Here is a 143,503-nt window from a genome sequence, read left to right as displayed (position 1 = left end):
AATTAATTTTTCTGCAAGCTGCTCCTACTTCAGCCTTCTTTTGCCATTTTTCTAGTAGCCATTTCTAATCCAGTTTGTAAACAGTGCTGTGGAAACTGAGCTAGTTCCAAATAAATGCTAGTTTCATTTCATTTCATTTCATTTTATTGAGATTTATAGGCCGCCCTTTTCCCTGAGGGGACTCAGGGCGGCTTACAATCAAAGGGAAGCGGGTGCACTATCAAAGACAAACAATATGTGAACAAAAGAAAGAAAATAATAAAAACACAACTTGCATTCAACAGTCAATACTCGGGCGGGTAAATTGGGAACCTATCCCCAGACCTGATGGGAGAGCCAGGTCTTGAGGGCTGTGCGGAAGGTCTGGATGGTGGTGAGGGTGCGGATCTCGCCGGGGAGGTCGTTCCACAGGGTCGGAGCTGCAACAGAAAAGGCTCTCCTCCGTGTAGTCGCCAGTCGACATTGACTGGAAGATGGAGTGCGGAGGAGGCCCAGTCTGTGCGATCTAATCGGTCAAAGGGAGGTGATCGGCAGAAGGCGGTCTCTCAAGTACCCAGATCCACTACCATGGAGTGCTTTAAAGGTGGTCATCAATACCCTGAAGCGCACCCGGAGATCGACAGGTAGCCAGTGCAGCTCGCGGAGGATGGGTGTAACGTGGGCGAACCGCGGTGCGCCCACTATCACTCGCGCGGCTGCATTCTGGACTAACTGCAGTCGCCGGATGCACTTTAAGGGCAACCCCATGTAGAGCCCATTGCAGTATTCCAGCCTAGAGATCACAAGGGCTCGAGTGACTGTTGCGAGGGCCTCCCGGTTTAGGTAGGGCCGCAACTGACGGACCAGGCGAACCTGGGCAAATGCCCCCCTGGTCACAGCCGACAACTGGTGGTCAAACGTCAGCTGTGGGTCCAGGAGGACTCCTAAGTTGCGGACCCTATCTGAGGGGTATAAAATTTGACCCCCCAATGGAACATTGGCCAAATTTTTGGGAGGGAAACACAACAGCCACTCGGTCTTGTCCGGGTTGAGTACCAGTTTGTTAGCGCTCATCCAGTTCTTAACGGCCTCAAGACCCTGGTTCATCACGTCCACCGCTTCATTGAGTTGGCACGGGGCGGACAGATACAATTGCGTATCGTCCGCATATTGGTGGTATTTTATCCCGTGCCTCCGAATGATCTCGCCCAGCGGTTTCATGTATATGTTAAATAGTAGGGGGGATAAGACCGAACCCTGCGGCACCCCGCATGTTAGGGGGCTCAGGGACGATCTCTGCCCCCCGACCAACACCGACTGCGACCTGTCCGAGAGGTAGGAGGAGAACCACTGCAAAACAGTGCCTCCCACCCCCACCTCCCGCAGTCGTCGCAGAAGGATACCATGGTCGATGGTATCGAAAGCCACTGAGAGGTCAAGGAGAACCAGGATGGACGCATGGCCTCCATCTCTGGCCCTCCAGAGATCCAAATCAAATCCATCTCTTATTCCAAATCAAATCTCCCTGCCCAAGGCAGCCTGCAGAGAATGTCGCGAGAGACTGTGATAGCATCTTATTCACTAAATATCAGATTTCCCCCTTAGATCCAGGCAGGAGTCCAAAATTAGTAAACCAGCAATTGAAAAGTTTGCATCCATCACTTAATTGCAATGCATCACCTTGACCTCAATACAAGCAGAGAATGGCTGCTTCAATTATCCATGTTTATTTAGGGGCATGCACCCGTTGTGAGTTTCAAATTTTTTCACTTCCAGTTGTTTGGGTGTAGCTTGCTTGATGGGCATAGCCTGGTGGTCATGTGACTGATTGGGCATGGCCAACTCAATGTTACTCACGTCAAGGGGTGTCTTGCCTGGCCCCTTCCCTCCCAGCCATTCCTTGTCACACCCAGCCTCAATGTATCTATAGTTCTGTAGAAATGTTTTTCACCTTTTTTCAACTTTTATCTACATATTATAGATGTATTTTCATGGGCCACTTAAAGGAGGAACTGGCTCATATGCTTTGCCCAAGAGTGTTATAGGCAATAGGCTTCTAAGGGGCTGCCAGAAAGAAGGACGGGACTATGTATTTCCAAAGCACAAGAAGGCAAAATAAGAAGTAATGGATGGAAACAGAACAAAGAGAAGCAACCTCTAAACTAGGGAGAAACTTCCTCACAGTGAGAACCAGAAATATTTCAGCCATAAATTCATTTATAATATAGCCATTCATATAACACCTGCATGTTGTTCAAAAGAGTAATTGTGGCTGATGTTGGACAGCAAGCCTAAAAGTCAAAGATTACAAGAGTGCTTCTTTCACTGTATGCGTACAAACCATCACATACCAGGGATACTATATTAAGCTGGACTTACGCAACCTGATGTACATAATAAACACACACATATTTATGCTCTGGACTATAGACATTGAATGCATGTGAATCCCTGAAAAATATGTGGTAGCCCTAGGCAAAAGAAAGGCAGTAATGGTGTAGGGACAGTGTAAAATATTTACATGATAAATAATGGAACAATTAAAAATAATAGCACAGAGTTTTCTCTCCCTCTTTCTTTCACTTCACTCTCTCTCTCCCCTTTCCTCTTTCTTTCTCTCTTTCTCTGTCTCTGTCTCCCTTTCTTTCTTTCTAAATCACTCTTAGGTTTGATGCAATGCCGGCAGCTTCAGGAGACATTCAGTATTCAGACATTCAAGTTATTCCTCCCACAGTCCCTAATAGCTTGTCCACACGTATCTGCCCACAGAGATGCGCACACACGCAAACTCTTATACTTGATAGCTCCTGCAAGCCTCCAAACGCATGTTGGCCATCCCACTGGGCTAACTTCTCTTAATTGCGAGTGGGCCAGCGGTGGGTTCCTCCTGGTTCGGACCAGTTCAGGAGAACCAGTAGTGTTAATTGGGCATGGGTTGCCGAACCAGTGGTGACGGCTGGCTAGCCATGCCCCCAAACTGGTTCTTGGTTGCCCTGCCTCCCCTTCGCCACATGCATCTACAGAACTGCCTCTTCGATGGAAGAAGAGGGCAGTGGTGACAGGAAGGGCAAGGTTAGCACGCTCCCAGCCGTCCCTGCGGTGCCTCCATTTGCCAGCTCAGGGCAGCAGACTCAGCCGAGGAACTGTAGGGAGCCACCCATGTGTTGCACCCCCTCCCAGCCTTCGCTCATGCCTCCAGTGGTGGCAAGCTTCATAGCCATGTTCCGCCAGTGCCCCTGTGCGGGCTGAAGCACTCGGAGCATCTGCCGGCTGAAACAAAAAAACACACCTACTGCCCTGGACTCCAATAGTGCCCAAGGTGGTGACAACCCCCACCAGGATGGAGGAGCACGCTGGCGTGAGGCTTTGCAGTGGCATGCACCACCGCAAAAAGGCTAATGGCTTTGGGTTCCGTCAGGCTTCGCCTCGCCTGTCTGGAGAAGCCGTGCTGCTCTTTTTTTATTATTATTAAAGAGTTTTAATAGATGTTACAAATATTTCCCCTTCCCCTTTCCTCCCTCCCTCCACCCCAACCCTACCCCCCTCCAACCCTCCCTCCCCCCAACCTGCCAGAGCAAAATACAGTGTATAAACATTTAACAATCATACACCAACATAAGCTAACTAACTATAGCATCCTACCTCCTCTTGTACTTTAACTCCCCTTTTATTAAGCTAACTTTAGATAAGTTGTAACATTCTTTGTTCATTCATTCATAAGAAAATTGAAATTTCTTAGTCCGATATTTATTTTGAATGTAGTCAATCCATCTTCTCCATTCCAGCCAGGGGTGGGTTTCAACCGGTTCGCACCGGTCCCTGCGATCCGGTTGGTCGCCGAACCCGGAAGTAAGTAACTTCCGGGAACGGCGAAGCCCCCCCCACGCCCGTGCGTGCCCGCACACCCGCGCCCGCTCCTTACCTGGTTTTTACAAATTCTGCGCTTCCACGCATGCGCAGAACGCATACAGCGCCTGCGCGATCCTCCAGGAGCAGCTGGAGCATCGCACAGACGCTAGTACGCATGCGCGCACCGCGTGCGTGCATGCGCACACCACGTGCGTGCATGAGGACGCCGCATGCGTGCGCGAGGACACCGCCGGCCTCGTTCCAACCGAACCGGTTGGAACGGGGCGAGAAACCTACCCCTGATTCCAGCTTGTATTTCTCATCTGAATAGTCCTTCAAATATGCTGAGATTTTGGCCATCTCTGCTAAGTTTACTACTTTTAACGTCCATTCTTGAATAGTAGGCAATTCTTCCTTCTTCCAGTACTGCGTCACCAACAATCTTGCTGCCATTGTTAAGTTCAGAATCAAATTAGTCTCTATAACTGTACAATCTGTAATTATACCTAGCAAGAACAGCTGGGGGGTGAACTTTATCCTCTTTTTAAGAATATTTTGAATAATCCACCATATTTTTATCCAAAATGCTTTAACTTTTTTACAAGTCCACCATATATGATAATACGTAGCGTCAATACAATCACATCTCGAGCAGTTAGGTTGTAAATTTGGGTACATACAAGCTAACTTTTTGGGATCTAAATGCCATCTATAAAACATCTTATAAAAATTCTCTCTCAAGTTCTGAGCTTGCGTAAATTTTACATTTCTTACCCAAATCTTTTCCCATGTTTCCATCATTATTGGTTCTTCAAAGTTTTGTGCCCATTTTATCATGCAGTCTTTAACTAACTCTGTTTCAGAGTCTGTTTCTATCAGTATATTATACAACCTTTTTATATGCATTTGACTCTGGTCCCTAATTTGTTTTACCAAAGTATCCTCATTTTGTATGATACCAATTTTCTGGTCTTTTTTCCATCTAGCCTGTAACTGGCCATACTGAAACCAGGTTACCTTTCCTCTCTTAATACATCCAAAGGCTTTAACTGTGGTACACCTCTCTCTATGTTGAGAAGCTCTCTATATGTAATTACATCCTGTTTTTGTTCTATACTTATATACTCTATCGCATGTCTGGGTACTACCCACATAGGTATCTTGTCATTTAACTTATGTTGATATTTTTTCCAGACACGCAGTAGAGCATTCCTTAATATATGGCTTTTAAAAATCTTGTCCACGTTCTTATCATATATTAAATAAGCATGCCAACCCTATACCAAATCATATCCCTCAATATTCAGTATTCTGTCCTCTGTTAAGTTAATCCAATCACTAATTGTTGATAAAACTACTGCTTCATAGTATAATTTTAAATTGGGCATTTTCAAATCTCCTCTTTCACATATATCTTGCATTATTTTAAGTTTTATTCTAGGTTTCTTCCCTGCCGAAACAAAGTTATTAATACCTTTTTGCTATTCTTCCAAATTTGCATCTTTTTTGAGTATTGGTATCAATTGAAAAAAAAAAAGAAACTTAGGCAAAACTTTCATTTTTACTGCTGCTATCCTTCCCAGCAAAGACAATTGTAATTTTTTCCCATGTATTCATCTTTGTCTGTATTTTGTGCCATAATGGTTCATAATTATATAATTTCCCATTTGAGGTTGTAATATAAACTCCTAAATATTTAACCTTTTTTACTATCTCACATCCTTTTACTCTTTCTAATTCTTCCTTTTGATTTGTAGTCATATTTTTAACTATCACTTTTCTTTTCCCTAGATTTATTTTAAACCCAGATACTTGACCATATTGATTAATTATGTTCATTAAACCTATAGCTGATTTCCCCAATTGGGTTAAAGTTACAACCAAGTCGTCCGCGAATGCTCGTACTCTGTATTCGTAATGCCTAATCTTAATTCCCTGTACATCATCTGAATCACGTATTCTGTTCAGCAATAATTCCAAAGTTAAAATAAACAATAATGGAGACAGGGGACATCCCTTCTTGTTCCTTTTTCAATTTTAAAAGATTCTGTTAAACTACCATTAACTATAATTTGTGCTGTTTGTTTCTGATATATTGCCTTGATAGATTGTGTAAAATACTCCCCAAACTACATCTTTTGTATTATTTTCATTAAAAATTGCCAATTCACTCGATCAAATATTTTCTCTGCATCCAAGAATATAAGCACTGCGGGGACTTGGTTATTCTTCCCCAAATACTCCAATATATTAACAATTTGTATTACATTACTTTTCATTTGTCTCCCATGTATAAAACCAGATTGATCATTGTGAATCATTTGTTGTGTAACTGACATCAACCTATTTGCTAGTATTTTAGCAAAAATTTTATAATCTGTATTAAGTAGTGATATAGGCCTATAGTTTTTTGGCTGAGTGTGATCTTGATCTTCTTTCGGAATCAAGGAAATAAAGGCTGTTCTCCAAGATGGTGGTACCCTTCCTTCCAATTGTATTTTATTAAATAGATCCTTAAGAGGTTCTGCCATTTCTAGCTGTAAATTTTTATAATAAACTGCTGGAAATCCATCTGTGCCAGGAGCCTTACCAACTTTTAACTGCTTAATTTCCACGAGAATTTCCTCCGTGGTTATTGGTTTTCAATCTTTCCCTTTGCTCATCTGTAACTAAAATAGTGACGTAGTCCAAGGATCACTACAAGGCCAGTTAAGATACTTTGCAGACTGAGGACCCAGCTGCATATGGGTTGGGTGGTCCATGCAGAGCTCTGGATGCTTCAGTTCTGGGTTTTTAATGACATAAAAGATAAAACTCCAGGGGAAGAAGTATATTGTATTTTTGAACATATATGGTTTATTTTTTTTAATTAACCTGTGTCATGTTCTAAAAACTACAATACAGGATGAATGTTCATTTGGACTAAGAAGATAAAATGGCTTCTACACCACCTCCCACACCACCACGTAGGTTGCTTATGCTCTTCTGATTTCCTACCACTTTCTAGAAAGCGTTGCAGATGCTGCCTCCTTTTCCATAACGTATCCATTGAGGTTAAGTCCAGAGAATGTGTTCTCCCAAACTACTCAATTCCATAGAAAGATTGTTTCAGGGGCCTAAGTGCAAGGACAAAGGGAGGGGTCCTGTGCCTGGAATGCATGAGACCACCTTGCAGGAAAGAGGAGGGGTCAGGGGAAAAGGAAGGCTCACCCTCACAAATGATTAAATGACCCATTTGTCTTCTTTCAGCGCCAAAGAATGTTTTCCAGCGATTCGGTGACTACCTGGATTCGAATCAAGGCAAAACATTAACTATAATACTGGTTCCAGTCTTCTTTGTTCTGGCGGTGCGGATGACCTATCTGTGTAAGTTGTCTTCTTTCAAGAGATTGAGAAAAGCTTCGTTTGAAGGTCCTGTTGAACATGCTTAAATAGGAGCACTGATTTTCTCCCCATGTCCCAAAGGCTCTGTATTCTAGTCCTTTGAGTATAAACTGAGAGCAAACCCCACCTCTTACTAGTGCTGATGATGTTACCTAGTTAGGTCACGAAATGTCTTCAAGGAAACAACCAAGCTCAGAGAGCACTAAGGACCTCTCATTTCAACCCTGAGCTGCAAATGTTCTCCTTTATTGCTACCATTCAATTTCAACGAATTAGGCCAGGAGACCATTAAGTTTCTCTCATTCTCACTCAGGAAAACTTTATTGGCTCTGCTTTGCCTGCTTAGGGAAAAATAGTTTTGGTGATATTTTAGTAACTTCTTTGTAAATCAACATCCCAAATCCTCTGACCCTTGTACCAACTACAATGACACAATTTTTCTTTTGAAAAGCATCCTAACTGAGGTGGCTAATAATATCACAGCATAACAGCATAAGGCAGTAATGATGAGCACAAGGAGGATCTCATCCAATGCAGATTTGCTCCCACCCTTTGTTACCAGTGCCAAACATGGACACTTACAATAAAAGATAAACAAAAGTTAGTCACCATGGAAATTTGAGGTTTGAGAAAATCTGCTAGAGTTACCAGAAGAGATAAAATCAGAAATGAGACCATAAGAGAATTGGCAGAGAACCAATCTTAAGCTACATTTAAAAAAACAGCCAAAACAGTGGTTTGCTCACTTGGAGAGGATGTCGTGGGATTCCACACCTTACATGACATATACAAAAAGAGGAGAAGGTCAAAGAACACGAGGCGGACCCAGAAAATGGAGAGACACCATCAAAGAACACAACCACAGTGTTAAAAATGATGGTTGAGGCCCCCAGAAGAGCAAGAAGCTTCCTCAGTTCTGAAGAAGAGAACGAGAAGAGGAGGAGAAGCGGAATGTCTTCAAAGAAAACACCAAGAAAGTCCAGTTTCTTGGACCTTCCAGGTGGAAAAAGCACCTTTGGCCCTGGGTTTCATTGTACTACTTTTATTCTTATGTTCCATCATTTGACTTTTCAAGAGTTGCATCCACCTGAATGTTGGGTCCAAATGGATTAGATAAAATTCAGGTTGTCCTCGACTTACAAGGGTTCATTTAGTGACTGTCTGAACTTACAACAGCATGTTTTCACACTTATGACCATTGCAACCTCGTCATGGTCACCTGATCAAAATGCTTGGCAACTGGCTCTTATTTATGATGGTTGCAGTGTCCAGGGGTCATGTGATTACCTTTTCTAACCTTCTGATGAATTTGATGGAGAAGCTAGATCCACTTAACAACCATGTTACCAATTTAACAACTACAGTGATTCACTTACCAACAGAAATGTTGGGCTCTGTTATGGTCGTAACAGAAAGTATATTACAGAACAACAGAGTTTGAAGACAGGGATCTTGGAGGTCTTCTAATCCAGTTGACCCCCCCCCTCCCCGGCATTCAGTCAGAAAACCTTATACCCATAATGGCAAACCTATGTTGTATGCAGTCATTTGTTAGAGAATGGAAGACTTTGCCCTGTCAGCTGCAGCTGACTTTGGCCTTCATCTTTGGCCATTTTTCGCCCTCCGGAGGCTTCAGGTAAGCCTTCTGAAGCCTCCAGAGGGCAAAAAATGGGCCTACGGGAAACCTGGAAATTCAGGAATGGACTGCGCCCATAGAATTATGAATGTTGGCACACCTGCACATGACCTCCCTGCACTTCCCCCACCTAGAAACTTCCAGAGTTGGAGCATTCAAAGCTTTTGGAAGCAAGACATTCCACTGATTGTTTTAACAGCAATTCAAAGACTACCTGTCATAATTAATCAAACCAACATTGGGCAATGAGGGGCCAAGTTCACAGAATTATTCTCTTCAAGAGGTTTTTCTTCTTTTTCTTTATACCTCTGGAAAAAGCTCAATGGAGGGAAGGTGCTGCACATGTTGAGAGCCAACCTCTTCTGCAGGGCAGACCGTGAGGCGTTGACCACCAGGTTGTCACAGATAATAATAACCAAAATAATAGTATATTCAGTTATAACCATTGGGATGGGAGCTTAACACCTGACTTTCTCTTCTTTCTCTGCTACAGCCATAACCGAAACGACTAAGAGGAAGAACCTTATACTGGCAGTGGCTTCAATTCGACACTTTGCTCTGGAATACGATGCAAGTTTATATGACAAGAGTGGTAAGCAAGGAGCCAGCAGTTCAGAAACAGCTGCTTGATTGCAATACAATGGGGCAGCTTTTAAGATCGGGCTCGAGAAGGTGCAACCACTGTTCCCTCTAAGCTGCGCGCCTGCGCGGCCGCGCACATAAAAAGAAATCCCCGCGCAGAGGTTTCTAACTGCCGCGCAGAGATTTCTACCAAAGCAAACGTGGGGAAGTCCTTTGCAGGCGGCTAGAACTGGCCGCCCGCAAAGGACCTCCCCAGACTTGTTTTGCTGAGCCGCCAGTCCTCTTGCTTCTTCTCCTTCACCAGCAAAGGTCCCGCTGGCTTCCCGGCCCATGGCTTTGGCGTCTCTCCCTCCACGCGGAGCACCTGAGCTGGCTCCCGCGTTATCCCTCCCCCTTCCTCCTCTGCCGTGCTTTTGAGGCCGCGGGAGCTAGTAGGAAAGCGGCCGAGCCCTCCGCTGCTTTCCTACTAGCTCCCGCGGCCTCAAAAGCACGGCAGAGGAGGAAGGGGGAGGGATAACGCGGGAGCCAGCTCAGGTGCTCCGCGTGGAGGGAGAGACGCCAAAGCCATGGGCCGGGAAGCCAGCGGGAGCTTTGCTGGTGAAGGAGAAGAAGCAAGAGGACTGGCGGCTTTGAAATGCAACCCCTGCCTTGGTCCCGCCGGCCGCGGATTTGATTCGGCGTAAGTGGGGGCCGAACACATGCTGAGCCGACTTTGCGCAGTGAGGCGGAGTAATTCAACCCCCCCCAAAGAACGTGTGTGTGTGTGTGTGTGTGTGTGTGTGTGTGTGTGTGTGAGAGAGAGAGAGAGAGAGAGAGAGAGAGAGAGAGAGAGAGAGAGAGAGAGAGAGAATTGGATCAAAATTGGTGGCCAAAGGAGTGGAGGGAGGGAGGGAAGGAAGGAAGGAAGCCCTCCCCCTGTGAAAAAAACTGAAGATGGAGCAGTGAATGAATAAACCATAAAAGCAACAAACAGTTAATGCGTAAGTAAGCTGAGGAGGAAGTTCTCAACTAAGGAAGAAATATTAGAAAGAAATATAAAAAGCTCAATATGCCAAAACACTTATTTTAGTCTTCATTTAATTACTTGTATTGTAGTCTGATGTAACATCTTTTTAAAGTTAACGTTAGAAAAGATAGGGTACAAAACTTAAATAATAAAAAAATGTACATTCATTTTGAAAAATAAATGCAATACTTGATTAATTTCATATCTTTATTTAAAATAGTTTTGGCATGGCATATGATTTTATTGACTCAGTTGGAAATGATGTGGATGTTGTATCTGACTCTGAGGTATATATATTCTTAAGTAACATAACATATAGCATATTGTCCAAACTTGCTAGACTATTTAATTGATCTTACTACTTTAAAGGGGGAGAGTTTCATGATAAATTATTTTATTACATTTATGTTGCATTTATATATTACATTTATTACATTTATATTTCACATTATATATTTGTATTGTTATTTTAGTGTTTATTGTCAATTTTGATAGATATTATATTGATATATCAATACTGATTTTACTCATACTAAATAACAATTACTGCTATTATTTATCAGCATCAAATATTTACAGTTTTTAATATTGAGTTAGTCGTATTTTAGAATAATAGGATTATCTTTTAATAGGATAATTGGCAAAATCTAATTCACATGTGATGGGTTGCATTCCAAAGAATGTGAGAGGACAGGTTGCCTGCAAAATGCCAGGACCCAGGACCCTGTTGGTGCCATGTCTCTCTCTAGCCAGTCTAACAATGTAAAAGCTGAGCAGAGAGCCTTTTTTTTTTCAGGGTGAGCGGAAAAGTATAGTGTTTGAGTGGCACTTTTCATGTCTGGCATTCATCGGGCTGAAACCTCGCTCGCAATTGGCGCTTGACGCTTGGAATGTTGCGCAAATGTCCAGCAGACGCGACAGCAGTTCAAACTGTGGCTCTCTTAGGTGCTCACGCTCACACACTGTACTTTTCCGCTCACACTGAAAAAAAATTAGAGGGAACATTGGGTGCAACTAGGTTATGTCCAGTTGAGAGACTGGAGTAACATCCTGTTGCACATGGCCCTGAGGCAAGATTCACGGAAACATGGTCCCTCCGTTGAATGAGCTGCCAACGTAATAAATTCAATGTTTTCTGAGGTCGGCTCCCACCCCGATCTGCCTGTTGAAGAGATCATCCTCAAAGGTCTAAATGTAGAGCAATAATTATGGACGAGGACTTTGCAGGTCTCATGTTCGTTAATTGTCCTTCATTCAAAATCTTCCAGGATTTCATCTTCTTCTCTCATGGTCTCTTTAATCACCTCAAATCTAAAAGAATTGGGACATAACTTGATACTTACTGTAGATTTTTAATTCACATCTCTTGACTTAAATTGCTGTATGTTTTTAGACATGGAAATTCTTGCTGCGGTTCATCTGTTTACGCTGCATTTGTTGAACTGGACCTTAAAGAACGAAGAGCTAGAAAACGAACTGAGTAAGTTAATCAAGTCTGCAATCCTGTAGAATAAGCAATTGGAAATTCCCTTTCCTGAAGCATTTCTGGAATCTCAAAGTGGTCTATAATCTTTAATTTCAAATATCTAACCAAAGTTTATGATACCTGATGCTTCCAAATAGCTAGTAAGTTTTTTTCAAGCAAAGGTTTTTATTTTTTGTTTCAAATTTTAAATTCTTTTGTAAACAAAGTGTTGCCTGAGTTTTCCCCTTTTACATTCAGTACATAATTCATTTTACATCATATTACAATTCCAATTTAGTCATATTATTTTCTTCCCATATTTTCCATCTTAAACTTATTTTTTCTTAACACTTATTATTATTATTATACAATTGTATCACAGCGGCCAGTTGTTTCGCCGGATTTGGCATGGGTTACTAGTCGGGCCCCACCCAGGGGCCTAGGAGGTTGTAACGTATTTTCGTAATATGCGTGCAGATCCAAGCAGTGCGGCTTTTTGCATTTGACTGATGGTGATTTTGTCAATTTTTAATTGTTTTAAATGTAATTCCAGTGCTTTTGGAATAGCACCCAGTGTGCCAATTACCACTGGAATTATCACTGCTGGTTTGTGCCATAGTCGTTGAATTTCGATTTTTAAGTCCTGGTATTTTGAGATTTTTTCATGATCCTTCTCGGCGACCCTGCTATCACCTGGTATTGCGATGTCTATGATTGTGACCTTATTTTTCTCAACCAGTGTGATGTCTGGTGTATTATGTGCCAGTATTTTGTCTGTTTGTAGACGGAAATCCCAGAAGATCTTGACCATCTGATTTTCGGTGACTTTTTCAGGCTGATGTTCCCACCAGTTTGTTGCTGTTTTAATATTATAATTTTTGCACAAATTCCAATGGATCATTTGTGCTACTGAATTGTGCCGCAATTTATAATCAGTCTGTGCGATTTTTTTACAGCAGCTGAGTATGTGATCAACAGTTTCATCAGCTTTTGCAAAGTCTGCATTTGGCATCATCAGAGGATTTTTCGATTTTTGCCTTAATGGCATTTGTGCGGATAACTTGTTCTTGCGCAGGCAGGATTAGTGACTCTGTTTCTTTCTTTAATGTACCTGTTGTTAACTATAACCAAGTTTGTTCACTGTCCACTTTATCTTTTATTTTTTCCAGAAATTGGCCATGCAGTGCTTTGTTCTGCCAACTCTCCATTCTTGATTTTATCACATTTTTTCTGTATTCTTGTTTCGTCTGTTGGGCCTTCAGTAGATTTTTGTTCTTTACTTCGATTAATAGATGTTCTTGATTTTCTTTTAAATAATCAGCCAGTCCATGTTTTTCTTCTTCAACTGTTTGCTTCACTTGTAATAATCCTCTGCCACCTGATTTTCGGGGCAGATATAGTCAATCAGTATCACCACGTGGATGTAAACTGTAGTGCATTGTCATTAGTTTCCTGGTTTTTCGGTCCAAAATGTCCAAATCAGCTTGTGTCGAGTTAATGTTGTTGTTGTTGTTGTTGTTGTTGTTGTTGTTGTTGTTGTTGTTAACACAAATAATAATATTGTTTATTATTATTTGCCGCTTCAGAAGTAAACCAAATTTATCATTTCATTTTCCATCTGTTATACTATTTTCTGTAGGTAGCATATATTCTCAAATTCAATTTTCTTATAATAAGCATTTTATCTAATTAGTTATCTACAATTAATAATTTTAATATAAATTTCTCACAACTTTATTAGCTACATATCATTAACAGTATTAACATATTCATTTTATTCTACTAATATCTGCCTTCTTTCCCTTCCTCTTTTTCTAACCATTTTCTCTTAGTTCATTTCTTACTCTTTTTAATGTTCCACTTTTCATCAATTTTCTGGTTATCCTTTTATCCCATGTTCTTATATTCCTTTCGGTTCTGACCCCACTTCTCCGTCCAGGAACGAAAGCCACAAGCAAACATAAATAAGAATACTTTTAATCAGTCCAGACTCTCGTTGGCTGCAAGCCCAAAATAAACAAAGAGATAAGCACTCTGGCAGCAAATCCTACAAACCTAGGCAATGCAAACAAGCACTCACAGCAAACCACTTCTCCAAGTTAGTTTCTCTGAATCGTGAACTCCTGCAAACAGAGCGTGGCACAAACAGTCTCTTTTATAATCAGGAGAGGCTCTTAATCAGCTAAGCGGAATCATCTCCTACAATTACGCAGTTGTTCCTTCCGCCGAGTAGCCCTTCGACGGCGTTCATCCTGAAACAACTCACAAGTTTTTTCCTGAACACTCCCTCTGATCCAAGGCTTTGCCGCCACCTGGTGGCCAACCAGTCTTTCCTCGCCCTTCTCGGAGTCAGCACCCGGTCCAGGGTCCTCCACCTCCTCCAGGGCCGACTCATAAGACCCCTCGCTGTCGGAGTCTGGCGGCAGCTCCAACGGCTCCTGCCGGGCCACAACACCTTTCCCCCCTTTTTTTCTTTCTATATGTATTATGTCTTTTCTTCTGCATCTTTTCTGTCACTTTTTGATAGATTGTTTGAATAACCCTCCCCAAGACTTTTCTTTTTTGCTTCCCACTATTTCTCTCTGTTTTTGAATTGTTCCTTTTCCCCCTCTCTTTTCTTTCTGTGCTTCTGTAAATCTCGATAGAATTATCGGTTTTTATCTTCAACTTCTTTTTTACAATATTAACTTTTTGCTTCCTAATTGTGTTCCTTTTTGCCAGTTCCTCTTCTATTTCCTGTTCTATGTTTCAACAGTTTTTCTGGTTCTTTACTACCTTTTAGCATTGCACATGCACCTTTTAACATTTCAAGGAGTTCTTCATACATCCCACACTCCATGTTCAAATTTAACAAACTTTTAATGTGAGAGGGATCTTGGAATCCTAGGGGATAACCATTTAAATATGAGCCATCCAGGTGCAGCAGCTGCCAAAAAAGCCAACACAGTTCTAGGCTGCATAAACAGAGGGATAGAATCAAGATCACATGAAGGGTTAATATCATTTTATAATGCCTTGGTAAGGCTACACTTGGAATACTGCATTCAGTTTTGGTTGCCACGATGTAAAAAAGATGTGGAGACTCTAGAAAGAGTGAAGAGAAGAGCAACAAAGATGATGAGGGGAGTGGAAGCTAAAACATATGAAGAACGGGTGCAGGAACTGGGTATGTCTAGTTTAATGAAAGGAAGGACTAGGGGAGACATGATAGCAGTCTTCCAATATCTCAGAAGAGGGAGTCAAACTATTCTCCAAGGCACCTGATGGTAGAACAAGAAGCAATGGATGGAAACTAATCAAGGAGAGAAGCAACTTAGAACTGAGGAGACATTTCCTGACAGTGAGAACAATTCATCAGTGGAACTCCTTGCCTCCAGAAGTTGTGAATGCTGGTTCCACCACAAATCCGCGAAGCCCTTATCCGCGGAGGCATAAGTGCAAAGACTAATTTGCGCCGTTTGAAGCGCTAAGGAAAAACGCGACCGTACCACGATGACATAATCGCGGAGGGCAAATCCGCGCATTCCCAAGCACTCAGTACCCTAAACCTAACCCTAAACCTAACCCTAACCCTTACCTTAATTGAAATCGGCTTTCTGCTGCGGCGCCGTTTTAAAGCGCCCTTCTGTTGCCGCGCTGTTGTCGCGACGGTGATGACGTGCGGTGATGACGTCGTGGCGTTAGCAACGCGATTTTATCACAGCTATTTTGACGGGCGCAGTTTTGTCATGCCACGGTGAATGCTCCAACACTGGAAGTCTTTAAGAAGAGGTTGGATACCATTTGTCTGAAGAGGTGTAGGGTTTCCTGCCTAAGCAGGGGGTTGGACTAGAAGACCTCCAAGATCCCTTCCGACTATGCTATTCTATTCTGTTCTATTCTATTCTATTCCCTTTATATTTTACCACAATTAATTAAGACCCTCTTCTTGTTTCCATTTTTTCCAGTTTTAATATCCAGTCCCAAAGTAGACCAGTCCACTTCAAAAAAAATTATTTTACTTTCTTCCTCAGCCGTAAAAAAACCAAAGTCAAACAATAGGGAAGGACCATAAACTCCTTAAAAATTCTTAGTATATTCCACTTATCTTTCCTGTGGTCAAGATCAGGTTTTGCCGCTGGGCTTTGTTTCAGAGTGTTGCTGTACTTTCTCTCCTCAGTAGGTGGCTTTTGCGATCCCACAATACGACCAAATCAATAACTTGTCAAAGTTTCCAGAAACCAAAAACTCTAAATGCGCACAGAAAATTTGTTCTTTTTTCTCCGAGTCTTTCCCTTTTGTTCTTTTAGACTTCTCCAATTCCAATTATATTAACCAAAATCTTCTTGGGCTGACACTGTTTCCTCCCCCAGCCTCCGTATTCCAAGTATCAATTAGCTGCTACTTTTAAGCAGCTAATTTAAGCTCTGGAAAAAAAATAATTAAGCTTCAAATTTAGATTCCTTTACCCTTGAGTCGGCCGATCCCAACACTCCGTCTAAACACTGCTCCTGCTCCAAACTTAGTCCGGTTGCCCCGGCTTCAGAGTGGTCATTGAAAGAAGGCCTCCATCCCCACCGTTGATCTGGAGAGCTTGTTTCCAACCTGCCACAGAGCTTGCAGTATTCACAAATATTTAATAATCCTGAAAGTTTGTTCAGGGTGAGAAAATTTTGTTGTTGTTGTTATTATTATTATTGGTTTGTTGTACAGTGCGCCAGATGTTCAGATTAGATTTAGCATTTTCATTCTCCTATTGAGTCCTTCCGAAGGACTTGGGATAGGGAGATGTGCTTGTTTGAAGATGTGAAAGAAATCAGCGCAGGATGTAAGCTGTTGGGTGTCAAGCAATTGACCAATGGCCATTTTGTCAATGCCGATGGTGTTCAGGAGGTGCTGCAGTTTTTGATGTATTCTTATTTAAAATAATTTGGAAAAGTAAAATAATTGAACAGTGCCTCATGGAAGGACAATGAACTGCATGGCCACTCAGAGTCGCCTTGAACCATGAGATAAGAGGCCAATAAGCTTAATAAATAAAAAAAAATAAAAAATACAGAAAACAGTTTTGAACTACTTCCTGAAATTTTAGGAAGAGCACTGTGTTCCAACAGAAGTACACAATTAACTTTGAATGGTGAATTGGTTTTAAAAATTAGAATATGCTTATAAGATTTTTGAATTAACTAATGTTGTCCTTTTGTTTTCTCTACTGGTTCAAAGACATTCTTATTAAAATGCTTCCAGACTGGCAACCTTTCGAAAAGAATCTCTATTTCTTTTCTACAACACGAAAAAATTGGTATGCTGCTCGTGATGACTGTATGGCAAGGAATAGTGCAGATTTGGTTTCTTGTAGATATGGTGAAGAACAAGTGAGTACAGGCATATATGTCATCATTTTTCTAAAACGGCTGTTTCATGAAAAAGTCTCAATTAGTTTCCCAGAATGAAAATACGTTGCCTGGTGGTTGAAAATAGGTGCAACTAGGACACTGCCCGGATTCCTAACACAGGAGAAGGCAAGCAAGTGAGAGTAAAAGAGGCAGAAGGGAGGAAATGATGCTGAATGTTTCTGGAACTGCTTCTCAGTGTTGGCAGGCAGAGTGATAAGGCCAAGAGAGAAAGTGGGCAGGGGGCATCCTTGATCAGGCCTGGTTAGGACCCAGGAGGGAAGGAAGGCAGGGAATTAGCTGGGAAGAGGAAAAGAGAGACAAACCGCTTGTCTTAGAGGAAATTTGCTTTTGAAAGGATGGATGAGAAGAGCCCGCTCCTTCCCCCTGGGGTGCCCAGAAAAGGGGAGCTGCATTGCATATTGTGCAGAACAAAAGAAAATATGGGGGGGGGGGAAGGAGGGGAGAGAGAAGTGGAGGAGCAGGAAAGGAGAGGAGAAAGGAAACGAAAGGAAAGCAGAGTGATGGGAAGGGAAACAAAAAAGGGAAGGGAAGGTAGAAATTATCTGATTGAAACCCCTTCCTCATATCCTCATCCTTGTGATTTGAAAACACTGGGAGAGTTCCTCTTCCATCAAAGGACCGTCCTCTGTAGTGGAATATAACAGCTTGCCACCACCAACTTGTCACAGGACAACTCACCATGGCCAACTTGCCATAATAAAAGTTCAATTTAATTATTTAAAAATATGAACTGTGGCAAGTTGTTGTAGACCCCCCATGTACCTTTGCACATATGTCCTCCCCCCTTAAACCTTAATTTGAAATCACCTTTATATTACCTCTCCCTCTCCCCTTTCCTTCTCTCTCACTGTCCCATCCCCCATCCATCCATCCATCCATCCATCCATCCATCCACCCACCCACCCACCCACCCACCCACCCACCCACCTACCTACCTACCTACCTACCTACCTACCTATCTAATCTATTTTTCTCTCCTCAAGATGTATATAGATGAAAAGTCAGTTGAAAATCAAGAGGACTACTGGATTGGACTCTATAAGAACAGTAGTGTTACCAATGGACTGTTATGGACAGCTGGATATCATGCAGGAACTTTGTAAGTTTTGAAACAAAATCTAATTATGTGACAAGTTGTGCATCAGGGTGTCATGCCTACCACCAGAGGTGGGTTGCTCCCGGTTCTATCCTGGGTCTGAAGGGACATGATTGGCCGACCCTTTGCATCTACAAGCATTGTCCAGAAAGAACAGGGCTGTTTCCTGAGCTAAGCCTTTCCAAGGCCGATTTGGTAAATAAATCCACCACTAACCAGAGGCTGACATTTCCCTGCCTGGGGAAGGTTGGTAAGAGAAGCCAGTGTACAGTGGCCCTTGTCCTGAAATGGTTTCCAGAGGCTGCAGCAGGCCACATGCTTTCTGGGAACAGATCCTCTTCTGAAGGGTCCTTGGTGCTGTCTGAGCTTGGCTGTTTTCCTGCAGCCGTTTCGTTACCCAAACTAGGTAACACCATCAGTGATGACCTTAGCCCTGATGATGTTAGCTAGATGGGTAATGAAATGTCTGCAAGAAAGCAATCAAGCTCAGAGAGCTCCATTTCAACCCTGAGTTACAAAGATTCTCTTTTATTAGATCAACTTCTGCTGCAGATCTGACAAGGTGAAATATAACCCCTTGCCCTCCCTTACATCTCCCCTTGCCCTTGACCACTAGAAGTCCCTATGGACCTCCTGTTGAATTTCAAGTAGCCACTCCCCCCGTCCCCCAACGCCCTGCTGTAAATTTGCCATTAACAAGTTTTCTATTTCACATGGGCAGAAAACCTTAATCTAACAATCACCCATTGTGACTGTGATAGGAGAAAGCTTTAGATTGACTTAGATCTAGACCTAGATCTCTACGTTTGTATCTCTAGTTCTACATATCTAGATCGAGGCTGATGAGTATTTTGGTTCCTTTAACAGGTACTGGAGTGATGGTCAACCCAATGGTGGAAATAGAGAACGCTGCATTTCCATCCACTCTAGCGGCACAGTTAAGAACCTTTGGCATGATGATCTTTGTGGCAGCCGAAGAGCCTATATTTGTAAGATGAGCCCAAAGAGTGTGTGGTTCTACTAGCTAATTCAAGACGGTGGAAATTGATTATAAGGTCTCCCAACTCATCTGCATTGTGTTAATAAATGCATTGTGGGAACCAAATTTTGCTAACTTCCTTTTCTCTGCCAGCTTCCTATTTGTCCTTATCATCTTGACAAAATATATCTTACTTACACCAACTGAAAAAATTAATTGAGATTATGCTAACTTACACAATGCTAGCTTCTTCTCCCCTGTAATATATCATTTTTTAAGTCCTTTAGTGGCTGAAGGAAGACTTGTATTTGTATTGGATTGAGTGCCAACTTGTTTGCTCCCATCCAGACCCTAACTGCCTCCAGGCACTGGCACATCACTTCTATTGCTTCACTGAGTTGGCACGGGGCAGACAGATACAACTGTGTATCGTCTGCATATTGGTGGTACTTAACCCCGTGCCGGCGTATGATCTCACCCAGCGGCTTCATGTAGATGTTGAATAGGAGGGGGGACAGGACCGAACCCTGCGGCACCCCATAGTTGAGGTGCCTTGGGGTCGATCTCTGCCCTCCGACCAACACCGACTGCGACCTGTCCGAGAGGTAGGAGGAGAACCACCGGAGGACGGTGCCTCCTGCTCCCACCTCTCGCAACCGTCGCAGAAGGATACCATGGTCGATGGTATCGAAGGCCGCTGAGAGGTCAAGGAGCACAAGGATAGAGGGGTGACCCCTATCCCTGGCCCGCCAGAGATCATCGATCAGCGCGACCAAAGCAGTTTTCCGTGCTGTAGCCAGGCCTGAAGCCCGACTGAAAGGAGTCTACAAGGAGACAGGAATACCTCTGCCATCTCTTCAGGATCCCCTTCAGAACTGACACAAATCATTTTTTTCCAGGGGCTTTTCTAATCATTTCATCCCTCTGATATCGCCCCCGCCCTCCAAACAGCTTCTCACAGATGCAAGTAGCAAACCCTGGAAGTTTCATACTTAGACTGCTCAGCTAGCCTCTTTCAGCGACTCCTCTCTGCTTCTACTCCGAAGTCTTGTGCCCTTAATTCAAACTCCATTCAAAGCTGACAATCCCTCTCACTCTCTACAATCTGCTAACTGGTCCGTTTCAAATATGGTTGCTGGGGGCAATTTTCCTTTTTCTTGCCTCCCACCTACAGCAGACAAGAGGCCAGACGGCCTTGCTATTAGGTGATGTACTTGCTGGGCTATCCCTGTCCTTGCCATGGCTGTAATGGCGGCAGCTTTCGGAGACGCTGGCTGGTGCGGATGGGTCCACCCAGCCTGGCAAGCTTTGTATCCACATGGCTGCGGAGCTTATTGGGCTGCCCTGTCCCCGCCGTGGCTGTAATGGTGGCAGCTTTGGGAGATGCTGGCCGGCGGGGATAAGGGAGTAGGCTAGCTTGAATGCTTACCTGTTTGTAGGTAGGAGGAGACAGTTCTGTGGATGCATGTGGTGAAGGTGAGGCAGGGCAAGCATCTGAGTGAGTGACAGTTTCGGGGTGTGGCCAGCCAACAGTAACTACCAGTTTGGCGACCCAGCCCAAATTACCGTTACCGGTTCACCCGAACTAGTGCAAACCAGTAGTGCATAGAAACAGACAGAAGAGTATGACGAAACCAACGACTACGGATCGGTGGCTTCCGGTGGTTGGAGCTTCTACGACTGTGGTTAGGGAAAGTAAACATTGGTTTTTTAAAAAAGAAATCCATTCGGTAGCAGTAGGAAGGATCTTACTGTCCATCGCCGTCATGCATTTTCACTAGCTGTGGGACCCTCAATGTGCAACTGATGCAGAGCCTGGGCCCTCGGTAGGTAAACCAAGCAGAAGAAGCCTTCGTGAAATGCTTGCCACTGGAGGACATGTTCAACCGGCCCTTCGCTCTATGGTGGCCTTAGGCAGAGGTGGTCTTCTGCCAGTTCGCACCGGTTTGGACGAACCGGTCGTGGCGGCAGCGGGAGGTTCCGCCCACCCACCCAGATGTCATCGTGGACGCTGTGCACATGCGCTCCCAGTTCCGAACCGGTAGCGAAGGTAAGAGGATTTCATGCCTGGCCTTAGGTTCCACAGAGGGCATCCATGCCAGGCTTCCGTGAGCAAGTAGCTAGTTTGGAGTGCCAATCGGATGAATTCCAAACTCCTTGGCAGTTTATGAAGGACTCAGGTTGGACTCAGGAAAGCTCCTTAAAGGAATTGCTGATCCAGAAAGTTGCAGCTGGGATGAGGGTTAACAAATGATGTGGACACTAGCAACAAGAAAATTACAAGCCAGAAGGACATGCTACAACAGGAATGTCAAACCTAATTTCATTGAGGGCCACATCAGGGTTGTGTTTGACTTTGGGGGGGGCATGGTGGGCATGGACAGCTCAATGTCAGTTGTGTTAGGGGCACCTGTGGTGGCCCGAGCACTGTGCCAGCAAAAACAGGCTCCTAAGCCCCGTTTATGGCTGCAACAGCCTCTTGCAAGCCTCTATCAGTAAAAATGGAGCTCAGGAGGGCCGCATAGAGCCTTCCTGAGGAATTACTACTAGTAGTACTGCTACTACTACTATTTTGTGAATAAAGTAGAAGAATCCAATCGAAAGAAACGTGTGTCAAGGAACCAATGTGCGACTGTTAGGGTGTTAACTTCTTTATTCATAACTGTAAAATTTGTACTTGTGCATTGTTCGAGGTCTTGGCTAGTTTAGCTGCTGAGAGCATTTTACTGGAGCACTGCAATAAAAGAAGTTGGAAAATCCATTTCTCGTGTCTGGTGGTTTGCATTGACTTTGCGGCTAGGCTAGGACCCGTTTCATGTACAACACTTAAAATTGATATCTCTCTATCTCTCTCTCTCTCTCTCTCTCTCTCTCTCTCTCCCTCCCTCCCTCCCTCCCTCCCTCCCTCCCTCCCTAACCCTAAATGATCTTCACTTAACATTTATTAAGTGATTTTTACCCCATTTCAGTGGTGGGATTCAAACATTTTTACTACCGGTTTTGTGGGAGTGGCTTGGTGGGCATGCCAGGGGAAGGATACTGTAAAATCTCTATTCCCACTCCACTCCAGGGGAATGATACTGCAAAATCCTCATTTCCTACTGATCAGCTGGGACTTGGGAGGCAGAGAATAGATGGGGGCGGAGTCAGTCAGAGGTGGTATTTATACGGTTCTCCAAACTTCTCAAAATTTCCACTACCGGTTCTCCAGAACTGGTCAGAACCTGCTGAATACCACCTCTGCAGATCCTAAATAAATAAATAAATATATATGAAATAGTAGTGCAATCAGGATGATTAAAATCCCAGTCCTTGTTTCATGCATGCAATATGTGTGATACCCTTCAAAAAAAGGTCATAGCCACACTTTTTGCACTTTTACAGGCATCATTTCCAAGCTTCTGCAACTGGAGGAGAGTTCCTCGGATTTTGTGTGTCTCTGACTGACTTGTGTACGTGTGTCTGTCCATGCGTTCATCACAAGACAATGAAAGCTAAATAAACTAATGCAACGATTGTTTGAGGAACTGCGTCACTTTAAGAAAACAAAATATGTAAATCACCCAAAAGATTATGTGGATTTAGTGTCATGTAAATTAAGTCCATAAAATGTTTATTTTCATTTTATTTTGTCAACCATGTAAAAGATGACAGGTAAAAGTATAAACGTATGTATGAACACAGTAAATGGGTACGAATAAATGGAGACCGTAGGAGAGGGATGGTAGGCACGTTGGTGCGCTTTTATACGCCCCCTTACAGACCTCTTAGGAATGGGGCGAGGTCAACAGTCGCCAATCTTAGGTTAGCAGAGTCTGCTAGACAGAACTGAAGGCCCTGGAATAAAGACAGACTTTCAGTAGCACCTGGAATTTATGGAGAAAGAACCATTTTTGAAATCATCCAATTGGCGAGGATTACATTAAAGGATCAAATAATTGGTGTGTTTGTAACTTAACTTTGAGGCTGGTGAGCAAAGAGATCAAATTTCATTAATATCTTCTAAAACATCAGTTGTGAGTTTGACAAAATGTCCATTAAAAAAAATGCATTACAATCTCAACTCAGCCCCTTCTGACAGCTGGGGGAGGTTGTGACTGAATACGGCTCTGTGAAAGCAGAGCCAATGATGGCGGCGGAGACCAGGGAACCAATGAATAGACTGGTTCCTTAGAACCTCTCTGGATAGAGAGAGCACAGGAAATCACCCACATGTGCTTCGGGTGGCTGCTCCTCATGAGAAGATAGCAGGATGGCAGTTTTTTTCAAGTTTGAGTGCCAGGAGATGATGGCCATCATTAATCTTTCTTGCAACCTCGGTGGACCCTTTTACTGTATACTAAATTCACAAACTGACTTTCTAATCCTTTTGGGAAATTGCTTATTAACCATGGAAAAGCTACTAGAGATCTTCAGTCTTCTTTGGGTGACTTTTGTTGTTTGTTTGGAATATATGAATGAGATGGGGTGATGAGTTACAGGCATCCCTGGGGCACTCTCCTTCACATGTGGCTGCTGTGCTGACTGATTATTGGTTGACTAAGCCATTGTGATGTAATATGATACAATAAGAGAGCTCCACTTGGTCATTGCACTGGACAAGTGGCAGTCTGATTTCAATCTTCAGGTAGCAACAAGGATATCCTCTGTGTCATCTCCTTCCTTTATTCTTGAACCCGTAAGCACATCTAAAAGTTGCCTTATTGATTGGGTGTCTGGATGCATGCAGATGTCATGTAGGCTCACGAGAGAACTTGAAGATGGGTGGAAAGATCGCAGACCAATTGTGAAAACGATTCAGATGTGGTTTACTTATGCTCACACCATTTGAAAACCCTTCCGCTGATTTCTACAAAGGTTTCAGGGCTCAGTTTCCTTGTAGTGATCTAAGGATCCTAAACCTTTTCTCTTATTTCGATCAAGGAGAAGGAAGGTGGAGGTCCTAGCAGCCATTCTCTTTTTCACATGCTAGATAACGGGAAGGAAAGTTACGGTTTTGCAGGAAAGGCTCTACGGTCAGTAATCAGCCAGAGTAAAGTAGTCCAAGGATCACTACAAGGCCAGTTAAGATACTTTGCAGACTGAGGACCCAGCTGCATATGGGTTGGGTGGTCCATGCAGAGCTCTAGATTCTTCAATTCTGGGTTTTTAATGACATAAAAGATAAAACTCCAGGGGAAGAAGTATATTGTATTTTTGAACATATATGGTTTATTTTTTTTAATTAATCTGTGTCATGTTCTAAAAACTCTAATACAGGATGAATGTTCATTTGGACTAAGAAGATAAAATGGCTCCCAAACCACCTCCCAAACCACCACGTAGGTTGATTATGCTCTTCTGATTTCCTACCACTTTCTAGAAAGCATTGCAGATGCTGCCTCCTTTTCCATAACGTCTCCATTGAGGTTAAGCCCAGAGAATGTGTTCTCCCAAACTATTCAATTCCATAGAAAGATTGTTTCAGGGGCCTAAGTGCAAGGACAAAGGGAGGGGTCCTGTGCCTGGAATGCATGAGACCACCTTGCAGGAAAGAGGAGGGGTCAGGGGAAAAGGAAGGCTCACCCTCACAAATGATTAAATGACCCATTTGTCTTCTTTCAGCGCCAAAGAATGTTTTCGAGCGATTCAGTGACTACCTGGATTCAGATCGAGGCAAAAAAAGAACAAAAATATTGGTAGCCATCTTCTTCGTTCTTGCTGTGTTGATGTTCTATCTGTGTAAGTTGTCTTCTTACAAGAGATTGAGAAAGGCTTTGTCTGAAGGTCCTGTTGAACATGCTTTAACGGGAGCACTGATTTTCTCCCCATGCCCCAAAGGCTCTGTATTCTAGTCCTTTGAGTATAAACTGAGAGCAAACCCCACCTCTTACTAGTGCTGATGATGTTACCTAGTTAGGTCACAAAATGTTTTCAAGGAAACAACCAAGCTCAGAGAGCACTAAGGACCTCTCATTTCAACCCTGAGCTGGAAAAGTTCTCCTTTATTGCTACCATTCAATTTCAACGAATTAGGCTAGGAGACCATTAAGTTTCTCTCATTCTCACTCAGGAAAACTTTATTGGCTCTGCTTTGCCTGCTTAGGGAAAAATAGTTTTGGTGATATTTTAGTAACTTCTTTTCAACTTCTTTGTAAATCAACATCCCAAATCCTCTGACCCTTGTACCAACTACAATGACACAATTTCTCTTTTGAAAAACATCCTAACTGAGGTGGCTAATAATATCACAGCATAACAGCATAAGGCAGTAATGATGAGCACAAAGAGGATCTCATCCAATGCAGATTCGCTCCCACCCTTTGTTACCAGGGCCAAACATGGACACTTACAATAAAAGATAAACAAAAGTTAGTCACCATGGAAATTTGAGATTTGAGAAAATCTGCTGGAGTTACTAGAAGAGATAAAATCAGAAATGAGACCATAAGAGAATTGGCACAGAACCAATCTTAAGCTACATTAAAAAAACAGCCAAAGCAGTGGTTTGCTCACTTGGAGAGGATGTCGTGGGATTCTATACCTTACATGACATATACAAAAAGAGGAGAAGGTCAAAGAACACGAGGCAGACCCAGAAAATGGAGAGACGCCATCAAAGACACACAACCACAGTGTTAAAAATGTTGTTGGAGCATTCAAAACTTTTGGAGGGAAGACTTTCCACTGATTAATTGTGTAAACTGTAAGTCGAGGTCTCATAATTAATCAAACAGACATTGGGCAATGATGGGGCAAGTCCACAGAATTATTTTATATACTTTTTCCAGAGGTTTTGTTCTTTATACCTCTGGAAAAAGCTCAACGGAGGGAAAGTGCTACACATGTCTTTAGTCTTTAGTCTTTATTGACATTTATAGGCCGCCCTTTTCCCTGAGGGGACTCAGGGCGGCTTACAATCAATGGGAAGGTGGTGTAGGACAAAACACAAGAAAGAAAAAATGTGAATAAAAAAAATAAACCGATAAAACACAACATTCATTCAGCATTCGGGTGGGACAAGGTTCGGATCTTATCCCCAGACCTGACGGGATAGCCAGATCTTGAGGGCTGTGCGGAAGGTCTGGACGGTGGTGAGGGTACGAATCTCCACGGGGAGATCGTTCCAAAGCGTCGGAGCTGCAACTGAGAAGGCTCTCCTCCGCGTAGTCGCCAGTCGGCACTGACTGGCGGAAGGAATTCGGAGGAGGCCTACTCTATGCGATCTGATGGGACGGAGGGAGGTAATTGGCAGAAGGTGGTCTCTCAAATAGTCAGATCCACTACCATGGAGGGCTTTATGAATGGTGAGTAGCACCTTGAAGCGCACCCGGAGATCAACAGGTAGCCAGCGCAGCTCACGGAGGATCGGTGTTATGTGGGCGAACCGTGGTGCGCCCACGATCACTCGCGCGGCCGCATTCTGGACTAGCTGAAGTCGCCGGATGCTCTTCAAGGGCAGCCCCATGTAGAGCACATTGCAGTATTCCAGCCTAGAGATCACAAGGGCTCGAGTGACTGTTGTGAGGGCCTCCTGATTCAGGTAGGGCCGCAACTGGCGTACCAGGCAAACCTGGGCAAATGCCCCCCTGGTCACAGCTGACAAATGGTGGTCAAAAGTCAGCTGTGGGTCCAGGAGGACTCCCAAGTTGCGGACCCTGTCTGAGGGGTATAAATTTTGACCCCCCAGCCTGAGTGATGGAATATTAGCCAAATTGTTGGGAGGGAAGCACAACAGCCACTCGGTCTTGTCCGGGTTGAGTACCAGTTTGTTAGCTCTCATCCAGTCCTTAACGGCCTCAAGACCCCGGTTCATCATGTCCACCGCTTCATTGAGTTGGCACGGGGCGGATAGATACAACTGTGTATCGTCCGCATATTGATGGTATTTTATCCCATGCCTCCGAATGATCTCACCCAGCGGTTTCATGTATATGTTGAATAGTAGGGGGGATAAGACCGAGCCCTGCGGCACCCCATAAGTTAGGGGCCTCGGGGACGATCTCTGCCCCCCCACCAACACCGACTGCGACCTGTCCGAGAGGTAGGAGGAGAACCACTGCAAGACAGTGCCTCCCACTCCCACCTCCCGCAGTCGTCGCAGAAGGATACCATGGTCGATGGTATCGAAAGCCGCTGAGAGGTCGAGGAGAACTAGGATGGACGCATGGCCTCCATCTCTGGCTCTCCAGAGATCATCGGTCAATGCGACCAAAGCGGTTTCTGTGCTGTAACCGGGCCTGAAGCCGGACTGGAAGGGGTCAAGATAGCTAGCTTCCTCCAAGGTACGCTGAAGCTGGAAGGCCACCACCTTCTCAACAACCTTCCCAACAAAGGGAAGGTTGGAGACTGGACGATAGTTATTAAGAATGGCTGGATCCAAGGATGGTTTCTTCAGGAGGGGTCTCACCACCGCCGCTTTAAGTGCGGCGGGGAAGTGCCCCTCCCGAAGAGAGGCGGTAACAACCGCCTGGATCCAGCCTCGTGTCACCTCACTGCTGTTGGCAACCAGCCAGGAGGGACACGGGTCCAGTATACAGGTGGAGGCGCTCACAGCTCGCATAGCCTTGTCCACATCCCCGGAGGCAACATCCTGAAACTCAACCCAGAGATGGTCTGCCAAGTTATTCCCCTGTGTCTCGGCTGGATCTGCGGGAGTGGAGTCCAAGTCCGACCGAAACCGAGCAACTTTGTCCGCCAAGAACTGGACATAATCCTCAGCCTTACCCTGTAAGGGGTCCCCTGCCTCCCTCCTATTTAGGAGGGAGCGGGTTATCCTAAACAGGGCGGTTGGGCGGGACTCGGCGGACGCAACCAAGGTGGCAATGTGTGTTCTTTTAGTTGTCCTTAATGCCCGGATGTATTCCTTGGTGCATGCTGTCAGAAGTGCTCGGTTCGATTCGGACCTATCGGACCTCCACACGTGCTCTAGGCGTCTCCTCCGGCGCTTCATCTCCCAGAGCTCCTCGGTGAACCAAGGAGGCCTCCGGGATCCGCCGACCCGGAGGGGCCGTAGTGGCGCAATCCGGTCAAGAGACTCCGATGCTGCCAAGTGCCAGGCAGCAACAAGAGTCTCCGCCGAACTGTGGGCGAGAGTATCAGGAATATCCCCAAGCTCCGTCTGGAACCTTAGAGGGTCCATAAGTCGCCTGGGGCGGAACCACCTGGTCGGTTCCTCCTCCCTACGGTGGGGGTTTGGCCTCCGGAAGTCTAGCCTCAGTAGGCAGTGGTCTGACCACGACAGGGGTATGATCTCATTACCCCTCAGACCAAGATCACAAATCCACTGCTCCAAGAGGAATACGAGGTCGAGTGTGTGACCCGCTGAGTGGGTTGGGCCTCGAATTACCTGGGTCAAGCCCATGGCTGTCATGGAGGCCATGAACTCCTGCGCTCCATCAGAGTGTTCACCGAGCGAAGGCAAATTGAAGTCCCCCAGAACCATAAGCCTAGGGAACTCAATTGCTAGCTCGGCTACCGACTCGAGGAGCGAGGGGAGGGCTGCTGCAACGCAGTTGGGAGGCAGGTACGTTAGCAGCAGACCTACTTGACCTTTGAGGTCCAACTTCACCAGTAGGGACTCACACCCGACAAGCTCCGGAGCAGGGATCCTACGAGGTACCAAAGACTCCCGGACAACAATAGCCACACCGCCACCCCTTCCCTGGGCTCTTGGCTGATGAAGCACCTGAAATCCGTCTGGGCACATCTCTACGAGGGGGACTCCTCCCTCCGTGCCCAGCCATGTCTCAGTAATACATGCCAGGTCTGCCCTCTCGTCTAAAATTAAGTCCCGGACGAGAGGAGCCTTGTGAACAACAGACCTGGCATTTAGCGACAGCAGCCTGAGACCAGGGTCCTGATTACTCGCGCCATCTGACCTTGGAGTGGGACTCATAGGGCCGGAAGGAGGGATCTCTGTGATGTAGCGATCCCTCCTTCCCCGGTAATGGCCAGCCCTAAAGTCCCCGCCGTATCTGCCTCTCCCTGTTATGACCGCGATGCTCCGACCCTCTCCCGTGGGCGTAGTCCCCCCAACCACCCCAATGGCCCCCACTTTCCCCGGCAGCTCCTCCGAATCAGACATACTCATTCACTCACCCAAGCAGTCCCCACATAGAAGTTAAAACATATAAAATACAATAATAATAAATGGTAAAAGTGGGACCATTCACTCAATCACATACAATCCCATGCACTCACCATACCAATTTAAAATTGCGCAAGAAAGGAGAAACTTAATGTTTTTGAACTTCTCCTCTGTGGAGTCCAGCAAAAGGGGCAAAACCCAAGAGTTTAAAGAGTTTAAAATAGTTGGAGGATTGTCGAGAGCCAACCTCTTCTGCAGGGCAGACCGTGAGCTATTGACCACCAGGTTGTCACAGATAATAATAGTAAAAATATTAATATATTCAGTTACAACCATTGGGATGGAGTTTAACACCTGACTTTCTCTTCTTTCTCTGCTACAGACAAACGTGAATTGAATAAGAGTAAGAACCTTATACTGGCAGTGGCTTCAATTCGACAATTTGCTCTGGAATACGATCCAAGTTTACAGGGCAAGACTGGTAAGCAAGGATCCAGCAGTTCAGAAACAGCTGCTTGATTGCAATACAACGGGGCAGCTTTTAAGATCGGGCTCGAGAAGGTGCAACTAGGTTATGTCCAGTTGAGAGACTGGAGTAACATCCTGTTGCACATGGCCCTGAGGCAAGATTCACGGAAACATGGTCCCTCCGTTGAATGAGCTGCCAACGTAATAAATTCAATGTTTTCTGAGGTCGGCTCCCAGCCCGATCTGCCCGTTGAAGAGATCATCCTCAAAGGTCTAAATGGAGAGCGATAATTATGGACGAGGATTTTGCAGATCTCATGTTCGTTAACTGTCCTTCATTCAAAATCTTCCACGATTCCATCTTCTTCTCTCATGGTCTCTTTAATCAAATTTATAAGAATTGGGACATGATTTGATACTTACTATAGATTTTTACTGCACATCTCTTGACTTAAATTGCTGTATGTTTTTAGACATGGAAATTCTTGCTGCAGTTCATCTCCATACATTGCATCTGTTGAACTGGACCTTAAAGAACGAAGAGCTACAAAGGGAACTGGGTAAGTTAATCAAGTCTGCAAACCTTCAGAATAAACAAATTCCCTTTCCTGAAGCATTTCTGGAATCTCAAAGTGGTCTATAATCTTTAATTTCAAACATCTAACCAAAGTTTATGATACCTGATGCTTCCAAATAGCTAGTAAGTTTTGTCTCTATATCCACAGTTCCTTTTGCGCAGATATATAGTCTAAACCTCTGGTATATAATTAACAATACAGCAAAGTTGAAGAATGCTAAATAGTAACCCTTGTATTGAGCCTGCAATAATACATTCAGGTAGTCCTCAACTTATGACCACAATTGAGCCCCAAATTTATGTTGCTAAGTGAGAAATTTGTTCAGTGAGCTTTCCCCATTTTATGACTTTTCTTGCCACATTTGTTGAGTGCATGAGTGCAGTTGTTAAGTTAGTAACATGGTTGTTAAGTGAATCTGGCTTCCCCCTTGACTTTGCTTCTCAGAGGATTGCAAAAAGTGATCACATGATACTGAGGGACTACAGCTGTCATAAATATGAACCAGTTGTCAATCCTCCGAATGTAAATCACATGGCCATGGGGAAAAGTGTGAAAAAAGGTCATGTCATTTTTTTCAGTGCTGTTGTGACTTCGAACGGTCACTAAATGAACTATTAGAAGTCAAGGACTACCTGTATTGGCTTTAGTTTTTATTCCGAGACATTAGTCGTGTCTTAGTTTTAGGGCAGAAGTCCTAAGTTTCTTTCCATAAAAGTAACCCCTAAATTTCAACATTTTGTTGAAAAGTGGAACAAATGTAAATTTAGATATGTCACCGAGGATTGCATTACTGTTGCTGGTGGAAAAACGGGATATAAATGAAACAAAAAAGAAGAGGAATTGATTGTAAATTTGATAATGGAAGCTAGATTAGTGATGACTAAGTATTGGGGACGAAATTGGGATATTCAAAGAAATGAGTGGTATAATGAAATTTGGAGTATGGCAACAAATGATATATTAACAATTTTCAAAAGGGATGATTAAAGCAAACAATACATAAAGAAGGGAGAATGATAATAAACTATACTGCATGGAAGATGGACTTTTTGGTATTAAATATTATGGATGCTCAGGTAAAATAGGATATAAGGATTTGATGTTAATAGAGGATTTTACAAATAAGTAAATGAAATGTCAGCATGTGGTTATGGACTAAATCTTTGGCATAGTTAAGGTTGAAGGATGTTTAAATAACTGTAGTTAACTAAAAGTGGAGGTATAATGATGTCAATATGGTAAACATTTGAGTTAAGATATTTGAATTAATATGAATTAATGGAAGAGATGCACCAAAACATGTTGTAACCAGCTGATATACTTTTTTAATATAATATATACCTGTGTTGTTTTTTCTTTTTTTGTTTTTTCTTTTTTCTTCCCTGCCTTGTCCTTTGTTCTTTTTGTCTTTCTTTTGGGGGGGGGGATTTTTTCTTTTCCCACTGGTGTGGGCATGTATTGTTTAAGAGTATTATTATTAATATTTTAAAATAATAATTACAGTCAAATGAAAATGGATATATGACGATGGTGATATGTATGAATATCTGAGTTAAAACACTTGAGTTAACATGAGTTATGTTTGTTGACTGTGGACGAGATGTACGAAAGTTTATTTGTGACCGACTGATACACTTTCTATAGCATGTAAAGAAGGATGTTGTACTTGTTTTAAATTAAAATGTTTTTAAAAAATTTAATAAAAAAAAAGCAAACAATTATAATGAAATATGGGGAGGGGTATTATTATTAGGTGGTTAATCTTTGGTGAGATTCACAGCCTTTGGGGCTGGTTGGTATCTCAAAAGCTCGAATTCTAACCAAGGACCTAGGAACTGTTAAGGTAACGTCGGAGGATATAAGCTGTTCCAAGTAGGGTGGTTTTTTTGTAGAGTCAGAATGTTCAAGTCTGATAAATTTAGAATTTCCAAATAGCGAGGTAGCCCTTTGGGTATTGCTCCAAGGGCTCCAATTACAATCGGGACAACACACAATTTCTTTTTCCACAGTCGCTCAACTTCAATTTGCAAGTCCCGGTACTTTGTGATTTTTTTCTTGCAGTTTATCTTCAATTCGTGCATCTCCAGGTATTGCAATGTCAATGAACCATACTTTTTTTTTCTTTTCAACTATTGTTATGTCAGGTGTGTCATGGGCCAAGTGCCTGTCAGTCTGAATTGTGAAGTCCCACAAGAGCTTAACTTTCTCATTCTCTAAAACCTTCTGAACCTCATGTTCCCAGTGGTTTTTTGCTGTACTCAAATTTAAACTTTTGGCACAATTTCCAGTGAATGATCTTAGCAACGTGATCATGGCATTGTAGGTAGTCAGTTTGTGAAATTTTGCTGCACCCACTGATCAAGTGGTCGACTGTCTCGTCTTTCTCATTACAGAGGCGACATTTGCTCTTGTTTAAAGGTTTTTATTTTCCATTTTATCATTTTCATACACTCACATATATACTGTGCATAGCCGGTGCCATACAACATTAAACAATAATTGCAGCAATTCCTCTTGTCAATAATACCCCCGAAAATACAAACCCAATATACCTCTTCCCCTCTTTATACACCTCTTTCTTCCACCCCTCTCCAACTTTCTATCTTCCCTTCATCCTCCTCCTCTACCCTACTTCCCCTCCCCCTCTACCACTCCTCTCCCGATCCTCTCCCTCCCTTCCTTCTCACCATCCCTCCCATCCTCTCTCCCGTCCCTCTCTACCCGTCTTTCTTCTATCCCACTCCTCCTCCCCTTGGTGTATTTCCACTATATGTCAGTGTACTTAACTTATCCTATTTTTACAGAGAAATTATAGAAAAACAGTATACATGTGAAGTCATATTACATTGAAATCTAACCTAGTATATATCCCTCCCTCCCCCCACCCTCCCCCCCAACCCCCCACCTCCCTCCCCCCCGACTTCCCAGAGCCCGTACATGGTATAGATTTTTAACAAACACAGTCTAAAATATATTGAGAAAAAAAAGGGGGTTAATAACATCTCTACATTGATCTTAGCTTCTTCTTGCTAAGCTAACTTTAAACAATTTAAATCATTCCTGATCTTAAGCGTAGGCTAACTGGAATTTCTTAGTCCCGTATTTTTTTTGTATATAATCAATCCATTTTTTCCAGTTTCGTTTATATCTCTCATTTGAATGATCTTTAAGATATGCCGATATTTTAGCCATCTTGGTTAAATTTGTAACTTTCAATGTCCATTCTTGAGTTGTAGGCAAGTCTTCCTTCTTCCAGTATTGCGCCACCAACAGTCTTGCTGCCGTTATTAGGTGCAGAATCAAGTTAGTCTCTACCATTGTAAAGTCAGTACTTATACCTAGTAAAAATAACTGAGGAGTGAACTTTATCCTTCTTTTGAAGATATTTTGCATATTCCACCATATTTTTATCTAAAATGCCTTAACCTTTTGGCAGGTCCACCATATATAAAAATGTGTAGCATCGAGAGAACCACATCTCCAACATTTAGGCTGTAAATTCGGATATATAGAAGCCAGCTTTTTAGGATCTAAATGCCATCTATAGAACATCTTATAAAAATTTTCTCTCAAGTTTTGAACTTGTGTAAATTTCACATTTCTTACCCAGATTCTTTCCCATGTATCCAACATTATTGGTTCTTCAATATTTTGAGCCCACTTTATCATGCAATCTTTAACTAATTCTGTTTCCGAATCCATCTGTATTAATACATTATATATCCTCTTTATATGCATTAAGCTTTGATCTCTTATTTGTTTAAACAGATTATCCTCAACTTGGATAAAACCAATTTTTTGATCTATTTTCCACCTGGCCTGTAATTGGCCATACTGGAACCATGTTTGAACTACCTTCTCCTCTTTTAATACCTCTGAAGATTTTAGTTGTAGAACCCCCCTTTCGGAAATGAGAAGTTGTCTGTAGGTGGTTCTATCCTGTTTTTGTGCTATATTCATATTTTCAATTGCATGTCTAGGAATTGCCCACATGGGTAACTTATCATTTAGTTTATATTGATATTTTTTCCAGACCCGCAGTAAAGCATTTCTTAAGATATGACTTTTAAAATTCTTATCCAATTTTTTGTTGAATAACAAGTAAGCATGCTAACCATATACCAGATCGTGTCCCTCGATATTCAGTATTCTGTCGTTGGTTAAATGGGTCCAATCACTAATTGCGGATAGCGCCACTGCATCATAATATAATTTTAGGTTAGGTAATTTCAAGCCTCCTCTCTCGCGTACATCTTGCATTATTTTCATCTTTACCCTCGGCTTCTTTCCGGCCCATACAAATTTGTTGATACCCTTCTGCCATTCTAAAAGATTCACATCTTTTTAAAGTATAGGTAACATTTGAAAAAGAAATAAAAAATTTGGTAAGGTGTTCATTTTCACTGCCGCTATCCTACCCAGCAAAGATAAGTGCAATTTCTCCCATTTTTTCATCTCTATCTGTATACTCCGCCAAAGTGGTTCATAATTGTGCTTATATAATTTCCCATTTGAGGCTAAAATATTAACCCCAAGATATTTGACTTTTTTAACTACCTCACATCCTAGCATCCCTCCTAGTTCTTCCTTTTGTTTAATATTCATATTTATAGCTAATATTTTTGTTTTTCCTAAATTTATTTTAAAACCAGACACTTGACCATATTGATTAATCGTATTCATTAAAACCATACTAGATTCCTGCGGTTGTTCCAATATTATGACCAAATCATCCGCAAAAGCGCGGAGTCTGTATTCTTGCTGCCTAATCTTGATCCCTGGCAAGATGTTGTTTGTTTCCAAATAATCCATCATGTTATCTGCAATAATGCCTGTGAGTAATTTGAAGGTTGTTGGCAAGCATGTTATTGGTCTGTAGTTTTCAGGTGTTGTTCCTTTAGTTGCATCTTTCTGAATCAAGTATGTTTTTCCAGTTGTCAACCATTCATCAATTTGGCCCTTTTGTAAAATTTCATTCAGTTGCCTGGCCAATATTGCATGTAAACTGGTCAGATATTTGAGCCAGAAACCATGTAATTGGTCCTTTCCAGGTGATGTCAAATTCTTTACCTTTTTAACTCGATTTTTGACCATCTCAGTTGTTATTTCTAATACTTGCATTCGCTTGTTGCCAATGCTTTTCTCAAAGTTATGTATCCACTTTGCTTCCTTGTTGTAGTCCTTTGCATTTTCCCACAATTCTTTCCAGAATTCAACTGTGGCCTGTTTTTCTGGTTTTTCACTTTTGGTGTCACCATTTACATTAAGACTTTGATAAAAACGCCGTTGGTCTGATCGAAATTGCTGATTTTCTTTATATTGGATGATTCGTGCCTCATATCTTTCAATTTTTCTAGCTGTTGCTGTTATCTGCTGTTTTACAATCTCTACAGCTTCATTGATGTTTCTTGTATCCAATCTATATCGTCTGATTAGCCGATCTATGATTTTGTTGTTTTTAAGCCGTTGCTCATGCATGTTCTTTAAGTTACTAGCATCTGCCCTTAATTTTTTGATTTTTTGTTCTAAACGGATTTTCCACTTTGGCTTTGATGCTTTTTCTGTTGTGTGACTAGGTACTTTAATTTTAATGCCTAGTTCATTAGTGACTATTACAGCTGCGCTGTACATTAACTGGTTTGTTTCCAAGATGGATCCCGGTTCAATTGTTGAAAACACTGCATTAACCATTTTCATGATAGGGGCCAAAATTTTCTTAGGCACAGTTTTTAGTGATGGTAAACGTTGCCTTTCCTCATTAAGCAGAAAATGCTCCATGATCTTATCCTTCAATTCTTTTTGTTTTTGAGTTAGTTCATCAGTTGGTTCAGTGATAACTGGTTCTAGTGGTGGTGATGTTATTTCCTCCCCGAGAGCTTCTTCTGGGAGTTCTACTTTAGTGTCTTTAGTTGTGTCTTGAATATCAGTTATTTCCGCTTGTGATATTGTTTTTTGGGTATTGCAATTTGCCTGAATTTCCTCATGTTCAACTTCACTAAACACTTTATTCCGTATAATAAATCGCCTTTGATCTGCTAGTCGTTGTTCACTAACATTTGAATCTGGATATTGTTGTTTCCATAATTCATACATTCGCTTTAAATAGCCTCTTTTTTCTGGCTCTGAGTTGTAGTAACAGGCCATTATGGCACGGTTTTCATCTGCACTATATTTTTGTCGTTTTGTTGGCTGGTCCACTTGTAGCCCACTTGTCGACGGATGTCCAGGGACCCCAACATCCGCCGCGGCCCTTGTTAACCCGCGCAACGACCGATGCGGTATGGAATTCTTATTTGTTTTTTTCACCATATTGTATGGGTTGGCCGGGGTTTTTTTACGGGACCAGATGCCAACCTGACCCCAACCCTCCTCCTTTCTCATCTGGGCTTGGGACCGGCAACGGCGGAGTTCGGGCTTGGGACCGGCAACGGCGGAGTTATTATTATACAATTGTATCACAGCGGCCAGTTGTTTCGCCGGATTTGGCATTGGTTACTAGTCGGGCCCCACCCAGGGGCCTAGGACGTCGTAACGTATTTTCATAATATGCGTGCAGATCCAAGCAGTGCAGCTTTTTGCATTTGACTGATGGTGATTATTATACAATTGTATCACAGCGGCCAGTTGTTGTTGTTATTATTATTATTATTATTATTATTACACAATTGTATCACAGCGGCCAGTTGTTTCGCCGGATTTGGCATTGGTTACTAGTCGGGCCCCACCCAAGGGCCTAGGACGTCGTAACGTATTTTCGTAATATGCGTGCAGATCCAAGCAGTGCGGCTTTTTGCATTTGACTGATGGTGATTTTGTCAATTTTTAACTGTTTTAAATGTAATTCCAGTGCTTTTGGAATAGCACCCAGTGTGCCAATTACCACTGGAATTACCACTGCTGGTTTGTGCCATAGTCATTGAATTTCGATTTTTAAGTCCTGGTATCTTGCGATTTTTTCATGTTCCTTCTCGGCGACCCTGTTGTTGTTGTTGTTGTTGTTGTTGTTGTTATTATTATTATTATTATTATCCTGTTCTGTCCTTCCAGAGGACTTGGGATAGGTAGATGTGCTTGTTTGAAGATGTGAAAGAAATCAGCGCAGGATGTAAAGTTGTTGGGAGTCAAGCTGCCTTTTGCAATTGACTGATGGCCATTTGTCAATGCCGATGGTGTTCAGAAAGTGCTGCAGTTTTTGATTTATTCTTATTTAAAATAATTTGAAAAAGTAAAATAATTGAACAGTGCCTCATGGAAGGACAATGAAGCGCATGGCCATTCAGAGATGCCTTGAACCATGAGATAAGAGGCCAATAAGCTTAATAAATAAAAAAATACAGAAAACAGTTTTGAAATTTTAGGGAGAGCACTGTGCTCCAACAGAAGTACACAATTAACTTTGAATGGTGAATTGATTTTTAATGTTAGAATATGCTTACAAGATTTTTGAACTAACTAATGTTGTTCTTTTGTTTTCTCCACTGGTTCACAGATATTCTTACTGAAATGCTTCCAGGCTGGCAAGCTTTCGAAAAACATCTCTACTTCTTTTCTACAACACGAAAAAATTGGCAGGAGGCTCGTGATGACTGTATGGCGAGGCATACTGCAGATTTGGTTTCTTGTAGATATGGTGAAGAACAAGTGAGTACAGGCATATATGTCACCCTTTTTCTAAAATAGCTGCTTCATGAAAAAGTCTCAATTACTTTTCCAGAATGAAAATAAGTTGCCTGGTGGTTGAAAGTGGGTGCAACTAGGAAACTGCCTGGATTCCTAACACAGGAGAAGGAGAGCAAGTGAGAGTAAAAGAGGCAGAAGGGAGCAATAGATACAGGAGAGGAGAGGAGAAAGGAAACAAAAGGAAACGAAAGGAAAGCAGAGTGATGGGAAGGGAAACAAAAAAGGGAAGGGAAGGTAGAAATTATCTGATTGAAACCCCTTCCTCATATCCTCATCCTTGTGATCTGAAAACACTGGGAGAGTTCCTCTTCCATCAAAGGACCGTCCTCTGTAGTGGAATATAACAACTTGCCACAGCCAACTCGTCACAGGACAACTCGCCATGGCCAACCTGCCACAATAACAGTTGTGTGGGACAATTCAATGTAATTATTTAAAAATATGAACTGTGGCAAGTTGTCATAGCTTACCTGTTTACCTTTGCTGAAGCCCCCGAAGCTTCAGAAACACTGCTGGTTGGGAAGGGGAGAGGTTGTCAGTGCTTAGTGGGGTCAGGGGGAATTGGGCCACATATGTCTTCCCCCTTTAAACCTTAATTTGCAATCACCTTTATATTACCTCTCCCTCTCCCCTTTCCTTCTCTCTCACTGTCTATCTCATCTGTCCATCCATCCATCCATCCATCCATCCATCCATCCATCCATCCATCCATCCATCTATTTATCTACCTACCTACCTACCTACCTACCTACCTACCTACCTACCTACCTACCTACCTACCTACTTAATTATTTTTCTCTCCTGAAGGGCTTTATAGATCAAATATCATTGAAAAATAAAGTGGACTATTGGATTGGACTTCATAAGAACTCTAGTGCCTCCAATGGTCTCTTATGGACAGCTGGATATGGGGCAGGAACTTTGTAAGTTTTGAAACAAAATGTAATTATGTGACAAGTTGTGCATCAGGGTGTCATGCCTACCACCAGAGGTGGGTTGCTCCCGGTTCTATCCTGGATCCGAAGGGACATGGTTGGCCGACCCTTTGCATTTACAAGCATTGTCCTGAGCTAAGCCTTTGCAAGGCCGATTTGGTAAATAAATCCACTACTAACCAGAGGCTGACATTTCCCTGCCTGGGGAAGGTTGGTAAGAGAAGCCAGTGTACAGTGGCCCTTGTCCTGAAATGGTTTCCAGAGGCTGCAGCAGGCCACGTGCTTTCTGGGAACAGATCCTCTTCTGAAGGGTCCTTGGTGCTGTCTGAGCTTGGCTGTTTTCCTGCAGCCGTTTTGTTACCCAAACTAGGTAACACCCTCAGTGATGACCTTAGCCCTGATGATGTTAGCTAGATGGGTAATGAAATGTCTGCAAGAAAGCAATCAAGCTCAGAGAGCTCCATTTCACCCCGGAGCTACAAAGATTCTCTTTTATTAGATCAACTTCTGCTGCAGATCTGACAAGGTGAAATATAACCCCTTGCCCTCCCTTACATCTCCCCTTGCCCTTGACCACTAGAAGTCCCTATGGACCTCCTGTTGAATTTCAAGTAGCCACTCCCCCCATCCCCCAATGCCCTGCTGTAAATTTGCCATTAACAAGTTTTCTATTTCATATGGGCAGAAAACCTTAATCTAACAATCACCCATTGTGACTGTGATAGGAGAAAGCTTTAGATTGACTTAGATCTAGACCTAGATCTCTACGTTTGTATCTCTAGTTCTACATATCTAGATCGAGGCTGATGAGTATTTTGGTTCCTTTAACAGGTACTGGCGTAACGGTCAACCCAATGGTGGAAACAAAGAACTCTGCATTGCCATCCTCCCTACTAGCAAAGTTAAGGCCCTTTGGCATGATGATAATTGTGGCGCCCTAAGACCCTTTATTTGTAAGATGGGCCCAAAGGACAAGTGGTTCTACTAATTCAAGACGGTGGAAACGGATTATAAGATCTCCCAACTCAGCTGCATTGGTGTTAATAAATGCATTGTGGGAACCAAATTTTGCCAACCTTCTTTTCTCTGCAAGCATCCTACTTGTCCTTATCATCTTGACAAAATATATCTTACTTACACCATCTGAAAAAACGTATTGAGACTGTGATAAGTTACACAATACTACAATACAGTACAATAATAATACAAAAACTAGCTTCTTTCCGTTCCGTAATGTGTCATTCTTCATATCCCTTAGTGATTGAAGGAAGGCCAAGATGTTACAAGGATAAAATATTATAGGGCAATTTCATCACTGAACAATGACTATAAATTTTGGCAGAAAGATTAAAGAAGGTTTTACAGGCCTATACTCATGAATATCAGTCTGGCTTTTTGCCCAGAATGACTTGGTGCTTCTGGCGGAAAAGAATGAAGATTTTTAATTTTACCTATTTTTTGCTATAGAAATGGTTGCTTTATACTCTTTTGTAAAAGTAAAAAGTTGAGCTTTGATGTTATTATTTTATTGTACTGCACCAAAGGAAGTCAGAAGTTAACCCCCAAAAAATGAATGAAACCTCACATTTGCTTTACGTGGATGACCTGAAGCTTTCTAGAAAAATCAGAACTCCAAATCCCATCACTGACAAACATCGCAAGTGTTGGTGGCGCAGATGTAGCAATGGAGTTTGGCCTAGAGCACGGGTGTCAAACTCAAGGCCCGTGGAATGCTTAGATCTGGCACAGGGGCCACCCTGGAAACAGCAAAGGACTGGCCCACAATGCCTCTGCCAGCGAAAAGGGAGCTCAAGGGGCTGCGTGTGGCCCTCCCGGGCTCTGTTTTCACAGACAGAGTGCTCAGGCCTCCAGAGGCTCCCCTGACATGAGTGACGTCAAGCTGGCCATGCCCCCTGGCCATGCCCCCCGCCCCTCCAAGGTGAAACACAATCCTGATGCAGCCCTCAATGAAATACAGTTCGACCCCTGACTTAGAGCAATGTGCTTTAGTAGCAATAAGGAAGGCTAACCACATGACCAGTGATGGAAGAATCCATCAGGAGCCTACAAATATCTAGGAATTTTACCTTTCTGGATAACATCAGACAAGTTAATAATCTGATTCATAAAGAATACATCTGAAGATTGAGAAGACAAAATTGAACAGTGGAAACAGCATCACGAACTGGGCCAACCTGTGAATCCAATAGACCAGGAGCATCAAACTCAAGGCCTGAGGGCAGGATCAACCCGTGGGGTGGATAGATTTAGCCCGACCCTGGAAACAGTGAAGGACCAGCCTGTGCTGCCTCTGCCAGCAAAAACAGAGCTTGGGAGGGCTGTGGGCGGCTCGCCCGAACTCCATTTTCACTGGCAGAGCTGCAGGAGGCCATCACAGCCAAAGCTCTGGAGCCCATTTTAGCTGGCAAAGCACTCGGCCACCACATTCCCCCCGAACACGAGTGATTTCGAGCTGGCCATGCCCACACTGGTCCCCCAAGGTCAAACACAACCCTGATGTGGCCCTCAGTGAAATCGAGTTTGACACCCCCTGCAGTAGACAGCTGGAAATATTAACTGGACACAAACTGGACTGGACAATTTGACATAAAAAAGGAAGAAAACTGATAATTATTTCCTGGTCATGGCAGAAGACACAATGAACACTCTTTAATTTCATAACATACGGACAGACTTCATCCTTGTTTCAAGTGGGAAATGGTGACCTGGCTAGGAGGAAAGCCCACATTGCATTTGCCAGCGGGAGATGGATTTCAGTCCCTGAGAGATCTCCTCTTCTCAAGTGACAAAGAGTTTGCCGAGCAAGCAATAGCACTTAGACTTCTACACCGCTTCACATGACTTTTACAGCCCTCTCTCAGCGGTTTACAGTCAGAAAAATAGCACTTATTATTGACACTTACAGAGTCGCTAATAGTTCGATTTTTGCCAGAACATCCGTCCTATGGTACGTCTTTCCTGCAGAGATTAGAATAAGCCTAATCCTCCTGGCCTGCCCCCCCCCTCCCACTTCAGCTTCAGAGTGATGGGATTAAGACATGCCCTCAGCACATGATAGGATTAGCCCTCTACCCATCTCACCACATGACACCTGGGAAGATTACAACACCCAGCTAAGATTCACCCAAGCTTGGGACTCAAGATAACCTATACAGTGGTGGGATTAAATTTTTTTTACTACTGGTTCTGTGGGCGTGGCTTGGTGGGCGTTGCATGGCTTGATGGGCGTGGCTTGGTTGGCATGGCAGGGAAAGGATACTGTAAAATCTCCATTCCTTCCCCACTCCAGGGGAAGGTTACTGTAAAATCCCCATTTCCTCCCAATCAGCTGGGACTCAAGAGAGAATAGATGGGGGCGGGGCCAGTCAGAGGTGGCATTCTCCGAATTACTCAAAACTTCTGCTACCAGTTTCCCAGAACTGGTCAGAACCTGCTAAATACCAACTCTGAATCTATAAAGCCACCCCTGCATTACCCCAAGGGAATCTGACAACCAAGTGTTTTTAGCTTATTAATAACGGTATGCTAAAATGCTATGCACACATTCATAGAAAATCATTTAAAATGATGTTTTCTTTATAGTGCTATTGTTTAATCACTATTTTTAAGCTTTCTTTGACAGAAATAATTATATTGATTGATTGAAGGCTAAGAAATGGATAACAGATCCAATATACAGAGTTTTATTTTTTGGCCCTAAAAATATTGTCACTGAGGATGACAGTCTAGTAGAAATTTCTTCATCATTGCTATTGGCCTCAAGTAGCAAATAATTATACAGGGTTTTTAGTGTACTTAGTTCAGGGACGTTCAGTCACTAGAGGCAGGGAAGGCGTGGCCTCACCAGTCATGAGGAAAAGGAAATAATTTTAAAGAATTTTTTAAAAATAATTAAAGCCAAGGTAGTTCCTGCCAGATTCCAAGTCACAGTGATTTGGAGTCTGCTTAGTGTTAACTATAGGAGGAGGCGAGAGAACTAGGGGCCTCCTGTGCATAAGGAATTTTTCGCCTTTTAAGAGTTAAGCAAGGGTTAAAAAGCAAAACATTTCATATGCAAAGGAGGCACATGATTCTCCCACCTCCTGATCTGGGAGCAGTGAACCATGCCTTGCACTTGAGCGACTGCGCAATCTAGTAGCACGAGTCTTGCTTGTAAAACACGCCTGTGTGTGCAAGTTCAACTCTCCACTTTGCATCACGGGAGCTGCCAAGAGCAGAACCATCAGAAGACTTAGAGGTCTCTTATTTCCCCATTAACCTGCATTATCTTTAACTAGCTAACATTTAATATACATTTAAATTTGTACTGAAATATTTGTTTTACAAGTTTTTTTATATATCAATATCTATTTTAGTTTAAATTAATATTTGCAGAGAATGATTCTCAAAGTATTCATACAGCTATGGCTTTGGAAAATGATAAGATGTTAGAATGTATTCCAAATAATTGTTAGCAATAGCAGATTTTTATATACCGCTTCATAGGGCTTTCAGCCCTCTCTAAGCGGTTTACAGAGTCAGCATATTGCCCCCAACAACAATCCGGGTCCTCATTTTACCCACCTCGGAAGGATGGAAGGCTGAGTCAACCCTGAGCCGGTGAGATTTGAACCGCTGAACTGCTGATCTAGCAGTCAGCTGAAGTGGCCTGCAGTACTGCACTCTACCCACTGCGCCACCTCGGCTCTTTTTGTCTGGCGGGGCACTTTGCATCGTGGGAGTTGCCAAGCGCCTTTGCTGCAGACCCGGGTATGGTGCTGGGCACCCTGCCCTGGCCGCGGCTTATGCCGCGTACAGAGTGCTGCCCTTTCGGAAAGCCCCACTGAAGCCCCAGCACCGTGTCCGCTATATAGCGGGACACGTCCCGCCTGTATGGCAGACACAGCGGCAGGGCTTTTGGAAAGCCGCGCCAGGGCTTTGCCTCACCAGCCATAAAGCTCACCGCATGTCACTGACTTAGTTAGCCATCTGCTTTTTAATATTACATGATATCAGTTTCAAGAATGCATGCATTCCTGAAAACTTGTAACAAACTTGTTGAAGGGCCTATGAAATATTTTCTAGTTTAATGTAGAATAAGTATTCTTAATAAAAGAAAAAGTCATTTTTATTTAATCAATTGCATTCCTTTTTATAATGACATTAATTAACTAAACTGGAAATAAATCTATGTTTTGCTAGAGTTTTAAAATTAAAAAATGTTACATTTGCTATTATTTTAATCAGAGTTTCGCCAAGTGAAATTATATAATGGTTCCTCATGTCTCTGTAATTTTCTAAGTTTCATCCAGAACTACCACAGAATCTGGCATTTTCAGCAGAATGATGCTGATGCTAATAAAACATCCTGATTTTTGGTGAAAGGATGGAAGGAGGAAGGAAGGGAAGGGGAAGAGAGATCTAAAGAGCAGAAAGACAGAAGGTAGATAGGCAAGAGGAAGGAAGGAAGGAGAAAGAATGGAAAGGGAGGAAGGCTAGAAGGAAGAAAGAGGGAGGGAAGGAAGGAAGGAAGGTGAAAGGAGGAAGGAAGGAAGGGGTACTTCCACTTGTAGGCCTGGGACTGAATGCAGGAGGAGTCTCTCCATAGGATCAGCTGCTCTTCTGATCATGGTCTATGAAAATGTTACTGCCTGCCTGATGCAAATTTAGACAGACGGTGCTTTGGGCTGCCCCTCAAATCCCCCCCCCTTTACTCCTCCCCCTGTAGAATTCATCCCCCTGAGTTTTGCCTTTGAGAGGCATCTAAATGTCATGTGTGGTTATGGCGGATGGCAGAGTCAGCTGGAGGTTGAGAAGGGATTGGGAGCTGTTGTCCGCCTGTGGAGTTCTCCCCATGGACAGGATGGGATGTTGGCATGAAAGGGATCTGGGCACAATCTCACCTGTTCCAAGTAAAGTTGCCTTTTGCAATTGGCTACCGGTAATCCTCGACTTACGACCAGGATTGATCCCCCAATTTCTGTTGTTAAGGGAGACATTTATTTGTTAAATTAATTTTGCCACATTTTGCGGCCTTTTATTGCCACGTTAAGTGAATCATGGTGGCTGTTAAGTTAGGAACATGGCTGTTAAGTGAATCTGGGCTTCTCCATTGGGTAAGGTGACCAGACGTTCCGCTTTTGGCAGAACAGTCCCGATTTTTAACAATTTGTCCGTGTCCCGTGGCGTTTTTAAAAAGTCCCAATTTTTTAAAAAAATTAATCACCCCCCCCCCTTCCTGGTCAATGGTGTCCCTCTTTACCAATGTTAAAATCTGGTCATCTTAGGTATAAATCGCTCTCTTTTTCATCCATGTGCTCTTTTTTTGCCCAGGACCTCAAACCATGTAGTCCTGTTCACGATTAAATCATCTTTCCAAGCAGTCTCCATGTTCCATGTATAACAATTTTAAACTGTTAAAAAAAAGATTGAAGCAATGAGAGTGGGGAGAGAGAGCCTTTGCCCTGTGTTTGTCTGGTCAGCAAGAACAGGAACTGTTCATTTTATTTTATTTTTTTCTCCTTCCTTCTCTGTACCCTTAAGTACAGCCCAAGTTTACGAGGAAACATTTTAAGTTCATTTAGAAGAAAAAATTCATTCTTGCATTTACTGTGTGTTTAAATGATTTCAGCTGTCCATCCCTTTTCTGAAGCATTTGAATCCAGTTCCCCCCTTCATCTGTGATGTCCCCATTTTGTTGAAACTGATGTATCTGTTTAAAAATTGCAGTACTGATGTTTCCTCCCCCCCAAAAAAAATTCTGCCTGCAAGCCATCTACCCCCTCTCCATCCCCCCCCCCCAAATCTCCAATCCTCTTACAATGTTTTTTCTGGGAGGATCACCCACAAAGGGGCTTGTTTTCATTTCTTTCAGCCCTGCACAGATGACTCTGCAACCTGAGGAAGCAGAAAATCTGATCCAGATGCTGATCCAGAGGAGACCTCCCATTCATTGAGCCAGGAATTGGGTTTGGATCCAGCCCTCCACTAGAAAGTCATCACAGCAACCAGAGAGGAGCAGACCTTCCCAATCCTGACTGACCACCCTTACCATCAAGCTAAGCCTAACAGACTTGAAAGAGAGGCCCCTGAGATGGACAAGACTACTCTTTTCAAACCCCAAACGACAGCTGTAAAGACTATGGGGGAAGGGTGGAAATCCATTGCAAGGTTTTCTTTCTTGTCTCATTTACGTTGTAATCAGTCAAATGGATTCTGGGGGGATTGCATTTGGGAGCACAGCAAGTTGAACACCTTGGACTTCTGTCTGGTGGGAGGGATATTTATCCAGAATGTGTTATTGCCTGTATTGTAGAAGTAGTTGCATGCATCCATACATACATATGTACGTACACACACATACACACATACACGCACACGCACATGCACACACACACACACACACACACACACACACTATCCATTCAGAATTGGACTGGGACTATCCCTTTCACCTACCTCCACACAGAGCTGCTCCTAGGTTGATTTTTGCTTTGTGGCACTAAGGTCCAAGCGGTCATATCTCCTTGCTAATTCCAAGGGGGAGGGAGCATCCCCCTCGGTCAATTTCCTCACCGAAGAAGTAGCAAAAAAGAGATCTCCAAAATCCAAGCCCTGATTGTGACTCACAAATGATGCTGCCCAGTTCACAGTTCTACAGTTCACAACCCTTTTCCACTTCCATGGCCACTTCTCCCATCAGTGCACCAGGGACAGAACTTGTGCCATGAAGCATGACTCGCATCTTGACATTTTTGACTAAAACATGGCTAGCTGAAGACAGCCCTGTGTATGGGTCTGAACCAAAGAGAAGAAATAACTGGGACTTGTTGGGGTTTTGGAATTCTCTGAGGTTGGATTCCTTCTTTGCTGAGGATCACCTGAAATGCAGAAACTGAGGGCTAAGTGCCAAATCCTGATTGGGCACAACAGCCAGCCAATCGGAGAGCGGCAGAAGCTGAATATTCTACATCATAAAGAAAATGAACTGTCTGAAGTTGCGGAAGGAAGCTCCAGTTGTAAGGTACCAAGAGAGGGGAGGAAGAAAAATTGATTAAGGCTCTCGAGAGATGGTGCTTCTGCTCCCCTGCTCAAGTCCAGGGGTGTCTCCAGGGTCTGCAGGTTGGCTAGGGACCCTTGGCATCCTGCCTCTAAGCCCTCTGCCACTTGGGGGGGGGAGGAGTATTGGGGCGCGATTCAAGGAGAAAGTGAGAAAAATGTTTCTTTTTGGACCAGGCAATTGGGGCCTTAGAAGGTACAAGTGCTCAGGGACCCGAACAGCACATTTTCTTCACTGGGTCCAAACTCTGGAGCTACTGATCCGTGGGAGATCCCTGCCCAATCAGCATCTGGGAGGGAAAGTTTTCCCAGAGATGTGCTGTTGCAGTGCTTTGCTTGGCAGAATGACTTTTGGCCCTGTTGTGTATGTGAGTGGAAGCAGAGTGAGGAATGTGTGGTTGTGATCAAACCAAAAGAAGAGTAACCGTTTAAGAAGTATAGCATCGAGCACCTGAGTGTATGGAGAAGCTGAGAATGGCAGAGCCAGGAGAGTCACTGCAAAGATGTTTGTAGAAGTCGGGAGGACCAAGGAAGGTCAGGAAGCCCAGCTGAGAGAGGCCGGTGCAGAGAGGGCCTCTCAGGGCCAATTGTCCCCTGCCTGATTCTCCCCCCTCTGTCCCTTCTCCAAGAAAACTAGATACAGACCAGATCAACTGAAGTCCAGGGAGAGAGAATATGGGGAACAGAGAGTCAAGCACTCAGGAAGAATAAGGAGAGGCACAAGACTACCGTCAAGAGAGGTCTTACGGTAGGTTAACGGAAGGAGTGATCATTCTAGATCTGAGCCCAGACCACTTGCTTATTAAAAGCAGCTTCTTGTGTGTATTGTGAGGTGCAAACAACCAGAACCACTCGGGAATAGTCTCAACAGTAGTTCATTGCTAGCCAACTACGTTACAAGAATCTCACCCGACTGACTGCATTCCCCTAGGAGTGGTCAGATAAGGCTTCAAGAATTGCAGGGGAGGGCAAGCCTTTGATGCTTCCTGCTGTGCTGAGGCTCCAAATTCGGGCCCCTCTCAGCTCCTCTATCCAGCCTAGCTGGAGATTCTACCACATGTATATACACACCGTTGTTGAGCCCTATGGCAGGTAAACTCTATGCGGAAATTGAATTGGAGTCGATATGTGTGTGTGTGTGTATGTTTATGCAAATGTACATGTACTGTGATGTGTATGTGTTTATATACAGTATATATGTGTGTGTGTGTGTGTGTTTGTGTGCGTGTATTACCCCCACCAACAAATACACATACAAAATACAACTCTCAGACAAAAGTGGGATGGAGATGTAACCAATCAGGGTAGAATCAGGATCCAAAATACAGTTCTGGGGTCCAAAGCCTTTATTTAAATGTTGTTTATTTCTAAAGTCCTCCCAGTTTGTTGCCCATTTCCTCCTCCTGGTTTTAATAGAAAAGTTTGGGCTGGAGTTGGGCTCTCTGTCTTGCAACATTAGTTTTCCACCATCTGCTGTATCATCTTCTTCACCATTCAGGAGGAACAGTTAAATACACTGAAGAGACCAAATGGGTCACAAAAAGTCACATCGTAAGTTGTTTCTGAAATCTTTTTCTCTGCTAAAGAATAGTATGTGGTTGATACATGGTGGGCTACAGTTCTTATCCCCCCCACCCTAAATTTTAGCAAAAGTTTAAAACAAAATAATTATCCAAACTAACAAAGAACAAAAAAGAGGTAGAGAGGGAGGGAGGGAGGAACGATGCCAAAAGAATAGAAATATGTTTCTAGTTTCCTTTGTAGAAAATATAATTACTAAATTATCTTGCAAATAAAGCTAACTTTCTACTATTATCAGATTATATAAAAATGCAATTCTATCATTTTCCAGATCCAAAGAAACACCATGGTGAGGAGAAAGGAGAAGGTACGTATGCGTTTATAGCCAAGCATTTAATTTGGTGTGCAATTTAATATTATTCCTCTAACTAATTGGGACTTTATGGTTTCATCTGGTGTGTTCTTCTTGTGCTCTTATGTGCATCACTTACTTGCAATGCATCATCTTGTCCTCAATACGGGTAGAGAATGGCTGTTTCAATTATCCATATTTATTTAGGGGCTCCAAAAAGAAAGGCCTTCTCTGTGGTGGCTTCTTCCCTGTGGACCATCATCCCTGCAGAAATAAGATTGGCTCCCACCTTGACATGTTATTGCCTGGTTGTTTGCTGATTTTCTTGCTTCGTTTCCTCTTTTTTTTTGATGAAGTTCCTGTTTTTTTAAACATTTTTTTATTTTTACTAAACGAACAACACACACAAAAATAACCATCTTACATTACATCTTGTAGAAAGTGTGTTAATTGGTTACAATTAGCTTTTGTGCATCTCTTCCAGAGTCATTACTTACATTCATATCGAATATCAAAGTTCTTGATTAGGGTGACCAGACGTCCCGCATTTGGCAGTACAGGCACGCCTTCTCATAATTTTTCCTGCATCCCGGGCCATTCCCAAAATATCCCGCTTAATTTTGGCGCCTTCTTCGACTCGCTCCCCCGCCCATCCGTTGCCGCTCACATGGGCGGGGGAGCGAGCTCGCCTTTCCAGCTCCACTTCCGGACTAGCCGTGGGAAAGCCTCCGTGAAAAGAGCCACCTGGGGCCGCCGCTTCTTCTCTGAACTCAGAGTAAGTGACGAGCGGGGCGAGTGAGCGGGCGGATGGTGGTGGGATTGCCTCCCGCTGCACTGCAGCTGACTCACCGCAGGCCAGGTGGGCTGGGAGGCTTTGGGCATCCGGGCGGGAAGAGTGCGGAGGAAGGCAGAGCGGCGCTCGACGCGACTCTGCTACTTCTGCTGGAGGAGCCCCTAGATAGGGAAGGTGGGTGGCGGGGCGGAGCAAGGGAGCACAAGCGGTGGATCCCGGGCTCATATGCAGACGGAGCTCTCCAGGCACAGGAGCGCTGGAAAAGTGCTCTGCTCATTCACCCACCGGGACGGAGCACGCTCGCTCGCTCGCTCCAGCCCTGCCTGCCGGCATGCTAAAGTGCCAGCATAACTTTGAAGGGCTAGCTTGCCGCTTGCCTTCCACGTCGGCCCGCCCGGAAGGCAATCCAGCCCTTCAAAGCCATGCCGGCAGTTTAGAACTCGCCCGCCATTCAGCGAAACATCTTTCGCTGAATGGCGGCTGAGGGGCATGCTAAAGTGCCGGCATGACTTTGAAGTGCTGGCTTGCCACGTTTCCCCGGAGCGCTCGGGCTCCTTCTCTGGGCAGAGTTGGAGCCTCTCCTCCTCCCAACGGTGGGGTGCCCTAAAAAAAAAAAGAAAGGAGCCAAGCTGTTCCAGAGATGTGAAGGGAAAGCTCCATCGAGCCCCGTGTGTGGATTTGTTTATTATTTGCTCGGGGATCTGGATCCGGGCCACCTGTTCCTCCGGGGGCAGCCCGAGCCTTTGAGCGGCGAGCGGAGCTTTCTCCAAAAATGGTGCTGCTGCTCCCCTTTGGCACTTCGCTCTGGGAGAAAAATGGAGCGTGACGGACTTTCCAGCGCGGATCAGAAGCTGATCCGGGAGAGCTGGCAGAAAGTGAGCAACAGCCCCCTGGAGCACGGCGTCGTCCTGTTCACCAGATAGGGCAAGATAGGTTGCCAGACCAGAGGGCGCAGGTGAGAACTCTTGAACGAGAGAGAGAGGGGTGGGGTGGGGGTAGTGGTCGCCTGGTCAAGTTTGAGGCTGGGCGTTTTAAACATTGGAAGTAGCCCACCATCCCCAGCGAACTTAATTCAAAGCTCCCTCCGCCAGGAATGTACCCTCGTGGATTGACCAGCCGCTGACTTGGGGCTAAAGCCTTGGTTTCCTTCCCATTTCCCTTCTTTAACCTAAACCCTCCCTCCCCCGCCTCTAAATGCCTTTTCAGGGCATCTGCTCCCTGCTCAGTGCCCTCCAGATGTGCTGGATTACAGCTCCTCTCATCATCATTTCTAATAAATTGCTGCGCTGGAGAGGATGCGAATCGAGAGGTGGTGCTCTGAATAAAGGCTATTTGGGAGCACCACATGGGGCCTTGGTTGCTGGACAAAGGTTAGAAACCAGGCTGGTCTTCTCCTCTCTTAGCTAGCTGGGAGCAGGCTCCCTTTTCTGTTTTCCCCATTTCTTGATTCTTGAGTGTCTCTTGTCCTCATTCAAATAATTCTCTATTGCTCTCTATGGGAAGCTAGCAAAACAGAACAAAAAGTCTGGGGAGAAATAGCAATAGCAGTTAGACTTATATACCGCTTCATAGGGCTTTCAGCCCTCTCTAAGCGGTTTACAGAGCAATAGCAATAGCAATAGCAGTAGACTTATATACCGCTTCATAGGGCTTTCAGCCCTCTCTAAGCGGTTTACAGAGAGTCAGCATATTGCCCCCAACAATCTGGGTCCTCATTTTACCCACCTCGGAAGGATGGAAGGCTGAGTCAACCCTGAGCCGGTGAGATTTGAACCGCTGAACTGCTGAACTAGCAGTCAGCTGAAGTGGCCTGCAGTACTACACTCTACCCACTGCGCCACCTCGGCTGAAACTGTTCTTCACATTTCCCATGCATTTGTGAGTTTGCTCCATCGGTTGATTTTAGAGCAGGATGCACAGTGGAGAGAACTCTGCCTGGCTAAATTCATATACATGACAGCAGAATCTTCAAACGTTAAGAGAAAGGAGGTAGCTGGTTTTAACCAACTTAGAGCTTTAAGACAGAAGAGATTCCATTTCCATGCTGTGTTCTTAAACTGAGAAACCTACAAACACAAAATGTAGGGACTCACCTTTGGCCCAGTGGTAAATTTATGGAGGATGTGAGGCTCCAGGAGTATGTCCAGTATGGCGCTTACAAAAAGAATGGTGCAGAAGGGGAAATCAGCAGCGGGGGGGGGGGGGGAGAATGTGAATATTTTGGTCCAATATATTGGTTAACAAAAAATCCTTTACTGTTATATCTATTTTCTTCTCATCAAACCAACATATATGTATACCTTATTGCCCTTATCAATTATTTTTTAACATAACCATCTATAAGTTACTAAATTACTACTTACTGATTATAAAACTTAGTTAATTTTTGTTATCTACTTTCATATATCCAATAACATTATACCTTTATAACATATTCAAAATAAGAATTAATTATTTAAATTTCTAAACTTTTCCCCCAAATCATTGTTTGCAATTTATATCCAAATTCCTTATATTAAGCCAGTACATATATATGTCATTAACTATAAGTCTTATCATTTCATCATTATTATTATTATCATTAATGTTTGTAACAAAATCATTTATTACTTATATCCAGCTTCCTCACTTCCAGCCAACATAGAAATATACCTTGTTACCATTATCAACTATTTATTTAAACAAGCAATCTAAAGAGTTACTAAATCTCTACTTACTAATCATCAAATTTATCTATTATTTTTTTTATTATCGATTTTCATATATCAACCTGTGTCCTTCCAGAAGGCATGTAGTCTTATTTCTTTTGCCATTTGTGGAGTTAATTTTCTATTTATTTCCTTGGTAAAGTTTTTATGGACATCTCTCTGCACCTTATTGTCTATTGGATCTCTCAGGTAATCTTGGCGCCCTTTTGCTACTTAAATTGATTTATCTTTGGTTGCCAATCCTGTTTCTGGTAAGATTTTTTTCTTTAAAACCATCATTTTTTCTCTTTTTTTCTTCTTTTGTGCCTTGAAATTTGGGGTAAAGCTCCAGGCCATCGAATTCCCCCCTCCAAACTCCCATTTTTTTTGCTTTCAACTACTTTCAGTTCAGAAATCAAATCATTATTTTTCTTATCTTTGTGTTCCTTTTTCTCTTCCAGTTTTTGGAACTCCACCTCCCTTATTTGTTTCTGGTATAAACTTTATGTTCTTGTCAATTCTCCAAGTTACCAATAACTCTTGAATTGCATCCCAAATCCTTGCAAAGTTAAAGTTTCGTCTTTTGTAAATTGCTCCATGTTCCAAATTGTAAATTACTGCTGCGGTAGCTTTAATATTCACAAGAGAGAGGTTCTGTTTTTTTTCCTTCTCCCAGTACCGATAAGGCTCTCAAGAGACAGCTGTGGTAAACAGATTTATAGCCTTGACTCTTATTACTTTTAGTTACAGAGCTTTGAAGCACAAAGACATTAACCTTCTGAAGAGCAAAATTAGTATTTTTTTTCACTTTCTTGTGTTGACTCAGATTTAGGAGGGACAAAGTTCTTAAATGGAGTTTAATAGCAAATAGTAGACAATTTTTGTTAATGTAGAGAGGGAGATTTTGGTCCTTGAGTTGAAAAATAACGCAGGAAGAAGCTGAAGAAGAAAAACCGGCCTGTTCACTTTAAGCAGAGGGGGGTGGGGGGGGAGAGAAAAAGTTGCGAGAAGCATTTCAATAGTTACAAGAAAAAAAGCATACTGACCGAAACAAAACAATGAAGATCAATTCCGCTGCTGACTTCTTCTGGTTAAGGGTTTAGTTTAGCATTAAAAAAAGATTCTTTTGGGCAGTTTTTTTTTTCCAAAACAGAAAGAATTCCCCAGATGATCACACTTTCTCTTTCTGTTCCCTTCCATTCCATAGCCATCCGTCCTCACTTCATCAGCCTAAGCTGTCTTTTGTCACAAGCTTGAAGACTTTTTCTTCCTTTTTTCAGGGATTTTATGATATCCCCGAAATCAGCAAGATGTATTCTTCCTGTTCACCGTCCCTTCGAGATGGTTTAGGTCCGATTGGACCCCCCAGTGGCAAAAGTACCGGCTGCAGTCTCAGAGCATCGAGACCGCACACACTGTGGAGACATTGGCTCCTCCCCCCTTTTTGATGAAGTTCTTGTTTATGTCTTTCATTTTCCCAGTTTTCCCCTCCCTTCAGGCCTGGTTCCACCACAAAAACGCGTTCAACTAAACCGCGCTCGACGAAACCGCGTAGCTGACGTCATTAACAGGGCGACAACAGCGCGGAGACAGAAGCACGCTGTAAACGCTAAACCTAAAATTAACCCCTAAACCTAAACCTAAACCGTAAACCTAACCCTAACCCTAACCCTTAACCTAACCCTAACCCTAACCCTAACCCTAACCCTAACCCTAACCCTAACCCTAACCCTAACCCTAACCCTAACCCTAACCCTTAACCTAACCCTAAACCTAACCCTAAACCTAACCCCAAACCTAACCCTTACCTTAAGTTGAATCGGCTTGCTTTCAAAGCACTATTTAAAGCACCCTTCTTTCTCCGCTCTCGCTGTTGTCGCCCTGTTGATGACATCAGCGACGTGGTTTAATCGGGCGCGGCTTAGTCAAGCGCGGTTTTGTCGTGCCACGTTCAGGCCTATCTCAGGTTGTTGAATTCAGATAATCCAAATACTTACAACACCGTAACCGTTTCTGTTCTTCTATTTCTTGTTCCTATTCTGCTTATATAATAATGTTGGTCACCTCAAAAGGGATTAGCGTGCGAGGTGCTCATGTAGGAATATTTTGAGTGAAAGACAGAAAGTCCCCTGGAGCCTCTAAAACCAGCTCAGAGCCATCATTTTCCTACTGGAATACGTAAACTGGATGTAAACAAGCATTTTGCCTTCTCATAGGCTCAAAGAAAGAACATCATGAAAAGAAACAACATGAAGGAGGTATGTAAGCATTTGCAGCTCCCCTTCTATCCTACGCAGAATACTATTAATACTAGTTTAGTTGTGATGGGTCACATTGGCACAGCGTGGGAAACCGGCAGCCTGGGTTTGAGACCCAAACATCGCGCATTGGGGTGAGCTCTCGTTATTCACTGCAGCTCCTGCCCAGCTAGTCGTTTGAAAGCAGGCCAATGCGAGTAGATAAATAGGTACCACTAGTGGAGGGAAGGTAAGAGAGTCCTGTGCTTCTCGGCGCATAGTCATGCTGGCCACCTGACCACGGAAAGTGACTTTGGGCAGTGCTGACTGCCTTGGCCAAGGGACGGAGATGAGCACCAGAGGGAGAAACCTTGACCTTTGGTTGTGATGGGCTTTCTGTTCAACTTTATTTTCTGTATTCGTTTCTCCTAATGGTTGTGACTGCATTGGCTTCGTCTGGCTCTGTTTCTGTATTTTTTGTATAGTTCTGTTTATTTTGAAAGGGATGAATTGCAGGAGTCCCCGTTTCGGGTGGAATATCCGCTGGAAACCAATTCACCTCTAAAATCTCAGCAAGATGAAAATAATCCAAATCTAGATTGGATCCCTTAATTTGTGGTCACGGGTCAGTTTCTATGCTATGCAATTGGAGAAGGGGTTTTCACCAATTACCATTTCTTTGGGACCAATGTTTTTTTTTTAAAAAAAAGATATTAGTAATGAAAGCTTTCGAACTGAATGTAAAACAAAATTCTCTCATTTTTGTAGAGCCAAAGAAACATCATGAAGGAAAGAAACATCGACCACCAAGTACGTAAGCTCTAGCAGACCACCCAACATTATATGCAAACCATGAGACGGGCGATATATACATTTAATAAGTAATAAACAAAACAGTTGTATTGGTGCAGCATTCAATAGAAGAGTACTGAGTATTAGGAGGGAGCTGCTGGGAAGCAGTTCTTGGTGAACGGGATAAATACTGTGGATCTTTTAGAGAAAGATGAGAATTCCTACAGAAAATACTAAATAATAAATCTAACAATGACATCACCATTCAGATCTACATCATGACAACATCAAATGGGTTTGTTTGCCCCTCCCCCCCCAGAGAAATTTCATCTTTGGTCTTTAAAGAGTTTGCAAGCCGTGAGAAACGTTGGTCCTCCTGGATTCCCAGTTTCTGCGCCTTCCATCCCTGAACAGGTGGAACTTTTGGCAGGAGAGTCTTTCTACAGATGTGCCAGATGCATCTGTTCCAGGGTCAGGAGGCCACTCAGGTTGTCACTGATGCCTCGTTTGCCTTGTGATTGGATTACTCTGGTGTGATTTACATGAGGCTGCTCTGGAATTTACACAATAACAGAGTTGGAAGGGACCTTGGAGGTCTTCTAGTCCAACCCCCTGCCCAAGCAGGAAACCCAATACCATTTCAGACAAGTGGCTGCCCAATTTCTTCTTAAAAACCTTCAAAGTTGAAGCAACCACAACTTCCCGAGACAGGCCATTCCACAGATTAATTGTTCAGAAAACTCCTCGCCAGTTCTAGGCTGGTCCCCTCCTTGATTTCCATCCTTGCTTATTGCCTTTCCCTCAAGGACTTTGGATCAAATACCTCTCCTTTGTGACAGCCGCACAGACATTGGATATTGCTATCATGCCACACTTAGACACACCCAATTCCTGCAACCGTTCTTCATAGCCTCTTTGTGGCTTTTCTCTCCACATCTTTTAAAAATTGAGACAACAAAAACCGGATGCACCATTCCAAGCATGGCCTTACCAACCATTATAAAGTGGTACTAACACTCACTTGGGATGTGATGGCTCAGTGGTTAAAAACGCCGAGTTTCTGGTTCGAGACCTGAGTGCCATGCAGCTCCCGTTCCTTGACCCAACCTGCCCACCTAGCAGGTTGAAAGCATGCAAATTCGAGTAATGATTAGGTACCACTTCAGGGGGAAGGTAACAGCGATCCCCTCACCTTTGGCCTAGAGCCCTGCTGGCCACCTGGCCACAGAAAATGACAACATTGGCTCCCTTGGCCAAGAAACGGATATGAGCTCCGCTCCCTTGACTTGGACACGACCAGACAGGAGAAAGCTTTAACTTTTTAAAAAACTAACACTTCAGGTGATTCAATCCCTCTGTTAATGTTGTGGCTGCGTTGGAAAACCTCTGAGATGCTACAGCTGGTCCAGAATGTAGTGTTGCAGACAGTACTGGCTGTGTCATAGTGTGTTCATGCGTCTCCCTCACTTCACAGGCTGTGCTGGTTGCCAGTTGGCTTCTGGGTGTAATTCACGGTGCTGGTTATCTCAAGTGCTTCATGGCCTACGTCCAAAATGGAAATGGAAATCCAGTGGAAACCACACATCTCCCTATGTTTCAGCCTTCCCGGATGCTCTGGGTCTTGGCAGCTAAACAATGTCATCCATATTGCTGGCACTTTATTGATGCTTCACGTATTTCTCTAAATCTGGCCTTGGGGGGTAGGATGACTGGTCGAACACTTCTCCCCCCCCCCCTCATTTTTTTTTACTTTTTCTCTTATGGGTTTCCCAAAGGTGCTTTTCCAAAAGGCAACTGGACTCTCTTTTCGTTTTTTTTAAACCAAGGCCGGAGGGAACTGAAGAAACGTCTTAAATGAAAAGCAAAATGTTTTTTTAACAAAAGCAAGAAAATCCAGTTGCCTTTTGGAAAAGCACCTTTGGGACAATCTTGACCTGGCTGAGAGAGACTCTCCAGAGAGCTTCATTATGGATTGTTCTTCAGATCAACCGTCTCTTCTTTTCTCTGACATACATCTCAATGTTATGCCTTGTAAGCCGCTGAGAGTTGTTCCAGAGCCTTGAACCCCAAATCAAACATTCTCTCATGCTTTGCTTCCAGTTCCTGGTGAAGAGGAGAAAGTGAAAGAAAGAAAGAAAGAAAAAAAAGAAAAAACACCAAAAGGTACGTAAGCTTTTGTAACAGCCAGTCATTTTAACCAGAATGCTGTTTCTTCCACTGTTTTGGATCTTAAGATTTCAAGGAGAATATTTGTTCGTTTGTTTGTTTATATCCTGCCTTTATTATTTTTACAAATAACTCAAGGCAGTGATTTAGATTTAGATTTAGATTTATTTATTTATAGGCCGCCCTTTTCCCTGAGGGGACTCAGGGCGGCTTACAATCAAAAAAGGAAGGGGAGTGTAGGACAATACCAAAAAGAAATGTGCACAAAGTAAATTAGACAATAAAACTCAACATTCACTCAGCATTCGGGAGGGGCGAAAATAAGATTATCCCCAGGCCTGACGGGCTAGCCAGTTCTTGAGGGCTGTGCGGAAGGCCTGGACGGTGGTGAGGGTACGAATCTCCACGGGGAGATTGTTCCATAGTGTCGGAGCCGCAACAGAGAAGGCTCTCCTCCGAGTAGTCGCCAGTCGGCACTGACTGGCAGATGGAATACGGAGGAGGCCAACTCTATGCGATCTGATGGGACGCAGGGAGGTAATTGGCAGAAGGCGGTCTCTCAAATAGCCAGATCCACTACCATGGAGCGCTTTATAGGTGGTGAGTAGGACCTTGAAGTGCACCCGGAGATCAACAGGTAGCCAGTGCAGCTCACGGAGGATCGGTGTTATGTGGGCGAACCGTGGTGCGCCCACGATCACTCGCGCGGCCGCATTCTGGACTAGCTGAAGTCTTCGGATGCTCTTCAAGGGCAGCCCCATGTAGAGCACATTACAGTATTCCAGCCTAGAGATCACATACCCGATGAACATACCCGATACTCCTTTCTCTTCCTGTTTTTCTCACAACAGCAACCCTTTGAGAGAGAGTGGCTGGCTCAAGGTCACCCAGCCAGCTTTCAGGCCTAAGGCAGGACTAGAACTTACAGTCTCCTGGTTTCTGGTCTGATGTCTTCACCACTAGACCAAACTGGCTCTCTTAATAACCCATATTAAGAGTTGACATGATGGCCATCATGGCGGCAAAACAACATTCTTTCCCTGCCTTTATCAAATCTCCCAGTAGCCCCCCCCCCCCTCCATTGACCCTCTTCAAGGTGACCCTGTCCCTGGAGAAACACAAGTCACAGAATAATCTGCAGGGTTGCTGTGAGAAATATTCCTGATATTTGGCAGATAAAGTTGCTTGGATCAGCTCAGAGTGTCTGGACAGGTCCTGATGAGGTACCTATGGCATGCCTTGTACTTACCGGGAGCACGTTTGACTCTGTAACTCCTGGGGAGGCAGGTAGATGGGATCCTCCAGTCTGTCAACTCAGCCACCTGTTGGTTAGACCCTCTCAGATGGTCCCAGCTGCCCAGCAAGTGGCCTGTGCCTGGGTCATGTGGTGTTTTCTGCAAGAGGGGATGGTACCTTCAGCCTTGAAGGAGTCTGTGGGGTTCCTCTCCTTAAGGAGCAATTGCTGGGCCCCATCGTCCTCGGCCATTTTCATCCAGGCTCAAACCTTCCCTTTGAACAGAAAGCGTTTTGGATGACCAGGCTTCTGAGGAGGAAGGAAGGAACTAGATGACCTAGACCAGCTGGGATTCGGGCCAAGGTTCAGAATGGAGGCAGTACAGTCCCAATTGTTGAAGTCCTGTGGCAGAGCAGAAATAAGAGTGATGCATCCATCTTGGTACTTCTTGAGTCCTCCGTAGCATTCAGTTATCATTAACCATTGTACCAAGGGCCCATTTGAGGAAAGCTTCAGGGACTGGGGGTAATGGTTTACTGGCACTGCTCTCCTCCTTCCTCTGTGGCCTGTGTTAACTGGTGTTGATGGGGGAGAGAGGTCAATTCTCTCTCCAGCTCTGCTTAACCTCTAGATCAGGAGTCTTCAAACGTGGCAACTTTAAGACTTGTGGCCTTGCTGGCTGGAGAATTCTGGGAGTTGAAGTCCACAAGCCACTTTTGGAGATCCCTGATCTAGATGAACCATTGGGTGTGGTGATCCATGAGTTTGGGCTCTGGGATCATCATCACCACGCTGATCACACCCAGTTCCTCATCTGACAAGAGACATTCTTAAAGTCCCGATCCACGACCGGAGGCTTTGCAAGCCAGGATGGGGAGAAACAGGCTCAAACCCAGTCCTGACAACACCAAGTGGCTTTGTTGGATTGGCTTCCGTGGGCCCAAGGACATTCCTTCTTTGGTCTTTAATGAAGTGACACTTCCCCAGGCGGGACGGGTACATAAAGGGAGGTTCTCCTGAACTTCCAGCTCCTGCTCAAGGAGGAAGTGGAAGCTGAGGTGAGGAGAGTTATTCCACAGATCGATCTGGTATCCCAGTTGCACTTGTTCCTGGCCCAGGAGGCTCCTCAGAACAGCCAATGATGCCGCCTTCAACTTCCAATTGGATTCCTGTAGTGTGCTTAACATGGGGCTGCCCTGGAAGACTACTCAGATGCCAGAACTATCCAGAATACAGCTGCGTGTGCAATGGTGGCCATGAACAGGTCCCCATTGCTTCACCAGCAGCATTGATTGTCAGTGGTCTTCTGGGTGCAGTTCAGGCTGCTGATTATCACCTATGAAGCTCTTTGTGGCCTAGAGCCCAGCCAACAATGGGATCGCAGGTCTTCCTATGTTTTGACTTGCCCAGTCAGCTACAGTCGGTTTGCTCTGGATCCTATCAAGCACTGCCATAAAATCCAGGAGGCGTGTCTCCTTCTTCTTTTTAACAGTTTGTTTGTATATTTTCACATTGCATACATAGGTAATGTAGGTCCGGATCATTTTATTTATATATAAATAAGTGCATTGTCTGGTTTATTTTATTTATATATAATACTTTCCCCACTTCTAATTTCTACTTCTACTTCCAACCATTTGTAAAACAAGTCCCATATTCAAAAATAATCCTTGCTGCTATCAAAATATGTAATATTAAGTATAGATTCCCATTTATCATACTTTTCCAGTATTAAGGAGGTGTGTCTTCCCAGTGATGGCTCCTACCCCTGGAATGATATTTCTGTTGACCCAGCAATCCATACTGCTGACATCTTATTTATGTTTCACAAATTGCTGAAAATCTGGCCTTGGGATAGAATGGCTGGTTGATCCCCTTTGTTTCCTATTTTGATGTTTGTTTGTTAGTTTGTTTTTTCCATTAAGGCCTGGTCTTCCATCAACTGTCTTTGCTTTGCTTTTTATATGTTATTTTAATGTTACTTTTAAGCTACCTAGAATTGTTCCAGAGCAGGCACTCATGAAATGTGAATATTAAATTAAACCCAATATACTCTGTCATTTTCTAGGTCCTGAAGATAAAACAAAACCAAAATCAGAAAAACCACACAAAAGTATGTAAGCTTTTATAATGAGCCAGCTCTTTTAAAGAGAATGCTACTAATATTACTTTAACTTTTTTTTTATCTTACGTTTTGAAACGTAATTAGCTGCATGGGCTAATTGTGGGGAACAAGGCCAGTGCGAGAGAGGAAGGGAGGATCTGGCTCCCCTCTAGTCAGGAGGAGGAATGGAGACCCCCTGCTTTCTGACAGGAGCCTGGGATGCTGTCAGTTGTCTCTTCAGAGAGGAAACAGAGATGATCGAGCAAGCCAATTGCCTTGAAGGAGCTGGGCAGGAACACTTTCCTGGGTAAAAGAGGCTGAAACATTTTTTAAGTCCAGAATAGACCGAATGCTGTCGGCCTCTCAGTGGTGTGTCCAGGGTCCAAAGTGTGGCCTCCTCCTTGGTGAAACCTGGGATGAGTCTTCTGTCCAGCATCATTAGTCCATCAAAGAGTGGAGGGAGTTTAATCTACTCCTAAGATGTACATTTCATGTTCTACAAAGATGATTTGGAGGTGGGAGAAACTCCTAATGTAGTTTACCGGATTCTCTGCATGGATTGCCTCTGTGACTATTTAAGGCAGATGGGGAGGAAACAGATTGTGAGAACACCAGCGAGTGATTAGACAAGGAGACCCAAATTCATTGGTAGCCTCACATGCAATGAACAAGGACATACATTCAGTTTCACAGCTACTAAGATTGTAAGCAAAGCAGGGACAAAAATAGGCAGAAAAATAATTGAAGCCTGGGAAATGGGCTCTTTGCCAGTCAATGAGTGCTCTTTTACCGTCAAAAAGAGAGGGGGGGGATGCTTGTTGAGGGTTCAACCTCTCCCCATGGTTTCTGGGGGTGGAGGGGTCCCAAGCATGCAGTCCATAGGGGACTGAGCTTCTTGTTGAATGCCTTTCCAACAGGAGTAAGATTTGTAAGACTATGTTACAGAATAGGGTAACAGAATAACTGGAAAGGACCTTGGAGATCTTCTAGTCCAACCTCCTATCCCATTGTAGACAAGTGGTTGTCCAACTTCTAAATTCAACTTCCAGGGTTTTACCATCCAGCAGTTCTTAAAAGCCTCCAGTGATGGAGCATCCACAGTTTCTGGATGCAAATTGTTCTACTGAATAATTGTTCTGACAAGAAACTCCTCCTCAGTTCTAGATTGGATCTCTCTTTAATGATCTGCCACCTCTTACTTCTTGTCCTGCCTTCAGGTGCTTTGGAGAACAGGTTGACCCCCCCCCTCTTCTTTGGGGCAGCCCCTTAGACAGTACAGTAGTTTACTTTAGGGAACTGCAGATTGGATGGGAATATCCACTCAGGGAAGACGAGTTTAGAGTTTAGATATGCTGTCCCCCTTCTTCCAATTCGTTTTTGTTGCAGGATTAACGTTTCTTGTCCTGCTTCTGCTTTTTCCACCCGTGGTTTATCCCCCAACAATAGAGTGTTGGCATGCATTGAAATGCAGATTTAATCAAGGCCAGAATAACATCTGGCAGCCCAGGCAGCTCAAGGAGGGCAGCTGGATGAAAAGAGTCCAAAGGAGGGTTGGATCCTCACTTACCTACAAAGCAACATCTTCTTTTCCATGGACAGGAGAACCGGCACTTTCTGTAATCTGTCCAGGTAGTCCTCGACTTACAACCACAATAGAGCCTGTTCTGCCTTGGGCGTTGTAGGTTTTCTCAGGGCATGCAGTTAACTCCACGCTTAGGAAACACATTCAGATCAAGTTTATTATCAGGCGTTCTTAATATCAAAACTTACAGTTCAGTCTTAAGATACTTCTGACTTTCCATAATCTGTTTCATCACGTGGTGTAAAAAGATGATTTCGCTCCCATGCTGAGCGGAGACACAAACATTACTTCTCTGGTTCACAAAGGCATTTAAACTGGCCGGCTATAAACTTTGCATGCAGGCAGAATGCTCCAGTGTCCAATCAGAAACACAGAAGTGATCACACATCATGGAACTACATTTCCCATAAGGCAGTCTCTGCCTACATTTCCCAGGAGGCAGTTTCTTAAAGGAGACAGCTCTTAATTCCTACACCACATATACTGCTGGGGCAGCACAGAGCCCAAAATTTTTTGTCGCTAAGCAAGACCCTGGTTAAGTGAGTTTTGTCCCATTTTATAACCTTTCTTGCCACAGTTACTAAGCGAATCCCCGCAGAGGTTAAGCAAGTGACACAATTGTTAAATGAATCTGGATTCCCCACTAATTTTGCTCAGAAAAGGGATCAGACGACCCCGAGACACAGCAACGGTCACAAATACGAGCATCTGAATTTTGATCATGTCCCCACTTGCATGCTGCAATGGTCATAAGTGTGAAAAATGGTCATAACTCACTTTTTTCAATGCTGTTGTAATTTTGAACAGTCATTAAAGGAGCTGTTGTAAGTCTTGGCTGCCTCGCTCATCTTAATGGTACATTAACCACAATAGCTGGGTAAATTGGATGTAAAAACACACTGTGTTATTTTCTAGGTCACAAATCAAAACATCCTCCGCCACCACCACCACCACCACCGCCACCACCCAGTAAGTGAATTTTGGAACCAACCCTTTCTTAGATGTAAAACTACTAATATTAACTGTTAAAAAGCTTGTAACTAGATGTATTTGCACCTCTGAGTATCTTTCTAGCCCTGGTGCAGATTCACCCTCCCCGCAGCCTTCCATCACCGGGATGGTTGTGGGGATGCGTGCCAAGCAGTGGGAGGGAGGGAGGCCCCTCTGAGAGAAGAGGGGAGGGAGGATCCGGACCTCTCCAGACAGAGGAGGAATGGAGACGCCCTGCTAAGCCTGGGATGCTGTTAGAGGAAGCACAGCGGGGTGCATCACAAACAGTGAAGTCCTTGGCGGTAATACTGAATATAATTTTTTCCCGTGTTTGTTTTGCCCCAAACCAGATGCTAAAACCCGGATAATAAAATTCCTCATAGGACACGCTTGCGCCACAATATGTATTATACTTCTCTTCTTCCTTATTATCGTCACTGTGTGGATGGTCATTCTGAGTAAGTTTCTAATTATATTCAGTGGGTTCTACAAAGGGTCCTTTTCGGAACAAAAACATTGCAAAAATTGCAGAGTTGGCAATTTAGAAAGAATGGCTGCGGTGTCTTTATGGCACGTAGCTACTTGTGCCTTACGTGCAACGTAAAATACCAGCAATGAAAAATCTCAGCCGAAATCGGTGCCAGTGATGTTCCCACCATCTCTCTGGAATTCCCCAGGAAGATGTAGCACAGGTACCTCTGTCCCCCCTTTCATCACATGAGCGCTAGATCCGGCAAGGGCAAAAGCAGGCAGGCTGGCACTTGCCTGGTCCGTTCATGGTTGTCAGCCACTTCTCATGCACCAAAGGGTTGGGCTCTGAGCCCATTTCCCCATTCAAGTGGAAGAAATCGGCACAAGAATGACTATTGCTTTGAGCTGCCGGTGGAAGCATGGCGATCAAAGCAGATCTACATAGCAAGCAGAAACAATGATGACGGCAAAGACCGAAGTTGAGTTGTGAGCCGCCCTGAGTCCCCTTCGGGGGAAAAGGGCAGCATATAAATAAAATAAACATCAAACATCAGAACCGGTGAGTAGAGTAGGAGAGGATGGGAGATTACCCTTATGGAGGGAGAAGCATTCTTACCAAGTCCTCCAAGAACTGATTCAAAATATTAGATGACACATCAGTCATTCAGGAGCTGGAAACATGTACCCCATGATTCATTATTTCCTGGGTGCAAATGGAAATAGATGGAAACTAACCAAGGAGAGAGGAAACTTAGAACCAAAGAGAAATTTCCTGACAGGCTTGGCATTTTAATTTTAATTAAAAATGTAATTAATTAATTTAATTAATCATTTTTAATGTCGATGGCCTCTTTGAAAGAGGGCTCAAAGGTAATGTCACAGCAAGGCAAGGGTTAAAAAGAGGGGTCAAAGAGGCCGTCTATGTTAAAACTGAACAGCCCTCACTCAACAGAGGGATACAACACCACCCATCTCCAGTTTACAACAGAGTCCTTTCAGCAGTTCCAAGGAGGTTCCATAGCCATTTGACTATTCTGGTGACCCTTAGGGCTCAGGTAAACCTCCAAGGGGCCTCAGTGACTCTCAGAGCAAACAGCCAGATGAGTGCAGGGCCTTCCATTTGCCACCATTCAGTGAGAACTGAAGAAGCTTTCTGGATGAGAAGTAAAACATCTTCAAGGAGAAACAAAAGTCCAGTTACCTCTCGAAAAAGCATCTTTGGGACAACGATGTTGACTATACATTGAAAAAAACCCCAATGCAACTGTTGGAAGAAATGTCCAATGGAGGCTGCCTGGAAGGATGGTTTAATGGTGGACAGGACCTCATGGGTTTGAAGTCCTGCATAGCTGACCACTCACTAGAGAGTGAGTGTTATTTATACCCTCTCTTGGGCTTTGTCCTTGAGCTTCCTGTTCCTGTGGCAAGGGCATGTATCCTATTGGTTGCAGGCTCCCATGTTTGTCTGAATGGAGTTTGGCTGAACCTTGCTGGGTGATGTAATGAAGGGGCTTGGTTGTGTTACGTGGTAAACTAGATGATCCTATTATGTCCTGGAGGGATGTGTCTTAATCTCATCATCCTGGAGCTGAGTTCTTTTATTTTGTAGAGGCTGGCCCAGTCTTAATGTGCACTGCAGCGGGGGGGCAGGGAGCCTGTCTTTAAAAACCTGTTTCTCCTTTTCTCATCCAGGCAAATATAATATTCTGCCTTTTTAATATTTCTTAAAATATTTCATTCTTCTAAGAGAGGTGGGTGCTAATTTTCTTCACAACAGTGGTTTTAACAACAACAGGGTTCAGCATTAAAAAATGTTCACCCACAACTATCATTCTCAGGTTAACCGGAAGGAGGTTGAAGAACCAGAAGAAATGTATTTGTTCCCAGTTCAAGGACACCCAAATGAATCACTCAAACCCATAGATTACAATTTAAGATGAACTGATATTTATCTTGGGTGTGCATGTGTCACAGTATTATCTCACAGCTAAAGTCCCTGTGTTGATCAACTTCTCTTTCAGTGTTGCAAGCAAAGGAGAAATATGAGCCTATTCGTAAGGCAATATACAACATTAGGAAGTTCATGATTTCATTCAATCCTGACTTTAGCGTACTTCAAGGTAAGTAATGTTACAGTCTAAATGTACACGAGGCCACCTTGCATCTTTCTCTTTCTTCTCTTTCCTTCCTTCCTTCCTTCCTTCCTTCCTTCCTTCCTTCCTTCCTTCCTTCCTTCCTTCCTTCCTTCCTTTCTTCCTCCCCTTTATTCATAAACATTTTGGATACACTGTATTGTCAGGGCATATCATTTACAAAAAAGCAGAGAGAAAAGAAAAATATTCACACATATACTAATAATGATAATAATAATAGTGTAACAGAATAATTTTAACTAGATTTCTCTTTCTATTGCCTTATTTGTAATTCTGTCAAATATATTAGTGTATTTGTAATTGTAAATGAGGAGGGATGGGGTTGGATGGGGAGCAATGGGTTAAACCCTGGCAAGACAGAGTGGCTCTGAATTTGGGGTTCGTTGACCCAGGGAGAATTGCCACCTTGGTCTTGGATGAGGTGGCACTGCCCAAAACAGACCCTGTGCACAATCTGGGGTTCTACTGGACTCACAACTCCTGCTTGAAGAGCAGGTGACGGTCGCAGCCAGGAGGGCCTTCGCGCAACTATGAGTTGTGCACTAGTTACACCCTTTCCTGAACCAGCAACCCCTACTCACAGTCACCCGCGCCTTAGTCACTCCCCGTCTTGACTATTGCAAGACGCTGTACCTTGAAGAGCATCCGGAAGCTCCAGTGGGTGCAAACAGCAGCGGCCCACACGGTTTTGTGCAGACCCCAGTGTGCACATGTATCACCTCTCCTGTGGGAGCCGCATTGGTTGCCGGTTTGTTTCCAGGTGCAATTCAAGGTGCTGGTTGTCACCTTTAAAGCCCTTTGTGGCTTGGGACCAGGTTATCTGAGGGACTGTCTCTTGCCGGTCACATCTACCTGACCCATCAGAGCGGGGAGGCGGGGAATGTTGTGGGCCCCATCCCAGAGGAAGATACACTTGGTGGGACCCAGAAGAAGGGCCTTCTATGTGGTGGCTCCCTCTCTCTGGGACTTCATTCCCCAGGGATAAGAATGGCCCCCACTCTAACACTCCTCCGGAAGGCGCTGAAGACCTGGTTCTGCCAGTGGGCCTGGGGAACTCAGAGCGGGATGGACCCATTAAATGGCTCGTGTGATCGGCTGTCGTTGGGGCAGAAGGCGGGAGGCGGAGGGTGATTTTATTACATTAATTTATTTGATTTTTTATTAGTTTTACTGTTTTTAGATGTGGGTTTTTTATATTCTGTAAGCTGCCTTGAGTTGCCAGGGGCAAATAGACAGCAATATACATTTAATGATAAAAAATAAATAAATAAACCATGTTTATATTTAATTCATGCATAGCAATAATCTTTTGTCATCTAATTTCTACCTCTTATCTCTAATCCCTCGTAAACTCTATTCCAGTAATATTCTGTGCCTTCTTTGTCCTTTATTTTTCACGTCAAACTGTCTATTTCTTCACAGTCTAATATTTTCTGAATTACATCCTCATCTAATGGTGTGTTCTTTTCTCCCCAATATTGGGCAAATAGAATCCTTGCTGATGTCGATAAATGCAGAACTAAGTATAGAGTCCCTTTATCGTAGCCTTCTGGCATTATACCCAATATTTCCAGTTTCAGATCTATGGGTTGCGTGGTCATCTTTTCCAACCAAATATGGATTTTGGTCCAATATTTTCTTGCTTTCATACAAGTCCACCACAGATGATAATAAGTACCTGGAGTCTGATTACACTCCCAACATTTGGAGGACATATTGCAGGGGTGAAATTCGACCCGTTCGGACCGGTTCAGGCGAATTGGTAGGGACACTTTGAAATGGTTTGCTGAACTGGTAAAAACCACCCCTGGTTGGTCCTGCCCATGGCTGCCTGGTCCACCAGTTGCTACATCTCTCTTGGCCAGCAAGAAACTGCACAGCATTGGGGGCAAAGGCTGGGGTTTCGCTTCGTCAGAGAACGTGATCTCTTTTGCCTCGGGATCTCTTTGGGAACAGGGGAAAGGAGCTGCCGAGGGGTCCTTGGTGCTCTCTGAGCTTGGTGGTTTCCTTGCAGATGTTTCATGACCCAGACTAAGTGATATCATCAGTGCCACCACATACATGCTGCTGCGGTGACCAGGTTTGGATAAGGAAACGTCTGCAAGAAAACCACCAAGCTCAGAGAGTACCAAGGACCGCTCCTTTCGACCCTGAGCTACAAAATGTCTCCTTTAACTGAAGGCCTTTTCCCAGCTTTGTAATCCTACACATGTCTTCAGATGCTTGGTTTGTGTTGCTGTGGTGCTGGAAGATGGATTCTTGCAATAGAGGCAGAAACCTGTTCATATCTAAGTATGTTTTTGTTTCAGATATTGAAATAATCCTGGAAGCCGAAAAGATTGCAGCAGAACAACTGCTGCCCTGGGCTGGAATGATCAATGAAATTGAAGCTGAGAATCGTATGTTTCTCACAGGTTTTGACAGATAAGTATAGTATGTGAAGGGAAGGAGAGCCCACCCTGAAACTGGGGTGTTGGGGTTAGGGAGTGTTCTGACCTAGGCTTCCTTAGAAAGCAAGAAGCAAATTCTTGGTCCTGACAAAACCTCTTTTATTTACACAACTGTGAATTCCTTTCATTCACAGTCAGCAAGGCTTTAGCAAACAGTCTTTCAGAGGAATGTTTATCCACACGCACCTTATCTCGTTTAGAGAGCTGCCAGATAACTAGTTTTCAAACACAAGGCAAAGCCAAACTTGACTCAGAGCCTCTTTCCGGCCCGAATGAACAAATTGTTTCCTGCAAAAGCCCACTCCCTGTTCGTTCCCCTTTTGTTTCCTATGGGAGGGGCCAATCACCTTCAAGGTGTGGCTTTACTCTTAAGTCAACCCTGCTTTCTTAGTTGTTCTTGTCTTCTGGCAGCTCTGTGCAAGTGTGCACTGGGAACAGGCTCCAGCTGTTCTTCTGCCTCGCTGCTGTCTAGCTCCCTCTCTGCCTCTGACGCAGAGCCCTCATCTGAGCTTTCCTCAGCCCCCCAGGACTGGCCCCTGTTCCTCCCTAACCTCCTCACTGTCTGACTCTGCTGCCAGCTCTGCTGGCGACCAATGGGCCACAACAGGGTAGGTTTTTTTTGGGGGGGGGGGTTGAAATCCTATTCGCAGCATCCACCAAGCTTGTGGCAGTGGTGTCTATGAGAGGGTTTCCCGCTTGAGCCGGGGGTTGGACTACAAGACCTCCAAGGTCCCTTCCAACTGTATATATATAAGGTGGGGATGGTTCCAGTTGTGACAGTGTGATCAAAATCTTGCCCTTTTGTGGAGACTTCAACACCACCTGCACGTGTAAAGGGGGAGGGGCTTTGGGCAGACAAAATCTGCAAGTAGTTCTCACTTAGCAACCCCAATTGGGATTGTCAAGCACAGCAGTTGCTCAGCAGAAAAATCAAATCATCAGGATGGACTTACCACCTCCCTTCCCCTGAGATTGTGAGATTGATAAAGTGAAGCTCTGTGGTCATCAGGAAACATCTACTGACCATGACCTGGGGCTTTACTTCTGCCTTTCTGTATTTCATGGGACGGAGGGATGCCAAGATGATTGTAAGGACAAGGATTGGTTACAAAGCCTGGTTTAGAGGATGTGATCTTATCTGTCTAATGTTAATGGTCAAACAAACTTCTCCTTTGGAGAATGCACACTGTGAAATATATTTAAAAATAAGAAGTAAGGAAGGAAAATTTAGGATGCCTTGAACACATCCTCTATTAGATGTCTATTGATTGTTGAACAGGCACTGAAGAAGGCAACAGAATAACTTCTCCAACTGATGGGTAGATATCCTTGTAGATATAGATTGCCTTTCTTTCTTTATTCTGAAATTTATTTGCTACCCATCTTGCATCCAAGAACTCTATATTCTATATAGAGATTGCCATAATACTATTCCTCTTCAGATTAAGCAACAGTATGCAAAATAGCAATAAACATAACTAAATAAAGGAAATCAACCAGTGGTCGGATTCAGCAGGTTTGGGCAAACAGGTTGTTAAAATTCTGGCTGACCCCACCCCTCCTTCCATACGGAAGTGCCTTATCTTTGCAGCATCAGTCATGTGATTGAGGGGGAGTGGCCTATTCAACATCACTCACAGCAAAATGCAGCCCCATCTTGCCGTGAGTGACGTTGAGTTGGCCATGCCCACCCAGTCACATGACCACCTAGCCATGCCCAGATTCAAATAATTTAACAACATAATCTGTTGTTAAATTATTTGAATCCCACCACTGTTATGTAATTTTTAAATAGAAAGATAAAACATATAGCTCAATCTAGAGCAGTGTTTTTCAACCTTGGCAACTTGAAGATGTCTGGACTTCAACTCCCAGAATTCCCCAGCCAGCGAATGCTGGCTGGGGAATTCTGGGAGTTGAAGTCCAGACATCTTCAAGTTGCCAAGGTTGAAAAACACTGATCTAGAGTATTCCCTGATTGTAACCACTGATTAATCTAATTGTGCTTCCCCCCCCCCCCCTTTCTCTCTCCATGTCTTAATCCTGATTTGGCTCAAAGTTAACATTGAATACAAATTGACTCATGGCTGGGTGGTATTTAACGAACACTTATATTCATTAAATGACGTGTTAAAGACCCATTATGAATTCAGAGAATATTGTGCAGAGGAAAAAGCTACACTTATTTCAGATCTAAGTCAGCGAGAAGAGGTAAGTAAAATATGGTTCCCAAGTTTGATAGTTGCTAAATGAAAATTACACGATTGGAACTGTGCTTACAATCTTACTCCAGCTTTCCTTTGCTTTCCATGTCAAAAGGATACAGGTTACCAGATTTGAAATAATATTTCACTACTTGCTGTTTAATTTGCATGAAAGAATGGGTTTTGCTGAGAAATAGAGAAATTATTGGAATTAAAAGGTCATGATCTGAGGTTTGGGAGGCATGGATACTTACTTATGGTACAATAAAGCTAAGCTGAATGGCAATTTTAAAAACCATTATGTTAAGCAAGATATTCTTTCCCCTTTAGAATACATTCAAATTTAGATTCCTCTGTCTTTATGGCTTTCAGCACAAAAAAGCATTTTATACACCAGAAAAGATAAATAATGTAAATGACTAGTATGTGATAAGTAAACATAAATCTAATGTGATGTACTAGAATTTTTGGCAGGAAAGTGTAAAAAAAATCTAGGGAAAATAGAATGATATGCATGTCATTGATTTTTTATGTACAATTGTTACATTTAAAGTGGATAAAATATTTCATTAATTTTAAATATTTATATTCAATAACTAAATTAGGTAAGGAATTTAAAACACAGATACCTACATTAATTCAAAAGATTTTAAAGATTAAATTGCAACTCGATCCAGAGATTTTTCTTTTGGGCAGACAACTAAAAATAGAACTCTATTTTTGTATATGACAAATTCAGCAAGATTATTATATGCTTCAAAGTTTGATCACAGAAAAAACAATACCTACATTTATGGCTAACTGAAAACGACCTACAATTTTTTTGCATTAAACTTTTTAAAAATGAGCATTTTTTATAATATAGAGCAGGGGTCCTCAACCTTTTTAAACAGGGGCCCTTTTAGATTGTTATCAAATGTTTATTCGCTAACAATTAATTAACTATAATAACAATAAGGAAACGATAATGGATATAGCCTAATGATATATACATGTATGGTAATCTAGGAAAAAATGTATATAAATTGCAAATTGTGATTTGGGAAAAAGACCTATAAAATTTTATTAACAAATTTTTATTTAGATATTGTTATAAAGGCGTAAGTTTTTTTGCTTTTTTGGGGGGGGGGTCTGAGAAGAGGAGATGGGACAAAAATAGTAAACGATTTTTAGCCAATTATAATAATAACAAGGAAATGTTAATGACCATTGTTTAACAATATATATATATATACATGCTAATGGTATTGGCAAAAGTAACTTGGATATAGATTTTAATCAGTGAGTTGGAAAGAAAAAGAGGGGGAAAGGCTTAGAAACTTTAGTAATTGACTTTTACTTAAAAGATGCTATAAAGATGTAATGTTATTGAAGGATTTTTTGAAAAACTAATGAATGCCATTATGTGGTTGTGTCTTTAAGTAGGAATGATTTGAGGTAACGGCATGTTCAAATAATTGTAGTCAAATGACAATTGTGGTACATTGATAGTAAGATATACAAAGATTTTTGACTTAAAGTGTATAATCTAATATGAACTATAAGTAATGACTGTGGAAGAAAGGCACGAAAGTTATCTGTAACCAATCGACACGCTTTCTACAAGATGTAATGAAGGATGATTCTTTTTTTGTGTTTTTGTTTAATTAAAATAAAATAAAAATCCAAAAAAAACCCTTTTTAAACAGGGGCCCAAGTCACGGCCCCTCAGACAGTTGGGGGCCCTGGCTGGGTGAGTATGGTTAGGTGGGCATGTGACTAGGTGGGCACGGCCAATTTAATAGTCCATTAAACAATACACAGAAATTAGATTTTAATTTGTTTTGCCTCTGGGGGTGTTTAATTTGCTTTTGTTTGCATGTTGTTCTTTTGGTTGACTGTTCTTACTAAATCGTTTGTTAAGTTGTTTAGGAGTCTGATGGTCTGCTTCAGGAAACTCAGTTTTCAAGCAATTCTTCTCAGCCCCAAGGAGCTTACAATCAACAACTCTCTCTCCCCCCCTCTCTCTCCCTCTGTCCCTTTCTCTCTGTCTATCTGTCTGTCTATTTCTCTCTTTCTCTCCCCCTGTCTGTCTGTCTGTCTTTCTGTCTGTCTCTCTCTCTCTCTCTCTCCCTCCCTCCCTATCTTCTGAAGGTGGGAGAGGTGAAAAATGGGACACATAGATGCTCTGGGAGGCCTCCTCATGTTAGATCGGCGCGAATGCAGCAGGCGAGAGTTGCTAGTGATTTCAGCACTTTTTATTTCCAGAAAAATGTGACTGCGCTCTGCCGGCTGGGCTGCCGGAGCTTGCCCTTTAAGGAGCTCCAGGCAGACCAGCCAGCCAATGACAGCAGTTTAAATTCTCTGTGGTTGGGACAGCCAATTCACGACGAGCATGATAACTTATGTAGATTCTACCCAATCTGCGACAAGCATGAAAACGTATGTAGATTCTAGCCAATCTGCGACGAGCATGAAAACTGATGTAATTCCTGATGTACATCTGTACGTAACACCCCTCCCCTCCTAGAATGAACAGTGTCCAAACCCCTGCCTATGTATGTGACGTAGTCCTCCAGGTAGGTGGGGCGCCAGCTTTCTACTGGACCTGCGCTGTTCACTTGTCTCCGGGATCTTGGCTGCAGCAGTCGAGTCTGCTGTTCCTCTGACTGCCTGGGACGGAAGCTTCTGGAGCTCCTTGGTCCGCAAGTCAAGTTCCGGCCTGGTTCCTTCAACTTCGGAGACTGTCACTTCCCGCTGGACACCCTCAATCCCAGATAAGTGGTCGCGGCTTGGGTTGGTGTGTAGTTCCCCTTTTGGGCCACTGGGTTAGGCCTGGTTTCCACTCGTCTGCTTCCCAGCTGGTGGTTGACCGTGCTCCTTGGGGCAGAGACCTCAGGTTCTGCAAGGGTTGCTCTGGTCCTCCAGTTACGGTCCAGTCGCTCTGCTTCCTCAGCTTGGTTTGCTTGCTGTGCTAACTCTGGAACTCCTCCCCCAGTCTCTCCTGTGGCCATGCCCTCAACACCCAGTTCAGAACTTTCTATAATATTTTGTCCTTTTGGGTGTGTTCGGCGATGTCTCTGGCAGTTACTGGGCTGGCTGGGTCAATGTCAATTAGCAGTACTTGGGCAGTTGGTGCGGGGTCTTCCACTAGTTCTGGCAGTGGGCAGCAGCTGAGAGCATCGGTGTGGCTGATGTCTTTGCCGGGTCGTTGGATCAGCTCGTAGTTGTACGCAGTGAGGAAAATGGCCCATCTGGCCATTCTCGGGGACATGTATGATTCCTGCCACCATGGCCAAGGCCTTTTTATCAATTTGGCTCTGGTTGTGCTCAGCCGGTGACAGGGACTTTGAATAATATGCTATCGGTGCTTCCATTCCATCTGGTAGGTGGTGGCTGAGGATTGCCCCAACTCCGAAGGGGCAAGTGTCACAGGTGATCCGGACTGGCAATGTGTGGTTGTATTGAATCAGCATGCTGTCGGACAAGAGGAAGTCTTTAACTGCTGCGAAAGCTTGGTATTCCCTCCATTCCCAGGTTCACAGCGTCTTCTTCCCCAGGAGGTTGTGGAGTGGCTCAGCAATGATGGCCTTCTGTTGTAAAAAAAATGCTGTAGAAATTTAACAGTCCCAAGAAGGCTTGCAGTTCTACCTTATTCTTTGGGGTAGGGGCGTTCTTAATGGCTTTCACCTTGCTGTCGGTCGGGTGGATTCCCAACCCATCTATTAGGTAGCTCAGGAACTCTACCTGCCTTACGCTGATTTTGCATTTATTAGGATTTACTTTGAGTCCTTTTTCCTGGAACCTTTCCAAGGTCTCGTGCACTCGTTCCATCAACTGGCCTATTGACACTCCTGATATAAAAACATCATCGAAGTATGGCACCACCTCTGGGATCCCATGCAGTAGCCATTCCATTAGGCACTGGAAAAGTCCTGGGACTACACTGACCCCAAACTACAACCTGGTACATTTGAATGCCCCCCTGTGAGCCACTATGTTTTGTGCTTCAGCAGTGGCTTCATCTACCGGCAGCTGCTGATAGGCCTGGGCAAGGTCCAGCTTGGTGAATACCTTCCTGCTTCCTAGGGAATGCAACAGATGTTGCATCACTGGCACTGGATATGCACTCTGCTAGAGGGCCTTGTTCAGTGTACACTTGTAATCCACGCAGAGGCAGATGGACACATCTGGCTTCACAGGGGTGACTATGGGGGTCTCCCACACTGCATGGTCGGTTGGCACAAGGATTCCCTGGACAATGAGCTTGTCTAATTGTTCCTCGACCTTGGGCCGCAAAGCAAATGGTACTCTTTGGGGTTTGAGCCTGATGGGTGTTACATGGGGTCTAGGTTAAATGAAATGGGTTTCCCCGTATATTTACTTAGACCCCCATCAAATATGTCCACGAACTCCGCCAACAGCTGGTCCAGTTTGTGGGTGGTTACCCGGTGCAGTCTGGTGATGTCCAAGCCCAGGGGTTTAACCATTGTACTCCCAGCAGTGATGGCCAGTGGCTGCCAATGACTGTGAGCCGCAGCCGGCCCTGGAACTCATGGAAAGTTACTTTGACCTCCATTCTGTCTAGTACCTCTATCCGGTACCCTTGATAGTCATTCATGCGGACATTTGGCGGCTTCAGGAACTTCCTGCTTGCGGCTGGGTCCAACTTCTTGATTGTTTGCCAGGATACTATTGTGAAATACAACCCTGTGTCCAGCTCCATTTTTGGTTCCCTTTCAATGGTCATGACTGCATGGTATTTCTCTTGCTCTTATGCATCTGTGTGTCCCACGGTTGTGTGATGGATTTTTCTGGAACTTGGTATTGTCCTCTCTTCATCTGCTCCATTGTTGGCCGGCTCTTGGGTTCCCTGGTCTTCCTGACGGGACTATAGGCTTTGGCTGAAAAGGAATGGGTTGGGGCACTTTGCAGGCTTCGGCAATGTGGCCCTTTTTCTGGCATCGGCGGCATGTTGTGTCCCAGAAACGGCAAGCCACCCTTGTGTGGAAGCCCATGCAGCCTGGGCAATGTGGCTGTCTGCTCTACGCATCCCTGGGGTTCTGCCATCTTTCTGGGTACATGCGGTGGATGGTGTCGTCTGCATCGTCCCAGTCGTCATTGTACTCAGGGACTTCGGTTGGCCATTCAGCCTCCTGGTATGTGTGGTGCACCCCGCTGGTCTTCCTCACATTTGCCACTGAGTTGTCTGATGATTCTGCAGCCCTGGTCTCCTCGACAATGTCCTTGAATGAGACCCCTCTCCATATCAACAGTTTCTTTTGTAAAGAGAGGTCTCCCATCCCCAGGATAATCTGGTTCTTCATCATTTCTTCGGGATTTATGAACTCGCACCTAGTAGCGATCTCCTGGAGGCTGGCCACAAAATCATTGACAGTTACTCCCTCTGGTTGGCGCCGGTGGTAAAAGTCATTCCGGCTGACCATGGGAGCAGCAGATGGTGTGTAGTGGTCTTCCAGGGCATATTGCAGGGTGGCCCAGGCAACAGTCTTCACATCTGCTGGGGCAATCAGTGTCTGTGCCATTTTGTAGATCTTGGTGCTGCAGTAGGTCAGGAATAATGCTCACTTCCTGTTGTCTGGCCTGTCCTGGTAATCATTGGCCTCCAGGAACATTCTGAAATGGTCCACGTATGTGTTCCAGTCTTCCGTCTGCAGGTCGAAGATCACTGGAGCAAGCGATACTTGTGATTCCATTCATGCAGGTGGTCAGGGGTCCTTGTTGCAAAATAGCTGCATGGTTCATGTGGAGGTTCTCAGGTCCCTTTGTCCTTCGCCGCCAGTGTTAGTTTGGTGCAAATGCAGCAGGAGAGAGTCGCTAGTGATTTCAGCACTTTTTATTTCCAGCAAAATGTGACTGCGCTCTGCCAGCTGGGCTGCCGGAGCTCACCCTTTAAGGAGCTCCAGGCAGGAGGGAGGAGCCAATGTCATGATGAGATGGTTGTGTGGTCTCAATGCTCTGAGACCACAGCCAACACTTTTGCCACTGGGTGGTCCAAATGGACCTAAACCGTCCCAAAGAGACGGTGAACAGGAAGAATACGTCTTGCTGCTCTCAGGGATATAGCAAAATCCTCGAAAGAAGCAAGAGAAGTTCTTCAAGCCGGTGACAAAAAATCCAGCCAAGGCTGACAAAATCAGGGTAGCTCCAAAACGGAAGGATACGGAAAGAGAAAGTGTTTCCAGCTGGTTAGGAATTTTTATTGTTTTAAAAAAGAGACTGCCTATAAAAACTCAAAACCAATTTAAATTAAAGAATAGAAGAATCAAGCAGCAGAATTCAATTTGGAATGGTTTTGGAGAGTGATTATCTTACTTTTTAAATGTTATTTACATGGATCGAATCTATGCAAACCTTTTGAAACAAATGGATTAATTTTTATTCTTCTACCTTCCCTTTGTGGCTCTCTGTAATTTACAGACTAAAGTTTTCCTCTTTTATTGCTGTGGGTATTTTTCTAATTCATTTAAAGATTGAACCTCTTTTTCTAATTTGATATACAAAAAAGATACAAAAAGAAACTCTTTAATAGTATCTCTGATCCGGAGTCTGGGAGGTATTGTTGATCGGAGTTTTGTGTATTCAAAATGGAACGTTTTTTTTCCTTTCACTTATTGCTTTGACTTGGCGCCACAAGGCTTTACTGTTTGGCTACAGACTGATAAGAGTACACAGATGTCCCTTTGAAGTATGTTTTCAACCAGAGAGAAGTGAGAGCAGCGTTCTTTGTGAATCTATGCTTTAATTTTGTTGATCTTTCAAGCTAGAGTAGCTGTGTTTGTCAGATTGACACAATCCCAAGGAAAAATAGAGGTCTTGACTCTGCAAAATATATTTTCAAAACTACAGAAATTATCAAATATAGTAGAGAAAAAACTGGACTACCTAGAGCACATAACAATAAAAAATTGAAAATGTTCATCAAATGCAAAACGGGGTGATTGAAACTCAAAAGTGGAAAATGAATATAAAAAGACTAAACCTGCTGATATCTATGGTAATTGGTTTGTTCCTGAAAATGGAAAGAATGGAATACAGAAAGAGGAATTAAATGGAGAGGAAATCTATTTCAAAGGTCAAGATATAGAAGAAGATAAAATTAAAGAACCTATGGACTTAAGGAAAGAAATTCCACTAGCAAAAGTTTTGATCACACTGCTGACAATCTTGTCTTTGATTGTTTGCCTTGTAACACGAATAAACTTTAATCCATTCTTCAATTAACGGTTCTGGTAACTTTCGAACGATATGTAGCTGTGTCGCGTATTGGTCGAGGCGTAACATACCATTTAGTTTGGGTTCCTGTTGAGCTACCCATAGTTGCTTAATGAGTATGGAGAATGACCACAAGTGGTCATGGTCATGCCGACCGATATTAGGGAAATTGTTAATCTGCTTCAAGAGTATGTCTTCGGTCATCGCAGATGTGCCATACCGCCGATCAAGTTCTTCCCAAGCCTCTTTACAGGCTGTGACTGGATCCTTCAGATAGGTGTGGTAGATACTTGTTACCATTTGTGCAGACTTTGGGCCTAGCCAGGCCATCATATGTATGATCTCTCCGTCTGGCTGCACATTCTCGGCACGAACAGCCCGTAGGAAGACATGCTTCCATATTCGATAGGGTTGGCCTGGCGCGTCAGAGAACTTCTGTGTTCCTTGAGACCCCAAGTCCACCTTCCTCCGGCAGGACTGCCATTCTATTCCGGTCTTGTATGCTGGGGGAGACGGTACAGTGTGCTGCAGGACTTTAGTGGGTTCAGGACCAGCGGTCTCCTGTTGGTTCAGGCCATTGCGATCTGTGGGTGTAAACACGGTTGCCGGCAACAACTGATATTTTCCTTCAGAAAGGTTCTGTGTGGCTTCATCTTGCCACAGTGTGGGCAGAGGTTGTTTTTGATGTTGCTCTGCCAGTTGTTTGTGTTGATTACTCTGTTGGTTGATGTTCAAGTTGCCTTGCAGTATTGGTTGGAATTCTTTTGCTTCAACAATGAGGTTGCTACTTGCAGCTATTTGTGTCCCTGCCAGCTGAGGATTGTTTGACGTCGCTGGGACTTTGTTGTGATTGCCTTGTGTGTCTGGGTTCATCAGAGTAGGCTCTCCAATCCTAAGGGAGCCAATGACAGCAGTTTAAATTCCCCGCGATTGGGACAGCCAATCCACGGCGAGCATGACAACTTATGTAGATTCTAGCCAATCCGCGGCGAGTATGAAAAATGATATAGATTTCTGACGTACGTACGTCTGTAACACCGCACACTCCATATTTGGTCTCCCCTGGCCTCCAGAAGCTCTCTGCTGGCCAAAAATATTGGCCTTGCCTTCCACTTCCAGCATGCAGGGCTCACAAAGGTAAGTCCTGCACTAGGCCGAAGGGTGAGGGCTGGTGGGTGGGCAGGATGATGTGGGCGGGGCAGCCTTGTGCTCCCGGGCTGGTTGGATTATTGGCTTTGGCGGGCTATATCTGCCCATGGACCATAGTTTGAGGACCCCTGATATAGAGTAACAAATAATTTGGAATTATATGTGCTGGGAAGGAAATTGGAAGTTCCTTTCTTTTTATTATTTCTTTGTCTTTCCTTCCTTCCTTCCTTCCATCCTCTCTCACTTTTTCTCTCTCTGTCTCTCCCTTTCTCTCACTGTACATACACACACACACACACACAGTAGGTTCACAGGTAAATTTTTAACTCTTTCTATACTCCTGCACATTTAAAATGCTCACCTCAGCCTTTGGATAATGACCAAGCAGCAGAGTAATGTTTATACTTAAATTCTTGGAGAGAAAGGGATTAGGAGAGTAAGCAGGCACACTGGGGCACATAACGCAGCCCAAAAATAAAACATCAGAAGAAAACCAACTCATTTGAGCTATGGTGCTGGAGAAGGCTTAGACAGCAAAGGTGTATAACAAACACGTACTGGAAGAAATAACACCAGACGTATCACTAAAAGCAAAATCACAAAACTGCCTCTCACTTATTTTGGCCATGTCATGCATGGGAATTCACTGGAGAAAGCAATTCAGTTGGGAAAAGTTAGTGCAAAAAAGAACCTAGGCTGCCCAAGAACTTTGTGGCTGGACACCATCGCAACTGCCACCAGCCAGAGCATAGAACAAACTAAGGGGGCAAGTGTTACATACTGACAACCAGTATGGTAGGTTCCATCAAGGTTCTCCAATCTGGCAGGAAAATACTGAATGATGATTGACCGAGCTGTTTGATAGCTTCCCATAAAAGGGCTGCTGTCAAACAGAGGGGCGCTGGATTGTACATAGTTCATTCTAATAAAGAGCTGTTGTTTGCTGCTATGCCTGAGTCTGCCTCATCCATTCACCTGGTCTAACACTGGCAATGAGGATGGAAGGCAACTAGAGACCAAAAAGAGCTGACAAGAGAATCCAGCAAAACAATCCAGCCGGAGCGAACACTGCATCAAGCGGTCATCTTTAAGTGGCAAATTCGAATATGCCTTCACTGAACAAGATGACAATGCATGCCCCACCAGCTCCTTTCGACCCAGCAACCGAGCACTGGGATTCCTACGTGATGTGGTTTGAATGCTTCATGGAAGCGAATACCTCCTAGGATTCTCCGACAACCGCAAGAGAGCCATGTTCTTGAGCTACTGTAAGCCAGAGATCTTTGACACCGCAAAAGCTCTATCCGAGCCAACGCCAATTCAGACTGTCACCTGGTCACACTACGCTCCCAAACCTTCCAAATTTGTGCGGAGACACGAATTCAACCTCTGAAACGAGAAAGAAGGAAAGCACATAAACCAATATGTTGCCGTGCTTCGAAAAGCTGCAGCATATTGTGAGTTTCATGATTTAGACAAACTATTGCTGGACAGAATAATTTGCGGAGTGCGACACCAACTTGCAAAGGAGATTGCTGGCAAAACCAAATCTCACGTTGCAAATCGCGTTGGATGAAGCCAGCGCTACAGAGTCCTCGATCAAGTCGATAGAAACACTGCAAAGGCATGGCAGCCCAAAAAGCATGCGCAGAACCACTGACGTCCATCGCGAGACCATCGAGCGAGAGTTATCTGACAGTGAGGATGAGGTTTGCCACATGCGCATGGAGAGGGGAAAAATGGCGCAAGATTTTGAAAGCCATTTCCCACCTCGCACCAGCTCTAGGGGTAACCACCAGAGATCTGCCTGCCATGTCCAAGATGCTATATGCCAATGCTGCGATCGGAGGGGACACCTCACCAGGGTCTGCAGAAGCGAATTCCCGGTTTCACCACCAACAAAAATGTCGGCCAGTCAGAACGTGAGACCAAAACCATCCAGGCATAAATTTGACACTCGTGAATGGGAATGGAGTCAGGCACCCTGGTCCAGGGTGCACATTGATTTTGCTGGCCCCGTGCATGGCCAAGTATTTATGGTAGTTGTGGATGCCTACTTGAAGTGGCTAGAGGTAGTCCTTATGACCACCACCATGACAGAGGCGGTCATCAGGGTGCTACGGAGGCTTTTCTCCACGCACGTCCTGCCTGACATCCTAATCTCGGACAACGGGCTCCAATTCACGGTCATCCAATTTGAGACTTATTTAGCAGAGCAGGGAATCAGAAAAGCTTTGGTTGCACCCTTCCATCTGGCTAGCAATGGCCAGGCGGAGAGAATGGTGTGATCTGCAAAAGAAGCCCTATCCAGGATGGGGCCGGGAGATTGGCAAATCCGGGTAGACCAATTCCTCCTTTTCCAACACATCACACTAAGTGCCACCACTGGCAGAAGTCCCGTGGAACTGTTAATGGGTTGCCGGCTAAGGTCTCCCTTAGACCAACTGCACCCCAATTATTCTGCCGAACCACCCTCTGATTCAACCAACAGAATAAAGACATTTAGTGTAGAGCAGTGGTCCCCAACCCCCGGTCCGCGGACCGGTGCCGGGCCGTGGAGTACCTGGCACCGGGCCGCGCAGCGGCCGGGGGCCTAAGGGAAAGTCGCTAGGCCTACGGGACAACGTCGTCCAATCAGTATTCTGGCTGGTCGGCGAGGTAGGGGAGGTAAGCTAAAGGGGCGTGAATTAAGGCCGGGCGTTCAGTTGCTGAGCAGCGCATGCAAATTGGTGGCTGGGGTGGCCGGGCGCGTGCCTGGGACGGTGTGCGGAGCAGGGCCACCGGACTGAGCCTCTCTCAGAGGCGGTTGGTGGGGGTGTGCCGTCGCGAGGTTTCGCCGCGAGGAATGTGAGAAGCCCAGGTGGTTGTTTCCTCCCCCACTCTTCCCCGCGAGCTCTCGCCGGCGCTGGGCTTTCCCCTCGCTCGTCTGCGGCCGCCGTTTTTGTCTCCCGCAGAGGCTGTTCCCCGAACCATCACCACCACCACCAACCCGGCCTCCCCTGTCAGCGCCCCGCGTCATGTTGTGATCTCCAGGCGGACGTGTGAGACCAGGGAGGTGGTGGTGACGGCGGCTGCTGCTGCTGCTGCTGCTGCTGCAGCCGCCGATGGGGCTGCTCCGGATTATGTTGCCGCCTAAATTGCAGCTCTTGGCGGTGATGGCGTTCGGGGTGTCCGTCCTCTTCCTGGAGAACCAGAGCACTCGGGCCACAACACGAGTGATGTCAAATTGACCACGCCCAACCCAGCCCCACAGGGTCAAACAATCCTGATATGGTCCTCAATGATATCGAGTTTGACACCCCTGCTTTAGATCCTGATAGTGTTTTAATTATTAAAATTTAATAGACATAAAAAAGATGAAGAAAGACTAACCTCTATGTTATTTTTATGGAAGGCCTGCCTGAAAATTATAATGGTAGCTCCTGGGCCGTGCGCAAAGGCTCCAGGGAAGAGATGCCCCCCCACCCCTGCGCGCGCTCAGCGGGCCACGGTAAAATTATCAAAGGCTGACTGGTCCGCGGCGATAAAAAGGTTGGGGACCACTGGTGTAGAGGATCAAATTTACGCCTACAACTACGCTGCCCCCCCCCCCCTGGATTCCTGCCACAATTGCAGAGTTAGCCAAAGTCCTACCCAAAAGAGAAAACATTCACTCAACATCCACTCAAGCCCAAAGGTACCAGACTACTTATCTGAAAAGGTTGCGGGCCCGCAGCAAGTTCCGAGCGAACTGGCTCGAGGAACTCCAGCCACGCCACAGGAGAAGTTCCAGGCGTTTCCACCAGGCAAAGCCAGAGAAGCAACAGGTCCAACTGACCTGACCGAAGTTCCAGTGCCAACTGAACTGTGCAGGTCAGAGAGAATCTCTAAAAGACCCACCTACCTGCCTGATTACACTACCAGCTGGATCAGCCCGTCTAAGAGGGGAGGGGTGTTATATACTGATAGCCAGTATGGTAGGTTCCACCAAGGTCCTCCGATCTGGTGGGAAAATACTGAATGGTGATTGGCCAAGCCGTTTGACAGCTCCCTATAAAAGGGCTGCTGTCAAACAGAGGGGCGCTGGATTGTACATAGTTCATTCTAATAAAGAGTTGTTGTTTGCTGCTATGCCTGAGTCTGCCTCCTCATTCACCTGATCTAACAGGAAGATTGGAAGATGTGGAGAGACCTGACCCACAAAATCACCAAGCGTCAAACACGACTGAATGGATAACTTCATCATCACGTCATCAGGAGGCATTACTGAAGAACTGGGTCAATGTCAATCCTAACTTTTATGGAGGTGAAACGATTGTGGAACTTCCACCAGACCCTCAAAGAGGTTCCATCTGACCAAAGTCTGCACTTTCAGCCTCATGCAGTCCACCCATTAGTCTTGTGGCGCCTAGGCCCACAGCTTCCAAGAGAGCCAGGCTTAAAGAGGCCGGTCCAGAAGTTTCTTTGAACCTCTTCCTATGCTCCCCTCCATGATTCTTTTGTCAGCAATCTGTATGAACAATCACGCAGAACACATGCAAGCAAGAATTGGTCTCTGTGGGTGAGCAAATACTTGAGTTTGCTGGGGAATCCCAAGAGATGCATGGCTTTTAATTGCCCTGCCTTTAATTAAGGTATATAATATAAAGATAAATATAATAAAGCCACTTAGAGCTGCAGTAAGCAGCTGCTCAAAAGGAGGAAAGGAGGTGAGCAGGTATGTCCCCCCCCCACCAACCTGAGGTGGCCAAGAGACTGTCCTCCACTGTGCATCAGATTGTGTTCATGGTGAAAGCCCTGAAGATGGTTGCTGATTTTATGGGGACAAACTAAGGCCAGAGCGAGGGAAGAGGGAAGACCTACAGGCTTAGGAGGAGATGAGACAAGGATTTGACGAACGGTGGAACGAAGCGGCTCCCTATTCATCTCTCCCCATGGATAGGTGCAAATGTGGAATGGCCCATAGAGTAGCTTTCATCATGGCTTCCACAGCCCTGCTAGTTCACCCAAACGCCTCCTTGGTTCCCCCTGGATGTTCCATTGTTTCAGGAAGCTGATCTGCCCCACTCTTTGTGGTTGTACCACATGGGCTGCATTGCTGCTGCTTCTACATATTCCTCCACTGATACTTCTGGGGAGGCTCCGATTCTGAACGTCCTTCGCGTGAGAATCTCTTCGTCAGTTATTGTAAGTGATGTCTGGATTTTTTCTTTCAGGAGTTCTTAGAAGAATTAATTCAAAAAAAGACAGGTCCTTACTTGATTGGATTGATCCTTGATTTCCGTACTCATACGTGGCATTGGTATGATAGAGCTAAACTTTCAAAAAAGTAAGTGTCTAATTCATGTTTGTTTTTTTTATAGTCTGAAATGCCTTTTGATCTGAAAAAGGTGGCAGAAGATGCCATGTGTATGATCATAATTAAGTTACTGTACCATGAGGACACAAGCATATAATAATGGTATTTGTATGAGGTTGTCACCAGACTTGTGTCATTATTTGGTGGTCATTATACATTTTCTGCAGATGGATTGGCATGCCGAATCAATCCATCCCTCCCTCCCTCCCTCCCTCCCTCTCTCTTTGTATACATGTGTGTGTGTATGTTTGTATGTGCATGCATGTAAGTGTATATTCAGGTGTATGTGTGTGCGTCTCTATCTACCATCCCCCCTCTCCTATCAATCATCTATCTGTCCACCTGTCGATCATTATCTTGGACTGGAGAAGTCCAAGAGATGATAGTCCAGAGAGGTGAAATAGTGACAACAAACAAACAAACAAACAAAAAACAAGCATAAATATTCATGGGAACCATGAGGAGGAGGGGAGGAAAATAGCAACATCCAATTACCACCAAGAGCCACTTCAAGGGGATGAACAAGATCCATTCCATCAACATGTATGACCTGCCAATCATCAGATACCCTGGCAGTATAATGAGCTGGCAAAGGAAGGACATAAAAGTGGTGGTGTGGCCCTAAGTTTCTGTTCTCAAGTGTTTGTCCTCCGTAAGTAGTGTGAACCCCATCCAGCAACACCCACTAGTCCAGAAGCAGCCATGCGATGGACCTTCTCGCTAGATAGCTTTGTCTCCCACTCAGAAGACATTCCCGGACCTGGTTTGCCACCTCATGAAGGAAGCCATCCCTTCTTCATCATCCAGGACTTCATAGCCTCTTAATCCAGGCCTTTTCCAGGGAAAACTCTGTATGGTCAAATCTCTCTTCCCTGCTCCCACCCCACTCCTCTCGCAGTCCTGGAGGTGCATATTCCATCGCACATGGGGATGACACTGAGCGCTGAACAGACGAAGGACCTTCCCCAATGCTTTCTTGCAGAGAGATAATAATGAGGAAAGGACCAAAGTCTACAGTGCCCCACCAATGAATACCCATCAGCCGGTCTTCTCCTCCCACTACCACCCTCAACTGAAATCACCAGTGAAGATGGGAATAGAAACACTCCAGAATTCTCCCCAAGCCTCAATTCCTGAAACAACCAAGAAGGGTGCCATGATCCATTAAAAAAAAAGGATTCCTAGAGATATGCAATCTTTCGCCACGGCCTGTTCAAAAGGACGGAGGGGGAGATGTGTCACCAACCCCATCTCTATTTCTCTGGCAAATCAACCAGAGACCAACATTTGGCATTGTTAGAAACGCCCACTGAGGTGAGGGAAGAAGGTGAATGGACTGAACATTTATTTCCTGTTCCAAAGTCTATAAATGATACTCATTTTGTCTGGAGGACGGATAAACTGTTATTTTTTTCCTTTCAGATACTGGAAACATCGAGAACCACATAGAAGTGATAAACTATGTGGAGCAATTGAGCATGGTTGTATTACCCCATTGAGATGTTGGATCGATACAGACTGTCAGACGCCAATAAGAGGCATTTGCAAACAGGGACCTAACAACAAATGGTATACCTAATTCTTTGCTGAACATTGCCCAAAATTGCATTTGATGAACTCAGTGAGAAAAAAATGCCAATCGGTGAAACTGGCTCTTAAAAACAGTTGCCCCAGTCAGTCAGTGTGGGGGCATGAAAGAACTCCGGGCTTTGACATTAGCTTCCAAACACCTTTTCCATCCTGCCTTTTGGGAGATTAAAGATACGGTCTTGTTTAGCAAATAAAAAAGAATGAAAAGAGAGCCTGTCTTTTCTGTATTCATTCCATTTAGTTCAATGCTGGGTCAACATTATTGTTTGTAAGCTGCCCAGGGTTGCTGAGAGTGATGGACGGCCATATAAATCTTTAAAATAAATAAACAAGAACAACCACATCCTGAGTATTGAAAGCCCCCCTAAACTCCACCCATCTGCCACCCCACGATTTTCCATTGTAGAGATTTGATTTATTGTTGTTGTTGTTGTTGTTGTTGTTATACAATTGTATCACAGCGGCCAGTTGTTTCGCTGGATTTGGCATTGGTTACTAGTCGGGCCCCACCCAGGGGCCTAGGAAGTCGTAACGTATTTTCGTAATATGCATGCAGATCAAAGCAGTGCGGCTTTTTGCATTTGATTGATGGTGATTTTGTCAATTTTTAACTGTTTTAAATGTAATTCCAGTGCTTTTGGAATTTTGGAATTTTGGAATTATTATTATACAATTGTATCACAGCGGCCAGTTGTTTCGCTGGATTTGGCATTGGTTACTAGTCGGGCCCCACCCAGGGGCCTAGGACGTCGTAACGTATTTTCATAATATGCGTACAGATCCAAGTAGTGTGGCTTTTTGCATTTGACTGATGGTGATTTTGTCAATTTTTAACTGTTTTAAATGTAATTCCAGTGCTTTTGGAATAGCACCCAGTGTGCCAATTACCACTGGAATTATCACTGCTGGTTTGTGCCATAGTCGTTGAATTTCATTTTTAAGTCCTGGTATCTTGCGATTTTTTCATGTTCCTTCTCGGCGACCCTGCTATCACCTGGTATTGCGATGTCTATGATTGTGACCTTATTTTTCTCAACCAGTGTGATGTCTGGTGTATTATGCGCCAGTATTTTGTCAGTTTGTATATGGAAATCCCAGAAGATCTTGACCATCTGATTTTCGGTGACTTTTTCAGGCTGATGTTCCCACCAGTTTGTTGCTGTTTTAATATGTTTATAATTTTTGCACAAATTCCAATGGATCATTTGTGCTACTGAATTGTGCCGCAATTTATAATCAGTCTGTGCAATTTTTTTACAGCAGCTGAGTATGTGATCAACAGTTTCATCAGCTTCTTTGCAAAGTCTGCATTTGGCATCATCAGAGGATTTTTCGATTTTGGCCTTAATGGCATTTGTGCGGATAGCTTGTTCTTGCGCAGCCAGGATTAGTGACTCTGTTTCTTTCTTTAATGTACCTGTTGTTAACCATAACCAAGTTTGTTCACTGTCCACTTTATCTTTTAATTTTTCCGGAAATTGGCCATGCAATGCTTTGTTCTGCCAACTCTCCATTCTTGATTTTATCACATCTTTTCTGTATTCTTGTTTCGTCTGTTGGGCCTTCAGAAGATTTTTGTTCTTTACTTCGATTAATAGATGTTCTTGACTTTCTTTTAAATAATCAGCCAGTGCATGTTTTTCTTCTTCAACTGTTTGCTTCACTTGTAATAATCCTCTGCCACCTGATTTTCGGGGCAGATATAATCTATCAGTATCACCACGTGGATGTAAACTGGATGGATGGATGGATGGATGGATGGATGGATGGATGGATGGATGGATGGATGGATAGATAGATAGATAGATAGATAGATAGATAGATAGATAGATAGATAGATAGATGTAGTTGACATCCCTAATATGTTGTGGTCCATGGGGTTGCTAAAAGTCAGACACAACTTAATGACTGAACCACAAAATGTTTTAACGGCAACACAGAGAGACCTAAGGAGTTTCTTTATGAAGCTATAGAAACTGATGCCAGGGGCCTTTAGTTGGGGCAGACAAAAACCATTCAGACAGGCCAGTCAAATCCCACCCCTCCTCTTGGTGCAGTAAAGTTCTTTGGATCCAGAATTGATCGATTTCCACTGAGCTCCCTTTTGCTGTCCCCACTATGGGATGTAATCCTCAAACGTACAAAACGTCAGTCTGCGAACTCCAGGGGAGGGGATTAAAATCAAACTAACATCAGATCCCTGGAACCACCATTTTGTCCCTCTCCAACCTCTAAAGTGAAGTAATGAGATAGATATGGCTCTAACAACGTCCTGGGTCTGTTTGGTCCAACCCACGTCACAAGTTCTTACACATCCATCCATCCCCATCTCTCTCTCTCTCCTCTCTCCCCCTCTCTGCCCTCTCTCTCTCTACGTGCACACGCACACACACACACAAGATGACTTTTTAAAACTATACTCTGTGGCCCCCTGATCCCATTTTCTTTTCAGACTCAAGGAATCCTAAAAGGACCTACTGTGTTCAGGTGAAACCCAGCAATTATTTCCACATCATTTTCAAACCATGCACTAACTCAAAAACAACAACAGTCATTACAGAATGGGTTCCTGTAAGGTATCGTACTGGAGACCTTTATAGTTGGAAGTGCATTATTTTTTGACTGCAATAGAAATCTGATAGATTTTGGTTCTAAAAAGTCATATTCCTCATTTTTTCTCCATCTTTAATGTGCCGGTCAACATGATTGATAAATTTTATGTGTCGCCAGACGCTAATCTCTCCGACTAATTGGAACCTGCAACTAATCTCTCCTTACAAACCCATCTTTTAAGTTCTTGGCAATTGTCATCGATCCAGTTCAAGTCACTTCCTAAGGGTTTTATGGCAGCGCAGTCTTCATCTGCTTCGCCATCATTAGCGGATCGATTGGGATTGCCATTGGCCCAGTATCTGAGAAGAGAGAGAGGGAGGGTTGGTGTCATAACTGCCATCATATGCTCCAGTTTCATATTTGCTAACTGCCGGCCTGCCATGAACTATGAGGGGAGGGGCCGGGAGGGAGGGGGGAAAGCTAACGACTCATCATAGCTTCCAGAGTCACCATCTCAAGGTCAAAGGGCTGGGAATGGAAGACACAGTTCCCAAAACAATTTATTCAAATATAATTGGACAATAAGAGATCAGCAAAGGGGAGAAACTGGATAGGGAAAGTTCAACAGGAAAGTGTAGCGTGTGAACGTCAGCTCTGCCTTTGCTATACTGTAATCCACTTGGCCTTTAGTAAAGGAAATGTCTCACACCGAATGGAGTCGAGAGTCATTCTTACTTAAGGAACCAAGTTGGGCCAGGACTGACAGTTGGATTTCTACATGCAGCAAAAGGAGTATAAAGATGTTGAAAGGAACGACAACAAGAGTGGAGGTGGAGCTAAGAAGGTGTGGAAAACGTCTGAGGGACTTGCCGCTCTTCTCCCCACTGCTGCCCCCTGTTGTTCACTTTCCAAGGCAAATTAGTCAATGAAGGTTGGCAGGATCCCTGGAGATGCAAGATCAAGCCAATATGTGCTGCTTTGGCCAGAATTTGGAGAGCTCGCTTGCAAAAGAGAAGAGGACCAATTGCATAAGGCTGAGGCCAAAACCTTTGCCCCATGCTGAAGCATAGATGGCATTGGAGCAAGAATTGGCACAAATGAACTGGGTCCACACAACATTAGGCGAGGTTGGGTTGTTCATGGTTCAATCTGTTGGAAATCCAATCTATTTCCTCAGCAGGTTACGTGACAGCAGGCCACTGTATAAAGCCATAATATTGTTGATTTTATCTGGATTACAGGAAGCATGCGTAAACTCTATGCTTAGCATAAGCTCTGTTAGCATTAAGCATGCTCTGTAGCACCCATGCCAATCTGAGCTGCCTGGGGCCTAAATTAAGAAATTCATTGAATTAAGCTACGTGTTTGAAGTAAGGGTTGAGGGGTTGACTTCAAACGACCATATCCTGGACACTCACTGTACTATTAATCTGGAACCATCCGACCACTCCCACTGGCCTTCCACATTTTCATCCGTTAGGCCAATCCAGGCGGACTCGTTGAGCTTTGAAGAGATGTACTTCTACAAAGACACAAAAATGGAAAGGAAAGGGCAGCTTCACAAAATGGGATTCCACACTCAAGAGATTCAGTTTGGGTTTGTGTAGCCGCAGTGCCTAAAACGAGCAACGAACAGTTCACTATTGTTTGCCAAAGAACTCCGTTCTGCCTGAAGAAACATCGGCTCCATGCTATGTGTGATAAGGCATATCACGATTATGAAGATGGGACACAGGGGCTTCTACCTTTATACCCAACCCCTGTTCAATGGGAGCATGCCAAGAACATGGTTAGCAGCAGAGGTGGGTTCCTATGGGTTCGGCCCAGTTTGGTATGCTGGCCTGGGTTGCAGAACCAGCAGCGACCCAGGCTGGCCACTCCCCTGAACTGGTTCCCCGGTCACCACCATCATCGCCACCGTTTTTTTTTTAGTTCTGCGCATGTGCAGAAGAATTTCCATTGAGCTGCACATGCGGGCATGCAGTGTGCGCACACGAAGCGAACCAGCAGTAATGCCGGTTGAAACCCACCGCTTAGCAGCCTTCTGAGTAGGGAGTGGGAATCAAAGAGTTTATTCTGAATGGGTGACATTTTGGCCTGTCACTTCTGATCTTCTAATTCAGACCCCAGTGCGTAGAGTGTCCTGGTCAATTAAGATACAAAATAACAAGAGTTGGAAGAGACCTTGGAGGTCTTCTGGTCCAACTCTCTGCTCAGGCAGGGGGCTTATCCCATTCCAGTCAAATAGCTGTCCAATCTCTTAAAACCCTCCAGTTATGATGCAACCCCATTTGCAAAAAGTTATCAAACACTTGTGCATGGAAATTTAAAACAATAGCAGAGAAGGATAGGAAGAGGCCAGCATTGAGCCAAAATGGACTGCTGTGTTGATAGCCCCCAAATATGAGAAGGAAGAGAATAATAATAATAAAAATAAAAATAAAAATAATAATAATAATAATAATAATAATAATAATAATAATAATAATAATAATAATGCCATTAAGGCCAAAATCGAAAAATCCTCTGATGATGCCAAATGCAGACTTTGCAAAGAAGCTGATGAAACTGTTGATCACATACTCAGCTGCTGTAAAAAAATCGCGCAGACTGATTATAAATTGCGGCACAATTCAGTAGCACAAATGATCCATTGGAATTTGTGCAAAAATTATAATATTAAAACAGCAACAAACTGGTGGGAACATCAGCCTGAAAAAGTCACAGAAAATAAGATGGTCAAGATCTTGTGGGATTTCCGCATACAAACCGACAAAATACTGGTGCATAATACACCAGACATCACACTGGTTGAGAAAAATAAGGTCACAATCATAGACATCGCAATACCAGGTGATAGCAGGGTCGCCGAGAAGGAACATGAAAAAATCGCAAGATACCAGGACTTAAAAATCGAAATTCAACGACTATGGCACAAACCAGCAGTGGTAATTCCAGTGGTAATTGGCACACTGGGTGCTATTCCAAAAGCACTGGAATTACATTTAAAACAGTTAAAAATTGACAAAATCACCATCAGTCAAATGCAAAAAGCTGCACTGCTTGGATCTGCACGTATATTACGAAAATACGTTACGACGTCCTAGGCCCCTGGGTGGGGCCCGACTAGTAACCAATGCCAAATCCAGCGAAACAACTGGCCGCTGTGATACAATTGTACAATAATAATAATAATAATAATTGAAATTGAACATGAGGAAATTCTGGCAAATTGCAAAACCCAAAAAACAATATCACAAGCGGAAATAACTGATATTCAAGACACAACTAAATACATTATAGTAGAACTCCCAGAAGAAGCCCTAGGGGAGGAAATAACATCACCACCACTAGAACCAGTTATCACTGAACCAACTGATGAACTAACTCAAAAACAAAAAGAATTGAAGGATAAGATCATGGAGCATTTTCTGCTTAATGAAGAAAGGCAACGTTTACCATCACTAAAAACTGTGCCTTAGAAAATTTTGGCCCCTATCATGAAAATGATTAATGCAGTGTTTTCAACAATTGAACCGGGATCCATCTTGGAAACAAACCAGTTAATGTACAGCGCAGCTGTAATAGTCACTAATGAACTAGGCATTAAAATCAAAGTACCTAGTCACACAACAGAAAAAGCATCAAAGCCAAAGTGGAAAATCCGATTAGAACAAAAAATCAAAAAATTAAGGGCAGATGCTAGTAACTTAAAGAACATGCATGAGCAACGGCTTAAAAACAACAAAATCATAGATCGGCTAATCAGAAGATATAGATTGGATACAAGAAACATCAATGAAGCTGTAGAGATTGTAAAACAGCAGATAACAGCAACAGCTAGAAAAATTGAAAGATATGAGGCACGAATCATCCAATATAAACAAAATCAGCAATTTCGACCAGACCAACGGCGTTTTTATCAAAGTCATAATGTGAATGGTGACACCAAAAGTGAAAAACCAGAAAAGCAGGCCACAGTTGAATTCTGGAAAGAATTGTGGGAAAATGCAAAGGACTACAACAAGGAAGCAAAGTGGATACATGACTTTGAGAAAAGCATTGGCAACAAACAAATGCAAGTATTAGAAATAACAACTGAGATGGTCAAAAATTGAGTTAAAAAGGTAAAGAATTGGACATCACCTGGAAAGGACCAATTACATGGTTTCTGGCTCAAATATCTGACCAGTTTACATGCAATATTGGCCAGGCAACTGAATGAAATTTTACAAAAGGGCCAAATTGATGAATGGTTGACAACTGGAAAAACATACTTGATTCAGAAAGATGCAACTAAAGGAACAACACCTGAAAACTACAGACCAATAACATGCTTGCCAACAACCTTCAAATTACTCACAGGCATTATTGCAGATAACATGATGGATTATTTGGAAACAAACAACATCTTGCCAGTAGAGCAAAAAGGCAACAAAAGAAGGAGCAGGGGCACAAAAGATCAGCTTCTAATTGATAAAATGATATTAGAAAATTGTAAGAACAGAAAAACGAACTTGAATATGGTCTGGATTGATTACAAAAAGGCATTTGACTCACTGCCACATAGTTGGATCATAAAATGCTTAGAAACAACTGGCATTAGCAAAAATATTACATCCTTTACTGAAAAGGCGATGAAACAATGGAGAACTGAGTTGGCAGTAGGGAATGAGATCTACGGAATGGTTAATATCAAGCGAGGAATTTTCCAGGGTGATTCACTTTCACCTCTTCTCTTCATCATCGCAATGATCCCACTATCAGTAATCTTAAAAAAAATGAAATTAGGCTACCAAACAGCCAAAGAAGCTGAAAAAATTTCGCATTTACTATATATGGATGATTTGAAACTCTATGGAAAGTCAGAAATAGAAATCCAATCATTGACAAACACAGTCCGAGTATTCAGCACCGATATTTCAATGCAGTTTGGCATGGAAAAATGCGCCACTGTATCCATAAAAAGGGGCAAAATCACTGCATGTGAGGGAATTGAAATGCCCAATGGCCAATTAATTAAATGCAAAGAAAATGAAGCCTACAAATACTTAGGCATTCTGCAGTTGGATAACATCAAGCATGAAGAAGTAAAAACTATTGTCAGACGAGAGTACACCAACAGAGTTAGGAAAATTTTAAAATCTAAATTGAATGGTGGAAATATAATCAAGGCCATAAATACCTGGGCAATACCAGTTATAAGATACACAGCTGGTATAGTTAACTGGACACAAGCTGATTTGGACCTTTTGGACCGAAAAACCAGGAAACTAATGACAATGCACTACAGTTTACATCCACGTGGTGATACTGATAGACTGTACCTGCCCCGAAAATCAGGTGGCAGAGGATTATTACAAGTGAAGCAAACAGTTGAAGAAGAAAAACATGCACTGGCTGATTATTTAAAAGAAAGTCAAGAACATCTATTAATCGAAGTAAAGAACAAAAATCTACTGAAGGCCCAACAGACGAAACAAGAATACAGAAAAGATGTGATAAAAACAAAAATGGAGAGTTGGCAGAACAAAGCACTGCATGGCCAATTTCTGGAAAAAATAAAAGATAAAGTGGACAGTGAACAAACTTGGTTATGGTTAACAACAGGTACATTAAAGAAAGAAACAGAGTCACTAATCCTGGCTGCGCAAGAACAAGCTATCCACACAAATGCCATTAAGGCCAAAATCGAAAAATCCTCTGATGATGTCAAATGCAGACTTTGCAAAGAAGCTGATGAAACTGTTGATCACATCCTTAGCTGCTGTAAAAAAATCGCACAGACTGATTATAAATTGCGGCACAATTCAGTAGCACAAATGATCCATTGGAATTTGTGCAAAAATTATAATATCAAAACAGCAAAAAACTGGTGGGAACATCAGCCTGAAAAAGTCACCGAAAATCAGATGGTCAAGATCTTGTGGGATTTCCGTATACAAACCGACAAAATACTGGCACATAATACACCAGACATCACACTGGTTGAGAAAAATAAGGTCACAATCATAGACATCGCAATACCAGGTGATAGCAGGGTCGCCGAGAAGGAACATGAAAAAATCGCAAGATACCAGGACTTAAAAATCGAAATTCAACAACTATGGCACAAACCAGCAGTGGTAATTCCAGTGGTAATTGGCACACTGGGTGCTATTCCAAAAGCACTGGAACTACATTTAAAACAGTTAAAAATTGACAAAATCACCATCAGTCAAATGCAAAAAGCCGCACTGCTTGGATCTGCACGCATATTACGAAAATACGTTATGACGTCCTAGGCCCCTGGGTGGGGCCCGACTAGTAACCAATGCCAAATCCAGCGAAACAACTGGCCGCTGTGATACAATTGTGTAATAATAATAATAATAATAATAATAATAATAATAATAATAATAATAATAATACCGAACCTGTTCTTCCTCATTCAGGATAGAGATCAAGTGGGAATCTCTGGAGCTGCAAAAGTACTCAGCATCGTGCCAGGTTTTCCTTTCATTTGCTTTTGAAACATAGTAGAGATTCCAGCCTACTAAAAGCTTCCAGTTATCATTAATTTTTGATCCTTTTTTAAACAGAGCTTCTAAGAGGAATTAACACAAAAAGAAAAATATACGTTAGCAGATTCTGCGTTGAGCGATTTCAATTTTTGCTTCTAACTGCATCTGTGGAGCATCATTGGGGCTCTATTTTATTTTATTTTATTCGTGGTATTTAAAATACAGGGTATTATTGCATGAAAAATATTTATGCTACTTTCTAGTAGGTTATTTATTTATCACTGATATTTGTTTGTTTACATATATATAACCAACAAACAAAAGTTTTTTGGGTTCATCTATAATTTTTCACCTTGGAAGTAAGGTGGGCTAAAAGACCTAATTATGGCTAACAGTTCTATAGTTCATGTTTAATATCAAATATTCTGATCAAAGTTAGGTTTTGCACCATTGGCAGAAAGCAATTGCTGACAGTTGCTGAATTGGCAGTAAGTATTTTCATGCATCTGGGAACAAGTCGACCCAGACAGGGAGTTTCCTGTTATCTTGCAAAAATATGTCCTGTGTTGTTTCTCTATATGTCACACATGATCTATAAGGCGCTGACCATGTATATTCTTGGAATAGTAACCGATGACCATCTGGCATAGACATTTTTGGTTCCTCTCATTACCTTATATGCTTAGATACTGCCTCTACAGATGTTGATGTAATTTGCACTATAAATGTATGTCTTTAAGAACCTTTCGGGGTTCAAACTTTTTATGCTTGTTTGGCATGTTTGAACCTGCGCATTCAATAAACTTTTCCTATATTGCATCGCTTGGCTTCGTTGTCTCTTCTTTCCACTACAGAAGGGTCTTTTAAGAGATGCTGCTTTAAAGCAGCCTTCAGCACCAGGACGAGGAAGGAGGAGGAGGAGAGGAAGATGAAGAGGAGGAAGAGGAGGAGACATTCAGCATCAGAGCTTTAGTGTCTTACATTTGGGGGGGATAAAAGGTGAATTCATAGATGTTGAGGTGCATACAGATATTTATGGTCTACTTTACTACATTGGGGTAAAATGATAAATTATGACATAGCATTCTCTTTCAAAATTCACTTTCAATACTTACCATATTTCTTTTTGTCTGCAGCAAAGCCATCTTCAGATTCCTTGAACAGTTGTGGCATTCTTTCTACTAACCTTGAGACCTTCAGAGCTAAAACCAGATGTAATTCGAAGTTGGTTTCCTGTTCCACACTCAAAACAGACACTTGCAGGAAGAAACTGGCAGATTTAAAGGCATTGGAGTGGCCTCCCCCCTCCCTCTCCCCCAAGATCTAGGCAGCTGCTATGACAATTGGGAAGATAGGATTATTTCCGAGCAGTCGAGCATTTTGAGGTTTCTTTTTGAACTTCCCAGTTTGGCCAAAGAGACCTAGAATTACCTAAAGAAGAGAATATTTGTAACTCAGGATTGAACTGCAGGATCCGGAGTGGCCTCTGGGCTCTTGTTTTCTAGAGATAGTTCATTGCCCAACTAGATATTGTCTTTAGTGCTGAAGATGTTAGCTAGTTGGGTAATGACATTTCTCCCAAAAACCCATCCAAGCTCAGAGAGCACCAAGGACTCCACAGCCCTCGAATCCTCAGATGGCTCCCCCCACAGGTGCTGCTTAAGGTTTCAGAACTCAACCAGGGTTGCCACTTGCTGAAACTCTCAGAGTCAGCCGCATCCCAATTAGTGGACTTGTTGTCCCACTGCCCATCCCTTATCCTCAGAGCTGGCCTGTAAGTTCAACATCCTATTCTGCTGCCTTTTGAACTGTTACCCTTCCCCGGCTTTGCTCTTGTCTTTGGCTGTCCTAACAAACCCTCATTAAAAGCAGGCCAAGTTAGGTCCTTCCCCTCCTCATTCTAATCCCAGCTTACTGAGTTGGTATCACTTGACCTCCTTGCGGTGGTCAAAGACTTTGGGGGAAAGGTGAGAGTTGCTTTCAATCATTGGAAAAGTGAACTCTTTGGGGTTGAAGCAGAGGCAAACACTCGGCAAAGAGAAGCTGCCAGGAGGTGCTTCATAAGCCTCCCTGTGGAGGGCAGAATAAGCCTAGCGCCGGTGTTGGACAAGATCCCTCGAACGAAGGAGTACCGGTAAGCCTTGTGTTATTTCTGTGCCAAGCAGAACTCAGCTCTTCTTACCAGCTCTTCCAACCACGAGGTTACTTGGCAGGATGCGCCTTTAGGAAAAAGGTCTCCTTTCCTCTTCCTTGGTCTCAAAATAGGATTGTGGTTCCAAACTAGTCAGGCCCAACTCAGGACCACCTTTTGCACTTACCATTCTCATTATGCTTGATCTTTTCATCCCTGACCCCAATGGACAAAGTAATCCTTAGCTTTTTCATAGGCTCTTCATAAGGACTCCAGTCTTCCGCAAGCATTGCATTGTCTAAAGCGATTAAGACACACAGAGGTTATGAAGATGCCCTCTTGATGCTTGGACCACTGCAACAACTTCTGAAGAGCTTCACATGGGAGAAGGTTAACCCAGCGAGACTGGTTCCCCAGGGCCTGAGAAAGTTATTTATCCCCCTCGATGACTGTCACGCTAAGAGATGTCAAAAATTCAAGATGGAAGTTGGAACACAGTGCCTGACAAACAGGTGAAGTGTTAATTGTACCAATGTAGCCCCTATCTTGTCTTTTATGATGACACCTGTGGACATCCCTGCACACACTGGATGACAGAGCCGGCCTTGGGTTAGGGTTGGGACTGGCTTGGTTGATTCACTGATTGCTTAGTGCAGGGATGTCAAACTTGCATCATCATGGCATCATGTGACATATCGGGACGTTTCTCTCCTTCGCTAATCTGGGTGGGGTGTGGCCAGGATGTGACGCATCTGGCCTGCGGGCCACGAATATGACAGCCCTGGCTTAGTACATTTCCAATAATTATATATAGTCCATCAACAGACCCTCTTGTATTTGAATAATTTATTTCTATCTTGTGTATTTTATTAGGCAAAATGTGTTTATTGACATTTCATTAGATTTATGTGGCCATTAAGCATATTTGGACAACTTGTAATATCATTTAATCGTGCTATAGTCCGTGTGTCCATCACACTTCCTCAGTGCATTTTTTTTAAATGTATATATTTAAGAAGCTTCTAGGTATTTAAGGCCTAGAGTTCACATCCTCAGACGATTTTCATCATCTGACCAAATGAGGATGAGCTTCTGTGTGCCTTTTCCTAAAATGTGTTGGTGAGAAACATCACAGGCATTCTGATGTTTTGATCCTGTGGACTAACACAGCTCTCCTACCACTGCTCAATATCTAAGCATTCCCTGAAGGAGAGAATTAGCCATCAATGACATCCATCATTGCCAAAATGACCCTGAACCTTTGATCAGAAGAAATGGGCTGACAGAGACAAATTAATTGATCGCCCCGAAAAGTACATAAAGTTCTAAATCCTAATGGGGTGGAATTTGGGGGAACTGAGACATTTCTAGATTACAGTTTGCTCCGCAAAGGGATTATAATTTGAATTGTTCATTTTGATTCAAGATGGGGCACATGCAGAGGTGGGTTCCTACCAGTTTGGTCCGGTTCGGCCGAATAGGTAGTAAAAATCTGGCGTACCTTTCCGAACCAGTAATAATGACACCCTGGCCATGCTCCTGAACTGGTTTCCGGTTCAACGCTCACTCACCTCACCCGTTCTCTGCTTTGCAGCTTGCCTCCCTGAAGCACTGCGCCTCTGATCTGTCTGGCAGGTAAGCCTGTGAGTCGCGGCTTAGCTAGCTGCTTCTGCCCCCTTCCCCACGATCCTGCCATGCTTCCCTGCCTTCCACATGACCTTCCCAGTGTTCCTGTGGCCAGCTTGCAAAAGCAAGCAAGCAGAAGGCTGCGTGGAAAGCAGGGAAGCATGGCAGGACTGCGGAGAAGGGATCAAGCGGCCTACTCTCTTCCCCATGGCCTTGCCATGCTTCCCTGCCTTCCACATGGCCTTATCTCCTGAGCTGGAGATTGGAGTAGAAGACCTCCAGGATCCCTTCCAACCCTGGTAGTCTGGATTCCATGAAAAGATCATGTTCACGAAAGGTAGTAGGGCCACCCAGCTTCTCTAGCTTCCAGGAAAGGAAAACATCATTTAGCAAGAAGAACTAAACTTACATGTTTGGACTGATGTTGCCAAGATGACTGTAAGGACTCCTGCGGTGATAGAAATCACGATCCACCAGTACTTGGTAGGGATTTTCATTATAGGACTTTGGTTCAGGTCTATCTTCTCATCAAGAGCTAGTTTGCCTGGGGGTTCTTCAGGCGCCATGGCTTAGAGATAAAGGGGAAGGAAACGCCAGTTAGATAAGACAGCAAGGGACAAAGGCCATACCCATAATCCACAATTATTGGAATGTGGGCATTGAAACCAAGACTCACAAATACTTAGCAGCCAGCTGGTTGCCCTTCCAGCATTGCAAGCATCATAGGAGATACAGACTAACTCACCAGGCAGCAGAGAACCTCGGAGCCTTCACAATGACAAAAACCGTCAGGAAGGCCACGCTTCTAAACTAGGAATGTGGGGTTCTGGCAAAGGCCAAGGACAGCTAAATGTCACCGGAAGGTCACAGATGGAGAAAGGACCATAAAAGTTGGGTATCAGAGTTCAAGAATTGAAGAACGTCTGAATAAATCTACACAGAAAGATGGTTTGATGAAGTCCACCAATCCTAGATTCCGTTCTTGAGCCCTTCAGATAATATCAGAGGACTAAGGGGAATGCAGAGAGACTCCGTTTTGTCCATTTCTACTTCATGAGCTGCACTAGTTACTCTTGGACCTCCGGGTGTAATTCAAGACGTTTGAAGTCATTTAATAATAGGACCTGAGAATTACGGGACATAGGCTCCCCAACTTCAAAGTTGTCTATATCACCAGATCGGCTCAAGTACAGGGGTTTGCTTCGGTTGCCCTCTGGAGAAGGGAGAGAATAGCAAGGATTTAAGAACAATTGGCAGCAGGTCAGGAGCATGGATGCAGCCAAACCAGACCTTTCGAGCCAAAAAAACATTTCCACCCAAAGAAAAAGAAGGAGCCTCAGCCTCCTGACGAAGTGAGAACATTTCCTGGTCAGCTCTCCCACTGAAGGGGGACAGTTGCTCCCTCGCAAGGCACCATTTGGCTAACCTGTACCTCCTCGCTGAGAATCTCCTTAGGCAGAGTTGCTCTTGGCTCTTTGGTTACTTGACTTCTGCACGTGGAATCATGTGGATCGAATGCTCCCTCTGGCCTGGCTTGTCTGCTTGCTCTTCTCTTCCCAGGTGAAGGCACCCTCTTTCCTGTGACTCAAGCAGCCCTCAGCCAAGCACAGCTGTGGGGGGATTGTGATGGCACTGCCAAGGGGGCAGCCTTGCAGAAGCAGCCCTTGGCATCCCATAGCTCACATCTCCGGACTGGCCCTGGATAGTATTATGTGAGAGAAGTTGAGTAGATTTTCAGGAGCTTTGGGGACTCAGCTGTCTCCCACCTTCCTCCTGAGTTGTGAGAGCCAGTTTGCTGTAAGGGTTCAAGGCACCGGGCCAGGAACCGGGAGACAGAGAGTTCCAGTTCTGCCTTTGGGCCAATCTCTGACTCTCAACCCCAGGAAGAAGAAGGCAAGGCAAACACCACGAAAACCATGTGGACTTGCCCCATAGTTGCCAGGAGTCAAGACTGTCTCAAAGGTGTACACACACACACACACACACACGCACACACACACGCACACGGTTTCTTTATATCCACTGGATTACTGCAGTTGTACCGAGCAGCCTTTCAACAGCAACTCTTTAGAACGTCTCACTCTAATCTCACAAGGCTCCTATCAGTCAGAGAGGCTATTGTTACTCCAAATATATTTTCTCCCAGAATACCAAGTTATGGTACTTAGGGGGTGGGGTGGGGGACAGGATTTAAAGGAGCACAGCACATAACCTTTGTAGGTTCACTTGCAAGCAAGCTTGAATCTTAACTTTAAAAAAAAGAGATAATATTCTGTATATTTCCTAATTGCATCTGGTTTTTACATTCGACTAATTTCTTTTCCAAACTGATTTGGTCATTTCTTGCAATTCTGAAAATGTGCTTCATGGCCTTTGCAATGGACTCCGTTCTCTTCTGCCAGTCAGAGACTTTTAAACACCAGTAGAAGAAAATTCACTATGAAATACATTTGAAATTCACAAATTAAGGTGCTGGCTTCTGGGGGTCAAAGAAGGAAACCAAAGGCTAAGTGCTGAATGCTGATTGGGCCCAGCTTCCAGCCAATGGGAGAGAGGCAGAATTTGAATATTCTGCATCATAAAGGAATAAACTGTCAAAAACTGTCAGAAGGAAAATCCAGCTGAAGACATAAATCTGGTGAAGCTCATACTCACAGTTTAAATCTGGTAGTAGACCAAGAGTCCAGGGTTTGGGTGGGTATCCTGTTCCTATGCCCACTACCCTCAACTAATAGGGAGAGGGAATCGGGGAGAAAATTGGGTCGATAATTGCCTTTCCATCCGTTGCTTCTTGTTCTGCCTTCAGGTGCTTTGGAGAATAGTTTGACTCCCTCTTTTTTGTGGCAGCCCCTCAAATATTGGAAGACTGCCATCGTGTCATCCCGAGTTCTTCGGGATGACATGATTAGACTAGATATGCCCAATTCATGCAACTGTTCTTCATATGTTTTAGCCTCCAATCGTCTTTGTTGCCCTTTCCTGCACTCTTTCTAAAGTCTCAACTTCTTTTTTATATTGTGGCAACCAAAACTGGACGCCATATTCCAAGTGTGGTCTTACCAAGGCCTTATAAAGCCGTACTACCACTTCATACGATCTTGATTCTATCCCTCTGTTATTGCAAGGTGGGATTGCATTGGCTTTTTTGGCTGCACATTGCTGGCTCATAGGTCAGTGATTGCCCACTAGGAGGACCTAAATCCAGGAAAGGAGATATTAGCTAATTCTGAAGCTGTCTCCATTTTGCTGACCAAAATGTTTGCCTTTCCACTTACATCGATTCTCATAACTTGCTCCATTCTCCAGCTGTGCACATTGGGATCAGATGTTACATGCACCTATGAAGTAAAATGGCTCCCAAACCACCACCAGCAAAAGGTAAACTATCTTTTCTGCCATCTTCTCTTCAAAATATGTCATTATTATCGTCATCGGATGGGACCAAGCCAGGTTGATTCCAGAGAGAGTTCAAGCAGGAGATGTCACCCCAAGAGAGCCCCCAGACTGGGCACGATGGGTAGCAAGTTGCTTTGGCTAGCGAGATGGGTGGCATATAAATTTAAATCAATAAATAGGTGCAAGTCGTCTTAAGACCAAAATTGGAATGTTCTCGCAACATGGCCATAGTCCAAATAAACCTAATCATGCCAGGATTAAGCCTGAATCTGTTCACCCCCATCTAGGCCCACACACTTTCCTGGCACTGGATCAGGACTTTGACACTGTCACTTGATATTCCTGGGGTCCAGAAGAAGAATATCACCAGTATATTGAAGATATTCTCACTCCACACTCTGTGGTCCTCGGTGTTCTCTGAGCATGGCTGTTTTCTTGCAGATGTTTCATTACCCAAATAGTGCACTGATACTGTTACCTAGTTGGGTGATGGAATGTCTACAAGAACACAACCAGACTCAGAGAGCACCAAGGATCCCACCCTCCTCTTTCTCCTCCTCGACTGGAATGGAATTCTCGCAGCTTCTCACCCGGTAAAAACAGGCTTCCTCATTAAGGCCTCCTGCTTGAATCTTTAGGGGGAGATTGGGCTTTTGGGGATAGGATTCTTGGGTGAAGCATTCGGCTGGGGCCGATCCCATTTGACATATTGTAAGTCAGTTGGTTTTCTGTCTTTCTCTAGGTCCACCTAAAGCGAAAAAACCACCACGTAAGTACAGTATGCACCCAAAAATCCACGCTGTAGGTGGGGAGGCGGCTTCTGAGCTTGTTGCTGTAACTCCTTGGTCAATGGCCGGTGATTGTTGAGATTGTTGCATTGTTGCTTGTTTTTCCATTTGTCTGGTAGTCATACGGCTAGGTCTTTGTTCCCTGACCCCTTGCCCTTCCGGGAGGAGGAGATGGTACGTTTTGTCTGGTAATTGTGTGGTTTGCTGTTTATCTTGTCCTTCTCATGGTCTTTCTCCAGATCCAGATGATTCAGGGTGTCCCACCTTCAGAATCTTGTGATAAAAATCTTGAGCTTTCCATACAGAGTTGAGACGATATCTTTGCTTGTCAAATGTAATTATAATACCAAATGGCACATCCCATCTATACTGTATCTGACGGTTTCTGAGCTCTTCCACTAGAAAAGCATAATCTCTCCTGGCTCTTAGCATTTGAGGTGGTATTTCTTTCAAGACAATCAAATCCTGTCCGCCAATTTGAAGCCTGGTGTTATAGGACTCTTGTAGTATCATGTTTCTGAACTCTCTTGTAGCAAAGTATATAACTACATCTCGGGGGAGTTGCTTCTGTTTTGCCGCCCAAGAGTTAACGTGATAAATTTTATCGATCTGCCAGTCAAAGTTGGACCCCGGTCTTCCCACCAGACGGTCAAAAGCCTCTGAAAAAATCTGCTTCAAGTTCTCCTGTTTATCTTCGCGCAGCCCCCTGATTCTTAATGCAAGCTCCATCTGTCTGTACTGTATCATAATAATTTGTTTTTCAGCATTTTCAACTTTTTGTTGCACCACTTCAGTTTTGGATGTCAAATTAGTGTTGGCTTCATTAAGAACCTCTAAGTTATCTTCCATTCCAGAAACATATTCTGTCAGTACATTTACAAGTCCCATCATATCATCATTTATTTTGGGGATCCTAGTATCAAACTTATCATATAAGACTTTCATCTCATTCTTTATTTCCTCTCTGAATTCTCTGAAAGTTTCTAAATTCTGCACTCTAAATTCTCTAAACGTTTCCAAAAAGAATTCTTTCGTTAGCAAATCTCCACTAGGGGGCATAGAGGGTGGAGGCTGCAACTTTGTGCCAGGTATGGGGGACGTACTCCTAGGAGGTAATTTCCCAGGATTTAATTTTGATGCCATTATGTCTTTTCTTCAAGCAATTAATCAAACTCTGCTGGCCCGCTGTGCAGCTTACCAAAAAAAAAAAAAGTTAAAAAAAATTGGTCACCTCTTTATTTGTTCTTAGGGGTTTTTCAAAAGTTTTCAGAAAAGGGCGTTGTAACAAAGCAGCTCGGCATATTCAGCGCCATTTTAGACTTCTCTATATCAAAAATATATATTTGCAAAGTTAATAAGAGGAAAGTCTTGTAAACTCTTCAGAGAAGTAAGGCTAATTAATAAGATACTGCTTGCAAACTATTCCTCCCTTTTTGCAGAAAGTTTGCGGAAGGTTTCAAAAGATTAGCATTATACCAAAACAGTTCAGTATATTCACCTCTGTTTGGAATGTCTCTATATTAGCAAAGAGTCTTTTAAAACTTTTAAAGGTTGATAAGAAAAAAGTCTTGTAAGCTCTTCAGAGAAGTGAAACTAATTAGTGAGAGGCTATTCCTTTGATCTTTTTTATCACTGTCTTTGCCGAAGAGTTAGGAATGTACCATTATTGCAATTGCGGAAGCTGCAGAATCGCCATTTTAGCTTATTTTTTTTAAGAAACCAATTGCACGAAGGAAACTCTTGTAAAACTGAAGCTAGGATTTTTTTTAAGGAAAAGCAGATAAGGTTCTCAGGTACGGACTCTGCTTGTGTTAGTTTCAGATAAATATCTCAAAAATTGTCCTAAGAGCGGGTTCCTTACTTTGCGCCGTATGAAAACAGCCGAGGTTTCTAGCACGGAGATAGGATTCAGCCTTGGTTGCCCCCCCCCTTCTGTTCACAGCAGAAAAAAAAGCTGCAAACTTCAAAGAAAGCTCTTACCAGCTGGATCTCTCACTCTTCTTTGCCTGAAGAATGAGGTATCTACCAGGTAGATGGAATGTCTACAAGAACACAACCAGACTCAGAGAGCACCAAGGATCCCACCCTCCTCTTTCTCCTCCTCGACTGGACTGGAATTCTCGCAGCTTCTCACCCAGTAAAAACAGGCTTCCTCATTAAGGCCGCCTGCTTGAATCTTTAGGGGGAGATTGGGCTTTTGGGGATAGGATTCTTGGGTGATGCATTCGGCTGGGGCCGATCCCATTTGACATATTGTAAGTCAGTTGGTTTTCTGTCTTTCTCTAGGTCCACCTCCAGCGAAAAAACCACCACGTAAGTACAGTATGCACCCAAACATCCATGTTGTAGGTCAGGAGGCGGGGGCTGCATCTTGTTTGTTTTTGTGTTCTTTTTAATTAATTAATTATTACTTTGTAATTGTTCTTTTCATTTTTTTTAAAAAAACTGTTCACTTTGTTGGATGGTGGGCCTGGGTTTATCCCAGGATGTTTAAGCTCAATTACTGATCTGCAGAAGGCAACTAATAGTGCTTTCCTCCTCCTCTCCACAAACCCCATTCCCTACTAGCATTGATGATGTTTTCCTAGTTGAGTCACGAAACATCTGAAAGAAAACAACCAAATTCATAGTTCTCCCACGACCCCACAATCCTTTTCCTCCTCCTCTCCTCAAAGCCCCCTCCCTTCTCGCACAGATGCTGTTACCTAGTTGGATAATGTAAGTTTCCCTGCAAGCAATCTATTAAGCTGAGAGAGTATCAAGGACCCTCAGTTTAACTCTGAGCCACAAATATTCCCATCAGCACTGATGATGTTACTTAGTTGGGAATGAAACATCTGCAAGAAAACAACCATGTTCAGGAACCTCCACGGATCCCACAGTCCTCCTCCTCCTCTTCCTCCTCCTGCTCCTTGCTTGGAATGCAATTCCTGCAACTTCTCAGCCAGTAAACAAAGCTTCCTTGTTGTTAAGGCTGCCTGCTTGATGAACCTTTAGGCAGACATTCTGCTTTTGAGGATAGGATCAGTGGTGGGTTGCCCGGAGCACCGGATACCGTTCCAGTACAGTGCTCGGAGGGCCCACCTGCCCACCCAAGCTCCTTACCTGCCTTTTAAGGCTTCCGCGCTTCTGCGCACGGTGCGTACAGCACAGCTGGAGTGTCGCGGAGGCTCACGGAGGCGCTAAGACACATGTGTGCGCATCCATGTGGATTCTGCTGGGCCTGTTCCAACCGTACCGGTTGGAATGGAATCCGGAACCCACCACTGGGTAGGATTCTTGGGTCATGCATTAGCCTGGAGCTGATCCTTTTTTTAAAAAATTCTTTTATTTATTTATGTAAAATACAAAGAAAAAACAGAAATAGGAAATGAAGGGAAGGAAAAGGAGTGTGTTTGTAGGGCTAGAATACAAGGAGAAAAAAAAATGGGGGGAGGCATTGACTTCCAACTCTTTTTCAGTGTAAATATGTTTTATTTTCATTTCATTTCGTACAGTCACATATATACTGTGCATAACCGGGGCATATAACATTGAACAATAAACACAGCCCTCCCTCTTATCAACAATACCCCCCAAAATACAAACCCAATATACCACTTCGACCCACCATACACCCTTTCTTTCGCCCCCCTCCAACTTTCGTTCTTCCCTCCAACATTCCCCTCTACCCTACTTCCCCTCCCCCTCTATCACTCCTCTCTCCCAATACACTCCCTCCCTTCCTTCTCATCCTCCCTCCAATCCTCTCTCCCACCCTCTCTACCTCTCTTTCTTCTTTCCCTCTACTCCTCCCTTTGGTGTATTTCTACTATCTATCAATATATTCAGCTTGTCCTATTTTTACACTAGAATTAAAGAGCAACAGTATACAAGTGCAATCATGTTACTTTAAAATCTAACACATACTATATTTCCCCCCTCCCCCCTCCCCCCTAAGACCCCACCTCCCTTCCCCCCCCCGACTTCCCAGAGCCCGTACACGGTGTAGCTTTTTAACAAACACAGTCTAAAATATATTAAAACAAAGGAGATTAAAGGGGAAAAAAAAGAAAGTCAATAAGATCTGTACGTTGAACTCAGCTTCTTGCTGTTACCCAAACTTTAAGCAGTTTAACTTATTCCTAATCTTAAGCATAGGCTATCTGGAATTTCTTAGTCCCATATTTGTTTTGTGTATAGTCAATCCATTTTTTCCAGTCTCGTTTATATCTCTCATTTGAGTGGTCTTTAAGATATGCTGATATTTTAGCCATCTCGGCTAGGTTTGTAACTTTCAATGTCCATTCTTGAGTTGTAGGCAAGTCTTCCTTCTTCCAGTATTGCGCCACCAACAGTCTTGCTGCCGTTATTAGGTGCAGAACCAAATTGGTCTCTACCGCTGTGAAGTCAGTACATATACCTAGTAAAAATAACTGGGGAGTGAATTTTATCCTTCTTTTGAAGATATTTTGCACGATCCACCACATTTTTATCCAAAATGTCTTAACCTTTCGACAAGTCCACCATATATGAAAATATGTAGCATCGAGAGAACCACATCTCCAACATTTAGGCTGTACATTCGGATACATAGAAGCCAGCTTTTTAGGATCTAAATGCCATCTATAAAAGATCTTATAAAAATTTTCTCTCAAATTTTGTGCTTGTGAAAATTTCACATTTCTTACCCATATTCTTTCCCACGTGTCCAGCATTATTGGTTCTTCAATATTCTGAGACCACTTTATCATACAGTCTTTAACCAATTCCGTTTCCGAATCCATCTGTATTAGTACATTATATATCCTCTTTATATGCATTAAGCTTTGATCTCTTATTTGTTTAAACAAATTATCCTCAACTTTGACAAAACCAGTTTTTTTGGTCTATTTTCCACCTGGCCTGTAATTGGCCATACTGGAACCATGTTTGAACTACCTTCTCCTCTTTTAGTACCTCTAAAGATTTTAATTGTAGAACCCCCCTTTCTGAAGTGAGAAGTTGTCTGTAAGTGGTTCTATCGTGTTTTTGTTCTATATTCATATTTTCAATTGCATGTCTAGGAATTGCCCACATGGGTAACTTATCATTTAGTTTATGTTGATATTTTTTCCAGACCCGCAATAAAGCATTTCTTAAAATATGAGCTTTAAAGTTCTTATCCATTTTTTGTTGAATAACAAGTAAGCATGCCAACCATATACCAGATCATGTCCCTCGATATTCAATATTCTATCATTAGTTGAATGGGTCCAATCACTAATTGCGGATAGGGCCACTGCCTCATAATATAATTTTAGATTAGGTAATTTCATGCCTCCTCTCTCGCGTACATCTTGCATTATTTTCATCTTTACCCTTGGCTTCTTTCCAGCCCATACAAATTTATTGATACTCTTCTGCCATTCTAAAAGATTCGCATCTTTTTTAAGTATAGGTAGCATTTGAAAAAGAAATAAAATTTTTGGTAAAATGTTCATTTTCACTGCCGCTATCCTCCCCAGGAGAGATAAGTGTAATTTCTCCCATTTTTCCATCTCTATCTGTATACTCCGCCAAAGTGGTTCATAATTATGCTTATATAGTTTCCCATTTGAGGCTAAGATATTGACCCCAAGATATTTGACTTTTTTAACTACCTCACATCCTAGCATCCCTCCTAGTTCTTCCTTTTGTTTAGTATTCATATTTATAGCTAATATTTTGGTTTTTCCTAAATTTATTTTAAAACCAGACACTTGACCATATTGATTAATCGTGTTCATTAAAACCATACTGGATTCCTGCGGTTGTTCCAATATTATGACCAAATCATCCGCAAAAGCGCGGAGTCTGTATTCTTGCTGCCTAATCTTGATCCCTTTTAGACCATCCAAGCCCCGTATTTTATTCAATAATACTTCCAAAGTTATAATGAACAATAGTGGGGACAAAGGACAGCCCTGTCTTGTACCTTTTTCAATTTGAAAGGAGTCTGTTAAACTTCCGTTGACTATGATTTGAGCTGTTTGCTGTTGGTATATTGCTTTAATTGGTGGCGCAGTGGTTAAATGCAGCACTGCAGGCTACTGCTAGATCAGCAGGTCAGCGGTTCAAATCTCACCGGCTCAGGGTTGACTCAGCCTTCCATCCTTCCGAGGTGGGTAAAATGAGGACCCAGATTGTTGGGGGCAATATGCTGACTCTCTGTAAACCGCTTAGAGAGGCCTGAAAGGCCTATGAAGCGGTATATAAGTCTACTGCTATATTGCTATAATTGACCGTAAAAAGCTATCTCCTATCTGCATTTTTTGCAATATCTTCAACAGAAATTGCCAATTAAGTCGATCAAAGGCCTTCTCAGCATCCAGAAATATGAACGCAGCAGGGATTTGGTTGTTCTTTCCCAAATATTCTAAAGCATTAATGATTAGTCTAACATTACTCTTCATCTGTCTCCCCTGTATAAAACCTGTTTGGTCGGTATGTATCAATTGTTGAATAACCACCATTAACCTATTTGCTAGTATTTTAGTAAAAATTTTATAATCTACATTAAGTAATGAAATAGGTCTATAATTTTTTGGTTGAGTAATATCTTGATCTTCTTTGGGTATCAACGATATAAACGCTGTCTTCCATGATGGGGGCACTTTACCTTCCGTTTGAATTTTATTAAATAGTTCTCTAAGAGGTTCTACCATTTCTAACTGTAAGTTTTTATAGTAAACCGCTGTCAGGCCATCTGCGCCTGGCGCTTTCCCTAACTTTAGTTGTTTGATTACCTGCAGGATTTCCCCAGAGGTTATTGGTTGGTTCAACTTTTGCCTGTACTCTTCTCTAACTAGGGGTATTTTCTCTTTATCTAAGTATTTGTCTATGTCTAAACCCCTAATTTTGTCCCCTTTGTACAATTCTGAAAAAAATTCCCGAAATGCCTTTTGAATCTCCTCCTGTTGAAACACCTCCTTCCCTCTATAACACAATTTGGATACATTTCGAATTTTTCTTTTTTTCCTAATCTGATAAGCCAACCACCTGCCGGGTTTGTTTGCGTTACAAAAAGTGTTGTGTTTTGCATATAATAAACTAGTGGCTACCTGGTCAGAGATCAACATATCAAATTGGGATTTTAATATGGAGATTGCTTCCTTAGCCTTTGTATCGCCTGGATTTAATGTTAGTTCCAACTCTTTCCCTTTAATTTCCTCTTCCAATTCTTTTCGTTTTTGCCCTTGTTTATGTCTATGTATTTTGTTTATATTCATCAGTACTCCTCTCATATACGCTTTGCTTGCATCCCATACAAATTCCATAGATGTACCCTTATTCATGTTCAGAACAAAGTATTCAGATAACAATTTTTTACAATCATTAATGTTCTTTTCATATCTAAATAAGTTTTCATTCAACCTCCAAGACCTTCTTGCCTGCACTACCCTTCCCAATTCCATCCAAACTGGGTTATGATCCGAAAGAACCCTCGCCGCAATCTTTGTCTTCTTCACCCTAGTGATTAGTATAAAATCAATCCTTGAAAGGGATTGATGTCTATCAGAAAAAAAGGTGAAGTCATATTCCTCTGCATTTCTTTCTCGCCAAACATCTCTCAATTCAAAGTCGTCCATCATGTCAAAAAAAGATTTGGGTAACTTAGCTCGGATTTTAGTATTTGGGCGAGAGGTCTTCTTATCTCTTTTAGTGTCAATCACGCCGTTCCAGTCACCCAATAGTATACAAGACTTAAAGTCCCACTGTACTAATTTAGCATGAAGATTTCTATAAAATCCGTCTTGCTGTTGATTAGGAGCATAAATTCCCAAAAGTAATGTCTTTTTCCCTTCTAAGATTAGGTCTAGTGCGATATATCTTCCAAAGGGATCTGCTTCAATTAGTTCAGCCTTAATGTCTTTTCTTAAGCATACAACTATGCCATTTTCTTTTCCGTAGCAGAGATCACAAAATGTTGACCAAGTTTGGGGTTAAACAAATATTTTTGATCAGTTGATTTGATATGAGTTTCTTGCAGACAAATTATATCATTCTTGAACTGTTTGAGATAGTGAAATATTTTCTTTCTCTTCTGTGGAGAGTTCAGTCCATTGACATTCCATGTCAAAATCTTAGTTGTCATTTTTGGTTGTCTGAAGCTTTTTTAGAGCCTCCTGCATGGCCTGTCTAACCTTTGGCTTAGCTCCTCCCACAGCTTCTGAGCTTGTTGCTGTAACTCCTTGGTCAATGGCCGGTGATTGTTGAGATTGTTGCATTGTTGCTTGTTTTTCCATTTGTCTGGTAGTCATACGGCTAGGTCTTTGTTCCCTGACCCCTTGCCCTTCCGGGAGGAAGAGATGGTACGTTTTGTCTGGTAGTTGTGTGGTTTGCTGTTTATCTTGTCCTTCTCATGGTCTTTCTCCAGATCCAGATGATTCAGGGTGTCCCACCTTCAGAATCTAGTGATAAAAATCTTGAGCTTTCCATACAGAGTTGAGACGATATCTTTGCTTGTCAAATGTAATTATAATTCCAAATGGCACATCCCATCTATACTGTATCTGACGGTTTCTGAGCTCTTCCACTAGAAAAGCATAATCTCTCCTGGCTCTTAGCATTTGAGGTGGTATTTCTTTCAAGACAATCAAATCCTGTCCGCCAATTTGAAGCCTGGTGTTATAGGACTCTTGTAGTATCATGTTTCTGAACTCTCTTGTAGCAAAGTATATAACTACATCTCGGGGGAGTTGCTTCTGTTTTGCCGCCCAAGAGTTAACGTGATAAATTTTATCGATCTGCCAGTCAAAGTTGGACCCCGGTCTTCCCACCAGACGGTCAAAAGCCTCTGAAAAAATCTGCTTCAAGTTCTCCTGTTTATCTTCGCGCAGCCCCCTGATTCTTAATGCAAGCTCCATCTGTCTGTACTGTATCATAATAATTTGTTTTTCAGCATTTTCAACGTTTTGTTGCACCATTTCAGTTTTGGATGTCAAATTAGTGTTGGCTTCATTAAGAACCTCTAAGTTATCTTCCATTCCAGAAACATATTCTGTCAGTACATTTACAAGTCCCATCATATCATCATTTATTTTGGGGATCCTAGTATCAAACTTATCATATAAGACTTTCATCTCATTCTTTATTTCCTCTCTGAATTCTCTGAAAGTTTCTAAATTCTGCACTCTAAATTCTCTAAACATTTCCAAAAAGAATTCTTTCGTTAGCAAATCTCCACTAGGGGGCATAGAGGGTGGAGGCTGCAACTTTGTGCCAGGTATGGGGGACGTACTCCTAGGAGGTAATTTCCCAGGATTTAATTTTGATGCCATTATGTCTTTTCTTCAAGCAATTAATCAAACTCTGCTGGCCCGCTGTGCAGCTTACCCCCCCCAAAAAAAGTTAAAAAAAATTGGTCACCTCTTTATTTGTTCTTAGGGGTTTTTCAAAAGTTTTCAGAAAAGGGCATTGTAACAAAGCAGCTCGGCATATTCAGCACCATTTTAGACTTCTCTATATCGAAAATATATATTTGCAAAGTTAATAAGAGGAAAGTCTTGTAAACTCTTCAGAGAAGTAAGGCTAATTAATAAGATACTGCTTGCAAACTATTCCTCCCTTTTTGCAGAAAGTTTGCGGAAGGTTTCAAAAGATTAGCATTATACCAAAACAGTTCAGTATATTCACCTCTGTTTGGAATGTCTCTATATTAGCAAAGAGTCTTTTAAAACTTTTAAAGGTTGATAAGAAAAAAGTCTTGTAAGCTCTTCAGAGAAGTGAAACTAATTAGTGAGAGGCTATTCCTTTGATCTTTTTTATCACTGTCTTTGCCGAAGAGTTAGGAATGTACCATTATTGCAATTGCAGAAGCTGCAGAATCGCCATTTTAGCTTATTTTTTTTAAGAAACCAATTGCACGAAGGAAACTCTTGTAAAACTGAAGCTAGGATTTTTTTTAAGGAAAAGCAGATAAGGTTCTCAGGTACGGACTCTGCTTGTGTTAGTTTCAGATAAATATCTCAAAAATTGTCCTAAGAGCGGGTTCCTTACTTTGCGCCGTATGAAAACAGCCGAGGTTTCTAGCATGGAGATAGGATTCAGCCTTGGTTGCCCCCCCCTTCTGTTCGCAGCAGAAAAAAAAGCTGCAAACCTCAAAGAAAGCTCTTACCAGCTGGATCTCTCTCTCACTCTTCTTTGCCTGAAGAATGAGGTATCTACCAGGTAGATGGAATGTCTACAAGAACACAACCAGACTCAGAGAGCACCAAGGATCCCACCCTCCTCTTTCTCCTCCTCGACTGGAATGGAATTCTCGCAGCTTCTCACCCAGTAAAAACAGGCTTCCTCATTAAGGCCGCCTGCTTGAATATTTAGGGGGAGATTGGGCTTTTGGGGATAGGATTCTTGGGTGAAGCATTTGGCTGGGGCCGATCCCATTTGACATATTGGAGGTCAATTGGTTTTCTGTCTTTCTCCAGCTCCACCTCCAGCTCCAGCGAAAACACCACGTAAGTACAGTATGCACCCAAACATCCATGTTGTAGGTCAGGAGGCGGGGGCTGCATCTTGTTTGTTTTTGTGTTCTTTTTAATTAATTCGTTATTACTTTGTAATTGTTCTTTTCATTTTTTTAAAAAAACTGTTCACTTTGTTGGATGGTGGGCCTGGGTTTATCCCAGGATGTTTAAGCTCCATTACTGATCTGCAGAAGGCAACTAATAGTGCTTTCCTCCTCCTCTCCACAAACCCCATTCCCTACTAGCATTGATGATGTTTCCCTAGTTGAGTCACGAAACATCTGAAAGAAAACAACCAAATTCATAGTTCTCCCACGACCCCACAATCCTCCTCCTCCTCCTCTCCTCAAAGCCCCCTCCCTTCTCGCACAGATGCTGTTACCTAGTTGGATAATGTAAGTTTCCCTGCAAGCAATCTATTGAGCTCAGAGAGTATCAAGGACCCTCAGTTTAACTCTGAGCCACAAATATTCCCATCAGCACTGATGATGTTACTTAGTTGGGAATGAAACATCTGCAAGAAAACAACCATGTTCAGGAACCTCCATGGATCCCACAGTCCTCCTCCTCCTCCTCTTCCTCCTCCTCCTGCTCCTTGCTTGGAATGCAATTCCTGCAACTTCTCAGCCAGTAAACAAAGCTTCCTTGTTGTTAAGGCTGCCTGCTTGATGAACCTTTAGGCAGACATTCTGCTTTTGAGGATAGGATCAGTGGTGGGTTGCAGGCGGTATGCCCCGGTACGGGCATACCGGAGCCTGCCCGGAGCACCGGATACCGTTCCAGTACAGTGCTCGGAGGGCCCACCTGCCCACCCAAGCTCCTTACCTGCCTTTTAAGGCTTCCACGCTACTGCGCACGGTGCGTACAGCACAGCTGGAGTGTCGCGGAGGTTCACGAAGGCGCTAAGACACGTGTGTGCATCCATGTGGATTCTGCTGGGCCTGTTCCAACCGTATCGGTTGGAATGGGATCCGGAACCCACCACTGGATAGGATTCTTGGGTCATGCATTAGCCTGGAGCTGATCCTTTTAAAAAAAAAATCTTTTATTTATTTATGTCAAATACAAAGAAAAAACAGAAATAGGAAATGAAGGGAAGGAAAAGGAGTGTGTTTGTGGGGCTAGAATACAAGGAGAAAAAAAAATGGGGGGAGGCATTGACTTCCAACTCTTTTTAGCACAATACAACATAAAACTTTTTTGCCTTTTTTGCCTTTACACATCAATACTGTCTATAGCTGGCCATTGACAAATCTATCTGATTGACAAAACCAAAGCCAATTTGGCTAGGGTTAACTGTCTTTCTACGGTGGGTGTCTGGAACGCCTGCTGAGGGTGAGCAAAGTTGGTCCCAGTACTTGTGCTATGTTACGGTGGCCGCTTTGGGCTGTTGGTCACATGACAGCACAGACTGTGGGCGAGTGGTGACGGCATGGGCTAGGATTAAGGATATCCAGGTTGAAGCCCATCCTCGGCCATGGAAACTCCCTGGGAGAAGGGAAGGGACAGGGGAGAGGAGGGGATGGGATGGGGGGGGGAGGGAAGGGAACGTGAGGTGATTCCATCCCAAGAGAGTCAATGAGCAGTTGGGTCCAAGGCCCAAATCTATCGGTCCTTTCTTGGGCTGGATGCCTTGACCCTTCAGTGGTGTGTCCAAACTCTCCTCCCTACTTACTCAGTGAAGCCTGGCATGGGTGTTGTGTGTATAATTTAAGGTGTGTGGGGCAGGTTTAACATCTCCTCGAAAGGTGAGCATTTCATGAAGGCTTCTTCATGAACAGGTTTGCTTGTTGAGGGCCCAGCTCTGGAGCAGTTGCACATTAAGCTCCCACAGCATGTGAAATGCATCATGAAGATAATATGATTCTTATTGTTACCTCTTCAGATCGTTTCTAATCAAGGCTTCCTTTCCAAAAAACAGGCAAGCGAACCAAATTTGAAGAATTCATCTTAGGCTACAATTGTGCAACAATTGGCCTACTCATGCTCTTCTGTCTGTTTTTGTACACCCTTTGGTATATCAGTTTATGTAAGTTTTTAATTTTATCCAAATAATGAACCAACTCTGAGGGTCTGTAATGGTATGTGGGAATGAGCTTGGGAGACAGAGGGAGAATCCAAAGCCAGACAATGGTTGGCAAAGACCCAAGTTAGCCTCTAGCTGCCATAGGAGCGTGGGAAACATCGCAGAAGAGACCCTCCCAAGTTTCTTGGGCTGTAAAGGCGAGGGGGGAGAGGTGGACTTTCAGATGCTGTTAATGTAGCCTTGCAGTAAAGTAGAAATGCAGGTAGCCTCAAGTTATGACCACAATTGATCCCAAAATGTCTTTTGCTAATCAAGGCAGTCGTTTGGTGAGTTTTGTCCCCCTTTACAACCTTTCTTGCCACAGTTGTTAAGCGAATCCCTGGGTCGGGGTTCCAAGTATCACCCCCCAACCAAAGAAGGCTCTGAGGCTAGGCATTCCTCAAGGATCCATTTTATTGAAGATATCATGTTGGTGCATCTGGGAAAACCCAAATCTGAAAGCTTCCAGGTTTTTCCCACCCAAATGAAATTCCAAGTCCCTGCCTAGCAGTGACATGCGGTGAGGTTTATGGCTGGTGAGGCACTGACACAGGGGTTTCAATTTTTTTTAGACTTGTGGACTTCAACTCCCAGAATTCCACAGCCAGGCATGTTCAGTTCCAATTTAAAGTGACAGCATTTTTCTCCTTTGTGAAATAAGTTTTCCTTCATTCTTTTTCTTCTCCCTCCCACTCCTTCCTTCCTCCCTCTCTCCCTCCTTCCCCCCTCTCTCAAACAGACACACGCACACACACGCACACGCACACTCACTCTCAAACAAACACAAACACAGAAGTTGAATTGGATATATGTTCCAATGGCTTGAAAGCAGCTCCTTTGCCATATCCTCCCCCCTCATTCCCCTGCTACCTTCCGATCCGAGCCTTTGATTGCAGGTGGAGCCACGTTACCTTTTCAAACTTGTAATCAGCTGGGCTTATATACTTTTATCCAGCTGTGTGTGTGTGTGTCTGTGTGTGTGTGTTTGAAAAGGCAACGTGGCTCTGCATGCAATCAAACTTTTTGAATTCCTCCCCCCTCCCCACACACGCACCTTTTCCAGCTGTTTCAGAGAGGATTTCAACTCTGCTCCTACCTGCCATCATGAAAAGAAAAAAAAAGTAAAAAGAAAAAGGCAAGAACTCTGAGGTCAGACTGAGCTAGCTGCTCCCAGAGTCTCTAAAAAGCCTCTAAAAAACACCCTCTACAGGAGGCAGGAGGACGACGTGCCTCATCTACATAAGGAATTTTTTGGCTTTTAACCCTTGTTTAGCTCTGCTCGAGTGATCATAGTCAGACTAAATGAGGCACCTCGTTCTCCTGGCGCCCCCTGTAGAGGGCACTTTTTAGAGGCTTTTTTACACAGTTAAGCACTAAGCAGAGTCATCCACTGTGACTCTGGCAGCAACTACCTCCGCCTTTTTCCTTTTACATTTTCTTTTCTTTTCCTGATGACAGTGGTGAGGCCCTGCGTCCCCTGCCTCCCCTGCCTGCACGTCCCTGCTGCCTAGCACCCACCTGCCCCTCACATGGTTCAATCAGGCACCATCCCAACCGGAGATGCCTTACACCACTCCAGGTGCAGGGCAAGATGTCCTTGACTCTCTGAGAAAGGAATGTTATTTTGACAATATATCTCCCATACTCCATACAATCCCCCCTCCCAGTTTCCCACAGCCTTAACTGTGGCAGGACAGAAGGCCCACTGCAGAAGAGGGCTTCCAGGCCTGACACCCTGCAGCTGTTAACAATGGGTTGTTAATTGGATCTGGCTTCCCCTTTGACTCTGCTTGTCAGAAGGTCACAGACGGGGATGACTTGACCCCCGGACACTGTGACCGTCATAAACATCAATTGCCAAGCCCCTGAATTTTGGTCATGTGACCACGGGGCTACTGCAACGGTTGCCAATCTGAAAAATGGTCCTAGATCTCTTTCAGTTGTAAGTTTGAAAGGTCACTAAATGAACCGCTGTAAGTAAAGTACCTCACAAGGCTGACCTCAAGTCTTTCAAGTCTGAAGGGTCATTTCTCCCCCGTTCCTTCACAGCCCAAGAAATATCGATCATTTTACAGGATCAGGTAATGAAGGGACATCTTCCCGCTCCCAAATCTCTCCCACCAAAATTGCAAAACCAGGTGATGCACAAATTGAAGAGAAACATTTATAAAAAGTAATAAAATATCGTGATTTGCAGCTATGGTGGAAGAAATCAATGCTGTACCAATAGTAATGGGAGCCCTTGGAGCAAAACCCAAAGGGCTGCCTAGATACATGGACTTTTGAACTTATTAGACCTGAATATCCTAACTTTAAAAAAAACAAACCCCACTCTGAGGAGCTTATATCCTCAGATGTTACTTTAGGTCTATGGTTAGGACTTCAATGGTTAACTTTTTTTACCAGCCCCAGACTGTGAATCAAATTGAAGATTGACCATAATAATAATAACAAGGATAAAGTTTCAAAACTTGTGTTAACAAACTATTATTTTAATTAACTTGTGGAAAATTTACCATGGCCTCTTATCTATCCCAAATCATCCCAAAAGTTAAGAGCAATTTGTCCTGGATCAAATATCCATGCTTGTTTCTTAATGCCATCTCTTACCAATTGTTGTCTAATTAAACAAAATAAATTCAATCCCCACAGTGGCCTATCTTCCTAGCAAAGTCCAAATAGAAGTGGTTTCCAGATAATAAATCGATTCCTCAATCTTCCTCGGCCCTTCCAAGGAAAAAACAATCGGTCACTTCTCCATTCTGTCAGGCTTCTGGTACTGTAAAAGAACGCAGGCTGGAACTTCAAAGAGGAAAGGTTTATAGAAGGGGTTTGCCATTGCCTCCTTCCTAGGGCTGAGCCAAAGTGACTGGCCCAAGGTCACACAGACGGTTTCGTGACCAAGGTGGGAGAAGATTACATGATCTCCTTCTTTCTAGCGTGGTGTCTCAATTTAACTTATTATTATATGGTAATTAAACCTCTCCTTCAGGTGCTAGGGAAAAAGCAAAATGGGATCCACTTCGGAGTTCAGTCGCACAAATTAGAAGATTTATGATTACACAGGATGCTGCATATGGTGATCTTAATGGTAAGTAAAGAGTTCCACTCTAAACGTTCAAATGCATTCCTGTCCCCAAGGCCACCGAGCCCATTTTCCTTCCTCTAGCTAGATTGGTGGGTTACATCGGAATGGAAGGAGCATTCCCATCCATCTGCTGCTGGCCTTGAATTCTTCTCCAAGTGACCTCCAAACTGGTTCTGCAGAAGAATCAGGAGCTATTCGAAAGCCCAGCTCTGTCCTGACAGTAAATAAATTGATTGGCAATCTACTGACGGCCAGGAAACAAAATCTAATCAAAGCATGAGGGAGCCAACTGGATGAAGCCCAAGCCAAGGGTGAACAGGGGAGGAGATCCATTCATTCGTTGCTAACCTCCAGCCACTCCACCAACCCGATGCCAGTCCACAAGTCACAAGATTTAGGTCATGGTTCTGAAAGGCCAATCTTGCCATGATTCTCTATGGTTTGGTGAGATTTGCCTCCAGGGACCTCGTAATGGGATCCTTCCTGGGAAGAAAAATACTTCCTAGCTGCAGAGACTGACAGACCGCTTCAGAAGACTGTTTCATGCATGGAAGGAAGTGGGCTCTGGATAGACCAGGAGGCAGCTTCCAATCTGAAGAAATGCTCTTGCCAACGTCGCGACAACACAACGTGCGGTCTTGACAGTCCAAGACTGCCGTTGACACTTTTGCCACTGGATGGTCCAGCAGGATCTAAACCATCCCGGAGAGACGGTGACCAGAAAGACAAAGCCTTGCTGGTCTCAGGGACACCACAAAGTCCCTGATTGACCCAAGGGAAGCGCTTCAAGCTGGCGGCAAACAGGCAGCCCGCAGGCTGACGAAGTTGGAGATGGCTCCGGAAAGAAGGAAGTGAAAGTGAGTGCATCGGGTGAGGTTTTTTTTTTTTTTTTCCCTCTGAGAAAGAGTGCCCAAAGAAACGGCTAAATAGATAAACTAATCCTTTAAGTAAAAGAATAAAGCGATGAATTTAATTCTTATTGGACTGCCTTGGAAAGTTTTTGGTTTTTCTTGTAATGATACTTTGTGGATTGAAGTGATTGTAACGTTTCCTGTTTTTCCGCTTGAAATGAATGTATTGTTTTTTTTTCCCCTCTATTTTTTACCACCTTATTTTTTGGCTTAAATTAAAACTCTTTTTATTTTATTTTAACAAGTTCTCCCCTCTATTTGTTATTAAATTCCACCAAAGAAAATTAAAGATTTTTGTTTTCCATAAAATTGAGAAAAGTATGAAAAAGTGGAATCTGCCATTTGGAAGCCAGAGTCTGAAGTTTTTTCTTTGAAGCAATGTATCCTTTGTTCATTCCTATTTGATTTTACTGAGTTTGTAACTGAAGGGTTTGCAACTTGCTTAGAAAATTTGATAAAGAGTCAAATGCAGGTGCTCTTGGAAAATATTTTGGCAAGAGAAGGAAAAGGAAAGAAAAAGATAGACCCCTTCTCCTTTGAAGTGTACAAAAGAACTTGTGCTTAAGTTAACTTTATATACATACACACACACAAACACGCACATACACACACACAAAAGAAGCTTGGAAGGCTAGAGTGGCAGTGGCTATCATACTCCTTTTTTCTTTTTTTCTACTTCATTTTTTGGGGGGTGGGGGTGGGGATGGATCAATATCCAGATCAGGAAACCTAAAATTTCAAAATATCCTGGCTGGAATTCAAAATATTTTAGAAGGATTTGGGAGATTTGAGAAGAAGTTGGATAGACTATTGTTTATCACAGCAAAAGATGATGGGGTTGGAGCCCCAAAAATTAAAGAAGAGAATGAAAATATAGAAGCTAAAGACAAGACAATAGATGAACTTATTAATGGAGTAAATATGGGTGAAAACGGAAAGAAGGGAAGATGGAAAAGTGAATTTGACAATTTGGAGCTTTATCCCAGATTTCAAGATACAGGAGGAAAAAAAGGGTGATAATAATGGAGCTAAGAAGAGAAACCTATTCAGAAATAAGTTTGACAACCAAAGGCAAGCTAATGTTAATAACAATTCAAGGGCAACGAGTCTATTTGAGAGATCTTTTAAGCAATAAAGTGCAGAGAAAAGTTTATAAAAACTTTATAAAGAACCTGAAAAGAGAATTGACACAACAACAGACAAGAGAGATAAGACTGTTTTGCAACTAGAAAGATTCAGGTTGATAATGAAAGTTGATGATAAAAAGTTAGCTAATTTTGGGTGATTAATAAGTAGGGATTTCAGTATTTTGTAGATTGTTTTAGATTATCATTGAATGTTTATTTGTTAACATATAATTAACTACAACAATAATGAAATGATAATCTTAATTAGTATAAGTAACCTGGATATAAATTATAAATTGGGACTTGGTGAAAAGACCTATATATTTTATTAATACATTTTTGTTTAGATCTTGTTATAAAGGTATAATTACTTTGGGTCTGAAGAGAGGAGATGTGATATAAATACTAAGTAATTTCTTTGTTAACCACAATAACAACAAGGAAATGTTAATGGATATTTTTGGTGATTAATAAGCTGGAATGTTAGCATTTTGTAGATTGTTTTAGATTCTTATTAAATGTTCATTTGTTAACATTTGTTAACATATAATTAACTACGATAATAATAATTAAATGATAACTTTAATTAGTAAAAATAACTTGGATATAAATTGTAATTTGGGACTTAGGGAAAAGACCTATAAATTTTATTAATAAATTTTTGTTTAGAGCTTGCTACAAAGGTGTAATTTCTTTTGGGCCTGGTGAGAGGAGAGGTGATATAAATAGTAAATAATTCTTAGTTAACTACAATTATAACAAGGAAATGTTAATGGATAATGTTTAGTGATATATATTTGTGTGTTGTACTAGTAAAAGCAAATTGGATATAAGGCTTAAACTGTGAGTTGGGGAGGGGGGAGGGGAGGGAATGCTTAGATAACTGACTTTGTTTCAGAATATGTCATAAAGGTCAATGTTATTGGAGGTTTATTGAAATTGTGAATGAATGCCAGTAGGTGGCTGTGTCTTTAAATATAAATGATTTTAGATAAAAACATGTTTAAATAATTGTAATTAAATGAGATAGTAAAATACATATTTTTTTAATTTAAAATGTACAATTCAATTTGAATGAAGTATATGTAAGGATTGTGGAAGAAATGCACGAAATGTATTTGTAATCAATCGACACGCTTTCTACAAGATGTAACGAAAGATGATTCTTTTTTGTGTTTTTGTTTAATTAAAACAATACAACGTTTAAAAAAAAAAGAAGACTGTTTCATGCATGAAATAGAAGGAAATGGGCTCTGGATAGACTAGGAGGCAGCTTCAGATCTGAAGAGATGCTCTTGCTACATGTGTTTCAGATACTGATTTGATCCTGGCGGCTGAGAAGGAGTCAAGAAAGTTGCTTCCATTGGCTGAAAAGATCAAAGAAATTGAAGCAGAGATTGGTAAGTTTCTCACAGATTGAGATGAATAAGAATCCAGAGGGATAGCTGTCTCCATGTCAGGGTTTGGTGGGTTTCTTTGCAATTTTCTAGGCACCATCCATCAGTCCTGGGGATTAGAGCGGTGCACCCTGCTTTTTTTTAAAGTATTGTCTTGGGCAGATTGTCAGCTATCCCAACTTGGTCAATTAGAAAAGAAAGACTCTCGTCGCGACATTACAACGTGTGGTCTCGATACTCTGAGACCGCCATTGACACGTTTGCCGCTGGGGGGTTTATTGAGACCTAAACCGTCCCGTAGAGACAGTGATCAGGAAGAAAAAGCCTTGCTGGTCTCAGGGATATCGCGAAATCCCTGTTAAACCCAAGGGAAGTGCTTCAAGCCTGCGGTGAACAGGCAGCCCCTAGACTGATGAAGTCGGGACGCTCCGGAAGGAAGGAAGTGAAAAGAGAAAGTGAGTCCATCTGGTGAGGTATTTTTTCTATTTTGCTAGACTGCCCAAAAAAATGTTTCCTTAAAGCCAAACTGATCCTTAAACAAAAGAAATGGGTGGCAAAAATAATCCTAATGGGATCACTTTGGAATTTTTTTTCCCCCTTTGTCATTGTAACTATTTTTGTGGATTGGAATGGTCATCACGTTATCCATTTCTCCCCTTAAAGTGAACGGATTGATTTTTTTTTCTTCTGCTTCTTGTTGCTTTATTTTTTGACTTCTGGATTAAAACCTTCCTTTTTATTTAAACAATTCTTCCTACTACTTGTTATTAAATCACACTAAAAGCAATCTATAGACATAAGAAGAGAATATTTTTCAGAAGCAAGATTGACAAATAAAGACAAATTAACTTTAGTAGCAACTGGTGAGCAAGGAGATTATCTGAGAGATCCTTCGAGCAACAAAGTGCGGAGAGAAGTCTATAAAAACCTTATAATGGAGACAAAAAGAAGACTGATTCCACAATTGGCAAGAGAGATAAGACTGTTTTGTTACTGGAAAGATACAGGTTGATAATGAAAGTTGGTAATAAAAAATTAGAGTTTTTTATTATTGGTGATTAATAAGTAGGAACCTTGTAACTCCTAGATTGTTTTAGATTGTTATTAAATGTTTACTCGCTAACAATTAATTAACCATAAATAATAATAATGAAATGATAATGGATACAGCGTAATGATATACACATGTATTTTAACAATTTAGTAAAAGATTTTTTGATATAAATTTGGGAAAAAGACCTATAAATTTTATTAACAAATTCTTTTAGATCTTGTTATAAAGGTGTAAGTTTTTTTGGGGGGGTGGGGGCCCTGATGAGAGGAGATGGGGCATAAATAGTAAATGATTTTTAGCCAATTATAATAACAACAAGGAAATGTTAATGGTCATTGTTTAACAATATATACATGCTATGGTGTTGGCTAAAGTAACTTAGATATAAAAGTTAGTTAGTTGGAAAAAAGGGTGGGGAGGCTTAGAAACTTTATTAATTGACTTTTACTTAAAAGATGCTATAAAGGTGTAATATTATTGGAAGATTTTTGAAATAGCTAATGAATGATTTGAGGTAATGGCATGTTTAAATAATTGTAGTAAAATGAGAATTGTGGTACATTGATAGTAAGATATACAAAGATTTTTGACTTAAAGTGTATAATCTAATATGAACTATAAGTAATGACTGTGGAAGAAATGCTCGAAAGTTATCTATAACCAATCGACACGCTTTCTACAAGATGTAATGAAGAATGATTCTTTTGTGTGTGTGTGTGTTTTTGTTTAATTAAAATTTTAAAAAAATCAAAAAAGAAAAGAAAAGAAAGACTCTCAAGCTCATGATTAGCCAAAAATTCACTTTACTAAAGCCAAGTGGTTACAGCAGAAGCAAAGCTGGATCTGGGATTTTCGGGTCCAAGGCGTTGTGTGCGGGACGAGTGAAGAGACAGGCTATTGCAACAGCTCTTTATTGGATAGCTACATATAAACAGGTGCCGGAGCTGTCTGGCAGCTCCCTCTTTTTTTAAAAAATTTTTTATTTTATTTTCAAACAAACACAACACACAACTTATAATATAAAAACCTCTTCAACTGCATACAGTGTGTCGACTGGTTACAAGGTCTTTCTGCATCCTTTCCATAGTCATCACTTGAGCTTTATCAAAATTTACATATTGTCAATCAAATATCTTTGTATATATTATTATTATACTTCATTTGTTTGATTATCACTATTGTTTCTCCATTTTAAACAAGGTATTCTAAATATGTATCCATTTATATTATAATGATTCATTATATCATCTTCAATATATCCAATAATAAAGAATTTTTTATATCCTATTCTAAATCATTCTATTATTTTAGCATTGATAACATTCTCTAATAATTTTCAATTCCATGTTTTTTCCAATTATTAGTGTCATCAATATAATGTACATGTATACAAATTGTTATAATTGTTAAACATCCATTAAGCATAGCTATTATATCCTTTTTATATGAAACATATTAAATTTTAAGTAAATTTATATTATGGTATTTCATTACATCATCCTGAAATCATCCAATGATATTACATCTTTATATTCTATTCTATATAGAATTATTTATCTTTTATAAAAAGGTTTTTCAACATCATCTCCATCATCCTCACTTACAGTTTGTATAAAATTTCATATTACCAATCTAGTATATATAAATGCTTTATTATCATTATTAATCATTTATTTGGCTATAGCTATTATTACTTTGTCTTATACATAGTACTCAAAATTTAAATACATTTAACTAAATTTTATTGTCACATTTCATTTCATCATCCTGTATCCTTCCAGAAATAGTGCAGTCCAATATCTCTTGCCATTTGTAGAATCTGTATTCTAAGTGTTTTCTTGGTAAGTCTTATGTGGACTTCTCTTGACAACTTGTTATTCATCGCATATTTTATAAAGATTCGAAACACTCTATCTGTTCCTTTCATCAGCTTAACTTTTGTTATCGCTGGTGCTTCTGCCAAATTACTCTAATTGTTTCTGCCAAATTATCTTCCCTTTCTTCATCTATATTTTGACATCTGAGATATAGTTCCAGTTCACTGATCTCTCCTTTCCGTATTTCACACTTATCATTTCCCTCCACTCTCGATTTGCTGTCAGTGTCAACAATTTTCTTATCACTTTCATATGTCTCTATGGTTTTTTGAACTCTGTCCTCAAATTTCATCATTGTTTTATAAGTATTCTCAACTCTTCCCTCTGTACTTTCTTTATTTTGATCTATAATTTCAAGTCTCTTTTCAATTCTCTCTGTGATTATTAAGATTTTTTGAATTTCTAGCATAATTCTTTGCAATGTTAATCCCTTTTCTTCTTCATATTGGGCCATTTTTCCAGGTTGTAGACACAGCCACTAAAACATCCAAGGCTTTTGCTAGGTTTCAAACAAATTCAGTAAAGTTTTTCAGGTCAAAGTTTTCTCTTTCCTTCAAAGAAACACCTGTATAGCCACTGACCCTTTCAGTAAACAAAGCCAATAGCTTTGTATTATCAGATGTTGCCAAGCCTCTACCCTCTAGATGGCAGTGTTACATTCCTTACCCCTGTTTTTGCCTCTCTTTCTAATCTCCGAACTTCAGAACAAAAGAAAAAAATGTTTAAAGGTTACAAAACATTTAATCCATAAATACAAAAAATGGAAGAAGTATAGAGGAGGAATGAAAAAAAAGACCAGTTCAGTTTAAAAGTAAGGCATTTGTAAAAAGTCAATTCATAGAAAACAAACAAAGTTAAAGTGAAAAAGATAACACGATAATTTTAAGCCAGGGTTAATTCGCCGCTTACTTCCTTCTGTCTTCAATTTTATTTTAACTAAGTCTTTTGGGTTTTCTCTTCTCTAATAATAAGGATTTTTCTCACCTTTTCGACACACTGTCTCTCCTGTTCTGCTTCCGTTTCAGGGGACTGTCCCAACCTTCTGCAGCCATTTTGACTGCTTCTCTTGTAGCCGGCAAAAAGAGCAAAATCGATCAGGGACTTTGCAATGTCCCTGAGATCAGCAGGATCTCAGGATGCTCTTCTCTATCACCATTCCTTCAGAAAGGTTTAGATCCAAAAGGATAATCCAGCAACAGAGATATCTACAGCAATCCTGGAGCCCCAAGATTGATGATGTGTCATCATGATGTCAAGCTCTGCCCTCCTGGCACAGCCCTCTTTTAAAGGGAGCTGTCTGAGAGCTCAGCCACTGAAAACCCTTGAATATTCCTGCCTGCAGCGAGAACCAATCTCTATAAACCAGCAGATTTCCAGCCAGACAGGTGGACCAGAGGGAAAACCTATTCCCAAGGTTTCCCTCCTCATTATCATATTCAACACAAGCCATATGGTCCCTTGTTCCCACCCACCCTCACCCCTGGTTACCAACACGTATCCAAATTGGTGCTAACAAATTGTTTGGGTAAAAGTCCCTGTTTTTGTGGGCTGGATGGTTCTGCATTCCCTCGTGTGACCTAGTTGGGTAATAAAAACGTTTGCAGGAAAGTGACCAAACTCATAGACCACCAATGTTCAATTTTAAGGTACAGCTATTCTATGAGATTTTAATATATTTAGTGGAGGATAAATGTTTTTCATACAGGACTCGTAATTTTCTTCCCAGAAAAGCCTTTTCCCTTTTTTTTTTACTTGTTTTTTTTTTCCTGTGCCTCATGCCCATCTCCCTCACTTTGAAAACATGACTATAGCCCTATATGCTTTTTTTCTTAAAATGGATGTTTTTTTTTAAAAAAAGAAACGTATGGATGAAAGTATTTGCCTATGTGCTCTTCTAATTTTTCTTTCTCTTTTCCCTTTTCACGTGTCCAAGCTGAACTTCACTACAAACTGAATCACGATTGGATGGCATATAAAGGCTTCCTTTACTTACCTAGTAGGAAGACATTGAATTTTGAGGACACAGTAAAATATTGCAATGAAAGTAAAGCTTACATAGCCGATATTCTAGGTGATGACGAGGAGGTAAGCGCCCTCCCTTCTTCCTCTTCTGATGGATTGACTTTGTCATTGACTGAGTTTGGTTGTTGTACCCTTTGTCTTTCGGTCTTTCCCCTCCATTCGCCTGTCCTTGATCTGGCAGAAAAGGACACCAGCCTAAAACTGGCTGTGTCCACCGCTGACCCCTCTCCTGCATTGACCATCTCTGGATAATCTCTGGATAGCAAGACATCTGATTGGAAAGCTGTCCTCATGCATTCAGGCCAGGGGTGCAGGAGAGGCTCCGATGGGGCTTGGGTGGGGTAGGGTGGGGGTGGCAGTCTTAAATCCACAGCTTGACAGAGCGAGAGATGAGGGAAGACTTACAGGCTTAGGAGGAGATGAGACAAGGATTTGACGAACGGTGGAAAGAAGCGGCTCCCTGTTCATCTCTCCCCACGGAATGCCCATAGAGTAGCTTTCATTATGGCTTCCACGGCCCTGCTAGTTCACCCAAATGCCTCCTTAGTTCCCCCTGGATGTTCCATTGTTTCAGGAAGCTGATCTGCCCCACTCTTTGTGGTTGTACCACATGGGCTGCATTGCTGCTGCTTCTACATATTCCTTCACTGATGCTTCTGGGGAGGGTCCGATTCTGAACGTCCTTTGGGTGAGAATCTCTCCATCAGTCACTCTAAATGATGTCTGGATTTTTTCTTTCAGCTGTTCTTAGAAGACCTGCTACTTAAGCAACATGGTTCTTACTGGATTGGATTGAATTCTGATAATAGGAGGGTTTGGGCTTGGACAGTTAGCCAAGCTAAACCTGTTAAAACGTAAGTGTCTAATTCAAGTTTGTTTCTTATAGCCTGAAATGTCTTCAGATCTGAGAGAGGTGACAGAAGATGCAATGATTATGTGCATGTTTATATTATTATAATCAGTAATAGAAAATGAGGACATAATAATAATAATAATAATAATAATAACAACAACAACAACAACAACAACAACAACAGAGTCACTAATCCTGGCTGCGCAAGAACAAGCTATCCGCACAAATGCCATTAAGGCCAAAATCGAAAAATCCTCTGATGATTCCAAATGCAGACTTTGCAAAGAAGCTGACAAAACTGTTGATCACATACTCAGCTGCTGTAAAAAAATCGCGCAGACTGATTATAAATTGCGGCACAATTCAGTAGCACAAATGATCCATTGGAATTTGTGCAAAAATTATAATATTAAAACAGCAACAAACTGGTGGGAACATCAGCCTGAAAAAGTCACAGAAAATCAGATGGTCAAGATCTTGTGGGATTTCCGTATACAAACCGACAAAATACTGGCACATAATACACCAGACATCACACTGGTTGAGAAAAATAAGGTCACAATCATAGACATCGCAATACCAGGTGATAGCAGGGTCGCCGAGAAGGAACATGAAAAAATCGCAAGATACCAGGACTTAAAAATCGAAATTCAACAACTATGGCACAAACCAGCAGTGGTAATTCCAGTGGTAATTGGCACACTGGGTGCTATTCCAAAAGCACTGGAATTACATTTAAAACAGTTAAAAATTGACAAAATCACCATCAGTCAAATGCAAAAAGCTGCACTGCTTGGATCTGCACGTATATTACGAAAATACGTTATGACGTCCTAGGCCCCTGGGTGGGGCCCGACTAGTAACCAATGCCAAATCTGGCGAAACAACTGGCCGCTGTGATACAATTGTATAATAATAATAATAATAATAATAATAATAATAATAATAACAACAACAACAACAACAACAACAACAACAACTCCGCCATTGCCGGTCCCAAGCCCGGATGAGAAAGGAGGAGGGTTGGGGTTAGGTTGGCATCTGGTCCCGTAAAAACAAACCCGCCAACCCATACAATATGGTGAAAAAAACAAATAAGAATTCCATACCGCATCGGTCGTCGCGCGGGTTAACAAGGGCCGCGGCGGATGTTGGGGTCCCTGGACATCCGTCGACAAGTGGGCTACAAGTGGACCAGCCAACAAAACGACAAAAATATAGTGCAGATGAAAACCGTGCCATAATGGCCTGTTACTACAACTCAGAGCCACAAAAAAGAGGTTATTTAAAGCGAATGTATGAATTATGGAAAGAACAATATCCAGATTCAAATGTTAGTGAACAACGACTAGCAGATCAAAGGCGATTTATTATACGGAATAAAGTGTTCAGTGAAATTGAACATGAGGAAATTCTGGCAAATTGCAAAACCCAAAAAACAATATCACAAGCGGAAATAACTGATATTCAAGACACAACTAAAGACATTATAGTAGAACTCCCAGAAGAAGCCCTAGGGGAGGAAATAACATCACCACCACTAGAACCAGTTATCACTGAACCAACTGATGAACTAACTCAAAAACAAAAAGAATTGAAGGATAAGATCATGGAGCATTTTCTGCTTAATGAGGAAAGGCAACGTTTACCATCATTAAAAACTGTGCCTAAGAAAATTTTGGCCCCTATCATGAAAATGATTAATGCAGTGTTTTCAACAATTGAACCGGGATCCGTCTTGGAAACAAACCAGTTAATGTACAGCGCAGCTGTAATAGTCACTAATGAACTAGGCATTAAAATCAAAGTACCTAGTCACACAACAGAAAAAGCATCAAAGCCAAAGTGGAAAATCCGTTTAGAACAAAAAATCAAAAAATTAAGGGCAGATGCTAGTAACTTAAAGAACATGCATGAGCAACGGCTTAAAAACAACAAAATCATAGATCGGCTAATCAGACGATATAGATTGGATACAAGAAACGTCAATGAAGCTGTAGAGATTGTAAAACAGCAGATAACAGCAACAGCTAGAAAAATTGAAAGATATGAGGCACGAATCATCCAATATAAACAAAATCAGCAATTTTGATCAGACCAACGGCGTTTTTATCAAAGTCTTAATGTGAATGGTGACACCAAAAGTGAAAAACCAGAAAAGCAGGCCACAGTTGAATTCTGGAAAGAATTGTGGGAAAATGCAAAGGATTACAACAAGAAAGCAAAGTGGATACATGACTTTGAGAAAAGCATTGGCAACAAACAAATGCAAGTATTAGAAATAACAACTGAGATGGTCAAAAATCAAGTTAAAAAGGTAAAGAATTTGACATCACCTGGAAAGGACCAATTACATGGTTTCTGGCTCAAATATCTGACCAGTTTACATGCAATATTGGCCAGGCAACTGAATGAAATTTTACAAAAGGGCCAAATTGATGAATGGTTGACAACTGGAAAAACATACTTAATTCAGAAAGATGCAACTAAAGGAACAACACCTGAAAACTACAGACCAATAACATGCTTGCCAACAACCTTCAAATTACTCACAGGCATTATTGCAGATAACATGATGGATTATTTGGAAACAAACAACATCTTGCCAGTAGAGCAAAAAGGCAACAAAAGAAGGAGCAGGGGGACAAAAATCAGCTTCTAATTAATAAAATGATATTAGAAAATTGTAAGAACAGAAAAACGAACTTGAATATGATCTGGATTGATTACAAAAAGGCATTTGACTCACTGCCACATAGTTGGATCATAAAATGCTTAGAAACAACTGGCATTAGCAAAAATATTACATCCTTTACTGAAAAGGCGATGAAACAATGGAGAACTGAGTTGGCAGTAGGGAATGAGATCTACGGAATGGTTAATATCAAGCGAGGAATTTTCCAGGGTGATTCACTTTCACCTCTTCTCTTCATCATCGCAATGATCCCACTATCAGTAATCTTTAAAAAAATGAAATTAGGCTACCAAACAGCCAAAGAAGCTGAAAAAATTTCACATTTACTATATATGGATGATTTGAAACTCTATGGAAAGTCAGAAATAGAAATCCAATCATTGACAAATACAGTCCGAGTATTCAGCACCGATATTTCAATGCAGTTTGGCATGGAAAAATGCGCACTGTATCCATAAAAAGTGGCAAAATCACTGCATGTGAGGGAATTGAAATGCCCAATGGTCAATTAATCAAATGCAAAGAAAATGAAGCCTACAAATACTTAGGCATTCTGCAGTTGGATAACATCAAGCATGGAGAAGTAAAAACTATTGTCAGGCGAGAGTACACCAACAGAGTTAGGAAAATTTTGAAATCTAAATTGAATGGTGGAAATAAAATCAAGGCCATAAATACCTGGGCAATACCAGTTATAAGATACACAGCTGGTATAGTTAATTGGACACAAGCTGATTTGGACCTTTTGGACCGAAAAACCAGGAAACTAATGACAATGCACTACAGTTTACATCCACGTGGTGATACTGATAGACTGTACCTGCCCCGAAAATCAGGTGGCAGAGGATTATTACAAGTGAAGCAAACAGTTGAAGAAGAAAAACATGGACTGGCTGATTATTTAAAAGAAAGTCAAGAACATTTATTAATCGAAGTAAAGAACAAAAATCTACTGAAGGCCCAACAGACGAAACAAGAATACAGAAAAGATGTGATAAAATCAAGAATGGAGAGTTGGCAGAACAAAGCACTGCATGGCCAATTTCTGGAAAAAAATAAAAGATAAAGTGGACAGTGAACAAACTTGGTTATGGTTAACATCAGGTACATTAAAGAAAGAAACAGAGTCACTAATCCTGGCTGCGCAAGAACAAGCTATCCGCACAAATGCCATTAAGGCCAAAATCGAAAAATCCTCTGATGATGTCAAATGCAGACTTTGCAAAGAAGCTGATGAAACTGTTGATCACATCCTTAGCTGCTGTAAAAAAATCGCGCAGACTGATTATAAATTGCGGCACAATTCAGTAGCACAAATGATCCATTGGAATTTGTGCAAAAATTATAATATCAAAACAGCAAAAAACTGGTGGGAACATCAGCCTGAAAAAGTCACCGAAAATCAGATGGTCAAGATCTTGTGGGATTTCCGTATACAAACCGACAAAATACTGGCGCATAATATACCAGACATCACACTGGTTGAGAAAAATAAGGTCACAATCATAGACATCGCAATACCAGGTGATAGCAGGGTCGCCGAGAAGGAACATGAAAAAACCGCAAAATACCAGGACTTAAAAATCCAAATTCAACGACTATGGCACAAACCAGCAATGGTAATTCCTGTGGTAATTGGCACACTGGGTGCTATTCCAAAAGCACTGGAATTACATTTAAAACAGTTAAAAATTGACAAAATCACCATCAGTCAAATGCAAAAAGCCGCACTGCTTGGATCTGCAATAGCCACAAGTTCAGGAGCACCCAAGGAATGGACACGCTTGCTAGGTATTGTTGTCTTCCACTTAGAAGACAGCTCTTGACCTGGTTGGTCACCTCAAATGAAGGAAGCCATCTTGCTTAGCATCACTCTCCATGTTTATCTCATCAGGATCCCAACAGTCTCCAGGCCCAAGAGTTCCATTGTGTGACCCCTTGGTTTGGGATGGAGATCTAAAGTTTGCTTATCTTCAGCATTGTGTTGGCCCTAGAGATGACACAACATGTGGAGTTCAACTCTTTATCTGCACCCAATGGACAGAATCTTGCCAAGCTAAAGCTTTAATATTCTAGCCTACTAGATATCATCTCAGAGATTCTATGGCTACCCTGAACCTCGCCCCCTCTTCTTCAACCAGGACTGTTATCCAGGCCTCTTCCAGGGAAAACTCTGTATGGCCCAATCTCTCTCCACTGCCCCTCCCCTTGCAGGTGCAATTCCATCACACATGGGGATGACACTGAGCGCTGAACTGACGGAGGACCTTCCCCAATGCTTTCTTGCATGGAGCTAATAATGAGGAAAGGACCAAAGTCTACAGTGCCCCACCAATGAATACTCATCAGCTGGTCTTCTCCTCCCACTACCACCCTCAACTGAAATCACCAGTGAAGATGGGAATAGAAACACTCCAGAATTCTCCCCAAGCCTCAATTCCTGAAACAACCAAGAAGGGCGCCACAATCCTTAAAAAAACAAAAAACCAGCTGCCTAGAGATACGTAATCTTTTGTCATGGCCTGTTCAAAGATTGGAGGGGGAGATGTGTCACCAGCCTCACCTCTGTTTCCCTGCCAAATCAACCAGAGACCAACATTTGGAGTTAGTTAGAAACTCCCACTGAGGTGAGGGAAGAAGGTGAATGGACTGAACATTTATTTTGTGCTCCAAAGTCTATAAATGATACTCATTTTGTCTGGAGGACTGACAACTGTTATTTCTTCTTTTCAGATACTGGGCGGAAAGGCAACCAAACCTGAGCTTTAGGAGATGTGTAAGAATGACTAATGAATGTACTACAAAAATGAAGTGTTGGTTTTCTGAGGACTGTTCACTTTCAGGAAGAGGCGTTTGCAAAAAAAAACCTGAGAACAAATGGATAAACTAATTCTTTTCTGAACGTTCCACAAAATTGTATTTGAGGAGCTCAGTGACAAAAAAATGCCAGTTGCCTCTTAAAAACGCCCCAGTCAGGCGGTGTAAGAGCATGAAAGAACTCCGGGCTTTGACATCAGCTTCCAAACACCTTTTTACATCCTGCCTTTTGGACATTGTCTTATTTAGCAAATTAAGGGGCAAGTAAAAAAGAATGAAAAAAGAACCCATCTTTTTTGTATTCATTCTATTTAGTTCCTGCTGGGCAAACTTTATTGTTTGTAAGCCGTCCAGAGTCATTGATTTCACTGGATGAAATCTGGTGAGAACAGGATGAGGGTGGTGGGTCCATCCTGACGTTCTTTGACCTCTTGGTGCCCTTTGGTACCATCAAGACAGGTATCCTTTTGGTCCAGCTCTGGACTTGGATGATGGAGAATGGCATCGGTTCAGCAATTCTCACCAAGATCATTGGTCCAAGTGGTGTGGAAAGGGAGTGACGTCCAGTCCAAGGGCCTTCTTTTGTGAGGTGCTTCTTGGACTTGCTATTCGGAAGGGACCTTGGAGGTCTTCTAGTCCAACCCCCTGTTCAAGCAAGAAACTCTACACCATTTCAGACAAATGATTTTCCAATCTCTTCTTAAAAGCCTCCAGTGTTGCAGCACCCAGAACCTCTGGGGACAAATTGTTCCACTGATTAATTGTTCACGAAATCTCTCCTTAGTTTCGGTTGTTCCTTCCCCCCCTCCCCCCAAATAAGTTTCCATCCATTGCTTCTTGTTCTGCCTTCAGGTGCTTTAGGTCAGTCCCTTTTTGTTTATCTATTCATCTCTCTCTCCTCTATCACTTTACACACACATTCTGTCCCTCCCATCAGCTGCTCTCTGCTGAATTTAGAAACCTTAGCATGCCCCTCACTTCTTGATTCCCATGGAAACCTGCCATGAAGTAGAGGTTTTATTTTTTTAAAAAGCAAACCAAAAGGAATGATTGCATTAAAGCTGTTTCCTGTGTGGAATCCTGAGAGAGAGAATGTTAGGCAGCCAATTAAAGGAATGCTGAGTGGGAAGGTTCTGGAAGGTTTGGCATCAAAGGGGAAGTGGGTGGCACCTGTCAGAGAGAGGCTGCAGCAGGAAGGTGAAGCCATTGAGTTAAGTTGAATAGACCACCAGTTAACACCTACTTAACAGAATACGAGAGTTGGAAGGGATCTTGGAGGTCTTCTAGCCCCACCCCCTGCTCAAGCAGCAATCCCTGTGTCCTTCTGACAACATGGCTGTCCAGTCTCTTTTCAAAAGCTCCAGTGATGAAATGCCCAAAACTTCTGGAGGCAGCCATTCCACTGGTTGATTGTTCTCACTTGAGGAAGTTTCCCCCTTTTAGACATACCCAATTCCTGCAACCATTCATACATTTCAGCCTCAAGGTGGGTGGGCTCCCATCCTCTCTCTGTCTAATGAAGATTTGGGGGACCAGTCTGCTTGCCAGTCATTTGGTCTCACTACGGCCATCGTCTCCACTCGATATGAGACCTGCTAATTCACTATTCCTCACCCGGAAATCTCCAGCCATGCAATTTCTTGAATATGTGTCTAGCAGAGAACTGCTGGAAACATCTCCAAAAGAGATTTCCTTCTCTTGTTATGCCATCCATGTTCTGGCATTAGAAGACTTGTACTGTCAGTTCTCTTCTCAGAGGGATCATCTCCATCTTTTTTGGGGGGGGCAGAGAATTGGTAGCCCACCCTGCTATGCCTTTTCCTTGAACTCTTCGAGAATTTGCCGCGCAGGAGTTACAGGAGAAATCGGAATCAATGGGAGGACTTTTTCCGACTATCAAAAGCAGAATGGCTGTGAAAAACAGTTGTCAGAAACCAGATGAGTCCTGAGTAATATAGAGCTGCTGGTAAAGTGTTCAGATGTTTATGGAGATTTTCAATCATTTATTTATTTATTAGACTTATATATTAGGCATAAGAATGTGACCTTTGTCTGGTGCACTTCGATGTTTTCCAATGTCTTGTCTTTGTGCAGAGGAAATAAAATGGTACAATGGAGGACAGTGAGGAATCCGATGAAGATGTTGAAACCAAAGGTGTGTCGTTGCCCAATGTTGTGGTGGCATGAAGGAAGAATAAAGAGGGTGGGGCTGAGAGGAAAAGAGAAAGAATTTTCGGTCTTCAATGAAGATCAAAGTGAGGCTGATGTGCCTCAGAGTATTACTCTGCTTTAAGGTCACCTCTCTGAACATGTGCAGAGGTCCCTGCCAGTCTGGGAAAGTGATGGGTGCTTGGAGCTTCTGAGCTTGGTTATTTCTTTGCAAATGTTGCATTACCCAACTGTTCTGACCCCACCCCCCCCGCCTCACACCAAAACACACACTCCGAGCCAAAGATAAGTTACGGCATTTAATTAACAGACAGACAGGTCCTTGGCAGCTATCCAGCACAGATAAGCCGTGGCAGCAATCCAGCCTGCCAAGCTCACAATAATGTTCTCCAACATTAATTCCTGCATTGACTTGTGCAAGAGGGGCATGTGCACAAGCAGTCTTTTTATAGTCTGGAGAGGAGCCTAATGACCACCAGCTGAGTGCAATTACCTCCTGTACTTGCGCAACTGTTCCTGATGCCTATTAGCTCTTCGGTGCCGGGCATCCAGGAACAACTCACTGCTGGCGTCCGGCTCACTCTCCCTTGTCTCCTCCCCACTGGTCCAAGGCTCAGGCGCCTCCTGGTGGCCAACCAGCCTCTCTGCACCCTGCTCAGTGTCAGAACCCTGTCCAGGGTCCTCCACATCCTCCGGAGCCGACTCAGAGGGCCCTTCGCTGTCGGAGTCTGGTGGCAGCTCCAACGGCTCCTGCTGGGCCACAACACCCAACTATGCAACATCATCAGGGCTAGTATGGAGTGAGGTTTGCTCTCAGTGTATACACTAGTGGCTTGCTGCCAAAACTGACAGGGAAATCCTCTAAAGTATTGGTTCTCAGTCTGTGGTCAGCAGACCCCTGGGGGTCCGTGATGTCATCCCGGGGTGTACACAAAGACTTGAAGAAATGTTATGATTTAAACCTTGAGTTATGTCTGGGGGTGGGGGGGTCTGTTGCCATGGTCCGTAGCCACGAAAGGTATTTAAAGTGGGTCTGTGGTGAACAAAAGGTTGAGAACCCCGATTGGAGAATATAAATTCATAACAACCCTGCTCCCTGCTAGCACTGATGATGTTACCTAGCTGGGTCATGAAATGTCTTCAAGAAAACAAGCAAGCCAAGGTTCCAACAATTGTCCTCCTGCTCCTCCTCCTGCTCCCCCCTCCTCCTCTCCTGCACTTTGCAAGCCCCACTCCCTCTAGCACTCATGATGTTACCTAGTTGGGTAATGAAATGTCTGCAAGAAAACTAAGGAGCTCAGAGAGCACCAAGGATCTCTGACACAGTTCACACTGTTCAACCCTGAGCTGCAAATATTCTCGTCAGCACTGATGATGTTACGTAATTGGGTAATGAAACATCTGCAAGAAAACAACCAAGTTCAGGGAGCTCCACAGATCCCACAATCATCCTCCTCCTCCTCCTCCTCCTCCTCGGCTGGAATGCAATCCCTGCAGCATCACAGCCAGTAAAAAGAAGCTTCCTCATTAAGGCCGCCTGCTTCAATCTTTAGGGGGAGATTGGGCTTTGGGGGATAGGAGTCTTGGATGAAGCATTCGGCTGGGGCCGATCCCATTTGACATATTGTAAGTCAGTTGGTTTTCTGTCTTTCGCCAGCTCCAGGGACAGATGCAGCAGGTAAGGAGGCACCCGAAAATCCATGCTGTAGGTCAGGTTTCAGGGTGGGGGTGAGGCAGGGGTGGGTTCCTGCCAGTTCTAAGCTCTTCTATAGAAGAGGATCCACAAATCTACTGTGCCGTTTAGAACCGGTTCCAGCTCCTTCCCTTCCCCTGCCCGTCCACACTACGCTCACTGATTGGCTGGCTCACCAATCGCCCCTACTAGGCCAAACCAACCGAGACCTACTCACTCTTCACCTCAAATTCAGCAACAAAATCCACCCAGCACTCTGGGGCAAATCCAAACAACTAGCCCTCTGGAGAGCCGAAACAGGAACCTCCTACAAGACAGACGAACAAACTAACACACTCCCCAGACTAGAAAAACAACAGAAGGCCAACCCCCCTCCACAGCAACTCATGAAACAAACAGTACACAACATATCAGACAGAACCCTCACCACAGCTGAAACCAATGTCCTTTCCAGAGGATTCAACTTTGCAGTTGCCCCTAAACGCATCCCCACTGAAGACATCATATGGGCCAACGAACCCCAAACCCATTGCTCCCCTTCCAGCCCCTAGCAGCCTCCAGGCACTCCCACAGACCCATTAGATCTCACAGGGTTGGCCTCCTCCGGGTGCCATCTCCCAGCCAATGCCACCTGGCTATTACCCGGGGGAGGGCCTTCTCTGTGGCAGCTCCGGCCCTCTGGAATGAACTTCCCGCAGGGATTCGGACCCTCACCTCTCTCCAGGCCTTCTGAAAAGCCGTCAAAACCTGGCTTTGCTGGCAGGCCTGGGGGTGATGAGTTCCCTCCCCTCTCGACATGTATGGTTGTGCGACTGTTGCCTACTTTTATTATTTGTATTTTGTCTTTTATGTTCCCCCTTTTTTTCCCCCTTGAATTGTTCGCCGCCCTGAGTCCTCCCGGAGAAGGGCGGCATACAAATAATAAAATACAAATACAAATACTGCGGGAAGGAGGACTTGGCATCACCTAAATCACCACAGACTTTTTCATTGTCCCAATGCACCTAAAAGAATGGATGGATCTTTGATCTACCCATTGCAGTGGCCATCTTGACCGTTTGGTCTGCACCCCTAAGGGAGAGGAAGGAGGAGGAAGCTTGGAGGTAACCGAACAAGAGAGTTTGAAATGACCTCGGAGGAATTCTAGTCCAGCCCCCTGTTCTAGCAGGAGACCCTTTACCATTCTGGACAAATGACTGTTCAATCTCTTCTCAAAAAACCCCAGTGATGGCTCACCCACAACTTCTGGAGGGAAGCCCTTCCACTGATTAAATGTTCTCACTGTCAGGAAGTTTCTCCTTAGTTCTAGGTTGCTTCTCTTCTTGATTAGTTTCCACCCATTACTACTTGTTCTACCCTCAGGTGCTTTGTTTTAGTTTAGTTTAGTTTAGTTTTAGTTTTATTAGTATTTGTAGGCCGCCCTTTTCCCTGAGGGGACTCAGGGCGGCTCACACAAAACCGGGAAGGGGGGATACAAACATAAGATAAGAACATATAATAAAATAGTAGGCAACATACATTCATCATTCGGGAGGGGTAACTATCCTTATCCCCAGGCCTGACGGGCGAGCCAGTTCTTCAAGGCTATGCGGAAGGCTTGGACGGTGGAGAGGGTACGAATCTCCACGGGGAGCTCGTTCCAAAGGGTCGGGGCTACTGCTGAGAAGGCCCTCCTCCTTGTAGTTGCCAGCCGACACTGGCTGGCCGATGGAATGCGGAGGAGGCCTAATCTATGGGATCTTATAGGTCGCAGGGATGTAATTGGCAGAAGGCGGTCTCTCAAGTATCCAGATCCACTGCCATGTAGGGCTTTATGGGTGACTAATAGCACCTTGAAGCGCATCCGGAGATCGACAGGTAGCCAGCGCAGCTCGCGGAGGATAGGTGTTATGCGGGTGAATCGAGGTGCACCCGCAATCACTCGCGCGGCTGCGTTCTGCACTAGCTGAAGTCGCCGGATGCTCCTCAAGGGCAGCCCCATGTAGAGCACATTGCAGTATTCCAGCCTAGAGGTCACAAGGGCCCGAGTGACTGTTGTGAGAGCCTCCCGATTCAGGTAGGGTCGCAACTGGCGCACCAGGCGAACCTGGGCGAATGCCCCCCTGGTCACAGCCGCTAAGTGGTGGTCAAATGACAGCTGTGGATCCAGGAGAATAGGTTGACCCTCCCTCTTCTTTGGGGCAGCCCCTCAAATATTGAAACACTAGTATCATGTCACCCCTAATACTTCTTTTCACTGAACTGGACATTCCCAATTCCTGTATCCATTCATTGTATATTTTAGCCTCCAGTCCCCTAATCTTCTTTGTTGTTCTTTTCTTCCCGTGGAATTAGCCTCTCACCGCCCTCACCAGGGTCCTCCGGGATGCCAGAAACTCGGAGGACCTGTACGAGCCACGAGCTGAGGAAAACCGACGCCTTCGGCCGAGCCGGGATCTTAAATTCTCCAACGCGGCTGGGCGTCCCTGCTGGCGGGCGCGGCGGCCGCGGCGGGCGCGGCGGCCGCATGGTCATGGTGGAGGAGGGGGCGACGAAGAGCGTTTTATGGTGGCTCCGGCGGCCCCAGCGGTGGCTGGGCATCCCAGGCGATAAGCGCAGCAGCTCCATGGTGGCACTGGGAGCGGAGACAAGTAAGGGCGTGCCGCGGCGGCTTCAACAACGGAGGGGTTCTTTGGCCCCTTCTCTATTTTCATCTTTACAAGCTCTGAAGCCTGGAGAACAACTCGGTGGACAGAGTGGCGGACAGCTCAGAGAACTGGGGGTTTTTATGGTGACTTTGGCTGGGCTGAGGATTTATCATCATTGGTTGGAGCTGGGAAATACGAACGGGGGCTTTGTCCGGCTTAGGCAAAGCGGGCGGCTGACTGGACATGCCGTGGCTGGAGCCTTTTCCGGATGCCCCTCCCCTCCATACTTAACTCGGCTTTACAGCGACACCATTGTTTTTAACAACATTACCTCCCTCACCAATGCTGTCCCCTTTTATCAATACCGCTGCTGGTACTGTTACTATTTCTTCCAGCAATATAGATCCCTGTTCCAGCACTGTCTCTTTTACCAATTCTGCCTTGGTTACCAACACTACTCTCTCTATCAACGCTGCCTATTTTACCAACATTGGTTCCCTGCCGCTTGGGACTTCGCCTACCAGATTTTCCTCACCCATAGACCTAGGGCTGTGATCCTGTTTGTCTTAGCCCTGACTATTACCATCATCACTACTGGTTCTATTCCCAGAAGGACACTTTGGTCTGGGCAACAGATGGACAGTTGACAGTAACGAACCGAACTCGCACCTAAAAACTTTTAATTAATTGCGCAACTATTTTAACCTTTATTCTTTCTTTACTTTCTTCTTTTTTCTCTCTTTGTACGGGCTATGCATGAGGTATGTATGAGATGAATGAATGTCCCACTTTTTATGATTATATTGTTGTATATTTTTGTGTTTTTAACGATTACGTGGGGACTGTTTGGGGGAGTGTATGAGTATGTGTGATTCGGAGGACCTGCCGGGAGTTGCGGGGGCTGGAGGGGTGGTTGGGGGGACTAGAGACAGGGGAGAGGGTCGGGGTATTGCGGTCGTAACAGGGAGGGGCAGATACGGCGGGGACTTCAGGGCAGGCCATTACCGGGGAAGGAGGGTTCGCTACATTACAGAGATCCCTCCTTCCGGCCCTGGGAGTCCCACTCCAAGACCAGATGGCGTGAGTAGTCAGGACCCTGGTCTCAGGCTGTTGTCGCTAAATGCCAGGTCTGTTGTTCATAAAGCTCCTCTCGTCCGGGACTTAATTATAGACGAGAGGGCAGACCTGGCATGTATTACTGAAACCTGGCTGGGCCCAGAGGGAGGAGTCCCCCTTGTAGAGCTGTGCCCAGAGGGATTTCAGGTGCTGCATCAGCCGAGAGCCCAGGGAAGGGGTGGGGGTGTGGCCGCTGTTATCCGGGAGTCGTTAGTTCCTCGCAGGGTCCCTGCTCCGGAGATTGTCGGGTGTGAGTCTTTGCTGCTAAAGTTGGACCTCAAGGGTCAAGTGGGTTTGCTGCTAACGTACCTGCCTCCCAACAGCGTTGCAGCAGCCCTCCCCTCGCTCCTCGAGTCGGTAGCCGAGCTGGCGATTGAGTTCCCTAGGCTGATGGTCCTGGGGGACTTTAATCTGCCATCGCTCGGTGAAAACTCTGATGGGACGAGGGAGTTCATGGCTTCCATGACAGCCATGGGCTTGACCCAAGTAATTCGAGGCCCAACCCATACAGCGGGACACATGCTTGACCTTGTATTTCTCTCGGAGCAGTGGATTTATGATCTTGGTCTGAGGGGGAGTGACATCATACCCCTGTCGTGGTCAGACCATTGCCTGCTGAGGCTCGACTTCCGGAGGCCAAACCCCCACTGTAGGGAGGAGGAGCCGACCGGGTGGTTCCGCCCCAGGCGTCTTATGGAGCCATCAAGGTTCCAGACAGAGCTTGGGGTTATTCCTGACACTTTCGCCCACAGTCCGGTGGAGACTCTGGCTGCTGCGTGGCACTCGGCAGCATCAGAGGCCCTCGACCGGATTGCGCCACTGCGGCCCCTCCGAGGCGGCGGATCCCGGAGGCCTCCTTGGTTCACCGAGGAGCTCCGGGAAATGAAGCGCCGGAGGAGATGCCTAGAGCACCGTTGGAGGTCCGATAAGTCCGAATCGAACCGAGCAATGGTAACCACCTGCACCAGGGAATATACTAGGGCACTTAGGACAGCTAAAAGATCACACATAGCCTCCCTGGTTGCATCCGCTGAGTCCCGTCCAGCCGCCCTGTTCAGGATAACCCGCTCCCTATTAAACAAAAGGGAGACGGGGGAACCCCTGCAGGGCAGAGCGGAAGAATATGCCCAATTCTTAGCGGACAAAATTGCTCGGTTTCGGTCGGACTTGGACTCCACACCCGCAGTTCCAGCCGAGGCACAGGGGGACCAAGTAGAACAGCTCTGGGTTGAGTTTCAGGACGTTATCCCTGGGGATGTGGACAAGGCCATGAGAGCTGTAAGTTCCTCCACCTGTGTTCTGGATCCGTGTCCCTCATGGCTGGTTGCTAACTGCAGTGAGGTGACACGAGGCTGGATCCAGGCGGTTGTAACCGCCTCCCTTCGGGAGGGGAACTTCCCCGCCTCATTGAAAGAGGCGGTGGTGAGACCCCTCCTGAAGAAACCATCCTTGGATCCAGCTGTTCTTAACAGCTATCGCCCGGTCTCCAACCTCCCCTTTCTGGGGAAGGTTGTTGAGAAGGTGGTGGCCTTTCAGCTCCAACGGTCCTTGGAGGAAGCAAACTATCTAGACCCCTTCCAGTCTGGCTTCAGACCCGGTTACAGCACAGAAACCGCTTTGGTCGCATTGATGGATGATCTTTGGAGAGCCAGAGATGAAGGACATCCCTCCATCCTGGTCCTCCTTGACCTCTCAGCGGCTTTCGATACCATCGACCATGGTATCCTTCTGCGAAGACTGCGGGAGGTGGGAGTGGGAGGCACCGTGCTACGGTGGTTCTCCTCCTACCTCTCGGACAGGTCGCAGTCGGTGTTAGTGGGAGGGCAGAGATCGTCCCCAAGGCCCCTAAATTATGGGGTGCCGCAGGGTTCGGTCTTATCCCCCCTGCTATTCAACATCTACATGAAACCGCTGGGAGAGATCATCCGCAGGCACGGGATTAGATACCATCAATATGCGGACGATACTCAATTGTATCTGTCCGCCCCGTGCCAAATCAATGAAGCGGTTGACGTGATGGGCCGGGGTCTTGAGGCCGTTATGGACTGGATGAGGATTAACAAGCTTGTGCTCAACCCAGAAAAGACCGAGTGGCTGTTGTGTTTCCCTCCCAAAGATTTGGCCAACATTCCAACACTCAGGCTGGGGGGTCAAATTTTATACCCCTCAGAGAGGGTTCGCAATCTGGGAGTCCTCCTGGATCCACAGCTGTCATTTGACCACCATTTAGCGGCTGTGACCAGGGGGGCATTCGCCCAGGTACGCCTGGTGCGCCAGTTGCGACCCTACCTGAACCGGGAGGCACTCACAACAGTCACTCGGGCCCTTGTGCTCTCTAGGC

General features: G+C 43.4%; 5 protein-coding genes and 1 pseudogene across 7 annotated transcripts; 5 read left to right on the top strand and 1 right to left on the bottom strand.

Moving 5' to 3' along the window:
• The first annotated feature begins 9,225 nt into the window (after positions 1-9,225).
• Positions 9,226-19,436, top strand: LOC148043735 (tetranectin-like protein). Its single transcript, XM_087723743.1, has 5 exons — positions 9,226-9,440; positions 11,830-11,916; positions 17,104-17,255; positions 18,281-18,396; positions 19,261-19,436. Exons 2-5 carry the CDS (start codon positions 11,832-11,834, stop codon positions 19,415-19,417), a joined length of 510 nt encoding a protein of 169 aa, XP_087579869.1. The 5' UTR covers positions 9,226-9,440; positions 11,830-11,831; the 3' UTR covers positions 19,418-19,436.
• A 4,540-nt stretch (positions 19,437-23,976) lies between these two features.
• LOC148043734 (snaclec mucrocetin subunit alpha-like) lies at positions 23,977-40,168 on the top strand. Its single transcript, XM_087723742.1, has 8 exons — positions 23,977-24,050; positions 24,632-24,693; positions 24,977-25,093; positions 29,824-29,922; positions 30,383-30,469; positions 37,977-38,128; positions 38,975-39,090; positions 39,934-40,168. Exons 2-8 carry the CDS (start codon positions 24,663-24,665, stop codon positions 40,088-40,090), a joined length of 759 nt encoding a protein of 252 aa, XP_087579868.1. The 5' UTR covers positions 23,977-24,050; positions 24,632-24,662; the 3' UTR covers positions 40,091-40,168.
• Positions 40,169-63,974: 23,806 nt separating this feature from the next.
• Positions 63,975-86,395, top strand: LOC148043732 (snaclec EMS16 subunit beta-like). Its single transcript, XM_087723741.1, has 6 exons — positions 63,975-64,076; positions 66,111-66,209; positions 68,552-68,641; positions 70,752-70,903; positions 84,456-84,568; positions 86,021-86,395. Exons 1-6 carry the CDS (start codon positions 64,064-64,066, stop codon positions 86,175-86,177), a joined length of 624 nt encoding a protein of 207 aa, XP_087579867.1. The 5' UTR covers positions 63,975-64,063; the 3' UTR covers positions 86,178-86,395.
• On the top strand, positions 80,032-81,548 carry LOC148043733 (uncharacterized; annotated as a pseudogene).
• A 2,501-nt stretch (positions 86,396-88,896) lies between the features above and the next one.
• On the bottom strand, positions 88,897-99,567 carry LOC148043731 (uncharacterized). Its single transcript, XM_087723844.1, has 6 exons — positions 99,411-99,567; positions 97,563-97,673; positions 96,360-96,446; positions 95,158-95,327; positions 90,160-90,263; positions 88,897-89,100 (listed from the first exon to the last, which is right to left on the bottom strand). The coding sequence occupies exons 1-6, from the start codon at positions 99,565-99,567 to the stop codon at positions 88,935-88,937; spliced, it is 795 nt and encodes a 264-aa protein (XP_087579970.1). The 3' UTR covers positions 88,897-88,934.
• A 1,139-nt stretch (positions 99,568-100,706) lies between these two features.
• Positions 100,707-133,843, top strand: LOC148043730 (CD209 antigen-like protein C). Of its 3 annotated transcripts, none has more exons than XM_087723738.1 (11): positions 100,707-100,963; positions 102,308-102,379; positions 103,140-103,166; positions 105,472-105,498; positions 113,613-113,642; positions 115,573-115,680; positions 118,709-118,807; positions 122,156-122,242; positions 127,104-127,255; positions 127,934-128,046; positions 133,474-133,843. In XM_087723738.1, exons 2-11 carry the CDS (start codon positions 102,352-102,354, stop codon positions 133,628-133,630), a joined length of 828 nt encoding a protein of 275 aa, XP_087579864.1. In that variant the 5' UTR covers positions 100,707-100,963; positions 102,308-102,351; the 3' UTR covers positions 133,631-133,843. The 3 variants fall into 3 exon arrangements, with proteins under 3 accessions (XP_087579864.1, XP_087579866.1, XP_087579865.1); XM_087723739.1 differs by lacking the exon at positions 100,707-100,963 and adding an exon at positions 101,607-101,695; XM_087723740.1 differs by lacking the exon at positions 113,613-113,642.
• The last annotated feature ends 9,660 nt before the right edge of the window (positions 133,844-143,503 follow it).

The sequence above is a fragment of the Thamnophis sirtalis genome, unplaced genomic scaffold (genome assembly GCF_051295495.1).
Source record: "Thamnophis sirtalis isolate CommonGarterSnake01/CBP01778 unplaced genomic scaffold, rThaSir2_p1.2 scaffold_10, whole genome shotgun sequence".
NCBI lineage: Eukaryota > Metazoa > Chordata > Lepidosauria > Squamata > Natricidae > Thamnophis > Thamnophis sirtalis.
This window is presented reverse-complemented; position numbering and strand designations above follow the sequence as displayed.

Coding starts and splice junctions, on each gene's coding strand:
- LOC148043731 (XM_087723844.1), bottom strand. CDS start 99,567: ATGGCGCCTGAAGAACCCCCAGGCAAACTAGCTCTTGATGAGAAGATA. Junction 96,447..97,562: donor GATCAAGCATAATGAGAATG/GTAAGTGCAAAA, acceptor ATCTGGTTTTAG/CTCTGAAGGTCTCAAGGTTA. Junction 95,328..96,359: donor TGCAGACAAAAAGAAATATG/GTAAGTATTGAA, acceptor AATTCCTCTTAG/AAGCTCTGTTTAAAAAAGGA.
- LOC148043732 (XM_087723741.1), top strand. Junction 66,210..68,551: donor TGACTTTAGCGTACTTCAAG/GTAAGTAATGTT, acceptor TTTTTGTTTCAG/ATATTGAAATAATCCTGGAA. Junction 68,642..70,751: donor TGAAATTGAAGCTGAGAATC/GTATGTTTCTCA, acceptor TTTGGCTCAAAG/TTAACATTGAATACAAATTG.
- LOC148043730 (XM_087723738.1), top strand. CDS start 102,352: ATGGCTCCCAAACCACCACCAGCAAAAG. Junction 113,643..115,572: donor AGCTCCAGCGAAAACACCAC/GTAAGTACAGTA, acceptor TCCAAAAAACAG/GCAAGCGAACCAAATTTGAA. Junction 115,681..118,708: donor CCTTTGGTATATCAGTTTAT/GTAAGTTTTTAA, acceptor CCTCTCCTTCAG/GTGCTAGGGAAAAAGCAAAA.
- LOC148043735 (XM_087723743.1), top strand. CDS start 11,832: ATGGAAATTCTTGCTGCGGTTCATCTGTTTACGCTGCATTTGTTGAAC. Junction 11,917..17,103: donor AGAGCTAGAAAACGAACTGA/GTAAGTTAATCA, acceptor ACTGGTTCAAAG/ACATTCTTATTAAAATGCTT. Junction 18,397..19,260: donor GGATATCATGCAGGAACTTT/GTAAGTTTTGAA, acceptor TTCCTTTAACAG/GTACTGGAGTGATGGTCAAC.
- LOC148043734 (XM_087723742.1), top strand. CDS start 24,663: ATGGCTCCCAAACCACCTCCCAAACCACCAC. Junction 24,694..24,976: donor ACCACCTCCCAAACCACCAC/GTAGGTTGATTA, acceptor GTCTTCTTTCAG/CGCCAAAGAATGTTTTCGAG. Junction 39,091..39,933: donor GGATATGGGGCAGGAACTTT/GTAAGTTTTGAA, acceptor TTCCTTTAACAG/GTACTGGCGTAACGGTCAAC.